We start from the raw sequence: 144,179 nt of genomic DNA on the forward strand, positions 1-144,179 counted from the left end.
GGTAGGAAGGAAGGAGAAGAAGAATGTCTCAGCTGCCTTTGTTGTCAGTGACACCAAAACACACAATTCCATCCTTTGCCTAAGTGAAAACTACACATCTTACAAATGGGACTGAGTTTTCAGATGCAGCTCTTCGAAACTCATACACTTAGTATATCCAATGCCTTATAGAAAAGAAAGCTTTAAGAAGCACTATGAAGGAGATTTCATGATACACATAATTATTTACTTGCATTTTTTACAGAGAAAAAGAAGTGAATTTTCTGTGGGAGATGATACAAACTCTTCCTGGTCTTTTGTTTTAAAACTTTTCTTTGAACATAGAGCATTTTTTTCTATTTTCTGTGTGAAAACAGTAGCAAGTAATAGAATTAAATACTAATAAAGAAAGATTGAGATGTACCTGAGTTGTGTGTCTGTAATTCAAGGAGTTAAAATTTATTTTTATTTTTGTGAAGTTATGTATCAGAGACTCTAGCATACCATTTGGAAACTTTATGTCCTACATCTCAATGTTTCTGAGTCAACAGGCAGATTTTCACATATCTTTTCCCTTAGCTTCCTTTTCTATACCTGCTAATTGAGTAAATAGTAAGATCTTTTTCCTTTCTTCTCCAGCTTACTAAGCTACCTCACAGATAACTATACTTCAAAGGCCACGTGTTATACCCAGCCGTTCAATCTAAATGCAAAGCCAGAGTAAATGCTGTAATTCCTAATTTCCCCTGATCTTAAATCCACGGTTTTATGAATTAACATAAACATCCATTTTTTGACCAGTCTGGTAAAATTACCTATATATCCATAGAGATTTTGCTTTCCTTTTGGAGGCATCAAAGAGTGCTTCCTTTTGAAGTGGTAAGTGCTTGGTACCGTGGCTTAATGCAGTACTGTATTGTTTTGTTTGGCCTCAGCCTCAGAGAGCTGTTGGTCTGATCCTTCACACAGCAGAAAATACTGTGATTTGATATCTGGGACTGAACCAAGTAATTGCAGGAGCTTGGCTGCACCAGAGAAAGGGGGAGGGTTCCGCCTTCATCTTTCCCTGCTAATGCCTGCTGTGTGCTCTTATCTCATTTGGTAGATAGAAAGAATTTAAAAAGAGATAAATACCAAATCTTCATTTTTTAAATTTTTTTTCCTTTTAATTTCCTTTTCCCCCCCTTGGATAACAGTTATGTAGCAGCTTCCAGGCACTGAAACAGGTTGATAACACGGTAGGAAATGGTGATGGTGATTATTCCTCCTTGTAAATTGATCTCAGAAATAGTTTAGAGAACCTGCAGACAATGTTTCCAACAATATTGGGGGGCGCGGACACAACTGATCTGGAATCACACTTCCATCAAGAATATTCTGCCAAGGGTTAAACAGTAAGATGTTCCCCAGCCTGAACTGTCAGTGTTACGATTTTAAATGTTCCCCAATTAAACAATTAGGTGTAACTTAATAAATGTTTGAACATCATTTTCTCCCCTCTTCTTTCAGTCCAACTGTCTTGTAGTTTATGTCACTATGGCCTACTTTTCAGCAAGAGCATGTCTTAATATTGAGTGTATCAAATCTAATCCTACGGTTTATTGTGGGCAGCCCCAGTTGGTCCTGTTCTAAGGCTTTCCCTCCCTTTCTGGTGAAAAGCACTTGTACCGTGGCCCTGCTGGTGGCCTGAATCACCTCAATTTGTTCTAGCAATCAGAGGCAGCTGCTCCATGTGAAAGGAGTGTGGACCACTGAACAGAGCATTAGGACTGACCTCAGGCTGAATGCAAAAGGCTCAGCCTTTTCTGCGAGGCCAGTCGAGCATGTGCAAACAGATTTGCTGAAGTACAAAATGGTCCAGTGATTTAAAGCAAGTTTTCTTCTCCCTTTCTCTCTTTTTCCCTTTCAGAAATGAAACAGGATAGAGGATAGTCTGGGTACAATCTTAGCAGCATCTGTTGCCTTTCACTGGGGTCTTGGCCAAGGACAATATCTATTCAAAGAGGTACTGACATTTTATTGAAAGAGAAAAAAGCTTTAAATAGAGAAGCATTTGGACATGTTTCCCAACACACACAGTTGGGTCTTTTTATGGGTCAGAATGCTTTTGGAGAAACACTTTTTCCCCCTCCTCTCTCCCTTTTCTGGTGAAAGTGTCAGAAAACAAATCTTCAGCAAATTACAGAGCTCAGTGGGCTAACAACACTGAAGAACAGTTAAATTTTCCCTTGTTTGCTTTTATTCTCTGAACCAAAGGGTGTTTGACAACCGAGATCTTAACCACACTTAAGAAGTGTGAAGGAATTTATGCTTAAGATTGTTTCACATTGCTTACTTTCTAATTTCCACATTAATTTATCTTTTAAGACAACTAGTAATAGCAGTGGAGCAACTGCAGCATTTTAGCAGTATTGCGATGACTGATATTGTATGAAGATATATTTTGTGAAGTTTTTGTTATGTTTGTTTTTCTGTGTGCTCTCCCCCCTCCCCCCCACCATAAACATTAATTTCATCCAGCACTTAGGAAGAGGCAGTTACCTGTTTCTCTCTCCCTTTTTTCCTCACATAGCTTTTCACAGGCAATTTTGCTCTGTCCAACCATGACATGCCTTCATAAAAATGACAGATGAAGCAGCTGAGTAACTGGTGGGTATATTATCCTCCTGCAGGCATCTGCTGCTCAAAAGGCATCTATTCTTTTGTTGGGCTTGAGACTGAGAATGTATATTGCATCCCATACGTGAAGCCATTCTTATCAGCCTTCCACTATTTTGAAGGTAATCACAGTAAATTAAATAAAAGCTACTCAAAAGAAGTCTAGTAGAGTTATTCAATTACATAGATTAGCAATAAAGCTTTATGTAAGTACAAATTTTTAGACACAGAAGATAGTGCTAGAATCCTCAAGAAGAAATCTTATGGTGCCTCCAGTTTTACTGATTTTTTGTTAATCAGGCCATGGTCATTAAGTTAAAGGCAACATGAATATGTATGGACGAACACAAGCTCCATGACGTGAGATGACTCGTGTGTATTGTATGCATGTGCGTAGTAAATTATTAATAGTTATCTGTATGGTGGTACTTCACACTGAGATCAGGGTGCTCGTGCTCTGTCTATGTCTCATGACAGACCTAAAAAGCCTTGTCTCAGAAAGTTCACAACAGAAACAAACTTCAGTGACTCAAAGAAAAACAAAAGCAGTACTTCTGTCAGAAGACCAAGGCATGTAGGACAGGTAACACCAAGGTCAGTGTTGCTGAACGATTAGACACAGCATCCTGGTGACCAGTGCCTGATGTCTCCAACGGCCAGAACAGAGAAAATACACTAAAAGAGTGAAGGGGATTGAATGGCTCTTACTTCTGGTGCTAGGTCACTATACCATTAACCTGCTAAGTGTGGGAGGAAGCCGGTTCCACAGATCTGCTATTTTCTTTCACCTGCCCTCAGCCTTTTTTTTTTTTTTCCTTACACATACAGGCATGGGTAGAAGTGTGAGGAAATAGGAACTGATCAACCTCTGTTTTTATTCTTGCAGCACAACCATTGGTGTAAAGCCTTGGGACTTGCATCTTCATAGCAATGGGCAAAGATTTCTACCACCTTCTGTAGGAGTGGGACAAAGTGCTGTGCTCCATATTCTGAGCTAGTTTTCTAACCAACAATGACTTAGATGTTTCATAAAACTTATTCTTCTCTCATTGAATGAAAAGATGCTTTTTCCGCTGATTTTCATAAATGCAGAATCTATCCCAAGAACAGGTAGAAGCTGGATAGGATTAAGGGATTTATAATGTTTTTAGCGTTTTAAGTATAAAAGTAATGTCTGAGTTGCCATTCCTAAGGAATAAAAAAAAAAAAGATGGATACATTAGCTGGGTGAAAAATTGACGTATTGAATCATGTCTCCTTCGGCGCTCACACCAAGTAATTGTGAGAGTGGGCAGTTCAAGATGATAAAGATAGTCATGATTTTTCTCTAGCTCACTTAAGAGACATTTCCATCTGCTTCCTGTACAACTGCTTACATGCCATTTTAGAATTCTTTCTCCATAAATATTCAGGTATAGGAGTTTAACATTTAGGTTAACATTCAGACATGAAAAGTTTGAATGCCTGAAGGTGAAAAAGAAGGGTCACCAGCATGCTCCTTGCTTGTAGTGTTTCTTGTGCTTATTTATAATGCTCAGATTGTACATTTTGTAAATGTTTAGCATTGGAGGTTGGGGGATTTTTTCTTTTTTTGCTTGTTTTTGTCTTTGGTTTTGGGGTGGGTTTTTTTGAAAGAGAGCAAGCATGTCCAATTATTGCTGTGATCCTGGAAAAACATACAAACAAAATTTGCTTACTTAGCTAATGTGTTTACGGAAGGAAGGTTACGAGCATCTTGAAGACCAGTCATGATGCAGGAGTATACATAATTTGGGCCAATTATTCAGAAAAGTCTTCTAAAATTGAAGCTGTAATCTCTGGTTTTCTTCATGCAAGTATTCAAGCTTGTATTGACAGGTTACACTGGAACACTGAAATCTGGTTTGGGTTTAGAGGTCACTGGAGGAGTTATTCACATTAATTTTGTATAGTTGATGCAGAGTATAGACTCTGACCTGAAGTGAGACATCCTGCTGTGTATGGGCAGTTACTGGTTTATTTGTGTATATACTGGCATTTTTCACAAGTAACTTAGCTTCAGATTTTTAGACTACTGCTACACAGTAGCAGCCCCCTGAAGTGTGCAAAACTCCCTGAAGTCAATTGGACTTCCTAGATATAACTTCTCATAGGATCAGACAAATGTTTTCAGTCTAGACTGCAATTCCTCTGAAAAATTGACCTTAGTTGTGCTACAGTGTGAATGCCCTGCAGAATTGAGCTTAATATCCAGCAGAAACTCACCTAACCTAATTTTTTTCTGCATACGTCAGAGGGTTGATTATAAAAATGGTGATGCTTCTTCTCCACCAGCAGGATCTTGCTGAAGCATTAATCCAAGACCCGAGTGTTTGTAGATTTATTTATTTACAATTTGAACTATTGTGTTCATCAAGAGATGCTCATAAATGTAGCGATGTGAGGTCTGTTACAGAGCTACTGTTTAACTTAGTACCATTGCAATGTTAGTGCAGATCCAAGGATACACAAGTAGCTGGCACTTTGTTTGCACTTCTCAGAAACTGGATTTTCTTCTGCTCCTGCCCTGACTGTGGCTTCCCTAGCATTTTTGTTTGAACAATCTCCTTGAATGAAACAGGAAAAAAGGAGTTTTAAAACATTCTTCATCCCTTTTAATTGTCTTACACTATCTCATTTCCTAGCTTTTATTGCTGGCTTTTTTTTTTTTTTAATTCTAATGTTATTAAAATAATTTTAATGCTTTTATTCTCAGCACCTTTCTTTGGCTGCCACTGATGGTTTGGTGTTTTTTGTTTGTTTGTTTTGTTTTTGTTTTCCCCTATTGGTAATCCATGCTTCTTGCCGAGTGCTCAGTGCACAACACTGCCAGCTTTGTGCTGCCGTATTCTACCTCAGTGCTCGCCAGCTTGGTACATCCACTTATAATATGATGAATAACATCTGGAGCCTGGCCACACAGCTTACATTTGGGTCTTAGAGCTTTTTTAAGCCATCTATCCTTGCTTGTACAAATAGCCCATTTCTGTGTGGCCATAATGAAATTCTCCATTTCTCTTTTCAGTCTTCTGACAGCCTACCTGCCGTTTGCCACCATTTTCTTGTGAGATTTTCAAAATTATTTCCATGCAGTTGTTTTCCAATTGATTTCTCCTTGTGCTGTTCTTACTGCTGTGTGACTAATACTTTTTCTTTTAATTTTGCAACCTCCTTATGATTAAATGAGCCTGTTTTCTACCTACAGTTTCTTAACTTTACAGGTTCCTTTCCTACAGCCCCCTCTGTTGCCTTTCTCTGCTCTTCCTGACAAGAACTCCATTTTTATCTGCATTTGCGTTTATTACCTTAGGCAATAGTAACTTCATATGTTTTTTACTGTTACGTTGCCTTAGATGATTAACTAGATTTACTCCTGAAGAAGAATACCTTTCTTGCAAATACATCAGTTATCCAGATTTACCAGTATATGTGAGCCAAATATGTCATCAAAAGACTGCGGAAACTCAAGAGAAGATACAAAGGAACCAGAAAGTAACAGGTGGAGCCGTGGTCATAATGTGGAATTGATAAGGTAACACCTCCTAAGTGGAATGAGTGGTTGTGGATACATAAAGAGACCTCTTAAATTCACCAACTGAATCACCACTATTGCTATTTGCTACGATTTAGTTTATATTATTATGTCTTTTGTGATACCAAATCTTTAGAGGACATTCTGCAAAATATCTTCTAAAGAACAGGTTGGGGTTTATTAGGTCGGTCCCCATAATTACTGTGACTCCACAGGAAGTGGGAAAAACTCCCGGAACATAGACGACAATGTAATTGCCGCCAAAAATCAGTTTAAATGGGGAATTAAGCCATAACTAGAAGGACATGGAAAGGCAGAGACATTCCTGTGTTGAATATCTTGCTAAAGGCAGTGTCTTAAATTTCAATAGGCCTTTTGTTTTTCCTTCTGCTATTTGTAGAAGTGAGAACAAAAGAAGACTGAAGACAAGCAATGCTCAGTTCTAGATGTGAATCAGAGCTAGTGTAAAGACAGCGATGGGCCGTGACTGCTCGTGTGATACAGACAGTGAGAAATGCACATCAGAATTATAGCCGTCTGTAAATAATATCTCTGTACAGCAGAAGTCCTTACCTAAGAGTCACTTATAGAGGCATTAGTACTCATACAGGACAATCATGTGCTCGTGGTGGTAAGAAGTGTTTTCCTTTAAAAAAGATCTTAAACTGCAAGCTCTCCTACTTGCCTCATGAAAGCCTAATATCCATATAAGTTTTCAGGAAAAGTAAGGAAAAGTTAGCATTTTGCCTCTGAGCATAATATATTCTCATATTGAAGGAACTCTGCAAGCTGTTGCTGAGTGCATAATGGAAGTTATTTCTGCCCACACAGTCAATGAGTTACCAGCATCCAGGTAGCAGTTACCAGACATTGCTTTTTTCAGAATGTACGCTTTGAGTGTACAGGTAGAAATGTTAATGTTGAGAGACTGTCAGTGGCTCAGGACACAGAGGACAAGTGTAAAACTTTTCTGTTTTCTGCCTCAGGTCAAAATCTTCCCTAAGCAGTGGCCACCAAAGCTCTCATTGTCCAAGAAGCATTTGAGAGCATGTTTCAGAGCAGGTTTTGTGGCCCTAAATCTGCCTATGGATCTGCTATACAGAACAGCATCATGACTTGTACTGTGGAAAGGCATCCTTGACACTTTCAGAAGAGATGGGAAAGGTGCCACTACCAATGCACCCTTTGATGCCTGCAGTCTTAGGGCCTACCTAAGAGACAGTCTAGCATGGTCCAATGTTTGTTTTTACAATCCATAGACTTTCCTCCAGAAACGGTACACCCATACCTCTCAAGATGACTAAATGCACTACAAAACATATTAGAAGGAAATACAACAGCACTGTAAGCATGGATTACAGCCAAAATGATCCAGTCGATGTATTGGAATGGACTTACTCATTGGCAAAATCCCACCACCAAGATAGTCAAGAACAAATTGTATTAAAAAAATATACACTTGCTTATGTTACTAAAAATGGTAGATTGCCAAAAGTGACTACGAATAATTGCTTCTTTATATTTTATTCTGCCTGTGCGATGAAATTAAATTGGTCTGCTTAGTCACGCTTTTTGCTTGGAATCACTGGGCTGTTCTGCTCCCATGAAAGTCAAAGGGTTTAATACATTTTATTTTGATATGACAGCATAAGCATTTAGAAAAATAATCAGACAAAAATATCTATCCTATTTTCAACACTGTAAAAATAAGTTCAAATGTTTTCACAGACATACAGTTTAATGAAAGGTTTTGCTTGACAGAATATAGATTTTTGGAACATAAAACACATCCTTGAGAGAGGTCTGCTAAGTTAGTAAGAACATCATGAAATACTCTGTGAAGGTCTACACATGAAAGCTTTTTAATTGGGTGATAATTGGCTATTCCAATTCTCCATTAATAATATCTGGATCAGAATCAAAATTAATGAGAAAGAATCCTTCCTTTAGAAAGATTTTAAGTTTTACTATGCAGTCCCTATTTTGAACCTGAAGAGCAAAGAGTAAGTTTGAGATGTTAGGTAAAATTTATGAAGCTCGTGACCGCTTGTAGATTCTTTTTTTGTATCATCCCATTCGCAAACAATGATTTTTTTTTCTTTTTTTTTTTTTCTCTTTTTAAACTGTTCTATTTTCACCATTGAAGTCATAGCTACTGAATTAAGTAGGAAAAGATAAGGTTTCCAAGTACTGGTTACATCTCAGAATGAATTTGAAAGACGATAAAGCAGAGGTGTTTGTGATATTTAATGATGAAAAAAAAAGATAATCTGTCCTTGAACCTTGTCCTCTGAGGATCAGTGCAAAGAGTCTTATTTTGATTAACTTGTGAAAGATGAATTAGGGATTGGGGAAGGAGGACAAAGGAAAGAAGAATCCTTAATTACAATCTTAAGCAACTGTGTGCAATCATGTTTCAGGATTTTCTTGCCTGAATACATCTTATTACATTGCAACCATGCACTCAGATGCTCCATAACTTGGAGAATGAAGATTGCTTCTAGTTGCCCTCTTTAAACCGCTTCTTCAGTTCACAAATGCCGTGATGCTGAATTGCCTCTCTCTGATTAGAAGGGTGACATTGGAAATTACATTACTGAAAATGAAGCTAAAAAATGAGGAACACTAGCAGTTACATATTGCATTTATTAAAATACTCATGCATGTTTGCACTTGTGTATAAAAGGCCTCAAACAAATCCAGAAATCAAAATTATTTAAAAAAAGATCCTTTGCAATCTAAACCAGTTATTTTGTTGAGGTTTTTTTTAAGAGATTACTTTATCCTCATATTACTTTATTATTGTTGACACCACACTTCATAGTGTAATGTATAATAGGAATGAAAATTAATTATAAATGCACACTATTAGTTTGTTCATAGTATGTTGAGAATGCTTTTCTGGTAAAGCTATAAATCAAAAGACATTGGCCAAGGCTCATTTCTTCCAGATGCCCTTGGTACAATCCATTGTTCTAAAAACAGTAGGTGTTAAAAATATTTTTGTCCGCGGAAAATGTCAGTTCAGCAGCTCCGCCAACACTTGGAACCTCTGCTTTTTTTTTTTTTTTTTTTTCAGGAGGCGTCCTGACTCCTGGGTGATCACGTTCCATTTGTAGACCTGTTTCATTCTGCAGATCCAAAAAGCTTCAGCAGTGCTGAAATGAGGCAGAAAGTTTGTGCTGCCGCTTTCCCAGCCGGACCAAGTCCAAACAAAGCAGGTATTCATTTCCCAGTGCGGCTTCCCCGGGCAGCTTTGGGGTTGCGGGGCTGTGCGTGGATGCTGCCAGGCACCAGCCCCAGCGTGACACTGCGCCTTCTCCTCCTGCCGGTGCGCAGAGCTCCAGCACGGGCACAGTCGCCTCTCTCCAACGTTTATTCTATGAAAGCACCTGGCTTATTTATTCTATGGTGGCTTTTTTTATATTTTTTTTTGGTCCTCTCCTCCCCCCTCATCCCCCCCCCCCCTCCGGTTTCAACAGGAACCGGGTAGGAGGGACAGCAGCACTGGGGAGGCGGAGGGCAGCAGGGGTGCGGGGTTTAAGTCCCTTGAGCAGATCGGTGGCAGGGCTGTGCCTTGCCCCGGGAGAGCCGCCCCGCGGCTCCCGGACCCGGAGAGGGGACCCCGGTCCGGCCCGCTCCCTGCCCCGCAGCCCCCAGCTTCCCCACCGCCGGACGGGCCTGCGGGCCGGGGGAGGAGGTGGGGATTTTGCAAGTGGAATAGGGGCAGGCTGGGGAGACTGAAAGGGCAAAACTGTGAAGCAGGGACCCCGCAAGTTCGGATTAGTTTTGCGACTTTGCCTTCACGCCTCGGGAGCTCAATTGATCGCAGCTTCTAGGACAAGTTGGGAGGTGAATAAAAAAAAAAATTCTTAAACTCTCTCCTTCAGCTCCGCGTTTCAAATGCAAATCGGGAGATAGATTGGCTCCCGCCCCACCCCCTAGCCCGGCTCCTGATTTTTATCCAAAGGACTCCATCTGTATATCCTGTCAAGGAGGAGGAGGAGGAGAGGCGGGGGGAGTGGGGCCGGGCAGGCTGCTTGCTCCCTGGATCCCTTTTCAATAGCCACCGCCGGGGCTTCGGGAGGTACAAAGAGTCCTGGTGCCTCCTCCGCGCGCCCTCGGACGGAGCTGGCAGCCGGCTCCGACCGCCGAGTGGTGATATCCCCTGCCCAGAGCAGCATCCCCACCTCCTCTGCCTCCTTCCCTCCCTCCCTCCTCCTTCCCTCCCTCCTCTTCCTCCTCCTCCCGCAGCCACGATCCGCACCCAGTCGGTGCTGGGCTTGGCACCGGCACCCACTTCTCCCACCGTGCGCCCAGAGGCTGGCCGTGCCGTGCCTTGCCTTGCCGTGCCACGCCGCGGAGGAGGAGGAGGAGCGGAGCGGCGGCGCTCCTGCCTCCGCGGGTGTGGGCGAGTGCGCGGGCGGGCGCGCAGCCCCCATGCCAGGCGGGCGCCCCGCCGCCCGCAGCCCGGCCCCCGCCTGGGAGCATCCCGCCAGCACTTCGCCGCGGAGGCACCGTCGGCCCTTGGGATTAAAATACTCACTACGCTGGGCAGCCGAGGGAGAGAGGGAGCAGGTAAGTGTCGGCTGCACCTGTGCTTTCCCTTGCTTTCCTCTCCCCCTTCCCCTCCCGTGTAGGCAGAGGGAGAACGGAATAGTTTCAGGAGAGGGCTGTGTGCGGTTCTTCTTCCCCCCACCCGTGCCCCTAAACTGCTCCCGCTCGGCGGCGGGGCTGTGGCTCTGTGGAGTCAGCAGGGCGGCGCGGCCGCGGGCGCAGCGGTAAGTTTCGCTTTTCCCGTGCGCGGGGGCGGCGGGGAAGGGGCCGGCGGGGCGGCCGGGCAGCGTCTGCGGGCGGCCCGGGCAGCCCAGGCAGCGCGGCTGGGAACGGCCGCGGGGGCACCGGCAGCAGATGTGGCAGGGGAACCGTGGGAAGTAAAAGCATTAATGCTATACGTGTGCGTGCACCTTCTGAAAAATAAGAGAACAATAGCATCTCTCTGACTCTTTGGAGAAGTCTCACAGACAAGCGGGGAGGTGGGGTGGGGGAAGGGAGGACCACGGACTTCTGCAAAATATAGGCAGCACTAAGTCCTGGCTATCTCGGTCCTTTCTGCCAAACCAACGTGGCCGTCTTGTTTGATCTCAGAGTCCGGCACTGATGCTACAGAGCAAAAGATTACTGAGGCCAGGAAATTTCCTGAGTTATTTCCCAGAGCTTTCCTCCTTTTATGTCAAGGATGTTCTAGAGTTTGCAAATGTTGAAATGATGGGAGCTTATTTCTTTGATTAGTATTCAGCTGGTAAGGCTAGCTCTGCAGTGCCTGGCTGTTTGATACTGACCCTTCCCCCTCCGCCCCGTTCCCCCTTCTATCCACATATAGGCATGTCCTGCTTTCCTATAATAGGTTCTGTGCACTGGTAGCAAGTGGTTTGTGATCTGGATCCTCAGACTTCTAGTTGCTAAATGGAAGAAAAAAATATCCCTTTTTGAGATAAGATTTAGCCTTTATACTCGTGCTTTCAAAAGGCGATATAGTTCAGGTGAGCCAGGATTCTGCAAACGATGTCTTCCCTAGCAAAACGGGGGATTTGGTGAGGGATGGGAGACAGAGACTAGTGAGGCACTCTGATTTTGGGAACTGAAATGTTGATACTTTAATCTTTTCCCGTTGCAAAGATAAAAATCTTGTGTTTTGATAGATAACTTCTCAAGTCAAAGCAGAGACTTGAAAGGGCAGCATATACTTTATAGTTTCTCTAACAAGACATACTGCCTTGCCATTTTTCAGCTAAAACATAGGTGATTGTACAGCTTTGCAGAAAATAAATCGCTTTTCCAGGACAAATAAGTAAATAAATACAAGAACCAAACTCTTAAGAATGCCAGTTTCTGAAGCAGTCTCTCCTTGGCAGTGATAGTGACTTGACTTTTCCACCTTTATTATATTTACTAATTGTTCCTCTGTTACATTACCTGAAGTTTGCAGGGAGTTGTTACTGGTGAAAGCTAGATACTTGTTCTGTTTCTGAAAAAGATAGATCTACATAATCTCAGGTGAAGAGCTATTCAGATGGGCAAGTTAGATTTAATAGCATGAAAGTTGCGTAAGTAAATTAAGTTTTCTTAGAATATAGCTTCTGAAGGTATAACAGGTCAACAGATAAAGATCAGTTTGGAAATTATGCTTGTTTGCTCTTAGCAATATCGTAACAGTTTCAAAGATGCAAAAGTGAAGTGAGGATATTTAGAAATAATGCGATTGTGCCTCATTAGAGCTAGTTCAGTGCAACGGGTGTGTTATCATCTTTAGGGGAAGAAAGAACAAAAAACCTACTAAATAAATCCAAAAGAACTATCCAGGGACTACATGTGACATCCTGTTTAAAGTCCTTGGACACACTTTTCTAGTTCTCCAGCCTGCAACTACCAGGGGATCTAATCTAGACACACTTCTTTTTTAGGGTCATGAAGAAAGGCTAAGTAAGATTTAAAAAAACAATTGCAATAAAATCCATAGCAAGGGGAGATGAGCAGAGGAGGTAAAAGCTGACTCTGACAACTTTTAATGTTAAGTATGTGAAATATACTTAATGTATATTAAAAAACTACCTGGAATATTGGGGAAATATCAGAGGTAATAATCTGAGCTACCACTGCATGTTAGAAATGCATGTCAGTTAATGTGAATAAAAACCCAAACATCAGTAATGTAGGCTATTTTCTTGCAAAAAGCCAATAAAGATTGCAGTTTTAATCAGAGGGCATCTCACCCTTATAATGGGAGACTTTACTGTAATTAAAGGCTGATGTAGGTCATTAGAATTGTGTTAACAGTCACATGACAGCCTCTCAACTCTCTTAAGTCTACTTTTATTGATTTAATAGCAAAGCACTCTTGATTATTTGCTATTGATTTAAGAGCAAAGCATTCTTATCTTTCCGTATAAAAGGGTAATTGTTAAGCATTTGTATAACTACAGATTGTCCATGAATTGTCTGATGAGAAGAATGGATATAGATTGCATGTAGATTTTCGCCTATGCTTTTCATGTATAACTGTGCGTGTGCATGTTGTGTTCATATTTTTACATGTTTCTTCAGCAGTCAGACACTTCACTGAAGGAAATTATTAATACGAAACTTGGTGTTGTTCTGCTCTAAGTTAAAGGTCCTACTTTACTATAAACCTGGCTAAGCCTTTTCTCAAAGGTATTCAACTCACAAATTTGACTCCAATGTCCAATGAAAATAGAAGTATTTTCAACTTCAAATGGTTTGCAGATGAATATACTACTTGGGAGTCAGTTTTAGCGACAGGTTGGCTAGTAACTTTCTGTGTATGGTTTTGACTGTTGGTTTCAATATCTGATCTGCTCAGGGGCTCTTCAGTGAAGGCCTTTCCTGAGCCATTCAGTTTGCTTTAGTTTATCATGCATGGTTGTTTTTTTTCCATGTATGCTTTCATGCTATTACTGGGTATTGTTTTCGCATGGCAATAAAAATCATTAAATTCTAGCTGAGGAAGGGCGCATAAAATAGGTGATGATTACTTCAGTTGTTCCTATCAAAGCAGGCTTAACTCTGAGCAGTAATGCAGGAGTGCCTCCTCTGGGAATTCAGTGGTTCTGCAAGAAAGTCATCCCTAGGTATTATGTGAAGTTCCTCAGCTTAAATGAGGCTGCAGAAATTGAGCTTGTGGACATTTAAATATTTGACTTGATTGGTCACAGATATACAAATACTGCTAGTGGTTTTTTTCAATAACTGGTCAAATTAGCATAATCCTTCCCAGCAGCTTAGATCTATAAAATGTACCATAGCAAGGTAAAAAACTAACGCAGCACTTTCACATGGAGAAAATTATATTTAAAAAAAAAAATCTTTCTTTTGTTAATTTTTCTTGAAAAAAAATCTCCCACAAAAAAACCTCCAACAACCTTAACAACTTTGCACTCTAGCCACTTACAATCTTATGACCAACTGCAGAGCAGTGTGAAAGACCAAAAGCTGTTGCCTGGTTTTCTTTATGCATTTTCTTTATGAAGCCATATCATTTACTGAAGTGTGCCTAGTGTTTTTCTGTTGTCTCATCGGGTCCTTTCACCTGAGTCAGAGTGTATTTGAGGCAGTTTAGTGTAACAGTGCCATATGTTTGGAGCAGTGATAGTTTTTTGCTTGATAACCAGATGCAGACTGCAGGATGTGCACTACATTTACAGATCTCCCATGTGAATATTTAGGCCAGTTAGCGGCACGAGGTTGTGGTCTGTAGTTGTAATGTCATCTGGCACAGGGAGTTAATAGGCTTTATTGTAGTGCCTTGACTTGTGGAGCTTCATTTCATGGAAGGGTCCCCACCTCACTTACTCCAAGGCACCCTCCTTTTTTATTTTTTTTTTCCTTTCCCTGAAAAAAGTGATAACCAGAAATTTCAATCCATACCATAATTAGACGTGTTATCTTCTATAAACCCTTTGTCTCAAGGATCACAGAGTTCGTGTGCCTGTGAAAGAGTCTCCCATGATATTTAGGATGTGTGTCATTAAGGAGCTGCAAGCTCATAACCAAGGGGAATTTTCTCTGCCATGGAAAGTGACACCCTTTCTAATGGGCATTGTAAAATTGAATGTCGAAACATAAATATTTCAGTGGGGGTAGTTCAGCTGTGAGGGGGCTCACCTGATGATTCTACTGCATTTAAGGGATCATGGTTCAAGATCCAATGGCAACAGTCACCCTCAAACTTATCTCAACGTGCAGAGTCTTATTTTATTGAATGACAAATGTAGAGGAAAAAAAAAAACCAAACCCAAACATGGGATAACTGTGCACTATTGACCACGCTAAAGCAAGATTTACTAGCAGGTGTTGTCTGGGCTGCGCTTTCAGAGACAGTGAGGTCCAGGTTTATGCAATAAATTTTGCAATGGTATAAAAAATTGAAGCAATCTGATGAGAGGAGAATGGGGGGTGGGGGTTAGGAGAGAAAGCAATAGGTATGGAAAACTTTTCAGTTGCACCTAATGTGGATCCCCTGAGATGACAGCAAGATTTCAAAATTGAGAAATGTAATCCAGGATGGTGAAGTTTAGTAATGGAAAAGGATTTGGATTTCCATTTCTTCCTGAACAATTTTGTGCCTTGGAAAGACTTCAGGAGAATACACACTGAAGGACAAAATTCCCTGTTGGTTTGACGAGGTTGATGATGTGGTTCATAGCCTAGGCTGGCACTATGGCACCGGTAGCGATGTGTGAGTGGAAGTCTGCAGGAATTTGCACTTTGGCTGCAAAGGTTAGGTGGTACGAAGATGATCTCAAAAGCCTTCAGCGAATGGCCCTACGAGGCCGCGGAAGTCTCGAGGGTAGGGAAAGAGAGGTTCCATGGGGATATCTAGGAGACTGAAGACATGTTTTGTCCATATCTACTGGTGCTCACTGCTACACACAAACAGCGAGGACTCATCTTGATGTGTTGTTTTAGAAATTACGGAGCGAAGCAAAATATTCAGAGAGATTTTCAGTGGGTGTAAATTACCCTTAATTGCTTGCAGTGAGGGGAACTATTCCTTAAAGCTGAGGATCTTATTCATGATCTAAATGTTTTCAACAAATCAAGATTGCCCCTCAGAGACAGTGCATAATAGTGTCTTTTTGACACTAGCAGATTGTTTTGGCAAAGTAGAGTAGTAACATTTTTCAGATTAGCAGTGTTCACCAGAACACTTCTGCTACTCCACTGTGGCTTAAATATAGTTCAATTTCTATACAGCAGATGGGAGAAAATGTGAGTTTTATGGTATATATTGAATAAGGAGGTTATTATTTTTTCAGATGTATATTCTTCAGTCTGATGTTTTATATATCAACCAGCTATTTAAGAACACAAACATGAGAGAGTGGATATTTAGTGGATATTTTTATGAGGGTTTTTTTTATTATTCTTATAGCTGCTCATACAGACAGCATGTTATTGCTCTGGTAAGACATGCTACATGTACAGTCCAGGTCACATAACATACTCTTTGAATTACACACCGATTGTTGTACTTTATATTTTTCATATTTTTGATTGTCAGGGCTATATGCAAATGGGGAATAAAAGGTTAGATGTGAAAGGTAGAGCCTAGTGCTTTAAATATACCAGAAGACAAATTAATTTTATTTTAAAAACTATATTAGTTTTTATGTAGGCAAATTTTGAGTGAGGAGACAAGACTGCGTTTGCTCATGTTCGGGGAGGGGAGTAGCATTTTGGAGATCCAGAAATAAGATGCAAAGGTGCAACTATGTCCTAGGGTAATTAACGACATCAGTTGCAAGTGCAAATATTTCTCAGTTCTGTGTATTCTGAGTCCGGTTTGTGCAGAAAGTGATACTATGTTATAAAAGAGCATCTTTAAATACAAAATAGAAAACGGTTGCAGGTCAGATTTGCCTTCACTTCACACTCAAGCCTGTAAACGCAGATGACAGAGAAAGCACTGGAATCAGAGCACTGCATTCCCTCTATTGCTGTCAGTGTTAGTCATATCCACTGCTGCAAGTGCAACCCTGAACACTGAAGTTATGCCTTGATGAGGAGAAAAACCCACAACAGCATCTTTTAATTTTCAGTTTTATGAATCCCGCGATGTTGCTTATGTGGACTTGTGGACTTCATACTTATGGAATTCACAGAACAGGTGATGTTGAAGTGCTAGTTATACTTGGACAGAAATATAATATTTTTATTTTTTTAACACATAACCATAAAAATTCCATATAAATATGTATATTTATATCAGTAAGAAAGGTAGTGAAATGCAATTTAGTAAATAATTATTCCTAAAACAGAAAAGATTTTTAAATACCCGACACTTTTACTTCTGCTTTGGGAAGTATCGCACTCAAAAGGCAATGTGCTGAAAGTACTATAAATAAAAACCTAAAAAAAAAGGACTCTAAGAGGAATACGAAGATTTATCCTGAAGAAGAGGAGGAAGGGAAGGAAGAGTGTTTCAGAGCAGAAAGTGCTGCCACACAGCTGAATAAAAATAATTGGAATTCTGGAGACTGTGTGGTGAAAGTATTTGAGAATGAGTAAACGACAACAATTTTTTTCCAGGGGGTGTGAGTATTCTGCTTTTCATCAGATTGTGCTGTCTAGCATATGGGCTGTTTTTCAGTTGGTATTTTGGGTGCATTTTTCAGTTCTGTGCTGTGGTGTGTGGCTGGGGACCATGGCACTCCATATGGTGGCTTTCATACTTCCCTGCAGGTGTAAAAGAAAGGATATAAGAGAACACTGTTCGAGAGAAAGGTTAGAGCAATTCTAGGTTTGAAATGTCTGTTCGGAACAAGAACAAGACATTTTAAACTGCTTAGTCGAAAGACTCAAGCATATTGTAAATGTTTTACTGACATTTCTTAAGAAAATCCATTTTGTATTTTTATCTCTGTTAAATAACAATTTGCTACCTCTTTGAAATAAACTGACAGTTTATCAATATCAGATGTCTTTAACCTGATGTAACTTCGACACAGAGAGGGAAAGTAAAGGGTGCATAAACAGCCTCTACTACAAACAACACACATTTTATTTGAACCGAGCAGTAGAAAGTGAACGTCTCGCCAAGGAAGCGCAGCCACTCTCCTTAACACTCATGGCAGCCCTCTCAGTAATTACTATGTCATATAGTCATGATTTACACCAAGGGCCAGATCAAAACTGAGTGATGGCTAGTTGGGATTAATAATTTTAAACTATGCTCTGCCGGAGAGGATGACACCTGCGTGTTAATCCCGCTGTGAAAAGAATCTTGGTCCATGTTGGAGAGATGTCTCTTAGAACCATAGCATCACGATGTGGAAATTAGGGTCTTTAGGTAAGACATTGCCCATTCTCTTTGTTTTGCCGGTAGGGAGACACTGGATTTTCACATATGGAATCTTTCAAATTGCTGCTGCTTAGCAAACATGCTCAGTGGGTTTGTGATTTATCCCACCAGTCTCTCAGCAAAGCCTTTCTGGTGCAGGGCCGTACCACAGAAGGGATTACTATAAAAAGGCTTTAAATACAGTCTGTAATCAGAAGAGCTTTTTATTTGTTTCATGTTTCTGCCCTCTAGGTACCTTTGGCAGCACGATGCATAGACGTTCTTCAGTTAAAAGAGCCTGCCATACTGAAAACAGCAGAGATCACATTTCACTCAGTTTTAATAGTAGTGGGTAGGGATATAATGATAATCTATCTAGAGCATTTAATGTGTATATGATTTAATGTCTAGCCTTTTTAGATTAATTAAATGTAGAAAGGATGAAATCTTTCTTCCATGGCTTCCTAAGTAGCAACGGTTCACTCCAAATGCATGCCTTGTTATCTGTTTTAGTTTTATCCTCATTTTCACCTCCTGTTTGGCACTTCTTAAGCACTTTTTGCCTGCCTCGTTGCTCACTCAGACAAGGAGGATGCCTATTTCAGAGAGAGCATTGCTTACCTGGGGTTAATGCAGGTGATTCCCCTGAAAGGCAAAGCTATGTTTGGTTCTGACTGGCAGAACTTATACTTTTAAAAACATTATACTAAGAATATGTTTGCACTTGGCCAGAAAAGGCTCACAAGTGTCAAAGGCAGAAATAAAAAGTCTTGTTTAAGTATTGAAGGTTTGGGGGTTTTTTTTGTAAATTATTATTTTTGTAGTGAGTTCTACCACTTATAAAGTGATCAAGATTTTGAAATAAAAATGGACACGATGCACAAAAGGATAAAAATTTTATGTGTTAGTGCTGAAAAATCATTCATCGTTAAATCAAAGTTTCACTGAAAACACAACATCACATTATCCTCTGGTCTTTCTGAATGTTGTCTGTGTATGAGTATGTAAACTAGTCTAACGTGCTTCTTACCGTGCTTGACATTTGCTCTAGGAATGTAGTAAAAATGAGTGGGAAGACTCTGAGGGCTTTTTAGCGGGTCAGATTCAGATCAGAACAAATCATAACATCTGGTGTACTGTGACTAAGAATCAATCAAATTGTTCCGATTCATCTTATACTCCTTTATTTTACTTTTCAGTTATATAGCGGAGAGTTAAGCTAGTGTATGTCCTTGCCATTAATATACCTTCCTGCCTGTAGCTGGTTTGTAATTATATCATTGTAAAGGCAAGTAAAGCAGACTGTAGCAGACAGAGGAGGAAAAATCAAACCAAATAACTGTAAATAACTATGCTTGCTTTGATTATTTTAAAGAGAAAATCTTCCAGCATTTTTACTGGGAAAACATGTATATTAAGAGAACAGTCATGAGAAAAACTTATAGCTATAAATACAGATGTATCAGCAGTAGTAATGCCATCCAAGGAATGTGCTCTAAACACTCAGAGACTTATTATGTAAACCCAACTGTGTTGGTGATGAGAAAAATAATAAATAAACATTTTTGATGCAGTATGTGAAAGCTGCAAATAATTTGCATTCTTTAAAAAAAAAAAACCAAACCAACCTTCTGACAACAGTTCTTGTCTTTTTCCCGGATAGGTACCTATTGCACCATTTCTTTGGTGAAGGCTATTCAGCAGTGGTGACTACTTCCGATCGACCACTCCGCAAATTATTATCTCTGGACTCCCAGCTGACACCCTGCCGGAGGCTAGAGCTACTGCGACAACTGGAATTGCGCCCGCTCTCGTCAAGGTTTTTTCTTTCACCGGAAAAAAAAAAAAAAAAAAAAAGATGAAGTTGGGCAAAGTGGAGTTCTGCCATTTTCTGCAGATACTAGCTCTTTTCCTGTGTCTTTCTGGGATGAATCAAGCCGAGCTCTCACGGTCCAGGTCAAAGCCCTACTTTCAATCAGGGAGGACGAGAACCAAACGCAGCTGGGTGTGGAATCAATTCTTTGTGCTGGAAGAATACATGGGTACAGACCCACTCTATGTAGGAAAGGTAGGGGATTTAAACAAACTTTGGAGGGTGCAGATGCTTGCTTTTTGACATGTTGATATGATGCAACCTGAAAATTGTAATTCTGTCAGCATGGTTGAATTAAGCCAGGATGGGACAAAGTTTCATGGTTTGAAGAAGAAAAATGTTTAGTGCTTCAAAACAGCAATACTTTACATTCCTGATTCCTCCTGCAATTTTCTTTAAGAGCTCTACGTATTAGCTATGCTTCTTTAAAGGAGTACGATAATGAAAGTGTTTTACCACCGTTGATACAAAGAAAATATTTTATTACTAATATTAGATGTATTTTTTTACATAGGAATAGCGAATCATAATGATGAATGTTCTTTTACAAGAGCTAACGGCTAGTCCCAGAAAATAGAAGTTCTGTGTTACGTTGTTTGCTCCCTAAAGAACAGCACTACTGAAGGCAAGAAAGAATCAGGCGTCTGGGGGTGTGACAAATAAAAAGGAGGGCATGTTTGCGTTGCTGCTTTGCTTTGACATCTCCTGGCTGGCAGATCGGCACCTTGGGGGCCTCGCTGCCCTCCGTGCACAGCACAGCCTTGTGGCTTTACCTTCCCTCTGACGGGCACCAGGCCAGCGCAGAGCAAGCCCTGACATCAGGGCATCCCAAACGGCTTCTTTCGCGCGCCCGCCGCTGCACGTGGAGCGCGCTGAGCACAGCTGTGAATCCGGGCTGTAGCTCGTTCACTGCCTTGTGCTGGTGGGCAATACGCTTCCTTCAGCAATTATGAAGGGGGGGGGAAAAACCCCAAACCAAACAAAAAACCCCTCTTGTGTTTCTATGTAACATTTATGTGTAATCATCTTATTGAAAGAAAACCCCAGTTTTCTATGTAAAATCAGAATCAATAAATAGAGTTTCTCATTAAAATACAGCAAATGCATAGAAAACAAGGGAGTGACAGCTTTTGGCAAAATGGCATGCTTACAGAAAAGAAGATGAAGTAATCTGAAATCCACCACTTCAAATATACGAATGCAATGAATTTCAGCTTACTTAATTCGTCCTACTGAGACAAAAACCTTGATGTTTGTGTTAACACAGTTAAGCACTTAGAATTTAATCATGCCAACTGAATAATCAAGTTAAATGGGGAACTGCTTTCATGATTACAGCTATGGTTGTGTTTAGGTGCTTTTCTGAACTGGGGCTGGTACTTTGCACAGTTGAGCCCTTAGGAAAAATGTGCTAGAATCAGAAATATCATCTCTTATTACAGTGGTCCTGAAAGTTTTTTTTTTAAATTTTAGGTTATGTAGCAGTTTTCATTCTGATGCCATGCAGCTGCTGCTTCAGCTTTGTGAGTTTTGTCTTTTAGGCAAAATTGTTCTCAGGTTGGACCTTCTCTTGCGCCTCTGGAAAATGACATATTTGACATTCTTGCCCACTGATAAAAAAGGAAGTGTGGCTTGCAAATTAGAATTTCTCCCCTGGAGAAGAAGTATCTGTAAATACTCAACTGAAGACTGATTTTTGACCTGTAGCAATTCTCATATTCATTCGATTGCTATATTATGGCCAAAGATGCTGTGGTAGTGCTAGAGAACATGGTATTTGCATGTATATGGTTAATTTTAGCATCACAGTCTGCTTTTTCCTGTCCTTTACAGGAGTCCTAGCATTCATAAGCAGATACCTTCTGAAAAGCAACCCCTTTTTTTTTTTTCTGAAACAGTCTGTGCCCAGCCTGCTTTTGTATCAGCAGTATGAATTGTTGGCTCAGGAACTCACATTTGTACCAGCAATTCATTTTGTAGGAAAAGCAGATAAAAATTTGCACTTGCAAAAGGAAGCCCATCTTCCTGGAAACAGAGCCCTTGCTGAGCATCTCATAAGATAAGACGTGCCCAGTTCCTAACCTTCTCACTGGAGAGGCTTTTTACTGTGTGGTTCCTGAGGTGCAATCATGACCGAAGCTGCATTCCTACGCAGGGGAGCAAAGAGGTGAAGAAGTGATTTTCTTTCTATATGTTAACATATTATGTGTAACACCACTCTGAAGTGAGCAGCAGTTGCCTTCCTCCCACTCTTCTCTCCTTAAAAATATTGCTGTTCTTGTTTCAAATCCTTTGCAGGCAGGTAGGGACTGAGAAGACCGAGATTTGGATAGGAAGGTTGGTTAGTTTGGTTTTGTTTGGTTTTGGGTTTTTTTTTTTCTTTCTTGTTTTATTTCTTTCCTCTTGCTGAGGAAGCTACGGCAAGCAAAGAGCTGGCATAACTCACTTCCCTCATCAAGTGAAGTTGGAAGCAGCAAGCAGACTGTCTCGCGTTCTGCGGAGTGCTCTGCTCCTGGGGAGGTCAGTCCTGCACTGCCTTACGTTCAGGATTCTTTGCAGGGTGCCAGTCTAGCTGCGCATCCAGGAAGGAGGAACCTTCCTCCAGATTTTAAGGGCTGAGAGATAAAAATGCTTCTGAAACGCTCAGGCAAATGGAGCTACAATAGGGAATATTTTCTCCCTGCCACTATTCAATTTTACAAAGCCCTAGGCAATTCCATTTGGAAGGCAGTATTTGGAGAATGTAGGGTTACATGGCAAATCATTCAAAAGTCATGAAATACCAATGTTAATTCCATGTTCAGCATTAGCTCTGTCCTCCTGGGTGTGTGCATTCTGACACTTTAATTACATGATCATGCAGGGTAAAATCTTATTCCTTTTAAATTATATGACAGGATGACTATTCACCTCAATAAGATGAGTCCTTCACTGAAAATAATTTTTCAGTGTTTTCATGTTTGTTTAACGAGACTTCAGATCCATACCTGAGGTATATTGTAGCCTTCCTTCTTCCTTCTTGCATCCCTGAAATCTATTTACTGTCAGAATGTTTTTTGTTTAGTTTGGTTTTTTTTTAATGTATTTATTTTCTTAAGGCGGCAGAGGCCTGTTTCTCCCATCACTCTGGAGAAACCTCTGGAGGAGTTCCATTAGTTTTACACTAATAGGAGTCAGAGGTGACTGAGGGGTTTTGCTTTTTTTTTTTTTTTTTTTTTTTTTCTTAAGTGTAGGTCTTTCCTTTCCATGGTATGAATTTTAATCATCTTGTATTCAATACTGAGTAATTCTGAGTGCCTCTTGGGAGGTGCTTAGCATGTATTCAGATTGTGGACTGAACCATATACAATTTCTTTCTGTCTGTCAACACAGCATATGTAACGTTCACTTAAAGGGCTGAAGCATTTAACTATTTAGCCCATTTACCTATTTGGATAGGCACTATTATCTTCCAGACATGCCATGCAGGAGAAGAGGCAGTTAAGTATGATGCTAATTTAGCTAGAGGCATAGGTGGCTTCCGTTTTCCAGAAAATGTTTACTATTGCTTGGTAACATGTTTTGTGAAATGCTGTACTCCCTATTTGCTATGTAAATTATTTTAATGGGATCTATTTGGGCATAAACATAATAGTACAGAGCAGTTTTAAACGATTCAATACATAAACACCTAAAATTAGGAGAAAGTATATGCTATTATATTAAATATCTGAAATACTGCATGTGATCATGTAATTAACGTCTACATGGGTACACTTTGGCAAAAAGGGGTGCAGTTAAAGTAGAACTTTTGAAATTTTGTTCATATCTATTTTGTGGTTTTTTTGGTTGGGGTTTTTATTTTACATAACTATCAGACATCTAGGGTTTGGTTTTGGTTGTGGGGTTTTTTTGTTGCTGTTGGCTGTTGGGTTTTTTTTCTTTTATCTTTTGTTTTTAATTTCATTTTACCAGTGTTCTGCTGCAAGAGTGTCAGTCTCCTCAAAATCATTATAATGACACAAAGTCTCAGCCAGTACTCCCTTCATTTTTCGTATTAAAAAAAAAATAAAAAAAAATCAAAAGAAGCCACAAATAAACCTGAAGAAGTGAAACAAGGCTGTGAACTCCGTGTGAGATGCTGATTGATGGCTGGCTTCACTGTTTTCTTTTGGATCCAAACCAAAGCTCCTTTTCCAATGGCTCTAAATTTAGGTATAGTTAAAAACAGGGACAGTTTCAAGCTCTTTGCTGAGTTCAACTCTTTTTTTCCTGGAACCTCACTAAGATATGAAAGACTGAAAATAAGAGAGGAGGAGAGAGGCTTGACTGAGCACAAACCCAAGACACTGATTAACTTTCAGAGGGTCACTGGTACTTCTCAAGACTAAGACTTGGAACTTATAAGGTGTCCTGCATGTAGTTGTCATTTCTAATGTATGGGGAAGGAAAGCATAAATCCTAATCTGCATTTTCTAGATGGTAAAATCAAGAAAAAAAGGTTAAATAAATAGACTAAGAGCATGTAGTTTGTTAGACCTCACAGTCATTGCCTTCCAATTCCATTTTACTTTCCTCTTTTTTTTTTTTCTTTTTTTTCTTCTAACTATTTTAAGACAAAAAGGCTTGTTGGATTCAATTTTCAAACATGGACCAAAGCACATAAAAGCTAATATTTGCATTATTATTTTCTGGAGTTATACAGAATGAGCAAAGCATAAAAAGAAATGCAGTGAACTTAAACATTTCCTACAAAATCAGTGCATTTAAGAGAATTTACAGGTTTGCTTCAAGGCGGGGTGGGGAAAGGGCTTTTCAAGCAGCAAAATAACAAGAAGTGTATGTTATGGTTGGCATAGAGAATGGATTGTTTTTTCCAGTCTCATCATTTTGGAAGGAGCAAGTCCGGGCAGGGCAGGATACTCTTTTTTTGTTTTTGAAAGGTGTTGATGAGTGTGTCAATAGGGTGACAGAATTATTCACATATGATATTTATCTGTTGTGGGGCCTTATATCAAGCCATACAGACGTAGTGAGAATTAGGGCTCTTTTTCTGGCTCATAGCCTGCCACTTTCAGATGTGGCTGATGACTTTTTGACTGACTTGGATAATAAGTGTCTCTGCTAAAATACTTTAAGGCAGTGAGTACTGTGTGAGCACTGGCCACGCAGTCAAACTCAAACTCAGACTGATATGTGGGAATATCAGCTGCTGAGAAACTGAAGAAACTCCATCTGTGAATGAAAGAGCTGAGGATCTCTGAATAGAAATTAGCCCAAACAGCTTTTCGTCTCTCTAGAAACTACACTACGGGAGTTTTACTGACACTTTGGGAAATGGAGAGGAGATGGGGTGAAATTATGAAGGCTAAATGTGGGTAAAAGAGGTTGGGCTGCCTCATTTGCAGATAATGGCGCGGGAGGTGGGTCGGGTGCGATTCCCTGGAGGGCTTTGTCCTCAGTCTTGCCCCTCCGAATGTCCTGTGCAAGATAAGTGTTCATATCTGCTCTGAAACTGCAAGTAAGCACCTGGCTGAAAGTAGCTACAGCTCTGCAAATCTTTTTTTTTTTTATTTTGGGGGCGGTGGGGAATCCCAGTAAAATCAATCCAACCCAACTGTTCAGCTGTTCTTCACCTGTCTTTGTGGACACTGTGGAAAACAAAGATGGCATAATAACTCAGACAGAAACTTCCCCCGTCGTTATACTTTTTGCTCCTTTTCTATTTATGTTATCTTTACTTTCAGCATAATCTTTGAAGCAGTGTTGTTTTATATACTCCCAAAAGGCCATTTATGAAAGTGAAAAAGCAAATCTGCTGTATTTCTGATGTTTATTCATCTCAGGAATTCTTTGTTGTTCCGTTATATGAAAATTGATAACAGTTGACCTTTTAAGTAAAATGGGACATGCCATTCCTGCCAATGTTTTTCTACCACAAATGCTGCAAGTGAAACAAATGAACAGACAAAATAGCCAAGTCCTGCTTACTGTCTTTGTAGATTGAATAGGTCTTTGTGGAGGGATGCTTCAACTGTACAGCCGTGGTATGAATTTACCATCACCGCTTGTACTACGCGGTCATTAGTAACACATGCTTTTCTTCACTGGATAGTCACTGTGCGCTTTGCGTTATTGCGTGCTTTGCTTTATTTGGATTACCCTGAATAACTGAAAGCTGACTGACAATCTGAATGTTTCCTACTTAGCATGCAGGGCTAAAGTGTCTCTGGGGAGAACAGTGAGATTAAGGCACACAGGAAGAATTATCCGAAGGGATAACCTAAAATCTACTGCTTTTTCCTGCTTGATTTCATTAGCCTGAGCAGCTATAGTGTAATTTCCTCTTTCCCTCTTTATAGGAAGTTGTCTTCTCACATAGCTGAAAGGATACAGAAATAGGGTTTATGCTGGGGATTTAAGTGATGAGAATTTCATATGCTCAAGCACTAAAAGACAATTTGTATGTAATTTCATTATTAGAAGTGATAATAGAGTTGAGAGACTTATGGTTGGAGACTGAAACAGAACATGCAGCTTTTTGATCTTTTAGTACAATATAGAACATTGATCCTTAACATGCGACATTACAGAAGAGGAAGGTTAGTGAAGGTGATGACAACATCCGTAAATTAAGTAGCCCTCATCGCAGCTTTTTATTCAATGGCACAGCTATGCTATTTATATAATCCTGTAACACCAGTTCTGTATTTCAGCAGACTAATAGGCTCTACCAGCAATGCTCTGCTCTGAATTTCTTTTGGGCATTATTTAAAACTATATTTTATGGGTCTCTGGCAAAATAGAAAAGCAAGAGTAAAAGCTAATTTTGCAATGATATGTAGATGCAAGTCTCCTGTATGCTTGGCTGGTTATCAGAAAATGTCTTCTTTTCATGAGAGCATGAGATTTACAGTGTTGATGTCAGCCAAGTTCATGCTGCTTCAGCTGACTTTTTTTAGCCATATTCTGATGTTCCTTTTCATGCACTGAGCTTGTTTTTAGTCCTCTAGTTCTTGCTATTGGCTGCCACTCATTACCCAGTTTTACTTCCATCCTCTAGTCTCACAGTTGTGTATTAATGACATTGGAAATCCAGCACTGTAAATCTAGGGCTACCAAGAACTGTGAGTATTTACATTATTATAGGGCTAAGGAAGTCCAGTCATGAACCAAATTCCCAGTGTGCTAGGCACAGTGCGAGCAAATACAACCCCTGCCCTGAGGAAGAGGTCTTGTAAGACAAGAGGCAATAGTGGGTTAAAAAGCAACGACAGAATCGAGAGAAATATGGAGACATTAGTCAACGTCCTGCAAATAGCTTGAGAACTGTGGATCACTATTGGTTTTTGCTATGAAGATAGAATATTATTTGTTCTAAAAATGAGAATCACGTGACATTTTTAAACACTATGAACAGAGAACAGGGAATTCTTTCCTGCCTTTATTTTCCATCCTTTATGGGTGACAAGTTAGTTGAAATTCATAAGTGCAGATCTGTTTGATATCTATGTTAGTACAAGGCTATTTCTTCTTTCAGACCAGTGAAGATAAAGGATATTTTTCCATTGCTTTCAAAAGATCAAACTGCATATGCTTTAAAGTTTTACATCTTGTAGCCTGCTATCACACTACTTTTTCCATGTTGCCTTTTTTCTTATACCTGTAGTGTTAGACATAAGTGTCTGTAGACATAAGTATCTGTGCACAGACCCATTGGGCATTCATATCAGGTATTTAGTATTTTCCATGTGTCACAGTCTGAAAGTGATGCCAAGACTATTGCTTCCTTGTCACAATTCTTCTGCTGAATTTCTTCTTTGCTCTGCGCTATTGTTGTGTGTGGGGGGTTTGTTGTTGGGGTTTTTTTTTGGTGTGGTGGGTTTTTTTTTTGATGTTTGTTTTTAATATCACATTGCAATTCTCAAGTTCTTTGCGCAGGTTTTTTTTTTTTTTGGTGGTTTTTTTTTGAGTAATCACTTAATAAAGTAGTACCTGTGTGTGTACAGATGTTAGTTTTTCACTGCTAACTTTTACCACTTAAGAGGAGTGCCTGGGACAACATATTTAGCGATCCGGAAAAAATCAAGAAATGTCTCCTTCATGTCCAATAAGTTGGCTTTTACATAAATATACTGGTGATAAGTGCTGGAAAATCTCTGCAGTATAATCTTTTTCTCTTAGCATTATGCATTTCCTTGTAAGAAGTGGTTGAGCTAAGTGCTAATGGTGGAACTGCTGAGAAAAGAAAGACATTAATACAGTAGGTTGCTCACTTCCTTCAGAATAACTATTAGCTACTGTATTCTACCAGCATCTTCTCTATCACTTTTTCGCTGGAAGAGACGCTTACTGTCACGTAAATTCGGGACAAGTAGCTCTCAGAAAAAGCAGTGGAGTTTATGCTGCTAAGAGAACTCTTAATTCTGTTCCAACTGTCCAAACCATGGTTGCGGTATGAATACCAGCCTACACCCTCAGCAGAAGTTTGAGGAGGTCATAATGCTTAATCTCTCATAGCTTCAAGGCTGTAAGGAGGATTAGCCAGTTAAAAATAGGGATCTTTTGTTTACATGATATTAAAAATATGCTGTCAACACCTAACTGTAGATCACTTGACCCCAATCTATAAATGGGAACCACCTTAACCTTCCCAGGCTAAGTGTAAACTTAACCAATGAAGAAACTTTATTGATAAAAAAAAGGACACATCATGAAAAGGTGCTGATCACAAAAATCAATAAATATGCTCATAAAATTATATAATAAATTTAGGATTATTTCTTACAGATGTTTTTGATTCAGCTAAAAAATTACTACCATTAATAGTTCCTTCCATATTCAAGTATTCGCTGGTGCTACAGACCTGTGCTGTTGTAAAAAGAATATTGTTATTTACGTGGGTGTAAAACACATAGTACGGTAGTAGTACTCTACAAACCATAAACAATATAGCAAAGAATAAACATTATTTTATCTTTCAGATAAATAGGAATACTAAGACAAATATAGCTCTTTTGCATATAGTAGTTAATGTGCAAGTATTCATGTTCCAGAAAACACAGATTATGCCTTATTGGCTCAGTCTCAGGCTTTCTTTTTCAGAATGCTCCCCTGGGAGAAGAAGGTAGTTCTAAACATTCAAGAAGGTGGCAAAAGTTTTTTAATATGTGTTGTTTATTAAGTTATGCTGTTCATAGAGTAACTGAAGACTTAATCCAGAATCTTGAGTTCAGTTTTATCAACTCTGGTAGACCATTTGAGAATATTAATTCTGGAATACAACTATTTGGCCATTTTAAAATTGAATTTTTAACTGATATTTTATTCTATAGGTTAGTAAAACAGGAATACTGAGGACTGATTGACAACTGGTAGCAAAATATTCCACATTTTGGTAGTGAAAAAATAGCACCTTGCTGTCATATAGTCACATAGTGTTCTTAGAGCACTGAAGCCTGTATTGTGGTGTTTCATGTGAGTGAATAGTGTATATGTTGAGAACAACTAATGGTGGTCCAACATAATGTTCTACCTACTTCACAGGAGATTCTTTGTCCCTCTCTGAGTAAAAAGAAATAAATTTAATGTCATTTTCCAGGTGGTGTGACGAGATTTTGCTGCGTGAGTTCCACAAAATATTACCATAGTCATGCTATCCTATTTAGTTTTCCTGTTTCTGTAAATGATGAGAAATTACCTTGAGGACTATACAGACGTGCAATTTTGTTGCTGTGGAGTGCGTGAGAAGAATTGATCCCACAAAGTTATTTTCCATTTGAAATCCTTCCAAAGTATGGACAGTCTGGTACTTGGATACATGTATAAGGATGATAAGCTGCTTAAACATTTCATACTGAGGTACCAAATTGTAATCCTGCTGACTAGGCAATCAAGCAATTCATTTTCCTTACAAGGTGGGCAGGTGTGGTATTAGGCAAAGTTTAGCTTGTTATTCTGTAACAACGAAAAGTTTTCAGACACAGTTGGGAGAAGCAGATGGTCATTCCTTAAGTTTCCATAATCATGGTATAAATGCAATGCCATAAATTAGCAAAATACTTAACTTGTCTTTCTTATACAATTTACACACATTATATGGGCAGAGTTGGCATTTGGGAAAGTACTTGGCATATTTTTATGTTTCTTTTATAACTTGCAGGGCTATAATCTGCATAGTGTTTATATTAAAAACTTTTAAATAATTCCTCTTGCTCCTGGATGTTCATAATCTTCATGCATATGTGGACTGTTTTCCTTCCCATCCATCTCTTACCCTTTACCACTTAACAGTTACTAAACCAAGCAATACATATTTCACACTTTTTAAAAGTTTTCCTTATTAGTCAGCACTGCAGCCCTGTGTTCATCTTTACTGCTCTTTTATTCATTCTATTTTTTCAATATCTTCCTGTCAAATAGAAAGCCATGAACAAAAGCACTCTATTATACCTTCAGCTAAACAGGAAATAGGCCAAGTGAAACTGTTATTTCCTGTCTCATTGTATGATTCAAATTGCACAATTCATGTTTGTTTCTTTCTTTGCAAGCTCATGTCCACTGCTACTCTGAGGATCTTAAAGCCTTATTGTTCTGTTTTATTCTTTTTGCTGAACCAAGTGTACTCCTGGGTGCAGATCAATCCCTCTTGAAAAATTTGGAGAGCAAAGGAAATATCAGTTGTTTAAAAAGTTGTTTCTGTTTATCTGATCTCACTGATAAATGGAATGAAGCCATGCCAAAGGATGTTTTATGGAGGAAGCCAGCAGGAACTGAACTGATAGCAGCGATGGAGTGTATGCATAAATGTGTGCATGTACATGGGGCATACGTTGGTTTAAGTCACATCAATCCACCATGCAGGAATTCTAGAAAGAAGGTCTTGTAGGTACCAATGTTAGCTGACTTAGCTATGTTAACACAGATCGGAAAGGAGGGCGGCTAGCCAGAGATCCAGTAACACCCAGGTCTGAGAAATATGCAGGAGACTAGGTCTCTTAACTGGCAGATGCAGTTGAAAAGGACAAAAAGGTAAGTAAAGCTCATTTGTAATTGAAAGAGGAAGATGTCATATACAACAAGGTAATCTGTGATACAAGACAGCAGCAAAAAAAAAAAAATCAAGAGAAAAACTAGTAGAAAAGTGATTTTATTTTCCTTTTCTGGGAACAGGGAAGCAAAGGATAGAAAAGGAAAGATGTAAATATTTCTTATAAAACACTACTGGAGAGGGCTAGGGAATGCAGAATTTGACCCAAAAAGCCTAAAACATGAGCAACATGATGCCAAACAACATAGGGCAGGACAGAAAAGCCTTCCATCCATAGAGGTTCCAAGAATTACTGAGTCAAGATAGAGTGTGGATAAGCAAAAAAGCACGATGCAGATCTGGAGGAGTCCAAGCAAATCTGAGTTCTCAGCAGATGGACAGAAGGATGCAAATATGTGCATCTGTTAGGGCAGCAACTGGGCCATGTCCAGACTGTTTCCAAATTAAAACCTAAAATCAAAAGGATTAGTGCTCTGGTCTACCACTAAGGAAAGCAGTCTGCATCGTACAAAGTAAATTTGCGTTTGGAGTTAAGGGGATGGAAATAAAGACACTCATGGGTTTTCTAGGTCTTTCAGAACTTCAGTAGCCATCTTTCCTTCTAGACTGGTATTTGGATATTCATCATTTTGTGTAACTGTGTTTCCTTCAATCTACTTGCAGGCTACATGAGAATTTTTTCAAGCAGACTAATTTTAATGTCATGTCAAGATTAGATTTTGTTCCATACTATGTAAGCCACAACAATTTCCCTTCATCTGTTATTTTAGTAAGTAGAGCTGGGAAGAAGATGATGGTCCATTCTGCTAGTCTGATGGCAATATCATCTTTCCAGAATAGTTTGGGGGTTTTTTTTCCAGTTTTACTTCTAGAAGCACAAAATTAAATCAATGACTGCTTTTCATATGGAATGATGCAGACTGAGGGCCCAGGTGCTTTGTCTTGCTTCTAAAATGTCCGCCAAGCAGGCAGTGAGCCTATGAGGAAGGCAGAAAGATTAAGATGTCCACCTTGATGACAGATCCTTCTGATACCTGATAAGGGTCTGTATTGGCAGACCTTACTAAAAATACAAGATATTTACCTTTGCTTCTGAAATAATTTTATGTTCTGCATATTACATACAGTGGTCCACCTTCCAGTTCTGACCATTTCATGCTTACTTTGTACTATCCTTAAACTGCAAAGACCAATTTGGAACACAGTTTTGGACTGTAGCAGGATGAGCTAACAAGTTGTGGATCAGATTCAATTCTCTGGAAAATTACTTTGTAAGGTAATTAGCAAGACACAGGGGAAACATGCTGCAGCTTACCCATCAAGGTCAGAAGAGTTAAGTTTATTACAGTGAACAAACTGATCAGCAATATCGCAAATTTTCCTGGAGTCAAACACTGTTGCACCTGTAAATAACCTTCACTGATAACAGAACTCTGACAGAACTGATATGAGTGCCATTGTAGAGAGTAATGGGGTGAAACCAGATCTCTTTTTCCCATAATTACTTGGATCTGTTGGAAATATAAATCCAACTGGTGAACATTACGTTCAATGCTTTCCTAATCAAAAATCAAAGACTACTTTTGGTTTTGTTGCTGGCAACAGAGGCAATGCAATAAAATAAGATAGATTTTCTTAAACTCTAAAACATTAAGATATTATTTATTAATGTTTGGTAGAGGATAACATTATTTTATGAATGATGTTTTGAAAGGCAAAGTAAGAGTTGTTCTGTTCTTCATACTCCTGAATTTGTGTGTCTCATTAACCAATAGACCCTTCCTAATGTTTTGCTGTAAGGGTGGGCTCAAGGAAAACATTCAGCACTGTTGATTTTTTTACCTCAGCTGAAGGTTTAAGTGCCTTCAGGGTAGAGTGTGGGACTGTCAGAAGAAGCAGCAGGTTGCCACATGGAAAAGGCAGCTCAGGGCCAGAAGTCTTCACACTGGCGTAGAAACCCTGGGTGTCTTCACTAAATACAGTACAACGGTCTAATATGTGTCTGATTGTTTACAGAGCAGCAGAAAATTTGCTCTTAAAAATGACTGTATAAAATTATACTTCGTTACTCAGTAGATGAATTCTATGTCTGAGTCACACCTGCCTGTTCTGATGATAATTTTTTTTCTACTTATTATTGCTATTAGTCCTGCTGAGCTAACACAGCTGAGAGCGAGCAAACTGCATTCTGTTATTTCTTGAGTGTCATCCACAGACGTGTTTTGTTATGTTCCACTGACTTACACCTGCACAACCCAGTTGTAAGCTATGGGACCACACATTTTTACAATGAGAACAGAATCTGAAGATAGCAGGGGTTTTACTTACTTATGTAACCGGAGGCATAATTAATCTCCTGGAAAGAAAGTGCTTTTCTTTACAAGGCTCAGCCAAGGTTGTAATATGAACAGCTTACATATGACTTGTCCACTGAGTCTGCTTGAAATGCAAGTCACAGAAAGGCATTGCTGGTTTTATACCACCACTTTTCACCTTGCAGCACATTAATAGAAAGTCTGTTTACTGTCTTAATGCCTTTTTTATGATCAAATTGGTTTACTTGGTTAATTCAGTTTGTTCTTTGCCAGTTAACATTGAATTCAATATATTTGCTATTGAACAACTACTATCCTTCTGCTATTTTTGTGTATATATGAACTCAACAACATGGCTCTATTACTGAACTGGCATTCTTTCCCTTTGATAAAAATTGGAGAATTTAATAGTGCATTCTAATTCCTTTGTTCTCTTATATAGCTGTTGTTTTTTGCCTTCCAGTCTTCCACCTGTTTTAAAAGTAGCTGCAGAGCAGACTGAAGGCCATTCCTTATCTTGTGCTGTCATGAGCACTGACCACCAGTGTTTGATCACTTCTTTAGAGTTTCTCATGTATCCTTCACTGAAAACAAATTAAAAAAAAAAAAACCCTGAACAATCTTTTTGCCTTCTCATAAATTTTATTGAGCAAATAAGAATAGAGACTAATGGAGAAAACAAAAGACGAAGAAGCAATAAAAAGGATATATGTAGGGGGGGAAAAAAAAAACCAAAACCAAACCAATACTAGCCAACCACAGCCTCCCAGAAAGAGCAGAGGATCTTTCGGACCATTAGGAGGACAAAGGAATCACCAGTTAAGAATGTGAGGAATAGAGTACAGTTGAAGAAACACAATGACCTTTGAAGATGTATATAAACTAGAGGCAGGTGGAGAATATAAATTCCATCTGTGAACTACAAGTGAGATTATTAAGTAGAATTTTCTGTTCACTTCAAAAAGTTGAATTTAATGATTGAAATTTATACATCCTTGATCTTCATTAGTTTGACTGCTCTGCTTGTGACTTTTCTTTGCAGAAGCTTTTATTTATTTGTGTTATTTTCACAAGCTAGTTTTCATCTATTCATAAGTAATATAACTTTTTACTAAACTGTCGCTGTATTTAAATGACAATTTGCACATTTTTGAAGGGAAAAAGTACAGAAAAATGACATAAATAAGCGATTTCTGTTGCATGTGCAGAAGCAGTTACTATCTGGGAAAAAATACTGAATTTAAAATAACATTTTCCTTTTAAATGATACAATTTTTTTTGGCAATATCTATTAAGGTACAAGGCTTAGAAGTTTATGAATGGGTTATAATTAATTATTTGTTTTCCCTTAAAAATACAGGAGCAGATACTCAATGAATGAAAATTGCTCTCTCCTTCCAGCGCACAGAGCTGTGCGGATTTACACCAAACCATACAGAACTTCCCTAAGGGGGGATATTTAGCACAGTTTGTTAAATTAAGTGATCGTTTTAATGGACCACACAGAAGGTGTGAGACAAAAGTGAAAATGCCTTGAGTATAAAGTTCTGAACATTACAATTGGTGACAGAAGGCCAATCAATGAGACAGTAATCCTATAAAAATACAGAAAGATCAGATTGCTTGTCGAATTAGAATTGCTTTAATATGGATGCATGCAAGGGGATAGCAAAGGAGCTGGAAACTTTCCATCTGCTTTGTATACAAAGTGATTAGATTGTGATCACTTAGTCCAAAAGGATAGAAATGATGCACAATTCTGCCAGGATGAGACATGCAAATTGGATCAATTAAGCTTTGAGAGTGCTCAGACAATCTGGTAGAGAAGTTTACATGCTGTGTCAAGTGAAACTTAGCAAAGATCAGTCTTGAATGCTGGGGGCAAGTATTTTAGTGATTTAAACTCTAATCTCCACGAGTAATTCATTGTTTTCAGATTTGGTTATAAAACTGATCAGATAACTATAATAAAAGATCCCTTTAGGAGATGTTTGGCGGTATACACAAGAAGTATGACAGACAAATTAGTAACAGTCATCTGATTTGAAACATTTGAGGTAGATGAGAATAAATTCAGATGACTGATCTTGTTTGCAGTTAATGGAATACACAATACTAATAACTTGTACTGTCGTGTTGACCACAGTGCTTCAGAAGCAGGGAGGGTTCTTGTAAGGAACTCATTGTATGCTCTATTTTTATTGAACCAGAGCTCACTCAGAAGGGGAACAATGTGAAAATGATCATTAGATAAGAGTGCTCTAATTTCATTGGGGACCATCTAAGAATTTGAATTATGTACTCTATGCAAGGTCTTTTATAGTGGCAAAAGGACACTTTGTTTCAAATAATCAGAGGGGTCTTTATGTAAATTGAAAGTTCTCAATGTATGTGAAGCACTGGAACCTTCAGAAATGAGTTTCTGAAGGAAGACTTTGAGCATTTTCAGTAGAATCCAGATGGCTTTCAGAATTAGAAGCAGGTCTGCAAAATTTGAATTTTAATGTAGATTCAGCAAGTATACATGACCAATGTAAAATAACACCTGCCATTTCAGTATTTTCTTGTCATTTGTTTATCAATGGCACATAAATTGACTGTATTGCCAGCATTTAATGACAGTGAGTAAGAAACACTGCAAGAATGTATTCTGGTGAAAACATGAAGAACAGATGAAAAAATTCTGGGTTGGCATCAGCATTGTTCATGGCAAAACTCATATCTATGGATTTTTTTTTTTTTAAAAACGAGTGAATTTCAATTTTAATCCATAAATATCTTCTCTCATAATTTGAAATGTCAAAAGATGATTTAAGGAAACAAGGTGTAATGACTGCACAGGAATTTGATTAGATTGTCTTTATTAAACACTCATCATCCTCACCAAAATAGAAAAAGGCACCAGGAGAGCACTGCCCTTTACATACAGCTGTTAAAATCCTTCTAAGCTGGAGGGCTTTACAATTAACCTAGTATTATTCATGTTAAGGCAGTTTGTTGTGGTTTTGAAATACTAATGCATTATCCTCCCCCTCAAATGTTTTCCAAAAACCAACACAAAGCGCAAGCATTAAAAGCATTTCTTTCCCAGCCCTTAATCCTATGGAGTAAAAATGCCTATCAAAATATGAATTGCTATCTTGAGATCAGTCTGGTTATATCTAAAAGCCCTGGCAGACCTGCAAATTTGGATAGCTAAAAATAAAATTAAGAAGTCGTCAAACCTTTTAAAGTATTTATTCGCAAAGGATCACTTTAAATGGTCTGAACAGTTTAAGGCAGACTTTCAAATGTCCGTATTTACTGCGCATACCCTACTTCAGCTAGTTCTGAATGCTGAACAGCTACAGTGTGAATTTATGTAATGGAATCACTTAAGCTTTCAATTCTGCTTCTTACAATTAGTCTATGTGATGCACATTGCTGTTCATTAAAACATCCTTCCTTTGCACAGGGATTAAGGCTCTATTTCAGAAAGGCGCTTAGGCATATGCTTGGTACCAACTTTTATGAGCGTTAAGCAAGTCCTGGCATGCTGTACATGGATAAGGATGATTTCCTAACTTAGAGAATTCTAAACCAGAGATTTAATTTGATTCAGCACAGGGAAATTTCCTTACTCTTCGGAGTAAATTTTGAACAATAGGCTGTTAATTAACTAGCCAGTATATATGGATGGATATGTATTTTAGAAACACTTTTGGGTAAAAATCCATGTGATAAGACATCTTCAGTGAAATACATAAGAGTAGGGGAAAAAAGAAAAAAAAAAGAAATTGTCTCATAGCCTACTGAAAAAAGAACTTAATTTGTCATTCAATATTTTACTTTACTGAACTGCAGCGTTAGTAATTGGTCATAGTAGTTCATAGAAAACACTACAGAAGTGTCAGGTTGTTTAATCAAGCCAGACTGAAAAAGAGATCCTAAATGAAATGTAAACACACGGACAACAGTAACTTGTGTTTTAAGATAATAAGTTAACGAAGGGATTCTTCTGCTCTAAGTGAACTCATTTTAAGACACAAGACAAGTGTCTACAGGAAGATATCTAATACTGGATATTTGGTCATGCATTGGTTTTTCATGTTTTATTGTCATCCTAGCAATGAAACTGTAATGCTTTGCTATATATTTTCATTGCTTCCCTTTCCATATGAAATTATTTACTCATATCAAAATGTTATAGTAAAATTTTACATTCAAAATTCTCTGTTTTTGCATTATTTCCTTGACCCACTGTCAGCTCTGAGCAGTTATGACTCTGTCCCCAACACACCTTCCCAGGAACTGTGTGTGATATGGGCATTGCATCAAATTCTTAATTTTGCTCTTTAAACCTAGGAGTAGTCATAGAATCATAGAATCATAGAATGGTTTGGGTTGGAAGGGACCATCTAGTTCCAAGCCCCTTGCCATGGGCAGGGACACCCTCCACTAGACCAGGTTGCCCAAAGCCCCATCCAACCTGGTCTTGAACACTTCCAGGGAGGGGGCATCCACAACCTGTCTGGGCAACCTGTTCCAGTGCCTCACCACCCTCACAGGGAAGAATTGCTTCCTAATATCTAATCTAAATCAACCCTCCTGCAGCTTAAACCCATTACCCCTTGTCCTGTCACTACACTCCCTGATAAACAGTCTCTCACCATCTTTCCTGTAGGCTCCTTCAGGTACTGGAAGGCCGCAATTAGATCTCCCCGGAGCCTTCTCTTCTCCAGGCTGAACAACCCCAACTCTCTCAGCTTGTCCTCACAGGAGAGGTGCTTTATAAAGAAAGACAATAGGAATTTAGTTTTTAAGAAGCAAAACACAATAACAAACACTGATGCCCTTATGTGTGTGTCATTTATGCATGTCAAAAATGGAAATGTAGACCAATGCGTTAATTCTGTTTTAACAGTTTCATAAATTTTATTTAACAAGTCCTTAACTGTTTTCACGGAATTATAGGTTAGTGTGGCAGTGGACCCAGTTAATTACATTTTTACTGTATTGTAAATCTTTCATCATTAAAATGATCAGATCGTGCTGACTTCTGTAGTCCAGTACTTTATAAGTTTCTACAGACACAATTAGTCACAGTAATTACTTCAACTGCTTTACAGTTACATATTTTACTGTTGTCTTCTAGGCTGTCAGGGTTTCAGCACTTCCCACTAAAACGCAAGGTAAGATTACAAGTGGATTTTTAGTAGCATTAAACTTTCAAGAGCAAATGAAATTTGAGGAATTGATACAACATAAAATCAAACACAAAAAAAAACCCAACAGAAAAAAGATCTACACCCTCCGGGTATCTATTTCTTGGTACTAATGTTCTTTGTAAGCAGGTTCCTATGAGAAAAATCATTATCAACCAAGCAATGCTGCAAGCTATTTTGGATAGTTGAAGCAGAAACAGGATAATCACTCTAAACTATAGATCAGTAGTTTGACAAAGAGGAGACAATAATGGGAGGTATAATTTCTACTCTAAAATAAAGACACTCAGTATAAGTACATATCTTATCTCAGAAAATACTTTAATACCAAATGAATTTTTGTTTGTAAATTTGGTATTATTGATATGGATAGTCAAACAAGAAGTGTGTGTGATTATTTCCCTCTCAGTGCTATTACAGATAATTCTTTAGATTACAGAGCTAGATATGAAAAAAATAGATCCTCTAATATGCTCTCATTTTCTGTGGTTGAAATCCTAGGCCTAAATTATCACGGCTAAGTAGTAAAAGCAATATGGGAGAAACAGCTTTCCAATCAGCATATATCTATTCTTTTTCCTTATTTGTATTTTCAAGAACAGGGAAAAAAATGAAAGCATTCATTTTGCATTATTGCAGGTATAAAAATTCTGCTGTTACCTCCCTTGTTTCATCTCCCCACTTTCCCTCTTTCCTGTGCCATAAGGCAAAGTGCATTCATGCATTCTCTGGTCAGGAAAAAATAATCAAAACTTAAAAATCATAAATAATTAATAAAAGTATTAACATTTTTGTACAATGTATAGTGGTATAAGAACAGAAATATTCACATCACTGCAAATATATATGTATTTATGCATATATACATATATGTATTTTATTCAAGAAAAGTGTGTGCTCAAGAAACAGTTCTTTACTGTATGTATATTAATATTGTACAGGCAGAGATTGTTTCGTGTGTTGTGGGGAAGTAATTTGAGAAGAATGAGCGAAGTTTCTTGAAGACTGTGCTTCTGTAAGCTGCTACATGTGCATAAAACTTTTCAAGCCTGTGGACATCTGCTAGCCCAGAGATATTCTTCTATGAAGTATGTTAGGGTCTTTGGTATTTATTTGACATGCTACATTTTTTAAGCCTATTCACTTTCATAGGAACTGTATGTGGGGAATACAGGAAGAAAGCATCCTCACACAATTTTATTACACTGCTGACATAGACAATAGTGACTTTGAGAGAATTTTGTCTTACAGCTTCAGTGATTCTTGGCAACAAAATAAATCAAATCACTGGACCAGTAAATACATTGGGTTAATATATAACAGCAAGTAGTATGGTGCATTATGAATAGCTATGGATCATGTGAAAATACTATTGGTATGTATGGAAGAGAACTTGGTCCCTTTCCTGGAGAATAAGTAAGTGGAGAGATCCAAATACAACTAGTAAGAATAAATATTCAGGAAATCATAAACAGAATTTCACTCCAGTGGTATTTTTACATGATTTAATTGTTTTAGGCACTTGTGTGAATGAGGTTTGAGTCATTGCTTTCTTTAATCAAAAATTAAATCTATTTGGGTAAAAACAGAAGCAGTTTTTATACGGTAAGTCAGATAGCAAGTCCTGTCTTGGTTTGTCAGTGATGCAGATTTTTTAACTGAAATACTCAGAATAAGTACTCCAAGGAATAAATACTGATGGACTGAGAGTGGTTTTGGGAAAAACAAACAAACAAACCAACCAAACCAAACCAAAAATGAATATTGAACGGGTCTGTAAGAATTCCAGTATGTATATTGTTTGCAAACAGTGTGGTCTGTTCTCCCCATTCTAAATTCTAGCAAGATGATTTCTGAAAAGCTTGAAGTGCGTGTGCGAGGGGAAAGCAGGGCTCTTTTTCCCGTTCCTGTCTTGAACGTGTTATGTTGCCTGCAGGCTCTTGGTGGTGCTACGATACAGTATTGCCGCCCCCCTGCCCCCCCCCCAATAAATATTATGCAATTAGTACGTGATGATGCACAGTATACAGATGGCTTTTTACCTCCCAAAGCTGCCAAACTGTCTTTTTAAGAGTGTGAATGACAAACAGTCATTTTGGAGAGTGACATGCCATGATGATGGCCCATTAAAACTCCTCAAGAATACTCAGCTGGCTGCATATGCCCACTCAGCCCCATCTCCAGCAGCAGCTGCTTCCGAGTTCCTCCTGTAGCTGCACTAATCTTAATGGCCTGGCTGCACAATTCCCTGTCGCCACAGGGCAGTTCGTGTTCTTATTAAAAGGGGGTGTGTGTGGGGGGAGAAGGCACAGATTTGTGAGTACAGCATCTGCAGAGATTGGAAAAGGAGAGGACAGAGTAAGGAAACGGACATGTGTGGGCGCGTGCGTGTGCGCATGTATGTATGCATACACACACTCAAATGTACACATACGTTATATACATATATACAATCACTATATCACTGTATAAAGAGCTAAATTATATAAGTGTACAGAGAGAGAGAACACTATAGACACAATTGAGTGTTATTAAGAGAAAAAATGTCATAAAAATGTGACATGGTTGCTCTTATCACATCCAGTTTTCAGTATTTCCTATTAATTATTCAACTCACTAGCCTTTAGATGACAGTATCTCTTATTCCTAGAGGAACATTTCATCTGAACTTTGTCTTCCACTTAGAAGCCTTGAGGGCTTACTTAGATACTAACTGGAATGTTATGAAGTGTAGGTTTTAGAATTTCCTTACTTCTGTTTTGAATTTTGTTTGAATAATAATCATCAAGGAATTAAAGAAGTTTCACTCTTTCCCACTTCACCCCCGTTTTTCAAAAGGTTGGCAAAATTAAATGTTCACTTCACTTCATGTGGCTAAGGTGATAAGATTATTATCCTCCTAGAGTACTGATCAGTCACTCAAGAGTATAAGGGCTATATATTTTTTTCATTAAACTCTCCCACCAGCATTTCTGAACCTTTTACTAGAGAAACAACACAGGGGAAGAAAGGGACAGTAAAGCCTAACTGCTTATTCCAAGTTTGATCATGGAAGAGAATAAGTCTGAGTAAATCAATAAAAATTCTTACTATTTTAATTTCTTAGGCATGGAAACATGCATTCTGTACTAACAAAAAAGTTCAGAAACTACATTAACACGCAAAAATTTTTTTTTTTTTTTTTTTTTTAAAGACTGGTGCATAGTTCATTCAGAGCTGGCTGACACTAATGTTACTCTCCTTGCCCATCCCCACCAGTCATATTTCTTATGTTTGCTCCTCTGGTTCCAGCACTTTAAAATCAATAGCATTTTAAATTGCACCTTTTTTTTTTTCTTCTCTCTAGAGTAGGATTTTCTTTGTGAACTTGGAGTAGTAGTAATACACACCCTCAGTAAAATGACACCTGACCAGATTCAGGTTATCAGCCTTTTTGATTCCTGTTGCATTAAACAGAACAGGAAAAGAAGATGCTGGCAAAGTTATACAGCTTTACTGTCAAATACTCGTCTTGCCTAGCACTGATCAGTCACTGAAGATTAGCTCCACTAACTACGTCAAGCATTTTCTTTCATTTGTTACTTTATTTTTATTTTTCCTTGTTTTCTCCTGTTACAACTTACCATTCTTCCTTTTGCCTGTCTCCTTTTGTCTTCCTCTTTCCCTATCTCCTCTGCCTCATCACATTCATTTGAGGCCTTTCATCAGTCTGTTTCCCATTCCAGTTCTCTCTTGGTCCTTTAGACCTCTCCATGTTCTCTTCCACTTTGTTTTTTGGATTTTTTTTTTTTTACCTTCTTTGCAGTTTGCCTGCAGGAGGGCTATTAAGGACAAGCTGTGGGATCACACAGCTGGTGCTCCCAAAAGGATGTGCTCTGGTTTTACCTTGAATGTGAAATGTGCTCGTGTCATAGGTAGCCTCTCATTATCCGATTGCCTTTGTGGTGATCCTGGGTAGATATATTGGCTTGTGGTCGTTCGTGGGACCCTAGTATTACCTGTTGCAAGGCAAAAGAGGATTTGGAGACACTCTGAGTTCAGGCAATGTATAAGGACAATGCTGGGTGTGAAGAGATCTCAGGAATGTCTTGGACCTCAGTTGTTTCAGCAGCTCGTAGGTCTTTGGTCAGTTCTGAGCACTGGAGACACCATTTTGGAGTGTTTAGATCAACACAGAACAAAAACCTTGTCTAGGATGACTGGGTTTTGAGCAAGTCTGTCACCAGCTGCTTGTGTTAGATAAATATAATGTGGTTATACTGTGGTCTACAGCATGGGACCTTGTTGTATTCCCACATGACTGTCTCTGCACTTGCCTGACAAGGAGAAAGTCTGGAGGCAACAAAACAGTGCATGAAATTGCTAATATGTCAAAGTGGCAAACTGTGCCACTGTGGCACAGTTATCTATGCTGGTTCCCTGCTATACTGACAACATTGCTGAGACAAGAAAACTCTGGCAGCATTACAAGCATATTCCTTCTCTTCGAACTCTAATTAAAATTGTTAGGGTTTTGGGTATAGCCATTTATATTGACTTGATCTCTTGTCCTTAGTATAATCAGTTATGCTGAAAGCACAGAACATAAACCAGCATATTTCTTTCTGAGCTGAGGCTCGTACTATAGTTTTACATAAATTAATAAAACCAAAAGTAAACAAAAGCCCTCCAGGAGCTCCTTTATCACTTTCCCAATGTTTCTTGGAAAAAAAGACCTTTATAAGAAAATCATTACCTGCTGAATAATACTTTCACTAGTGCCTGAGTGTGAAGTCAATTATGTGAATCACAAGCCTTTGCTGACATCAATAAAATGTTAAGGAATCTGTTTCTGTCCCACATGACTTCTGTAATGAGACTGAAAAGGAAATTAAAAAAGATGTCTTAAGGTGTTGATATTGAAATATGGTTACAGTTTACACAAGTAAGAGTTTCATAGCTCCCTCTGAAAACAATTGTATAAGTAACTAATGTGTTTGTGAGGCCCTTACACATTGCAGAAATGTGGTATGTGTGCACACTGGATTTTATTTAAGTATTGACTCCATTGTCTATGCTGACTTTTAAATATTAGTTATTATTTGCCTTGAAATTGTTCCAAATCAGCAACATTGAACCCTTAGTTATCCTGATAGGTAAGAAATATAGTGTTATATAAAAAAAAAAAAAGAAGAAGAAAAAAATGCAAATATCTCATACTTTATGAGTCATCACAATTCAAAACACATACTAGCAATGATAATCTGAGGGGGAAAGGGATTTCAAAACCATATAGTTGCAACCACAGTAAATATTGAATCCAAACCCAGAAGTTTTAAGAACTTGGCTGTCGTGATGAGCAAGATTTAGTAGAAATAACCAAATTAAGTCTTTGTTTCAAATCACCTGCTTTCTTTCATCATCTGCCAGTTACATGTTTAATCTGTATACACCCAACAAGGGCCCTGTTTAAGTCTTCCCAGAAAGCAAGGGGGGCATGTTGTATATGAAAACGAGTGCCTTCCTCCCACAATCAGTTCTCAGTTGTTTCGTGATAGTTAAGTTGTGGTTATAAAATGGACAAGAAGATTGCTCCTGGCTTATGTTGTTTCTTCCTTTTGTCCTTTTGTGCTTCCGAGTCCCGCCTTGCTTTTAGTGAGAAGGCAGGAGTAAAGTTGCAGTTGCATCGGTTCCATATCACCAAGAACTATGGATGCCTGCACAGTCATGAGGAGGCACTTTTCACTCCTCTCCTCCCTTTCTGGTTACTTCCACAGTGAGAAAGGAAAGGGTGCAGGCAAGATACGTCCTCCTTGAGAAAACTTTTCAGTTATTCTGCAAATGAGGGCACATTTCTTATGGTCTCAGGGAGCTATGGAGCTAGGTTGTATTGAAGCATCTTATGTTTGTTCTAGTTCTCACCATTACCCCTCTGATCCTGCTGGTGCCGAAAACCCAGCAGCTCCTCATGTTCTCCCCGTGCTTTCGTTCTTCACCCAGAACCTGTAAACTTTGCAATGAAACATTAGCCATGCTGCCACAGGGAGGAACAGCTGCAAAGACAGATCTTTGGGGAAGAAAAAAGAAGAGAGGTATAGGAACATTGCACCTGCTTTAGGGGAGCCTGAACTGAAAATCAGAGAAATAGCAAACCTCTCATTCAGACCTCAAACAGATCAGTGGTGGCCAGATAAATTACTTTTAATGCAGTGCAGTACCTCTGCTTCCTGATAAAAATAAATGTCCTTCTCTATTGAAAATACTGCATTAGCATACTTTAATGGCAAGTGATACAGAATTACATCATCTTTGATTGTACAGATCTGTACCTACAAATAGACATAATCCAGAAACTATTAAGTATTAGGGATCTTGAAGGAAATGTATTATTTAGGTTTCCCTAGAATAATCATCATCCTAAGGGTCCACAGAAACATAAATGCATTAGGCGAAGCCCTGTACTAAGATATATTGCTGCAGGGTCAAAAAAAATATGTGAAGAAAAAATTACATTCATTAAAGGAGTTACGGTAATAGTGCCTTTGCTACTGAGTGAAACTGACTTCTTCCTTCTCTCACACATATCCAAACAAGTATTTTCTAAAACAGGGAGGAGTTTTAGAAGCTAAGAATATACGAATGCCCTCTTTTTAGGTTGAGTTCAGAGACAGTAGAGGGCACTCATTAAATTATCTTACAAAAAAAAAAGGTGCACTTACAAGCACTGGCCTTCTTTGCCTCCACAAGGCTTGTGTGGCTTTTCTTATTAGAGTTGTTTACTCTCTGCTAACTTTCCTACCTCATCAAAAGTTATTGTCTTGTTAAAAAATGCACCATCTCTCTACAGAAGGTTGTTGCTTCCCTTTTCTGTTTTCGTGTACTCTTTCTTGTACATGGTGTAATGCAGGGAACACCCAACACCAAAAGTCTTAAGATCTTGAGGTTCAATGTGGACTGTAACAAAGAAGCAATAGGATCAGCATATAATAATTGGATCATGAATGTCATACAGGAAATGAGGTTACTTGAAAGCCGAGGCAAACTGGAAAGTGACCATCATGGATACTGCGTAGAGGCAGCAATAGATTAAATGAATTGGAAGTATACAACCATCTTTACCTAGGTGATCTAAAAACTGCACCAAGCATACATCTGGATTCTGTCAGCCTAGTTTATTTTTGCATTGTTCTCTTGTATTGTGCTTTTATGTTATCTCAGATTGACACTAAAATGCACATCAAAATGTTGAAAAAAAATCCTGTGGAGTGCTTTACACAGAATTGATTGTACTATAGTGCCAAAGACAAACTAAATCTTGAGCTATATCACCTTCCTGGGGTTAAGTAGGTAGAGAATGGTGCTTTACTAACTTGAGTGTGGGCCAGCATTGTTTTTTAAATGCTTAGTAGAATAAAGTTTTAATAAAAGATACAAAGAAGTTTGCTGTTCCAGAGCCTCGACCTTGGAGTAACAAAGGTCATTGCTAATCACTTTACTAATCTATGCAGTAGCAGTTTTCTACAAGGCATTATTCCAGAAAGTGGCTTCTGTTCAGCACTTCACTCCAGGGCACCAGCCACTGTAGTGTAATCCATGAGGAGATTTATGGACCTCAGAGTGGGACTCCTTAAAAAACAACGTGCTAATCAGCAAGCCACCGAGTGAGCAAATGGGAAATGCTGAAGCTACAGAATTTCTTCTTTCTCTGGGATGTGAAAGCCTTACTCAGTGAATCTTTGAGGATTTACACTTCTGGCCTCTCCCCTGGAGGTCTCTTTTCTTTCAAAACTCTGCTAGGAAGTTATTCAGGCTAGGGCTGGATCTAAACACAAGGTGAGGTGTGAGTGCTACTCTCTGGCATGCTGATGGGCTTGGCTTCACCCCCGTGAGAGAGAGCTATGTTGCTCTCCACAAGTGGAGGCATGGAATCCCTTCCCTTCTCTGCCTAAAGAGATCTACTTGCACATCTCTAACCTTCAGAAAACCACTGTGTCATCTGCTTTTCTGTCATCCGGCACATGCTTAAATATGCCACAAAGGGTGGAATAACTTTTACAAGGAGAATGGGAGAGTCTCAGCCACCACAGAAAGACCAGTGCTCTGTTAGAATATGGGATATGGAGAAAACTATCACTTCAAGAAGACAAAGGCATTGCATCTTTGTATCCCATAACTTCAGTTGTTGGGTAATGTAATGTTCAGCATTTCAGTCTAGACTGTAGGATTCTGGCTATGTAGGGGAACCCACACAATGCCTCTGTAACACACAGAAGACTTATGCACCCTGAAGTAGGTCTTAGAAAAAGAAAAGAGGAAAAAGAAAAGTAAAACAAAATCAAACACAAAACAGACAGATTCGTGCTTGAACAGGCCACTGCTCCTTTGTAGGGAAGATGGGTACTTCTTCCAGACAAGTTTGAAAAAGCAGCAAGAGCCCGAACTGCCAGATTTGTGAGATGAACAGAGGTATGGTTTATTGAATAAACCCCCAGCCATTAGGGCTGAAGAATATGCAGTGCTGCGGATCTTGAAAGAGCCTGGATGTGAGATACATTTTACCTTGATCTGCTCACAGTGTCAGCATTGACTATTCCTGAGTGTGCTGAGAAGTAGGACTTTAAATGTTCAAGGAACTCCACCAAAGAAATCTCAGGCTTGTTTAGGTATCTCAGGAGTTAGGTAGTAGCAGAATGGGGATAAGCCATATTTTGAAATAATGTACCTAATCTGATTTAGACACCCTAGTTCTGTTTTTTGATCCAGTCCAAAGCTCAGACTCCATTTCTGTCTTAAGAGAGGGAGTGCACTGTAATTGCATAAGTATGAGATATCCAGATAGTGTAACTGAAATAATGTGTAAGAAATAGGCAGCTTTTTATCCAGCTGAAAAATTCAAAACTTATCATGAATTCTTCCCTGCTGAAATAGGAAAAGCTTTTGCAGCTGTGCTAAGTTATGCCTGAGATAGCAATTTTCTGCATGTATTCTGGAAGTGATTACTATCTCAGTGATACTCCCAGCTGAGAGAAAAAAAACGTTAGTGGAGGAAATTATGATGATGATGACAGTAGAGTTACCTCCAAACTGAACATGACGTGGAGTCAGGACAGGTACAAATTCAGTAAGAGTCATAAAGAATCTGAACACCTTTAACATTGTCCTTGGCTATTTACAAGTAATAATCCACCTTTTAACAAGTGACTAAGTACTCTGAATTTTACTTAGTGATGTTCTTTTCACTTGTACAATATTAAATATATAATGTGTGTGTGTTACTTTAACATGATATCCAGATCAATTAATTACATTGCTTATACAAGTTTGAAAAGTGAGAATTGTTTGAGTCTGCATCCTGTAACGGCAAGGTGAGACTCAGAAGAAGTAAAAGACCTACAACACCTGTGGAATCTTGCTCTGTAACTTAAAATAGTTTGCGTGATGAGGAAGAAAGTTTCTGTAAATCTGTCTTTCAATTCTCATGGAAGATATGTTTTGACCTACTGGGTAACATTTGCTCTGTGCCTGCTACAAGTGGTCGCAGGGAAAGGACACCTGACTTTCAATGCTGCAGGTGGTGTTTGGACATTTCTTGGTCTTTCTCAGACTCTGTGTTTTTCTGAAGTTAGATAACAGAAAACAAAATATGGAAGTGAAATTACTGTCCCATCAGATCGCAGTGAGCAGTCTAATGACCAATCTGTTTTCATTCATTTGATGTGTTTTAGCGCTTTACACGGTAAACACTAAGGAAATCAGTTTGCACAGGGGCAAATAAACACTGACATTAAGTTTATAGTGACATTTATCTGAAGTCTCACCCTTCAGTAGAATTACAAGCTGAAACCAGCAATGTAGTTAAATTCAGGTAGGAATAGAGTCATAGTTATAATCATATGTGTGCATGTGTGTATGTGTGTGGCTGTATAAAACTCTGGGGTGAGATGCCTGTAAGATAATATCAAATGCATTTGAAATTGAGATTGTTTGCAGGAAAGAATGAAATTGTCTTGCTCAAAAGAGCAAGCTGACAGATTCTAATGGTTCCTCACATGCCGTGCACGATAAACATTCAGCTTATCTTTGCAAACCCAATAAAATTTCATGTACGACTGCTCGACATAAGAATTATTTTTACATATCTTCATGCCACTGACTCTCTTGTAAGTTAATCTCATCTCTCATCAATTTTTCACCAGCTTCACTCTGATGTTGATAAAGGAGATGGTTCCATCAAATACATCTTGTCAGGCGAAGGGGCAAGTTCCATTTTCATTATTGATGAGAACACGGGGGATATTCATGCTACAAAGAGGCTGGATCGAGAAGAGCAGGCCTACTACACGCTCCGAGCACAAGCACTAGATAGGCTGACTAATAAACCCGTGGAACCAGAATCTGAGTTCGTCATTAAGATTCAGGACATCAATGACAATGAGCCAAAATTTCTGGATGGTCCTTACACTGCTGGAGTTCCCGAGATGTCTCCTGTGGGTAAGTGCAAAATACGCTGTTGGTGTTGTGGGAAATTTGTTCCTATTGTCTTTTTTAAAATTTCATTATTTTTTACTGTATCACACTAAGCTACTTAATTATCTATGAGCCACCTGCAACAGTTAGATATTTCGAGACTTAACTGGAAATAACATGCTAGATTAAGTATTTACCCTTTCAAAAATGTTGTGAAACTCAAATAGCTATGTAGGGATTCAGATAAGCATTTTATGTTGTATTTCTCATTCCAGTGCCCAGAGGCTTTGTTTTATAACTCTCATTAACAATGATAAGTTTCACACCTATGCTATGGTACTCAGAGGTGATAATATATCATTTTGTTCAGATAAAGTCCGTTCTTAACAAACTCTTCAAATTCCTGCTAGTGATAATTTTTCCTGCTAGCATAATTTTTTTGGTAAGTGTTGCATATATCAGCAACAGTTTGCTGTGTATTTTTTTCTAATACCCAAATCCAGCTCTCTGGGAAATATTTGCAAATAGCAGGGACCGGATTACAACTTGGGACAGTTTCAAAATTCCAGTGGAATCAGAGAAGAATGGCTTTTAGAGGCTTCAGACCCTCTGTTGGAAAAGAAGAAATGCTATTTTTTCCTGAATTTGAATTAGGGAAGAATTTCAACATCGAATTCACTATCTCCTCATTTTAAAGAGACAAAATGCTCATCTTTCGTCAGGTGCAACTATTCCTTTGAAAGCTGGCTGATTCAGACATTCTGGTAAATTTTACTTTAACCTGTAATTATAAGTGCAAGCAGGAAGCTGAGAAAGCAGAAGAGCTTAATGTACTTCAGTGGAAATATGTGTATGGGAAGGTTAAGAGAGTTATATGGCGATTGAAATTAGGATTTGCTTTGCTTGACTGATTTTAAACCATATCAAAATTTGAAACTCTTACAGTAAGACTTCCCGTATAGAATTTGCTATAATTTCCTCAATACCATTTCCTGTGTTTTTGGACTTAAACGATGCCTCTAAATCAGAGCGAGAGAGAGAAAAAGAATCCTTCTGTGCCTAAGTGTCCTGCAGCAATCATTAGTCAACATTGCTTTTCTATTTGAAACTCAGCTTTGGAGCCAATAGGAGATAAGTAAAACATTACTGAGTTTTCTGTTTATTTATTTTTACTAAGCAGTGACCATAGACGCTATTTCTCATTTGATACTTGGCACTTCTTCATTGTCATTCGAACACTATGTGGATGGCTGAAGAGGCAATAGCAGCCTTAGAAGGAAAGATGGATACAACAGATGTTGAGGAGTATCAGGGAGGAGATGAAGTCATGATAGGTTGCTGAGAACTTTTTACTGCTGCACTTTGGAAAAATAGAGATAATCAGATAATCTGAGACTGTAAAACCAAAATATTCAGCGCCTTAAAAGTATGTTCTGAAAAAATATATATTTTTTAATTGTTGTTTTATTGTACAGTTAGATTATTTAAGTGAGCTGTAGTATGCAGCAATGATTAGATTTTTGCACCTTTGTCTTGTGCCCTGAAGAGCAGTGTCTCCACACTACCCTTTTGAATTAGTTACCTCTGTCTTGTCCTGTATCGGCACATTGACATATGGACAACTACTACACATATATGAGGTTTGCCTACACACACAAATCCATGCCTCTACCCCTCACCCATGCTCCATTTGTTCCAAAAATATATTAGGAGTGAATCTGTGGGGAGTGCACAGTGTGCATGGAGAACATAAGGCCTATTTTTCAAAATTAGCAGGTTTTGCATATTTTGTTGAATCTTTACCACATAAATGACTGAAAGAAATTCTCTCCCATATGGACTGCAACACTATATATATATATATATATGCAACTTAGGTGGAATATTGTGCAAAATTATTAGCTGAGACTTGAGCACTCTCTGGGATTTGTGTTAACTAAGGGTGGCTTCATCTTCATGAGCTTCCTGAAACTGTACATTTTAAACATCTTTATGGTTTGTATCACACAGCTACCACATACTGCATTGTTACTGAATTAGGGTTTACCATGAAATGCCTGTGTGGCACTTGTCTTACATAATCACATAGTTTATTCATATAACATTGTTTTAATTAATTGCCTAGAGCATTCATAAAATATCAAGAAGAAACAAAGTCTCTTTCTCCTATTTTGTTTAAAATTATATCCATGACAAGGATTTTTAATTGGATATTAAACAAAATTAAAGAGATCACAGGATTATAAACCCAAATTAGCTATAAAGATAGGAGAACTATAACCTTTGACCTAAAGGGTGGTTATGCAAGTATAATGATTCTGTATTTTATTTGACAATAATTTAGGACATTATCTAAGGCTAATTGAAGTCAATTTTTTCTGTTATTTGAAATGACTTCAGGTCAGGTTCAAATTATATTTGGGTCAGGCCCAATTATATTGATTATCCTGGACAGGGTAAATATCTTGATGGCTTGTAAATCTATTCATAGCAAAAACCTCAAAGATATGGCTTATCTGAAAATCATAGGGATTTTTTTTCTTTTTAAGGTACATCTCTTAAAAAAATCTAGCAGTTTTATATTTCAAGCAAAAATAATGCAAATTATAGTTAAAAGAGTATTAAAAGAGTGTTCCTATGATGTTCACCAAAAAACTAGCTGATGTGAGATACTGGTCTGTTTGACTTATAGCCAAGGGAACTGAGGATAAAAATTCCAAGACCCAACATGGCTCTGGTTTTGTTTAATCTTCTCTACTCTCCAGACATATTGACTGCTTTGCTTGTTACCCAGCACAACAAATGTCTTTCTTGCCATATTTATTATTTCTGATTGAGATGGATAGCAACATTTGATTTTTATACCAAAGAAAAAAGAAAATAAAAAGAAAAAAAAAGTTTTATATCATGCTGAAATCTTTGGTACAAGTGGGTAGTGTTTTTTGAGAGCCTGAATGAAGGGAGTGTCTCAAGCCCCCTCTGCTTCACTTTATCTGGCCTTGCTGCTGGGCTGAGACCAGTCTTGGGCTTTGCCCCCAAGTGAAGGCAGCCTAAGGAGGCTGTGGGAGGAGAGGAGGGAGACGACGAGGGTAGGACCTGCCTCCAGGTGCTGTCTCTTCCCTTCACGCTCCTGGGAGGGAAAGGCACCATCAGCTCTGGGTGAGGGCCAGTGGCAGAAACACAGAAACACCAGACGGTACAGGGCAGAACCAGGCTGGGCTGTTGCATGTAAGGGTTAAGCGGGTATTATGGATAACTTGATAGTAAAGGTGTGTAATATTTCTAGTAGCAGCTGATATCACGTAGAAATGTGATGCCATCACAGAATTGTTTTGTGTATTACACATATTACAGGTCATGAATTGATATCAGTCAATGCCTTTAATAACTGACTGCCTTTAAAGGTCTATTTTTAGTTTGATAATGTGGCTACGATTCAATTGATAAACTTTTGTGCAGTTTCAAAGATAGGCATTTTTAAGTTCATCTAGTTTTAGAAACAAGTTTTCCCGTAAATGATTTCGCCAATGTTAAAAATGGAAGTCACACAAGCATTTCTCATACAAACTCATTTTAAAACTTCGGTAAAATACCACACAAGTTACTAGCAAGCTTTTTAAAAAACTCTGTGCAGAGGTCTCTAAAATAATAAACTCAGAGATTTAAAAAGGATCCCTTTGAAGGGTCTCCAACTCAAAATAAATTTCAGCAACCAGTTTACCTTTATCTCACCCTGTCACAGAAAATGTTGATCTCTGCAACATGTTGGGAACATTGCTGAATCTTGACTTGGGTAAATTAAAGTACAATGTTCTAAATTCAAGGTCCTCACTGCAGAAACTCCTCCCTTCCTTTTGCTCTAATATCAGAACTTAAATAGGTCAGGTTATCAGATTACTGCAATTCTGTAATATCTACTACTATCTATTAAAGGTTAAATTAAAAATGATAACTTAAACATTGTCAGAAAAAAGCCCAGAAATCTGTGCCAACCACACAAAATTTAGCGTGTTATTAGCTACTATCAATAAAGAAATGTGTGTACACCCTTTGATTAGCAGCATGGATATTCCCTCTGTATTTGCTGCAGTTGCTGAAAAAGTTTATGAAGTTGCTACATGTAGAATTCTTTTTATGAACTGATATTCAGGCTTTGTTACAAATACATAATTGTAAACAAAAAATAATTGTACAGGAATCCATATCTGAGAGGGAAAGACACTTTTTTAGTAAATAGCCCCTGTTCATTTTTTTCAGCCCATATCACATACACAAACTGTAAGAAATATTCACTAATGAAAGTTTGGGGTAGGGTTAGTGGCCTGTTTACACCTGCAGTCTAGGGCTCTGAACAATGCTGCCATAAACAACATTTACCAGGACACTCATATTGTCGGATGGAGCGAAGGTGTGGTGCCGTTTGTTAACTGTCCCATATTACCTGTAAGTTCTACTCCTGGATGCATGTTTGGCAGATGACCATCTCTGTTTTGAGGTAGGGGAAAGTGTTCAGGAATAAAAGGAAGACTTAATTTCAGTGCAGGAACACAAACCCTCCTTTTGTAAGGTGATGTAGTTGGAACTACAATGCAACTACCAATTTTTCCTCAACCTGTAGATTTATTGACTATCCATGAGTATCCATAGAGCTTTGTTATTTGTTTGTGGTTTGTTTTTTTTTTTTTAAATAAAATAAGCATATGAATTTGACATCAGTCCATTGCAAGAAAAACTAGGACAGCTCTGTGTTGCAACGGTCATCTTCTGAAGGAATTCCTGTTCTTCTAGAGAAATCTAAACATACTGATCTTGCCATGCATTATGTTTTCTTGGAACTGATTTCCTACACGTAGGACTGTTCACATAGTTAGCATACTTTATTTTAGCTTGCATATTCTTTTTAAAAAATATATTGTGCAGAAATCTCCCTCTCGGCAAGGGACTTATGGAAGCTCAAAGTTTTTGCGTGCAATAGGTAAAGAAATAATGACAATAGCAGTTGTTCTAAAAGATCTTTCCCCCGTGAGATTTGAGACAAGTTGATTAGCACAAAGGGACTAGAAAAATATCATTGTTTTTTAGTTGCTTATTGCACTCAAGTTGGATGAGTGCAGAAAGATTTGGTGTTAGAATTTCCATCTAAAAAAAACCCCAAACCATTTCTAAAGGATCTGTGTGTTTGAATGGGCAATTCTTCATTTTAGGAAAGAGCCAATTAGATTCAGATACTGGCTTTATTCATCTCGTGGAATGTAGAGGATTTGTTTGCTACATCAATAGATTTTTACAGCAAACAAGCACTTCTAAGCTCACAGGATTTCCAAAATGTCTCTGTTGAGGTTGCAGAGCCTGTAATTTCTTTGATCTTGTATTGGTCTGGAGGCCTTGAAAGCAGCAAGAGCAAAGAGCAAAGATGTAACTGTCTGTGAGGTTTATAAGCACTTTTGCCAATATTTGCAGACATTGTAAGCTTCATTGGCAGGGCTTAGGGACTTTGTAAATGTGTTAAGCCTGGCTTTCACAAAGAACGCTGGATGTCAAATAGTCGTTATGGTACCCTTGTACTCAGAAGCTGGAGAGACTCTGGCAAGTTTAAAATAGGTCCCTGTTTGAAATTACATTATAGAGTAATCTGTAAAATCAGTTTGACATAGTGAATCAAAGCTCTTAGTGACTGGTGAACAGAAAATTGATGTATTTTAAGTCCCATAACTGATAAATGACTTGATGGATTAACTACCAATTTTCTTTTTAAACTTTCCATCTACTTAATAGTTACATGTGAAATTTCAGGTTGAGAATAACCTTTTCCTTGTCCAAAAATATTAGACAGTCCACAAGAGAGAAAAATTGCATTTAAAATAGAATTGCAATCATAATACTTTGTCATGGATACTTCAGGAAGAGAGATCAGGAGTATATGTTAGCTAGGCCATAACTTAAGTGAATAAAGTTATCTTATGAATGATAATTTCTGGTCACAATTCATACAAACTGGTCCTGTCCTTTGTAATCTGTACCATTTTATGGAGGACTGCACTTAATCCTCTCTCTCCAAACCTTTTGCCTGGTCCAAAACCCATTTATGATCCTCTCCTTAACTGGGAATTGAAAAGCTAAGGAAAATGGATGGGGGATGTACTATCTCACACATGAAGAATTTCAGAGCTTTCTCCCACCCATTTCCTGAAAAAATCCAGATAAAACTGACCAGAATACAACTTACGTTAAGTTCACCCTGGACGTTTGCTATTGCAGTTTGTTCTTAAAGAGTGGTTTCTAGACTTGCTGCTCTCGTTTTCACATGTCAAAAATGTGTTCATTCGGAAAATGAACACTTTCTTTAACAAATGCTTTTCTCTAATCTTGTGTCTAAATCCAGTTTACGAAGGAAGCCATTCCTCTGTTGAAGACCTTTACTGGGCATCTGCCAAATTGCTTCAATATTAATTTTCAACCTAACCTCCAAATGGGTCCCTGGGCTGTTGAATGGAAGGTCTCAATGTTCCAGACAATCTGCCACTGAGAAAAAATAATCCTTTCTGCCTATCAAAGGGTGGTGACCATGGCCATGGCCCTGGCTCCCGAGTGTTGTTTTATTCTGCTCTCAGCATACATCATGGAAGCTATTGTACAGAACAAAACAAATGGGAACTGACGTGGAGAACATAATGAATAGGAGCTGGACACAGAATGAGATCCTCACAAAATATACCCTTCCTGCTAGCCAGTTAGACATTTTGCTTTCTTATTCCTGTCAACATAGAGACATTTCTTTCTCAAGAAATGTTTATGCAGTAGATTATTACCACAACTGGTACTAAAGTATTGCAGATTATTGAAGGAAACGAGAACTTTTTAAAGGAATTTAGAGACAGCTCTTACCAGTTTTTCTATGAGCTAAACCAGAAACTCTTCAGCCGTCTTTCTATAAAAGTTTAAATAATTATGGGCTAAAACTAATTTTATATATATGTGTATACAATTATCAAAATATATAATACTTATGTATGTATACTAGAATTTCTAGCTACTCGTTACAATTTTAGCATGCAGACTTCTCTTCAAAGGCAAACTGTTACTATATTTCATTCTTAAGCATAATTCAGGCATTACCATCATTTAAGAAATATTGTTCACATACCCTCCACCAACCAAAGGCAGAGGTAGAGAGGGGGAGCTACTGAGTCAGATGTTTTTTATTGCTGCGAGTCAAAGGCTGAGACTATTGGGGAAGTCGGAACTCTGTAATAGCTGCTGCTACTGGTTTACAAAGAGGATTTTATATCCTAAGCTGAATCAGCATGGAAATGATGAACAGTTGTGAAAAAGCCACCTCACACCGTTCAGATATATATTGGCACAGCATGTTGAGTACGTGTAGTTCGGATTTTTGGATCTTTTATGTACAATAGTCGCTTAAACATTTTGCAGGTACCTCTGTGGTTCAAGTGACGGCGACTGATGCAGATGATCCTACTTACGGCAACAGTGCTCGAGTGGTTTACAGCATATTGCAAGGACAACCTTACTTTTCTGTGGAGCCCAAAACAGGTAACTTTCCATAAACTCTCTGCAGTAATGCTGAGAAAAAAGAAAATGTGCATTAAAACTTGCCAGGAACTTATTAATGTGGTCTCTTGGTTAATTGAATACATTTGGATTTTGTTCATCTTTTAATCTCTTATTCTTCAGAATAGATGATGAAAACAACACATTTGAGCTATGTGATAAGCAGACATTGCTGGAATGGTAATTTTTATCTTCTTGTCAATCTGCCAGCTCCCTGGTCTGCTGCCTGTTGCCATCAATGAAAATTTCAAGATTCTGTGAACAAGTTTTTTTGCAGATGTTTTTTTTTAAAATATCTAAATGTCACATAGCCAGATTTTTAAAGTATAGATTTATGGCATGATCACCTCTCCATTCTGCTTTATAAACTCAAGTTTTGTTGTGGGAAATGTATCTTTTCTTACTAGTTTGAAAAGGAGAGCACTGTGCTTCCTATCCTTATCTGATATAACATTTTGCTACCACTTTCAAAACAAATTACTGGTGGAACTTTTTTTATTATTTTAATGAATTTTTATGAATATTTTAAGCCACAAAAAATGCAGCCTTTAATCATCTGTCAGTCTAATAAACATTACCCACTCTACTGTATCATTTCATAGAGTGGGAAACTAGGTTCTCACTCTGCTCAGTTCAGTTTGGTGCTTGAGCCTTCACTTACACCAACATGGAGAAGAGTTATAATCTTCATTTCAGAGATGCACAAGGTGAGACAAAAGAGAAACAAACTATTTACCCTATTTATCATAAACAATCTGTGATGTGAATCAGACCTGAATCCCAATGCTATGACCAAAAGGTCACACTCTATTTAACAAGTTCTAAATTTGCAGAAATAAGTAGTGTAATTATCTTCATATTGCAACAGATCCATGCTGAGGAGGGGTATATAGAACTTTCTTCCCCCCTCCACACCCCTCCCCAATAAGTGTGATTTATAGTGGATTTCACTCTCTCTCTCTCTCTCTCCATGTATATGGATATACAATGTATATTGTCATAATGACTGCACAAAGCTTTTGAACAATAATATGGTAGTTTCTGCTAAATCAAAATATTTAAGGTTTCAGACTGAAATGTTTGCATACATTTTCACTTTGATGTGATACTCAAGTTTCCTGTGTGCATGATAATTAGCTTCCAAATGATTGGTTAACTTTGCCTGGTAATTTAACTATGATAGAAAAACAAGCAGGCCAGAAAAAGCAATGTAGAAACAATAACGTTATGAAATTGTATATTAATTGTATTTTAACGTGTCTTGTAAAATGGGTGAAATAGTGCCAGACAGTCTGTTTGTGAAATAAATGTTTCAACCAAGAGATGATTAATGGCAAGTTCTGCATTCATAAGGGAAGAAAGAAATAAAACTCTGACTAAACATTCAACAAATATCAGATGAAGGATACGTGTCCCAGTGTGCCTCTCCTTTATTTAGTTTGTTTATATTTCCTTTGCTGCTGACACTAAGTGCTGGTGGAGTAAACGGCTGCCTCTCTGGAAATCAGAGTTAGCGGCTGTACAATGTACTGAGCATGAAATATTCATAAAGTCATCATGTTTCGAGGAGGTATATTTATTTTCTGATCTATATCAACAAAACCGAAAGGATGAAACATGGAATTTTCTTTTTGTTTTCATTTCAAAGCAATTAATTACAAATTCTATGCAGATCATCAAATGGACATAACAAAAACTACTTCAGATATTACAATATTTACATTAATAATTCAAAAATCTCTTAATTACACTAATGCTTTAGAAGCGGCTATTGTTAAAGCAAATATATGGTAAAATAAGGTGATTTCATATATATGCAGAGGGTGGCGTGATATCATTATTAGTAAGAATTAATTTGGTGAGTGCCTATTCAAGACATTGTGAGATGAATCTTGACCTTGGAATCTTGAAAATGGATACAGGATATTCTGTTCTTTCTAACTCTAAAAGAGTGGGAAATCAAACACAGAAGATGACCTCTTCCAGGGAAGGGAGTGTTACCCAAGACATTGTGAAGTCTGTAGTTCAGGGAGAAGATATGCAGAAAATACAGCCATCCATGGCACTACCCAAAGGATCTAGTACTAAATAAAAACTGGTGTGCTTTGGTGACTACTTAAAATAAGCTTGTAGTATGTCAGTTCAGCTCCTAGTCAAAAGTTGTGATATTAATGCTGAAATTAATCCATTCCTCTCTTGTTGCAGTCATTGATCTGCTGCTACCTTTTAAAGGCAAACTCAGCTTTCATGGTAATGTATTTGCTTGTGCAACCATTGACATGTCTTGTCTTGCTGCAGGTGTTATCAAGACTGCCCTTCCAAATATGGATAGAGAAGCCAAGGACCAATACCTACTAGTTATTCAAGCAAAGGATATGGTTGGGCAGAATGGTGGATTATCAGGGACTACATCTGTAACTGTCACCCTGACTGATGTTAATGACAACCCACCCCGCTTTCCACGACGTAAGTTACGTTGAAAAAATATGACTTGTAATATTACTTCTAAACATTGTTATTTTCTTTGCACATCGTGTTATTTCTGAACAAAAGGTGCTCAGCTTCCATGTTAAGTACTTTGAGAATCACTGAAAGCAAGGTCGTATTATTATTATTATTATTATTATTAATTATTATTATTACTACTACTACTACTTCTACTACATTGGAAGAATCTTTTTACTTTACCTAATATGTTTCAGATCAGTTGAAATGATGTACAGCAGGTGCATTTATTAATGTATTTTACTTCTTCTCTGTGAATAAAAAGACAAAAAAAAGATACACCTTAATAAATATTTAGCTCTGCCAGTTGGACTTCAGGATGCATAGTTCTTTAACTTGACTCTTAATCCTTCATATTCGTTTGGCAATTAGCAGGATTTCTCTTGTGCATACAGGAGTTAGTCACAGAAGAGCTGGAAAATCATCTTTCCTCCATTTACTTTCTTTGACCAAGGTGGCTCTCATCCTAACCAAAGAAAAGAGTACGCAGTTGTGTGCTCAAACCTGAAGAACTCAGTTTATTAACAGGATTCTGTCTGGGGTGCTTTTTTCTTAAAAAAAAAAAAAAAAATCCTTGCTAAGTAGAATTAAAATAATGTGAAGAATATATTCATGTCCACTCCAGCTTCACCTCCAATGACAGAAAAAATAGATCTGTATATAATAATTTTTCCTGTTATTTCAAGCCACACACTGCTTGAAATAATAATAGAATAACTAAAGTTATTTTTGAAGGTGAGGGTGTTATTTGCTACAGACTGCACTCAGATATCCTTTTGACAGCATATATATATAATTTTCTACTTGAATGAAAAAGCTGGAATTTTCAAGAACACAGATGGTGCACGTACTGTTAAAGAAATGAATATATATATAAGTTTCTAATCATATTCAGATTGCAAACTACCTAATCAAGATACACAGCTATAAAATAATAAGAGTTTATATTGATATTATTTAACTTGCTTTTTTTTTCCTCTTTTGTGGAAAACAAAGTTTTACTTTTTATATTTTCTGCACTGTAACTCTGTAGCAGGCATTCACCTCATGATTTGCACTTCAGTTTTGAATTATGTTTTTGCATCTTTGCCCTGTTCTTCTCTCGTCATAGGAAGAAATTATGCCAATATTACTTAAAGCAGAGTCCATCACAAGGAAAACCTAACAAAAAAAAGGCAATTCTGTTTTCAGCTGGAGAATATATTCTGGTAGCCTGAATAAATATTCAAGTGCATGATTTAAAGGAAGTTAGATTTTAAGAAGGATAGGTTTGGGGTTTTTTTGTTTTTTGTTTTTTTTTTTTAATCCTACAGTCCCAGAAAACTCTGAATTCATTAAATTTTTAAATTTCACAGGGTCATATCAGTATAATGTCCCAGAATCTTTGCCAGTGGCTTCCGTGGTGGCCAGGATAAAAGCTGCAGATGCAGATGTGGGACCTAATGCTGAAATGGAGTATAAGATTGTGGATGGTGATGGTTTGGGAGTATTCAAAATTTCTGTCGACAAAGACACCCAGGAGGGAATCATAACAATTCAGAAAGTAAGTCTGATTTTCCTCACTGATTCTGTTTGGATCTGTGCAAGATGAGGGCAGGTAATGAGAGTATGAGCGTTTGTTTCCAAGAGCCTTATCTGCTGTAAAAGTGTCCATTGGCATTTCCATTTCATCTTGACTTCAGTGTGCGTGCGTGTGTGTGATTTTGAGCTTTTTAATGGCTTACACTGAAAACTATGGTGGGTTGGGGTTTTTTTTTGGCAATAGCGGTGTTGTTTTGATGAGTTGTTTTTTAAAGCTCCTGCACATACAAGTTTGGATGGGAATCTAAGCTTTAGTCTCATTTGTCCTCGTATTAAAGAGAAAATGTGAAAATACATCTTACGGTAAAAATGCAAGCTCCAAATACAAAATGGATCCCAAACATAATTTTAAAATAAAATATCTAATTGTCTTTGGCTGATGTTGTTCTATTCAGAAGGCATATATTACTAACATTAAAATTATGTATCAGTAAGAATAGTTGTTTTACAAGAAAATATATTATAAAAATATTATTTTATAAATGGAAATATTAAAAGAAATTTTTTTTTTATTAGCTTTCTACATATACAGTTAGAAAACAAACATTTTAAAACTGGAAAATCATGTTTATATAAAAATATTAAAACTCAGCATTCTTACCTTGCTGCAACACATTTTAGAGTATCCTTTTACAAAATAAAAGTGTGTGAAATATTTTGCAAGAAAATGTAAATTTTGAGGAGAACAGGAAAAAAAACCCAACACCTTAGACAGAAGAATCTCTTCTCATATAATTTCATACTCTTCATGTGTGAATGCATGAGAATGACAAAACTGAATGTATGGCCCTAACTCTGCTAAGCAATTCAATATCCCCTAAAATGTGGGACTGACTTGGCATTTTAGATTATGTGTAAGTATGTTCCTGAACAAGGACCTATGTTTGTAGTTAATATGATTCCATAGCAGATTTTTCTTCCCTATATACTCTTTAATCCCTATTAACTTCACCTACCAGTTGTGGGGGTTTTTTGTTGTTTCGTTTGTTGGCTGGGTTTGGGGTTTTTTTTCCCTCCTCTGATGCATCAATTCCTTTCTTAAAACGATATGAAACTTTAGTAACATTTCTCCTTTGAAAGAAGTTAATACTGCATGATATTGCAAAGCAATGTGCTAATTCTCCGATGCCCTGAACACCTGCTGAGAGCTGGTAAGCATCTATAGATGTCACAGCAAATGGAGGATGTTCAGCACCCTTGAAAGATGAGGCTCTAATATGTGCAATGTGAATCATCTTTTTTCAAGGCTAAACCAGCCATCTTAGGTTTCTTACAAACTGTGGTAATTTCTGCTTAGCACATTTGAAATACAAATGATGATAAGTTAGTTGTCTCTTTGTTCAACAGCCAGATTCAATGTGGCTCCTTCAGTTTGCTCGTTTAAGGTTTTTGAGCAAAGATCTGTAAGAAATATGCCTGTCCTAGAGGGAACGCATTTATTAGTGCCACAGTGAGCAACACTGAATCAGTCGTGGGCTTCAGCAATCTAATCTGAGACCTCATGAGTTCATTTTAATTTTTAGTACTCTCTTGTAGTCGGGGTGTTTGTTCCTGGAGTATCCTGATTCCAGTGTTGTACGGTGGACCAAACAATTGTAATATATTCTATAATCACTTTAGCTAGGGAGCTGAACTGGACTTTTCAGTATTGAACATTTGTCCTGAGAAGTGTCCTATGAAATAGCTATTGGACTACATTAAAAAAGTTACAAAATTTTGACCTGATGAAATACTCCAATTTGCTAATCATTTTTAAACCTAGATGCTGCTCTATTTTGACACAGGAATTCAGAGTTTTTTCTCTGCAGCATTAGAACTTTTCTCTCATTTTCCTACCATTATCGACTGTTCTTCCTCTGCCACACCCAAAGGTGAGTCCCCACACTGAAGGGCATCTCCCAAACCTCTGGATGCCCTTAGCTCTTCATTTGGACTCCACGGAACTTGGTGCCTTGCCCAAGGCTGAAAGATCCTCCCTGCCAACCCTGCAGAGAACATTAGCTAGGAGGGAAGAAAGTAAGTGAAGAGCTCGAGCACAGTGGCCAACAGACAACTGCACCTTGTTCTTCTCTGGAGAACATGTACATAGAAGACCATTAATGGCAGCGTATGCAGGTTAAATGGGCTTTAACCACTGAGCCTTACCTGCCAGATCACTATGGAGTCAGGCAGAGGTTATCCCTGCATGATAATGTGTGCTCGTTGGTAAGGAATCAGGGAAGAAATTAAGCTGTAGCATGGAATCTGCCTAAAAATTTAACTATCCAGCTCGGGAAGTTTTGTACACCTCTGAGTGCAATTAGCTCTCTCCTTTTCATGCCCCTGGAATCGGCTGTGGCACTGAGAAACAGCTCAGCCTCCAACACATGCCCATCATTTTAAACTCGTGTGTATTTATATGCTCAGATGACATGTCTGTGTACACATCAAGCAGTAAAATGCCAAGGCAAAGACTTCCGAAAAGACACACTTTGGTTCTAAATGCAAATGCATGCTTTAGCACACTCTTGCTGCAATCGTACATACAAATCAGCAGGCCAAGCATGAAAATCACAGCCAGTATCTCTGAGCAGCTGAAGGCACTGCTCCGTTCATTTTTGTGCTGGGTGTTGTGGAGAAAGTTTGGCATCTGCTTATTGGAGTTTCACACACAAAATGAAGATTTTACATTGTGTTTTTAGAAGGATAACCATTTGGAGACAATTTGAAAAGTTGACTTCCTCTACTAAAGACTAAAATTTTTTTTTTAACACATAAGGAACATCAAGTAAAAAAAAAATCATAAAAAATAAAATTGAGAGAAGTGAGATTTAGAATTCAGTGAGAAAAGCAAGATTTTTATATGTTCCAAGTGGATGGAATATGAAAGAAAATGCCCAAGGATCAGCAAAAATTGCAAATAAATTATTTACATTTATAAATTCAGGAAAATTAACTTTTTTGAAAAAGAGACATGCCAGCAATCGTGATATTAGAAAGAGAAAAATGTTACATGACTAGCTATTTTCCAAGATTACTCATGTATATTGGACTTGACTAATACATATATCAACTTGAAAGGTGGAAAAATTGGTGAGTGAGATTTGGGTATGTTTATTTTTTGGTTTCATTTGGATTTTTTTCCATGCACATTTAAACACATTTCTTCTCTGCACCCTATGACACAGATTTCAAAACAAAAATCAGCAGAAAAAAATAATCATGGTTTTACTCTAACAGTGATATTCGTTGAAAAATGGAGTGTATTCTTCCCTCATTTATATCTTTTCTGCCTTGCTAAATCCAGATATCTCTTTGGCTTGCACGGTTTATTCAGGATGGATTTTTCTCTAAACAGTTTGAGAACAGCGTTATTTTTCGAATAGTAGTAGTAGTTCTGCTCATACTATTATAGGCAGGGCAGGACTGGGGATTAGCTATTCCTGAACATGCTGGCGCTGTTGCTGCCTCGTGCCTGATGTCCGTATCTACTGGCTGCCAGACTAAACCTCAGTTCAGGGATACTCTTATAAAAACTCCCTTGACCGTACAGAATCAGACAAGGGAGGAGTACTTTCTCTGTGTTTTCATGCACTTGGTCTTTATTCCTCCAAAGAGTAAAGAGCAGGATTGTACTACCTTATGTAGCACAACTAAGGGGCACGCATGCTGTACCACTGTACAATTTTTGCTGCTAGATGGTTTTTCACATACTTGTGACACCTTATTTTCTTTCATCCTGGTTAGGATATATGAATAGGGATTAAATGAATAAGATGTGAAGTTCATGTATTCCAGCAAGTTGCTTAGTTCATTCTAGAAAAAAACCCCAAACTTTTTCAAAATATTCTTTGGGACAAGGGCTAACTTCTGTTCATGTATTTATGGCTTAAATAATAACAACAGGTTGAGTATGGGTAGAATTGATTTTTTTGAGATCAGTGAAGCTAAAATTTCATCTTATGACAGGAGCTAGTAAAAACAGTATTGAACCATTTACTTGGTTATTGGCACTAAAAAAATAAAGTATACCTTCTTCTGCAATACATTAGCTGAATTCATGTGCGAAAATTTTATCCAGCATTTATCTAGGATGGTATATAAAAATGTGTAAGTTGTTTTTAGGATGCCATGCTCTGTTTCTAACATACAATAAGATATGAAAAATGCTAGAAGACAAACTTTATCTTCCAGAAGCTGGTATAAACGACAAGTGAATGGGAGCAATAAGCACATTTCAGAGTAGTATTCTCAGCTTACAGGAAGGGTGGGAAAATGGTGGGAAAATGGTGGGAAAACTAGTGGGTGTCTTTTCCTTTAACCTGCTGTCTTCATACCATTTGCTGCCTAGTAGTTTCAAGTCACTGTGGAAACCTTCCCATTTTTTTCTTTTCCCACTTTCTCTTTTATTAAATAATAATAATAAATACATGGAAAGTTTCCACTTGTCAAATGAGCAGAAGAAAGCTCTTCCTTTATTTATATCCTGTACAAAGCAATCTAAAGATACCACCTACTCAAACTTTGTGCTAGAGTTCTGATGTTGCAAACAATGGGAGAATTTGGCTATTCTCCACCCAGTAGGCACGCTCTCTGTAGTGAATTCCTAAGTAAGGCTAAATTAGATGTGTAAGTTACTTTTAAGCAGGATTCAGGAAACCATCCATCTTAGGTGATCTTTTCAGGGGGAAGAAAAAAAAAAAAAGAAAAAAAGTCTTGCACAGTTTTTGAAAAGGAATTGGGCATTTATATTTCTTAGAAATATTTGAAAATTTTATCCTGGTTCACACTGTGACTCAGTTCTCCATCTGTGGAGTAGGATCAATTCCTTCCTGTGGTTTCATTTGTAATTTACATTCTGCTATCAGTGCTCCGTTAGTAAGGACTCGGATCATTTGCATAGCTACATTTCACAGTGGTGAGGGTGTTTGGAAGAAAATTTTTCTGAATATATTGGAGTTTTAAAAATGTGTTGGATTTTTCTCTGCAGTAGCAACCTTAATATCGAAGAAATGTTTATGTAAGTGAAAGATGATAAAAACCTGATAGATGATCTGTATCCACCTACACCTTTATCAGATACTAGGTGCTTAAAGTAGTAATGGTAATTTAATAATAAAAAAGGCTGCAAGGTATATTTTTATTATATGAATAATATGTGACTCTTTGGAAGGTTATGAGATCTGATTCAATCCATTTTTAAGTCTATGGAGAGATTTTAGTGGACTTAAGTGCAACAACAACAACAAAGCCTAAAGACTCTATAGAGAGAGGGTTGTCATGGCTCACCGTAGCAAGTGACAAGCATTAAGACTTCCCACGGTACAGTTCTTGCTCAGTTTGCCTTCATTTCTCCCCCCGCCAATACACAGTCCTACCACCAATATCACCAACCAATTCGAATGTTAGAGGGAAAAAAAGTGAAAATAGTGTTGCAAAGGACTTTCTCATAGAAACTGACTGCTAAGAGATTATTCTAAAACTTTGTTCTAAGAGTAATACTGGCAATTATAAAAATGGGGGGTTTATGTGTAAGCTTTTCAGTGAAAAGCTATCTTTCTATTACTGTTAACATTTCACTTTTTTTTTTTCAGCTAGAAAATTTTCTTTCAATTCTATATCAGAGTTTACAATGTAAGAACTTGAGGCTTCCATGGTTCCTTTGAGAGATAATGTGCATTTGTTTGATGTACTGCAGTTTTCAAAATAAAACCTCAACTGGGCTTAAAAATGGGATTTTCACCTCTGAAAAGTACATTATTACAAAGTTATCATACAATAAAAAATGAACATTACCAAAATGGGCTTCCTGTGAATAATAACTTCATATCCAGCCTCCATAATATAGATGATTTGTTTTGTAATTTCCTTCAGACAGGATAAAATTCTTACCTCTTAAAAAAAAAAAAAAAAGACAGACCCCACAAACCCCCAAATGAGAGAAAGATGAATGGATCCTGCACAGGATCTAATCAGATAACACTAATGCACAGATATTAATGAAGCTGTCAAGCTCTATTCACTGTACTGAAGAACTGAAATATACATTGTCCATTTAACCTTCAACATTGACGTAGTGATTCATAGTCTGTTGACTTGGTATTCCATTATTGGAAACTTGTGCTTTTGTTACAGCAAGAAATAATGAAGGCATGATCTGAAGGGCAGTTAAAGTATGCTCTCTGTATAACAGACATCAGTGATAATTAGATAATGAGAAAGAAAAAAAAAGAAATCTTTTCAGTTCACTTTTTCAGTCTTTCATTAGTGTCTGTAGTATGTAATGTCTTCATTATCTGCGAATTGTTGAAACATTTCCACCAGGTCAAGAACTCTTGCATATTAATCACATCTTAGAGGTTTTGTTTATTTTCTCAGATTATATTCTGCCTCAAAACTTGGTACCTGTGTATTCACCATAGGATCTGAGGATGTGTATCTTATAGGAACAGACTGGGGATGACTGTAGCTTTTGTAGACATTGTCACACCCCACAGGAGACAGATTCTTCTACAAAGAACTAAAATAAAACAACATTACTGCTCCTGTATAACGCAATGCCATTTGATATTGCAAAATCCCCGTGCCAATCCATACTTCCCCTCTTCTACACACCAACTGTTCCCCACTGTATATGTGCATACATCAGATGATTGTTTATTTATTTATTTTTCATTAACAAAGACGTTTATAGCTTTTGGAAACTATCAGCAGCGCTGATAGTACTGGAAGATATCTGAGGGAATCCTAGGGCAGGAATCACGTTACTGAAAGCAGATGTTTACTTCTTCCAGTTATTGAGACTGCCTTTCTAGTGACTGGTGAAAAACAGGCATTCCTAAGTAGACCAGCTGATTCCTTCCCTAGAATCATTTTGCTACTCTCACAGTAAGCACCATATGGTGATTTTCTCAGATGTACATGACTAAGTTAGAGAAAGCAAAACCTGCTGTTAGTAAGCAAGCGTATTTAGACTATGCGTCTACGCCATCGTTATTTTTGCATCCTTCTCTATGAGGAAATACCTTTCTAATGACAGTGGGTTTTGTGTATTCCCTAGTAGCCTAACACTCCTGTAATAAAGTCAAATAAAGAATTATCTCTTTCTGCATTACAAGAATGAAATATGATGATTTAAAAGTGTGTGTCAGCCCTGGTGATAAACATTCACATGGAAAACACATGGGTTTATGATTTCAGTTATTAAAGTTCTAATTTAGTGTTCTTTATTCAATATAGAAACATGGGAATGCCTTAAAAATTAATTTAAATACCATTCTTCATTATTGTGCTTAGTCTATTGAAATTAAATTTTATATAATTTGTCCAATTACATATAGTGTGCTCTATACACTTTCTCTATTGAATCAGAATTTTCATAATCTTTTTCTCCTAGGATGACTGTGGTGTTGACATTAGTATGACATAAGAAGCTATCTTGTCTGTAGTCTCATGATATATGTCCATGTGTTTGATTAAGTATCACTGTAAACTCAATCATCCAATTTCAATAGATATTGTTGATTAATGAGAATGAATTAGCCTTCCTTTCTCCACTACATATTTTTGTACATTGTGACTGAAAATATGCTGTTTGCTAAAGGCTTGCTTTTTTTTTTGGTTTTTAGTTCAACAAATCCCAGCCTTTTGTCTTTGACATTCTTCAGGTTATAAGTTCTTTAGTTAATACAATACTTTTACTGGAAAATGACACACATATCCGTGTGCTTGATTGTCGTCTTAACCTTGTTACTCACCTGGTCACATCAGTGGCTTACTTGTTATCACCATACAATATAGTTTCTGAGACATTTTTTATCATCCTAAGGCCACATTACATTTGCATTATGGCTGTGAGGTTTGTTTCATAGCACACATATTGTACTTTAACTATAAAACTAAAATTAAAATTAAAAACAATTAAACATGCTTTAATAATAAATATTGACCAGTTGTATCCGCTATAGTGACCGGTATCCAGACAACCTTTCTTTTATGGCATATCTGTGTTTGGAGACCTCTGGACGCTACAGCTCTGATTCAGTGCAAGAAGTAAGCACTTGCATAACATGAAGATCACATGTATTCCTGTTCGGCGAAGCCTTTTGCTGCCACACAGAGTTTATAAAAGTTCAGTGCCTTTCTGAGTATGATGTGTCGCAATTCATTTTTCATTTTTAAATCTAGACTGTTTACAGCTGTATTGTAACGTCAGCGTAATCGCTGACTTTAAGATGCTCATTTGGGATTTATCCTATTGTAACTTGATGGAGAACTTAGATCCTTGCTTTTGTAGGTCAACAGATGTGTGTTTCACCTCTGCTGCTCCTCTGACTGAATACAGGAATGTTTTTCAGATGCTGTCAGATTATTTTGTAAGCACATTTCAGATCCCTAAGATGTGTTCAGAGTTGCAGAAAAACTTTTTAAATCTTTTTTATACACTTGGAATTATAGTCTGAAAAGATAGTTGAGTAACCAGACTGCAGTTTTAGAAATGCTTGGATCTTTTGTTGCTGTTCTTAATAATTAAACTTGGAATTGCAAAGAAATAGTTAGCTGGACATTTGGTGCAAGCGGACAAACTAAGGCTATAGATATAGGGTAAATGATATTATTATTAACATGATGCTTTCTTTCAATAATTGTCTGTGAGGTATGATGCTTTTTTGATGCTCCAAAATAATTTTCTTTATGGGAGTGTCCTCCAGATCACAGATATCCCATTAGTTGTGGGGGGGTAATTTTTAATTCTAATGCAGTATTTATTCCAAAAGAAACTATACTCTCATCAAAGAAAATTAAAGCGGAATGAAGGTAGAAAAAAAATGAATGTATATTTGGTTTAATAAGCAAAACAAAACAATCTCCAGGCTGTATCTCAGTACAAATATTGTCATATAAACAATGTAGTTTAACCGATTGCCACATTTTCTACATGAATTTTCTACACAAATTGGAGTAATAATTGATTAGTCAATCCCAATTCTATGCAAAGAAAAACACCACAATTTTCTGAATGAGGTGTTTGCATCAGTGAATATTACATTGAATTCTTATGTCTGGGTAGTATGGCACATTGTAATTGATATTATCTTAATTAAAATATGAATAAGACAAAAAGAAGTATTCATTCACCATGAGGAAATAATGGGGGAGAATTTCGTCCTCATAGAAGTCACAGGAAGCTTTGCCATTAACTCAGAGAATTCTTGTTTCATTCACAGGGTAGAACTACTTTACCATTAAAGTCATTGGGGAATATTCACTAGTGAGACACTGCAAGTAATGTTTTGAGAAAACTAAAAAAAGAGGCATCAACCACGTTTTACCAATCAATCAAAAGTGCTGATTGGATGCAAATGGCAAAGTTCATTTTGTATTTACCGACAGTCGTAAGTGAAACAGTTTTGAGGCAACATCACTGGATAATAAAATTTCCAAATAACTTTACCTGTATAGGAGCTGGATTTTGAAGCTAAGACGAGCTATACCCTGAGGATAGAAGCAGCCAATATGCATGTTGACCCTCGCTTCCTCAGCCTGGGACCCTTCAGTGACATGACAACAGTGAAGATAATTGTAGAAGACGTTGATGAGCCACCTGTGTTTACTTCACGTTTGTACTCCATGGTGGTGTCTGAAGCAGCAAAGGTCGGCACTATCATTGGAACTGTGGCAGCCCATGACCCGGATGCCTCAAATAGTCCTGTCAGGTAATTATAAGATGTCTTAATTTTTTAGTTTTTTGGCCTTTTTATTGAAGTTGTTAATTTTGTTGTGGGAGGGTCTTTGGTTATATGGAAAGCAATTAGTTGGCTTTTTTTCCTTGCAAAGGGAGATTGAGGTGTTCTAAGAGTTTGCATATTTTTACTTCTATATGCCTGAATTAAAGAACCTTTGAAAAAACAGTATATTTAAATCTCTGTAAAACAAAGAAGAGGAGACATAATTTCAGGATTCCAAAGAAAAAACCTCAACATATTACTCATATTTATTTCTCCCTAAGTTTAGGAAGACTATTATTAACTATAACAAGTTATACCCTCTTAAATCAACCAGGATTAAAAAAAAAAAAAAAAGTAATATACATATATGTGTGTGTGTCTGTGTGTGTGCATAATAATTCATATTCTGCATGCACTGTGCACAACAATATAATAGCACAGAGAGTCTTGCATGGTAAAGCAGACCTGAGGTCCCACAGAAAAAAAGCATTAAAAAAACCTCTTTATGTGAGAGAAATGGATCGAACAAGACACATCCTGTCATAGTCAGGATGGTTAAAGGCAATAATCTTCTGGCTTTTGTAAATTCTGCTCCAGCCAAATATCTTCCATTTGAGTAGGAAGAGTTATGAACACCAGAGACACATGAAAACTGTCGAGGGCCTCTTCCTTTGTCTTCAGTCTGTGGAGAACCTGAAAGCCTTCCACAGTCTAAGGTCCAGGATCATAAAGAAACCATAAGAAAACACAAAATATTGATCCAATGTGTGCCTGTATCTAAGGTCAAAGCTCAAGGAGAAAGGCTCACCACCTAAGTTAAACCAGTAATGAGTTACTTGTTACCTTTCTTATGCAGAGTAGTAATATTAATTGTGAAAGGATCTAGAGGGTAATACTTCTGACTGAGGAATTTTGTGAACTTAAACATCTGCAGGAGGAGGAATGTATACACAATTAAAAGTTAGTACTAAGTTTCATTTATTGTTCATTTAGGGCATACATAGAAAAGAACTTCACAGGTACAGAAGTCATTTGTATGTCACCTTTTCTGGTGATGTTACATTTTTACTTTCATGCATTGAAGATTAACTTGTGACTTTAGTGTAGCTGGGTAATTTCTAAAGCAGCAATCTAAAGTTGTAAAAATAAAGCATATGTTTCACTCCTAGAGGTGACATAAGTGTTTTCTCTTTCTCTCTTTGGTTATATATTTGCAACATATTCAAAATAGCTGATTCCTATCATATATAAACAAGTCCTAGATGGATGGTTGGCAGGGATTCACTTGTGAAATTCATCTTTGCTGAGATCTTTCTTTGCTGTGGCAGTGTTATCTGGCACTGATGTTAGCATCTGGTGTATAATATCTGGTTTAGCAGAATCATGCAGAGTAGGATTAAATCCAGTTCCATAAATGCAGCCCATGCTCAGAATCGTTTTGACTCCTGCGTAAACATAAGGATGAGTTTATTGGCCTTGATCTGGTTAATTTTTACAATTCCAGCATTAAAAAAAAAAAAAAAGTTATATCACCAGCTTAATTAACATCTTGAAGATTCCTTCTGCTTCAAAGCTGTTTGGAATTTGAAAGGGAGGAAAAAGAGAAGTAGTGAGTAAATAGGGTTTATCTATATGCTTGCGAACCTGCTGTACATTGTCCGGGGTGCTGACATCACATTATTTAAAGCTGTCCTGCATCTGCTGTGTTGTACATCAGAGCCAGATTCACCTAAAATTGGAATGTGTTAAGGAAGATTAACGCATAATACTTTTCATGATCTATAAATCTATAAATAAGTATTCCAAATTCCAAACATTAGATTATAGTGATATTGGTTAAAAATTAGATTTGTTACAATTCAGAAAATGTTGAAATTACAAGATCAGACACAATTAAAACCTTGACAATACAGGGGAGTGGAAGTAATAAATAGTTTGAAAATAAGAGGTTATCTTGTGTGGACCTGAGAACTATTGATGTTTGAACTAGCTTAAATAAAAGATTTAAAACTCCTGCAGCTCAAAGATTTTCAAGTATTAATGGCTGCAAGGAATTAAAGGATTAAAAGTATTTAAGACTTTTTTTTTTTATATTTTTTTTTGGAATTTGAATATGGATACATTTGTAAATAAGGGAAATAAGTTGTTTCCTATACACAAAAATTATTTTTCTTCTTGTTTCATAAGAATCTGTTGTCCAATTTATATAACTTTTTTGCTTTCCCTCCCTTCTTCCTTCCCTCCTTCCTTTTTATTGCTTTCTTGCTTTCTTTTGCTTTTTCTGTCTTTCTCACTTTTCTCCTTCTCTCTCTCTCTTTCTTCCTATTTTTTAAGAAAGGTCTTTGACTCTTCAGATTGCATAGTGATAGTGTTAATAATTGGGAAGTCTAAGGGCTGGCAGGAGATTGAATCCCAGCTATGGGGCCTGCCAAGACTGACGACATAGCAGAGGTGACAGGCATAGTGTCATGGGGAAGCTTGCCAGCCACAAAACAGCTGAAGAGCACTGCTGATCAAAATAAACAACAGTGCTGGCATGAAATAAAGTAAAAAATGAACTACTGTTAACATAAAATAGGGGGGGGGGGAAGTGAAAGAGGGAGAGCCTTAATCCATGAAAACTGCTGTTAGAGTTGTTGTTACAACTCTTTACTTCATTCTCTCTCTCACTGTGACATAATAGGGTAAAACAATTCTAATTATGTAACAAGTCTTTGCACCAAGATTTTGCAGCCAAGAGGGACAGATAAAACCTTTGTGATACAGCAAAGTAGAAGCTGGTATATTACAACACAGAACAAACAAATAGTGCCATAAGATCATTATATCCTGGAAGTTCCTTTTTTTTTTTTAAAAAAAAAACCCACTATCTTCCATAATTCTTTTGATGTTGTTCAAAGGGTTTGGTTAACGTTATATCAATAATCTAATGTATCATCAGTGTGACAGTAATTGTAATGATCACACTTGGTCTGATTTGGACGTTTTAATTTATCCGGAGTGTAGAGAAGTTCTCTGGAGTACATACGCAATCTAAATGAGAGTGCAAGAATCTGACCCAATACTAAACCGAATGTCAAGGATATTCCAGTTGTAAACCTAAATCTGCCTAATCAACTGTCCCTTTCTCTCAAAAGGTTTATAAGCAAAACACCCACAGGCATATTTGCCTTTTCCCTTATGCTATGTTTCTGTTTGCTAAGGAGCTCATTTCCCTTTCCTAAAACAAATTTGGAGGTAAAAGATATGTTAAGCCAAAGAATTAAGGGCATGAGCCTGTGTTTGTCTAATGACAGTAAACCACCGGGAGCTGACAGTGACAACATGCAACCCCTTGACCTACTCTGCATCATCTTTCTTTTTTCCCGTGCCCCTGCAGCTCTGGGTGACTCAGGCGCTCTTCTGCTGGGGACAGAAAGCTCTGCGCCCAGGCTGCCAGCCCCCGCGGGTGCAGCCATGTAGCAAACTTCCAACTCGCCTTCTCCTTAGCTGGGGTTCAGGAGTATGTTATTCCATGAATAAATGCAAGTTTGCCTTACAGCAGAGAGGAGGAAAGAAAAGAGAGGGGAATACCTATAACCTCACTTAAAAGGACACCGTGGGAATGAAGGTTGCCACTGTCAGCACAGGTCCCTGTGTAACTCTCTTGCCTTTGCATACGGCTTGGCTTCTCTCAGCACCCCAGAGAAACTGGACAAAACAAAGCTCAAAATAGGGAAACAGTGGAAACTCTTTGTCTCTAATAAGAAATCAATGAAACATTTTTACAAGCTGTAATTGAATATGAAAGTTTTCTTTCGTCCTTCATGTAGGTACTCGATAGATCGAAACACAGACCTGGAGAGGTATTTCAATATTGATGCCAATAGTGGAGTCATTACAACTGCCAAATCTTTGGACAGGGAAACTAATGCTGTTCATAATATCACGGTTTTGGCTATGGAGAGTCGTAAGTAACAATTTAAAGATTTTATTGGTTGTTTATGTGTAAAACTTCAGGCTTGGTGTGATCAGTTGCACTGAAAGTAATTATGACCATTTCAAACCATGGCAGATAAAAATAACTTCTAACTCAATGTGAAAGAAACTTATGTGATAAAAATCAAGAAATACAACAGAATAAGTATTTGCTCTTTCCTTTGCCTCACATCTTGTGTAGTCTTCTGACTTCTGAAAAACAAGTACAAAGGAAGATGAAATATGTTAAGTCAGCAGTCTCAGATCAAGTACCATTAGATGAAAAGTGATACAGAGTATAGAGGAGAGCAGTTAGCCCATTTTAGTGATGGCACTCACTTAGAATTGATTGCTGTTGGTCAGCCACAGCATTGTTAAAAAGTATGAAGGAAAAAGGATGTGAATGCTTGTGTGGTTTCGCTTTCCTGACTCTAAGGTAAGACTGTAAACAATAATTTGTACTGGGTATCTTTTCTGGTGTAAGACAAAAAGTGTTAAAGAATCAAACTCTTCAAGCACATGCAACAAGAATTCTGTTAATGCAAGTTTAAACCTAAACTTATTCAGCTCTGAATACGCTTTATGAAAAACTATATATTTTTACCTTTATATTTTAAGAATTTATTTCTCAGAAATTCATCCTTATTACTACTCTGTTGGGCTGTGATAATAAAAGAGTTATCAGTTCTCTGACCCGCTATTTTAAAAATCCTGACTTCTTGCTTTCAGTGAGGTTAATTTAATGTTTAACCTGAAAGCTAACATTTATCATTTAGTGTCTGTATGAATTTATCTTCTATTCTTAGGAGCAGAATTTTGTTCTAGGAGGCCAGCATGAAAACCAAAAATTTTCCTGGGTAGTAACAAAACCGACAAGGTAGCCAAGGGGCATACCTGACACAAGTGAGAGTCCAAGAGCACAAGTAATACCTTACAATGCTTTAATTTATGTTCATAGCCTGCTTGGTTTTCAATAACCTTAGATCAGCAGAGGAAAAAGTTGGTGTCAAAATTGCTTACTCCTCTAATATTTCACATGTGGAATAAAAAACCCAAACCAAAACACTTTGTGATCTACATTTGGATTCATTGCTTTAAATACTTATAATATTTACAAAAATGTGGTTGCAATACCCTATAAAAAGATAGACACATATTTCAAAGTTTGTACAGTTTTTCATTCTGCCCTGATATATCACTAATATCACCACTTGTAGTGAAAAAAAAATAATGCAATCTCTCTTTTCCCTGCTCGAAAACAGAAGTGTTATCTAGCAAAATAAGTATAGCACACACTGATGTCCTTTATGCTTAGTCCAAAAATATCTACTGTTTAAGATTAAATTATGACATTGGACACTGCACAGACTCACATTTTAGCTAGAGTTGTACATCAGTTTAAGAATGCAATTCATATTTAAGGTGTTCAACATGTTAGTAACAGTGTTGAAATATTTAGTTGTGTGTGCACTTTAAATACTTTGGGATTTGCTTGGGGATATAGCTTCCTCTTTTTTCTGTTATACATAGCTGATGGAATTCTGTTTTAAACTTCCTAATAGTCTGATCTATCTGAATTGCAACAAAAATTTATTTAGCCCATTATAACCATGCTATTCCCCATATGGATAGTGCTGTTCCGGCTAGCTATACACCTTCGCAATGGTTTTACATCATCTTGCTCTGATCCTTCCATATGACATGATTCAATGCTATGATTAGAGAGTTAGATTTTCAGTTTATCCCCGAGAGTAAAATCTTAGTTTAATTGAAGTGGCTGGAAAACATAAACATTGTTTCCAGTAGGTCCAGAAGATCAAGCCAAGAGCTTCCTTTTTCTTTCTAGGAGGGATTGTAATTGATTTGATATGTATATGCAAAAGAAGAATGCAAATGAAAAATGTACTGACCCAAAGAATAATTTGCAAGGAGCTCTTCTTGATCATTTCGTTGACTGCTTTTCCTGTAGAGAATCCAGCACAGATTGGGAGAGGCTATGTAGCCATCACTATCCTTGACATCAATGACAATGCCCCTGAGTTTGCGATGGAGTATGAGACAACTGTCTGTGAAAATGCTCAACCTGGTCAGGTATGGCTTAATAGGTTTTTTTAATGTTTATTTTTATCAGATAGGCAGCCATTCCTTATGAAAGTCTGCCAGCTTTAAGATAAAATGTAATCAGCTTATGGCAGTAAAAAAATGCTTTGATGTGCAGCACGAGCAAATACTAATGAAACCCTAACATCTTCTCTGTACCTCTGAAGAGAAAGACTAAGGTGTAAACATTACTCGTTGAAGGTACTGTTAAAATCTCTGGCTTTCTTACTGATGTAACTGACACATTTTGCTAAACTCACCTAATTTTGAATAATATTAACAAAGTCTACTTCCTCCTAATTTTGCTGGGAAGTAGGAAGTCGTATCACGGAGGTTATTCTGAGACTAAAGGCCTACCATTCCTAAAATGGGTACACACTTTTATTTCCCTTAGGAAGTATGGGCCCTAAGGCCACAATTTCACAAGGCAGATGTATTGCTACCATATTCCCCAGTGTTTTTTAACTCCCCAAATGTCTTCCAAGTAGTTCTAGACTCAAATAAAAGTTTCTGGTGTTGTTTATAGAATCATAGAATGGTTTGGGTTGGAAGGGACTTGATCATCTAGTTCCAAGCCCCCTGCCATGGGCAGGGACACCCTCCACTAGACCACATTGCCCAAAGCCCCATCCAACCTGGCCTTGAACACTTCCAGGGATGGGGCATCCACAGCTTCTCTGGGCAACCTGTTCCAGTGCCTCACCACTCTCACAGTAAAGAATTTCTTTCTAACATCTAATCTAAATCGACCCTCCTTCAGCTTAAACCCATTACCCTTGTCCTGTCACTATGCTCCCTGATAAACAGTCCCTCACCATCTTTCCTGTAGGCCCCTTCAGGTACTGGTAAGCCACAATTAGATCTCCCCGGAGCCTTCTTTTCTCCAGGCTGAACAGCCCCAACTCTCTCAGCCTGTCCTCATAGGAGAGGTGCTCCAGCCCTCCGATCATCTTTGTGACCCTCGTCTGGACCCGCTCCAACAGCTCCATCTCCTTATGTTGGGGGCCCCAGAGCTGGATGCAATACTCCAGGTGGGGTCTCACAAGAGCAGAGTAGAGGGGCAGGATCACCTCCCTCGACCTGCTGCTGGTCACACTTCTTTTGGTGCAGCCCAGGACACGGTTGGCTTTCTGGGCTGCAAGCACATGCTGCTGGCTCATGTTGAACTTCTCGCCCATCAACACCCCCAAGTCCTTCTCCTCAGGGCTGCTCTCAATCCATTCTCTGCCCAGCTTGTAGTTGTGCTTGGGATTGCCCTGACCCACGTGCAGGACCTTGCACTTGGCCTTGTTGAACTTCATGCGGTTCGCATGGGCCCACCTCTCCAGCCTGTCAAGGTCCCTCTAGATGGCATCTCTTCCCTCCAGCGTGTCGACCACACCACACAGCTTGGTGTCATTGGCAAACTTGCTGAGGGTGGACTGGATCCCACTGTCCATGTCGCTGACAAAGATTTTAAACAGTGCTGGTCCCAGTACCGACCCCTAAGGAACGCCACTCGTCACTGTTCTCCACTTGGACATTGAGCCATTGACCACAACTCTTTGAGTGTGACCGTCCAGCCAGTTCTTTATCCACCGAGTGGTCCATCCACCAAATCCATGTCTCTCCAATTTAGAGACAAGGATGTCGTGTGGGACAGTGTCAAATGCCTTGCACAACTCCAGGTAGACGATGTCAGTTGCCCTTCCCTTGTCCACCAACGCTGTAACCCCATCATAGAAGGCCACCAAATTTGTCAGGCATGATTTGCCCTTAGTGAAGCCGTGTTGGCTGTCACCAGTCACCTCCTTATTTTCCATGTGCCTGAGCATAGTTTCCAGGAGGATCAGTTCCATGATCTTGCTGGACACAGAGGTGAGACTGAACGGCCAGTGGTTCCCCGGGTCTTCCTTTTTTCCCTTCTTAAAAATGGGGGTTATGTTTCCCCTTTTCCAGTCAATGTCAACTTCACCAGACTGCCATGACTTCTCCCATATGATGGAGAGTGGCTTAGTCCCTCAGGACCTGAGGAAGCATCTCATCAGGTCTCATGGCCTTGTGCACCTTCAGGTTTCTTAGATATTCTTAAACCTGACCTTATTATTGGTGTCTCTCACATTTGGACTTTTCTTCTCCACTTCGTAAGATCTCAGAAAATAAATATATTTTCTTATTTTCTCTTCTCTCTCACAGAAAACTAGTAGATGTTTCACCTACATAGATCCCATGTATTCTCTGGGGGGGCTTTGCACTTCTGTGCCTTCTCCCAGAATATTGTCCTTCCTGTGGCAGATGTTGTTTATTGCACATTTCAAAATCACAGCATAATTTAAATGCTTAACAGACAACACTATGATTATTAGCTTGTGCTCATGAGAAACACAGAATATACATGCTCTTATTGGAGTACCTGTTTGTTTTCCCTGTGATCTAGTCAGAACTGTTAGCTTTGACTGTTCGTTCTTTACAGATTTTAAGCAATGGTGACACATTTTTTAAGAGAAAGATTTTGACAGAATTTTAGAAAATAGAATTGTAATAATAATAATAATAGTTATCCATAAAATAGTAATATACTGATAACTTGGCTTTTTCATGATATTAAGAAAAGAGTAAATTAATTAAAATGCACAAAAGCATAATCTTCTCATTGCAAAACTTTACAACTTTGATTGCAGACAGTGATAACTACATTAAGGGCATCCAGAAGATACACTTTATGCAATTTATAGTCCAAGCCCTGGTGAATGGCAGGACCTAACATTCTCACAGGCCCTGCAGATCATTGCTTTTGGCCAATAAACTTGGTACAGGGAAATGAAAGAATCAAGTCACATTTGGGTTTTAATAGCATCTGTACATGCTGAGGAGATTATAAAACCAAAATGCAATATGAGCAGGACTCAAGAGAGGCTTGATACTTTGATGTATACAATGTACGTGTATTTATGCTTCTTCCCATTACAAACAACGAAGGCTCCATGTATCTCAAAACAGGTCATCCAGAAAATCAGTGCAATTGATAAAGATGACCCACCAAATGGCCATCAGTTCTACTTCAGTTTAACAGCAGAGGCAGCAAATAACCACAATTTTACACTGCAGGACAACAAAGGTAAGGACATTTTGTTTGGGTAAATATTTACCACTAAAAACTTTCATTTTTAATATATACGTAAACTTCTATTCTGGTAAGAACGTAAATTAAAGTACAATCAGCCTGCAAATAATTTTATCTGTAGATTATTTGTCAAGGGAATTAAGCTGTTGTTTCATTGGAATGTTGAATCATTTAAAGCCTCGAGCCAAACAAAGCAGCTTCAAATCTTTCCTTTCCTTTTTTTTTTATTTTTTTTTTTATTTTTTCCCCCCAGAAGTCACTCTTCTGACATTTTTTTCCTTGTATTTATAGGTTTTTATCTAAATTAGATTTTACCTTGGGGCAGTGACTGAAAAATGTCCAGGAATTCATGTTTTATTAATATAACTCAGTGCATAAAATATGAGTGCACAGTAAATTGAGAGGTTTTGGGGTCTTTTTTAGAAAAACACATCTTTACAGTAAGTATACCACCTACTGAAGAATGCTTTTGATAATGGAAGCTGCCTACAATATTTGCACAGACTTCTTATGACTGTTTCCCCAAAGACTTATGCAAAGACTGCCATTGACATCACGTTTCTATTAGTTAAAATATCTGAGAACATGCTTCTAATTAGTGTTCTCATTAGTTGCACTGCATAGTATGGCAGCTGGGCATGTATCAGTCAGTTTAGCTATTAGCTGAAGCAAATAGAACTAAATAGACACTCTGTTACTCTTGCATTGCTCTTTTATGGATCAATACTAAACCAGAGCTACAAAGTCATCCTTATTAATAAAATAAGGAAAAACAGACATATGGTGGACTAAAGGACATGGTTTGTACAGACAGACTTTGAACAGCATTCATGTGACCTAATACAGTTCTCTCACACAGCTATTTATCACCTTACCCTGCATGTAGTTACTGACATGCTTAATTTTCTTCATATGAGCAGCTTGCAGTTCAAAACGAAAGACTAATAGTAATAATGATCAAAATAATAAAAACACACTAGAATAAGACTCTATTCAGAAATCTGACATTGTTACAAGTACTGTAAAGTATTTGATGAGAAGACAGGCCCTATTCCAAAGAACTTATAATTTGAAAAAAGTATTAAAAGACTGTTGCAATGCCAGTAAAATCAATGGAGTTACAAGACACAGCAGCAGTTGCCTCTTTTGGTGTTATTTAATTTTATGCTTATCTCATATGATGTTATATCAAGAAGTGCTTGTATACTTTGCCAGATAGGTCATAACAGATGACACAATAAGATAACTTTACAGGACTATCAATATATCTGTCTATAAATAGCTAGATAAGTAGATAGATAGACAGACCGACCGACCGACCTTTTCTATACATTCTAGGAGATGTAACTCCCTACCTCTCAGGAGCTGTGAACCTGTATTGAACACAGTGAGTTTTGCACATATTTTCTGGAATATGTGGAGTGTTTAATCACCCAACTCAGAGCAGCATCAAAGCACACATTTTAGACTGATTATGTTAGTCATCTTGTTGACTCTCAGCTGAGACTGAAAACAAGTGCATGTCTTTACGCATGCAATTACCTATATTTGTGCAACAACCGGATATTTTTGCATTCAAAAACTATTCCATTGGTCTTCAGAACTTATTTTTCTATTAATATGTTCATCCTTTCCATTGATATGATAGCTATACCTGTAAATAATTGAAATTTTGCTCCCTCAACCAGGGAGCAATGGTATCCAACTGGCAGAAAACCATGGTCTCTCTAAGCTCTGCACCTGCCACGACTGACACAGCTTCCCAGACAGAGATCCCGTGGGAAGGTGCTGCCACCCAGGTGTCAGGCTGCAAGGTGTGCACTACTCTTATGCCAGTGCCAGATGGTAGTAGTGAGCACACCTGTGGGAGGTGCACTTGCCCAGGTAGAGGAACTCCTCCACTTAGTGACAGAGCTCCAGGAGGAGTTGACTTGCTTGAGGAGTGTCAGGGAGTCCGAGAGAGATATAGACTACTGGAATTGCACTGCACCTTCCCTGGCACAGGCCCAACAGGCAGACAGGATGCATGATACGGAGGATTCCTTGTCCTGTCTTCTCCACCTGTCTGAATGTGGTGACTTAAGAGATAGCGGGCAATGGCAACAAGCTGCTGCCCGGCGCAGCAGGCGTCTCCTCTCTGACTATCCCACCTTCGCAGGTGCCCTTGCGTAGTAGGTAAGAGGCTCTGCAAGTTGAACTGAACAATAACAAGGACGATGGTTCATCTAGCTTGGAGGTGTCACCAAATTTAAGTTGGCCTATGCCCTGCATCAAAACTGCTTCCATAAAGAAAAAAAGACAGGTCATTGTCATAGGAGACTCCCTTCTGAAGGGAACAGAAGGCCCAATATGCAGACCAGACCCAGGGAGGGCCAGGGTTAAAGATCTGAAGAGAAACTTTTCTACCCTGGTATAGCCCTCAGATTATTATCCATTATTGTTTTTTCACATAGGTAACGATGAAGTTGCAACAAGTAGCCCGAGGGCAATCAAGAGAGATGTCAGGGCCTTGGGATGACTGGTTAAGGGATCTGGAGCACAAGTAGTGTTCTCTTCTATCCTTCCAGTTGTAGGTAATGATGAGGGAAGAAACAGGAACAGCCAACAGATTAGTACTTGGCTCAGGGATCTGGATGAGGGGATTGAGCACACCTTCAGTAAATTTGCAGAAAACACCAACCTGGGCAGAAGTGTTGATCTGCTTGAGGGTAGGAAGGCTCTACAGAGGATCTAGACAGGCTGGATCAACGAGCTGAGGCCAGTTGTGTGAGGTTTAGTAAGGCTCAGTGCTGGGTCCTGCACTTGGGTCACAACAACCCCATGCAATGCTACAGGCTTGGGGAAGAGCAGCTGGAAAGCTGCCTGGTGGAAAAGGACATGGGGGTGTTGATCAACAGCCTGCTAAATATGAGATGGCAGTGTGCCCAGGTGGCCAAGAAGGCCAACTGCATCCTAGCTTGTATCAGAAACAGTGTGGCCAACAGGACAAGGGAAGTGATCTTCTCCTTGTACGCCACACCTCGAGTACTGTGTTCAGTTTTGGGCCCCTCACTACAAGAAGGACATTGAGGTGCTGGAGCATGTCCAGAAGGGCAACAAAGCTGGTGATGGGTCTAGAGAACAGGTCTTATGAAGAGCGGCTGAGGGAATTGGGGTTGTTTAGTCTGGAGGAAAGGAGGCTGAGGGGAGACCTTATCGCTCCCTACAACTACCTGAAAGGAGGTTGTAGCCAGGCGGGTGTTCGTCTCTTACCAAGTAACAAGCAATAAGGTGAGAGGAAATGGCCTCAAGTTGCACCAAGGGAGTTTTAGATTTTATATTAGGAATATTTTTTTTTTCTCTGAAGGGTAATCAAGCATTGGAACAGGCTTCCCAGGGAAGTGGTTGAGTCACCATCCCTGGGGGTATTTAAAAGACATGTAAACGTGGTAGTTAGGGACATGGTTTACTGGTGGACTTGGCAGTGTTAGGCTTACAGTTGGACTTGGTGATCTTAAAGGTCTTTTTCAACCTAAATGATTTTATGATTCTATGATTCTATATAGATCCTTGGAAATTAGACCTGAAATAGATATATAGACACTCTAATCACTGAAGGTTGATTTTTTTCTTTTTTATAATGATCTCACCTTCAACTATCAATCACAAGTATGGAACTATGAGCTTAACTAAAACCAAATAGAACTCTGCAATTTTGAAACAGTCTTTTGTGGAAAATAGAAATTTTTTTGTGTAGTTGAATATCATTTCTCAGCTGATCCTATCTCTGCAGGTTGAAAAGTATATGACCAGGCAAGATAAACTTGTTTAAATAATATAAATGTCTTTTTATAAAGTCTTTTAAGTGAAGTACTGTATTATTTATAGTCTTCTGTTTTATAGAGGTCATGTATTTTATATTTATCTTTTTATTCCTTTATCTAGATAACACTGCCACAGTATTAACAAGAAGAAATGGGTTCCGAAGACAGGAACAGTCTGTTTTCTACTTGCCAATATTCATTGTGGACAGTGGATCACCTTCACTTAGTAGCACCAATACCCTCACCATCAGAGTCTGTGATTGTGATGCAGATGGTATTGCTCAGACATGCAATGCCGAAGCGTATATTTTGCCTGCAGGACTTAGCACTGGAGCCCTGATAGCAATCTTGGCTTGTGTCTTGACACTGCTAGGTACGTCTTCTTCCTGTTACCATTCTTTTCTGTTCAATGTATAGTAGCAAAAGATATATATATATATATTTATATATGTATATAAACTTCAACTGCTGATTTCTTTAAACTAGGACACCTAACATTCCAGGCAGAACAGCATTTTGTATCAAGACCTACACAAAACCTTTAGTTTGGGATTTTGTTTCTATGTCAAGCTGCCTCCAGAGGTATATATGAAATAATAGTAAAGGGAAAAAAAGATCACTTGCATAAGAAGTAATATTTTAGAAAGAGACAAGGCAGTTTATGGAAGTATTTGGTTTAACATACTCACTGTATAACCAGTATCAGTGTGTGTCTCTTTTTCAGAGATATAACTCTTTTTAAACATTTCTTGATTTGCAGAGAACAAAAGACATTCAGAAAATACAACAGATGTAATTTACTAATGGGAATCATCATATTTAATTGAACATCTACAGAATGATCTTTTTTTACTTCTGCAACTGGTAGCACAGTAGAATTTTATGTTGTGCGGTGAAACTGCAACTGGATAAAAGATGGTGGAAAACAGTGAAACCGTGTCAACATCCTAGTTCGGTTAGCATTTCTCATTTCATGCCTAGTCCTTAAACAAAATGACTACATGGTAGTAGTAAAGGCCCAAATCAAGGAGTAAAGATGAAGCACCATCCTGCATCTGCAAATGAGCAAAAGTGCAGCCTTGCTTATTGTCAGAAGGATCACATTAACAAGTGTACCAATTCAGCATGCAAGAATTTTCTTGAGTGTTGTTATAAACGGAGATATTTTTTTTATTGCCTGGCTTTACGTCTCAGTCTAAGGGAAAGGGGAAGAACATAGTCTCCTCAGGTTGGTATAATCCCAGTAGTGATTTATCTGTCACTCTTATCTAAGTAATTTGAACAGGTCAAATCAAGAGACTTTTGTCCACACTTCTGTTCATGGCAGTATTTCAACAATGTATAGATTTCTCTTCTTACTGACTTTGATGCACCTCACTGTAAACCATTAGAAGGAAATGTCCCTTCTGCTACAAACATTTCTAAAGGGCTCAAAAAAGGAAATCCTCTTGCATTGCTGTTATAGAGTAAGAAAAATCACTACCTCTGCAATGAACCCAACCAACTTACTCAATAGGTGGTGGCATTTCCAGAGTTTTCAATCTTTGTGACAAAAAAACCTAACAAGATTGTTTAAACTCATTCAGCATATGGATAGACATAGGTTTAAGGAGAAATGGAATGGAATGATTGCCAAAAATTTTAATGAACATTTTTAAAATACTGTTTTTCTAGCAGCATTTCTAGGACATTTATACACCCAAATGAACTTTATTTGGACATGAAGCTAAATGATAGAGTTCAGAAAGATACAGAATGATAGGTCCTTCTCTCATATCAATTGACATTGATATCAGTGGACAACTACCCATTTAAAACTTTGGTCCAATGTACTTAAGAAGAAAAATTCTGTAACAATAGCAATTTATTTCATGCCAAATTGAAATGTCACCATTTCTATTTTATATAAAAAGGGAGTTGCTGAAAAATACGTAAGAAAAACTTTTGATACAAGGCAGCATGGACTGGGCATAAGCTTTTCTTAAGTAGGAGCCATATGTCTTAAAGAAGAGCATTCAGCAGATACACAGCATGTTACCAGGCAATAACTTGCTTATTCTACTCAGTACACCAGGGGTCGAATACAACCAATAAATCAGGAAACTTGAGTTTTCATTCTGGTCATTTTTAGAGTGTACTGGACAAGAGTTTGGTTAAGGATTGAGGATAAGCTCTCTGAACATATTGTTTGAATAACGGGCTGTGCACTGGAGAGGAATCTGGCAGATGACCACCTTACCATTGGTTTTAGTTGTCAAAGAATTGGACTTCCAAATTCAGCTATCTGAATGCATCACCACTGTTTGTCCAAACAGCCATTTGTATGTGCTCTCTCACTTCTAATCTAAACCCTTCCTTTTGGGTGCAGTTCAAAGCTACAGGCACAGTTTAGGCTGCGTTTGTATACTAACCCTGGCTTTGAGTCCTGTGTTTTGGTACTGTATCCTGCTGCTGTTTTATTCCCAGCCAGGTGCCGGTCTTCACAAGGAAGAGGTGCCCAAGCATCACTGCTGCCCAGTGACACCCCAGTCAAGCGCTGTTGCTTGTCTGGTCCCAGAGCCTTTCTCCTTCTCATTTGTTCCTAGAAGGCATTTTCTGAGATCAGCTTAATGGTAGTACTGCTAGGAATTATCTTTCTCCTTTTTTTTTGTTTTTATTTTCACATCCATTCCTGAGACAAAATCCTGAAGATCCACTAGCACAGCATAAAAATAGGCTTCAGCTGTTGGCAAGTGATTCCAGAGCTGGAACTAAGGGATGCACCTTTTTGTGTAAGAGTTTATCAGTGAAAAGAGGGGACAGGCTAATGGATCTTTTTTTTTTTTTTCTGACCCAAGATTAACAAGCAGTGCAAATCCAATCACATTCATCAGTGTCATCTCAATGTGAGTGCCAGTTGTAAAGTGGAGGAGGGATGAGATTTGCATAAATGTTATAAATACATGCATTCTGGCACTACTATCTTGAATTCTCAACAAGCTCTGACTTCTTAAAGGTAGTATGATGCATTTTGATATTTGTTCTTGCCCAATACAACCCTTTGTCTAAGAAATAACCATTTGTCTTGACCAAGGTTCAGATTGTCTCAGTGGGATTTCTTAGTATTCTTATTTTTACTTAAGCAACCAATCAGTTTTAGATAAGTACAATGTTTTCACTGACGGTAAGAAGGAAGAATGTTACTAAATCACACTAATTCATTATAATTGCATATAACAGTGTAGTCTATTTTTTCAAAGTAAAGTAATTTTTAAAAGGTAAAAGCATTTTACCAAAATATTTTTCCTTCCTTATATTGACTGATGGAGATTAAATTCTAAATTTTATTCCACAGGAAAGTTCCAGTACTTTGTTAATTACTCAAAAAAGCTTTATAGTTATTCACTCTGCAGTGAGGCTATGTTTTAAAGAAAAAACCCTTAAAAAAAAGCACTTGCAATTTATTCTATAAAAAAAATATGAAAAGGTAGTTTGTATTCATTTTAGACTGTACATAATTTTTAGAGAAGTAAGTAGGAATTTTTGAACTCCTCTGAAAATTATATGGTAATTTAATTCAAGGTAATTTGTTTTTCAGTTAGCATCTTCCAGACACAATAATTGCTTTTGTAACAAGTGTTTAGCATAAAATGTGTACATAAAATCACACAGAAAATAACATTCACCTGTAGATAACCCAATCATATTTGAGAAGTTAAAGATTTTCTTTGTATTGAAACAAAGAAAGCTAGAATGACATAATGCTTTTTCATGATTTTAATCTTCTATACTTCTGAATATAATCTATTTGAACCACCCATTTTCTTAGAAACACTAATGAAAGCCTCCTATTAGTGTGGTACTAGAGTTTACAAGTTAATAATAAATTGATTAAACTTCAAAATACAGATTTAAATTATTATTTTTTCATTTGAAAGATGGAGAATTTGTTATTATTATAATAATACCTACAAGAACCCAATTAAATCACACATAATTGTGTGATTCATAAACAAGAAGAAATAGTCCTAGTCATAAGGATCTTATTTTCTAAACAGGTAAAATGTGTACAGATTGTGACAATGTAGAATGTGTGGATTTTGTCTTACAGTTTTAAAAGTGATAAATCTATATCTGATTTAATTTGGGGTTATCCAAATTAAGTCATTTAAAAGGTGGTTGAGTATGTGACACAGAAGCTGTTTACTGAAAGTTACAGAGCCTATTAGGGTCACTCAGTGTGGGCATTTAAAGGTTACAGTCACTTTGCAAATATCATTCCAAACTGATTAACCAACAGTTATACATGAAACCTGTTAACTGGGAATTAAATGCAGGTTTCCTGAGTCTTGGCCTCCATAATCCCCAAATCTCATCTGACTGTACTAGCAACCGTAAGGTATAACTAAATCGGTTATTAGTGTGCTGCTTAGATGCCTGAGGATCTCCAGCCTTCAGCTTTATGAATCATGACACACCTAAGGCATAAACCAACGTGCAGATTTGCTCGCAGCTGATGCGGCTTATTGCTATAGTAAATGCCAGGCTTAGGGGTATAGCGTATACAAGGCATGATAATGCTTGTGATTTAGCTCTGTCCCTTACTGTATAGCTCTGCATGTAGCCTTCTCCCTCAGGTTGTCTCTCTTATGGCTGCCTTACCATTATGTTGCAGTTGCCTTGAGTACACAAGGAAAGATTCATACTAAAACAGAGAAATATGGTCAGGTGACCTAAACCTGACTTTTTACCAGATCATACCAAAATGGAAATTTCATAATAATTTCATAAAGCATATTGCAAAATGGCAAAGAAAAAATCCACTCTTGTATTCAAAGGTGTTTGTTTAAAGACTGATTTAAGTGAACTGAAACTACTGATGTTATCATTCCATCTATACTGACACAAGGATGAAGCTGTGTATTATCACAGATAAGAAAAATACAAATGACATTTTCTCTTGGCTATTGTACCTGTTACACAAAATCAACATTTCTAACAATTCAGGTAAATCAGAACAAAAAGGTTATTTTAGATTTATCTTTATTAGGTCTGCTTCTTTCGTGTTGATAATTAGCTACTTATAATATTGATTGGTTTATTTATTTGTTAAATCACATACCAAATCAGTATTGCCATTTCATCTCTTTAGCACGAGTTTGGTGTGCCAGTAAGAAGTCAAACTAGTGGTCTCAATGTGCAATATATGTGTTCCTATAGCTTTTGCACTGTATTAATTCTTCTCTAAAAAGCATCAAATTAGGTTTTCTAGGTTTTTAACCAGTCACTAATTACAGGCTTGAACTCTGCTTTTGTGATAAATGCAGGAAAAAAAAAAATCCACCATGACTTAATGAGAAATGGATAAGCTTTACAACCATTTGCACTTGATTTAGATATCAGTGAAATTTGTTTTGGGCTTGTATTCATCTCTGCAGTTCCTGCAGTGCAGCTAAAACTCTGGTCATCTAAAGGTTAAACTTTGTTCTTCATAGCTGTTGCAAAGGCTAGAAATTAATAATATCTCATAAAGCCATCTAAATGCTAAAATATTTAACCTTTAGAAAGACTCCGTATTTTTCTTGGCTTCAAGCAAGTGTGAGATGTACAACGAATACTGTATAAAATATTCATTGTATCTTGACTTTTATTGTACCTTTAGGCGGACCTGCCTACTAAGTTTCATATTTTTCACTTATTAGCAGGTATTTAACTTTCAAAATGAAGTCTGTTAAGAGGGACAGTGGTGTGAAAATGCATTTACACTTGAGTAAAGGAAATGATTAGCTGCTTACTTATATGGCAATAAGAATTGTGGCAGTAAATGTTAAAAAAAAAAAAATTATGTCAATAGCAGTCTTGGCTTAAATGTGTATTTGTACTATCAGCAAGCTAATTTGTCTTTCAGTTTAAAATATCTTTTATAATAAGGAAAAACATTAAGATTGGAGTGCAATTGTCTCTATGATGACAATTTTATGTTCTCTGTTGTATAATTTACAGCTCAATTTGTATTATACAAATATCAGAATGTTTTGAAATTTCACAAAAGCCACTTTAAAGGTCAAAATCTTACATTGTCAAACTGCTTATGTAAATATTGTTCAAAGCAAAATGCCCCAAACTAGTGGCTTCTGAATTCAATACATAAAGCATGAATCAGGGAGATGCCAGGGGCAAAAAAGTGAGAAAGTGAAGCTGATGCTGCAATAATATAGAGTCACAAGGCATCTGTTAGTAGTTGAATCATTAGATGTGTGCCTTGTAGCTACTGAAAAAAAGGGAAAAAATATTGCCTAATATATTTGTCAAAAAGCTTAGAAAAAATTGAACTCGATCCAGTTTTATTTTTAGACATACATGGATCCAAAGGAAAATAAAAAGGATTTCAGAAAGTTCACCTTTAAAGTCATCTTATGCTTTAGCCAGTTCCAAACAGTACTATAAGATCTGCGGATGTATGATACAGCTTTCTGCATGTACAGTATCTGAATGACTGGTTTATTCTAACCAAGTGATCCCAATATTCAATCATGCCTCATGATGACTAGATTGATATTGATTTTAAAAATTCCTCCATGAAAAGAAGGGCTTTCAAGAATGGCAGTCCTACATCATACAATTTATGGAGGCCACTTTTAAGACTACCTAGGGAAGCTCAAGCGTAATTTTATCTGTATCAGTTTTTGGTTTTCCAGATGTTTGTACAGCATTTAGTTGGTTTATCAAAGTACTGTAAGTAAAGATTGTAAACCTTAGACATATGAATGCATATAATCACATATTCTTAATATTAAAAATAAACATAAAATCAGAAGAGATTAACTGAATGTGGAATGACACTTTTCAACGTACTGTTATTTTTACAGTCATAGCAATGCTTGCTATTTTCTAGGAGTATCATTAACTCAGCAAATGTTATCCAGATGCTACAGTATAGTATTAATCATTTTCTAGGAAGATGATTCACACTCCATCATGTCCCACAGATGGGTGCAATATTCATATTGCTGGTTCCATATTTTGTGTGTCAGCAATGATGTTTCTCTAGCAAAACTGTATTGGAACAAGAGGAGCCTTGAGTTAGTTTCTCCCACTTCTTTTGGCTGTCACTGCAGTTTAGTATTAGCTTTCAAGCTGAAAGAAACTTTAAGGATAAAAATTTTAAAAATAATTACATTTCCAGAACTGGCTAATCCAATAAACTCCAACCCTAGCAGTTCTCATTAGATGTAATTCATAAACCTCAAGTACAGTACTTTGCACTTTACAGGAAAGTGAGGTCTTATATAGAGATACTTTTAATCCATGAACTAAGACAGTCTTATTTTACACATTGCTTAACAATTCAATGTTCTCCAATCTATGATTTTTTAAATTTTTTTTATTTTTTTTTTAGCAGAGATTGGCCATATAAAGTGACTTTAATTCAGTCACTTCCTAAACTATGGTTGTTAAATTCTATTCAGTTACTTTATGAATGTGCTTTTATTGCTTGAGCAATTAAGAGTTCAGGAAAAGGTCCTTTTTTATTTCACAGCTGTGAGATTGTAATAGGCAGACTGAACCAGTCCTAAAATTTATGTTTAGCGGACAGCATAGGATATAGAATTAGAGATGAAGACGTTAATCCAGCATGGTTTTGGAAATAGATTCTGTAACATCTAAAAAGCTTATGGTTTAAAAGCTGTTTCAGAACCTGCTAGGTTTCAAATCTAACTGCATAAATTGCCTGCTATGTCCTTGGGTCTTTGCCATATAAATTAATGAGTACTTCCACTACTAGAAAAAATATGAGGAAACTTTAGCATTGCTAAAATTCCAGTCTTTCTGTGTTCCAGTTCTTGTCTTGCTGATTGTCACCATGAGGCGAAGGAAAAAAGAGCCCCTCATTTTTGATGAAGAGAGAGATATCAGAGAGAACATCGTCAGGTATGATGATGAGGGTGGTGGAGAAGAAGACACCGAGGCTTTTGACATGGCTGCCTTGAGAAACCTCAACATTATCCGAGACACCAAGGCCAGAAGGGATGTGACACCTGAGATTCAGTTCTTGAGCAGACCGACTTTTAAAAGCATCCCAGATAATGTCATTTTTAGGGAATTTATCTGGGAAAGACTAAAAGAAGCTGACGTGGACCCCTGCGCGCCACCCTACGACTCCCTGCAGACATACGCGTTTGAGGGGAATGGCTCGGTGGCGGAGTCACTCAGTTCTTTAGATTCGATCAGCTCAAACTCTGACCAGAACTACGATTACCTCAGTGACTGGGGCCCTCGCTTTAAAAGGCTTGCGGATATGTATGGGACTGGACCAGACTGCTTATACTCATAGCCTTGGAACCTTTCTCTGAAAATGCACTGAAGAATACTAAAACAGAAACCCCAACCTTACAGACTGAAGAAAGTTGTAAATATTTCTCCATTTTTAACCTTTTAGGTTTTTTTGCCTTGGTGGAACATATCTTCATTAGACTTGTCCTAGGGACTGCACTGACCACACAGAATACGAGCATTTGGTGGCATTTTTGATAAAATGAAATGCTCAGCCACGTTCAAATAGATAGCAACCCTCAGATACCTGCAGAGGCAACTCACTTTCAAGAGTATGTAATGCGCTGTGACCTCAAGGAGCCAATGATACTCTGTAGATGCCTTCGCAGTATTGCCATATCTAGAACACACCGTCTCTGGTATGAGATAAGTGTAAGAAGAAACAAATTTACAAATATAATATATCATTCAACACAACATTACAATATATAGTGTTTACAGATGCAAGGGTTTTTTAACAAATTTTCTTTACAGTGTTGCATGCAGCTTGCTAGACCAAAAGCAGATGGACAGACATGAAAACAAACAAAAGCCCAGCAGATTTTTTTTATTTTTTTTTTTTTTTTGCTTCTCCCTGTTTGTTCTCAGAGCTATTTAATTAGAAGTGTCTTTAATTTTCTGGTAATTTTATGAAAAATTACTGTTTGTACTAAGAAATTCCACAATGTCATCAACCTACTGAAGTAGTTTACAAACCACATAAAATGAGAAGGATATTCTTATGGTTGAAAAGTTTTGTGATGCCCATGTAGGTATAGAAAAGATGTTGCTATCTATTTGCTATTTTTTATTATCTCTTCTGATTTATACAGGAGAATTTATCCTTTTTTATTATTATTTGACATAAAGTGTTATATTTATTTTGGAGCTCCAATCTCCACTAAATTCAGGTCCATTTTACTGCCTCATGGTATTAGACTTGTCAGAACATGCTGATTTTTCTCCAGTCTCAGATAAATGTAGGAAATGAAGCATGGAAATGGAGAAATTACAGTAAAGCAATCTCGCCCACCATTCATCTCTGAGAAAGGAGAGCAGCTACAAGGACAAGCAGTTGTTCTTCTGAGCCATTACAAAGTCTGAGACATTTAAATAAAATATTTGTACATTGATTTTTTGGAAAGAAGACTACAGAGGTAGCTGGGAGTGTCTTTAATGCAAGATTTAATTTTCAAGGTTAAATATGCTATATGCTTCAAAGACTGTAAACACCTTGCTTTTCTCCTTCCCCTTCTCTTTTGCTGCTGATGAATCACAGTAAAAGACTCTTCAATTTCTTTCTTATGTTAAGCAACGTAATTCTATTAACGCAAGAAATCATCTTTAGATCCTGCTGCACATAAGTATTTTTCCCCAAAGGTGTTAACTCACTACACATAATTTCTATGCTGGTTCAGGAGTGCCAAAACAGAAGGACAACTGCTGTTGGTTAAAATACTGTATGATTTTGAAGTAGGATTTCTTAGAGTAAGAGAAGTTTTTTATGATTCTGACAATATTTATACTTCATCTTTCATGATTTATTACTAGATAATAAGACATATATTCAAGTAAAATAGTGTTTTTAAGTATTATTTCAGATTGTTTTGGTTTAGATAATGTGTATATGAGTTCCTAAGTTAGACTCTGCTCCTGCAAACTTTTTTGCTTTTACCTGACTTGAAATTACTTGACTTGCCTGCAACTACTGACAGACATAGAGAATTGTTTGCAGGACTGTGTGTGTGAATAGAAGGTACTCCATAGAGGATGATGCTCACTCCAAAAGTACTTCTTTCTGAAAGAAGGATCCTTGTACTAAAATCCTAATGTATTGGTGACACCAGGCTAGAAGATGGGAAATTTTCATTAAGGCTTTGTAATTTTTGCAGCCCAGCATTATCAATTAACTATGTGAAAGTGGCCTTCAGCTCCACCAGAAAAAACAAAATAATTTTAATCATCTGCAACATATTTAATTTCAGTTACATTTTGGTAGACAATCATTGTTTCATAATTCAGTAGATTTGCTTCTAGTTGTATTAAATATATATATATAGGTGTATATATATATATATAAAAAAGAGACTGATTTTGTAATGGAACTGAAAGATATCACCCATGACTTTTAGTCATATATGTAAAATTTTCAATAAAAAATTAAAAAAAAAAAGAAAATTAACCATGTGTATGCAGTTTAATGAGAGTGAGATATGCTGCAGGAGTTAAGCAGGTATTAAATCAGCAAGGTGCTGAGAGAACAGCTTTTTATTAATCTCCTTGTTGTTTGTGGGAAGATAATACATGCATCTGGATTAAGATGTCAAAAATGCTGATTTTAGCACATAACACTCAAAGGAGATTTAAATGTGGTTAAGAGTAAACAGCAGAATTCCATTGCTTTTCCACCTTCTATATCTGTAAAAAACCAAAAAGCTCCCCTGTTATGAAACTATGTTAGGCTTGGGGGGTTTTGTGTGTTTTCTATGGAACAAAATATGCTTTAATGCCATAAACCCTCTTGCATATATGTTTTCTGTTGCACAGTTATAAAATAATCGAGTATATTTGTTGTTACATTATATATGCTTACCTATTGATTATATTATTGCAGTAAGAAAGAAAGGTGGAAATCCCTTACGTTTGATGACAGTTGTTACTATAATATATACATATGGTCTGCATAATATACACACTATAGAATGTTCTCCATAAATTACCATGACTATAGATTTTTCACAGCTTATAATCTAATTCAGGTTCTTTCTTTGAGTGTTATTTATATTGCATAGTCTGATGTCATAAAGCATATTCTATGGACTAAATAGTGTAAAATATAAGAAATATTTTCTCTGTCCTGGAAAGGTTATGAAATTATTTGCGTAAATTAGTTAGAAAGATCTTTTAAAAATACTTCCCATTTTATTCATTTGTTTAACTTTCTGAAGAGCTCCAGTATCTAACTAGAGGCCAGAAGCCCTCCTTCAAAAGTATGTCAAACATTACAACCACTGCCGTCTTACAGTGAAATGCCAACACCTCTTTCCTTCCACCATATGACAATTGAATAGGCTTATTTTAAATTGAGATTTCCAAGCACCTTGAAAAGCATATGGTTTTAAGAGTGCTACTAAAGAAATCCACATAAAGTTAACCCATTTGAAGAAGATTTTAGGCAAGATGCCTTACTTTGCTTTGACCAGTGTAAAGTCTACTGAATTCAACAGAATTAAACAGTGGACATTCTGACTTGCATTTTTTATTCAAAACAATAAACTTAGTGTACTTACTCTATTAAGTTATATCTCCACTAAGACAAAGCACAGGCCTTCCTAAGCCTACTAATTCTGGCGGCTGGGTTAATACAATCACTGCACAACACATGAAATTTGATGATACCAACTGAAACCTCTCCTTCTCCTTAAGAATTAGGGGGGGGGGGAAATTGCTTCCTTTTTACTTGTTGTTTTCTTTGTTGTTTTGAAAGGGGAATTACCCTTTAAAGTTACGGTCTTTCCTCAGTTATTTTATCTTATTTACCCTTCAGGTGCTGGGACTGTCCTTTTTTCTTTTTAGCGATTTTGGATGAAAGCATGTTATGAAATATAAAATGGCAGTGTCTTATTTTTATGGACAAGTACTCTTGTATGACATAAAGAAAAGTAGTAGTTTGTCATTCTGAAAAAAAAAATAAATATACTTTAAAGTGTACAATTACATTGACTTTTAAGATCATTAAAGAGTTGAAAGGCAAACACAATTACCTTTATCAACTATAGTATTAAATTCTTGGTTGCAGCCTATTATGTAGCTGCTTTTATTTTTCTGTATGTAGAATTTTGCTCTACTTTAGAATCTATGTCGAACAATACTGCTTTGAGACAACATTGTATTCACCTCATTAGTGATAGTTAGATAAGGTCAAGTATATTTTTATTGTCTGTAACTCTAAAAGTGAATTGCAAAAGATAGAAGTGACATTTTATTTATTTGACAAAAACAGAAAAGTCTACAAGATAATCAGAGGTCTACAAGTTGAAGTCTTACTTATGGCATCACTGAGTTTCCCAGATATATATCTAAGTTTTCAAGATATATCCTGAGATATAGTTACACTCCAGCACCATTTCTTCTACACCAAGAATTCTTCCTCTGCTCAGTATCAATGCCACTAAAAACATATTGTATTGTTTATTGCAAAGTTTTTTTACGGATATCTACCTGAAGTTTTGTTCTTTGAACTAGGAGATTCACAGTACACAACAGGAACAATGTATTTCCTAGATGAAGGCAATGAAAAAAAAAATCCACATATGAATGCTATACTTTGTGACTCTATTTTATAATTTCTCACAAAAGAGAAGAAAAAACTTTAAATGTGTTACATAAAATCTGTGAAACTTTAGACCATACAATTGCAGACAGAAATATATTGGTTAAAAAATTTGATTTACCTAAGCATTTTACGATACAAGATTGTCATGGAATCTTTATGTATCTAATCAAACACAAAGAAAGTAGAAAACAGCATGGGAATTTCTTGGAAATCAGAAGAAAATATAATTTGAAGCCACAGTGGTGTATCATGTGCATGCTTCTTCTCTTACCTCATATGTGAACACATATTTCCTAAAATTATATGTATATTTAAATATTCCACCCACACACTATTTATTTTTAAATAGCTTATTTAACCAGAGTATCCAAAAAAATTAACCCTACTCTCAAAAACTTTGTTTATTCCCATTAATGTCTGATGTAGCAAAATATAGTTTAGACTCAGAAAAAAACTTTTAAGATTGCCCCACAATAAAAATGGAATTGTTTTCATATTTTGACCCAAAATAGTTCAGAAGCTGTTAGAAGTGTTGCAAGGACTACTACTTCCACAATGTTTCAAAGTCATAGGTTATTTTATAATAAAATGGTATCAGATTGAAATTCCTGTTCCCAGAAATGGTGCAATGTTTAATGGAGTTTAATAGTTGGTTGATTAAGGTCATAAACATATTGTGCATCATAACAGCAAGCTGCGTGCTGAACCGGGACTGGAAAATGTCAAGGATTTAATTTTCTCCTTCTGCTCCCCACAATCTCTGCCAAAGTCAGTATTTCTTTTCATTGTACATCAAAGTAAAATCATGTTGAGTCTAAGTTAGACACAGTAGGGAAGTGGATCTTGGTCTCCTCCTCACAAAGGGTAAAAGACTATTTACTAACTCATTGTATTCAATTATTCCTGTCTGATGATGTCTTGACTCCTAGGTCATGTTAACTGAGACCTGTGAAGTTCTTGTTTGTGGTTGGGGTTTTTTTGTTGTTGTTTTTGTTTGGGTTTTGATGTTGTTGTTGGTTTGGTTTGGTTTGGTTTGGTTTTGTTAAAACTGGTATTCTTGGTGAAAAGCTTACATTTAGATGAATTGACTTTTTTTAATTGTTTTTTTTGTTTTTCTTTGGTCAAAAATATACCAGCCAGGTACATCCTGATTTTTCTTCAGTTTTGACTTCAAACCCACCTTTTCTTCTTCTGTTAATAGCACAAAAGAAAGTCCTGAGATGTTCCTTCTCTTTGATGTCAAGAAGCTATGGAGAAAAAGCTAAACATAGCATCAACAGACTGCAGTGAAACTAATCTGTCACTTTCTCTAAACATGAGCTCACAAACACTACAGTTAAGCTGCCATTAACACCATTCAAATTACGACGTGGGTCTAATCTTACAACTTTAAAATATGCTGTCATTTTCTGGCACTACTCTCAGCAATTTTTACACATTTAGCAAAATCAAATTTTAGAATTGTCAAGGTTTGTTACCAGTAGCTCAGTTTCATAGTTATTATTTATATCGTGGTCTTGATGCACAGAAAGAGAGAAAAGTTACAAAAGTAAAACAGCACCAGTAGAAAATGACCCTATGTGCACTGAGTTTTAATGCGGTATTTTAATTATTGCTCTACTTTAGTACTCCTTAATACATTGATAGCTTTTCTTCTCATTGGGACTAACTACTCATCAATTAGTGTAAGTGTGATATCCAGCCAGACATTCAAGCCACATTAGACCATTCAAGTCTGACAAGAATGGTCAGTCTGAATTTTAATGTCCTTACATTTCCTTAAGGATTGAAACATCCTTTATTATTATCACACTGTTGAAATTATGTGGAGAAATAAGCGTTTACTGATGCACCTAAAAAATGCTAGGTGAAATCCTGGTCATGTTGAAGTACTGGGCAGACCTCCCCATGGCTTCCAAGAGGTGTCAAGATTTATAGATTGTTAGGGGAGACTGGTAAATGACCACTTACAGCATCAAGATGAGAGATTGTCAATTTGAGCTGGATATCCTTTCTTTTTACACAATCTCTTCTACTGACTTTCCCTGTCTAGAAGCCACTATCTGCATCTTTTAATGGTAATGCAAGTAGCTTAACAGGATGTTTTTAATGGCATAAACTACTTACTATCAGCATAGTACATATAACCTTTCTGTAACAAACAGTACCTTTCCTCTGAAAGATCATTTCTGTGCACATGCTAAATACAGACAGTGTTACAAAAGGTTTATGCTTGCTGAAGTAACGATAGCAAAGTACTGACTGGAGAAAAAATATAACTATCTCTTTCTCCCTAAAAGTAAGAACGTACAGAATTTCTGATCTATAAAATCAAATTATTATACCTTTCCTCAGACTGTGTGACCATCTATAGCTTTACTGACTTCCATGACTGTAGATGCAATCCAAATGGATCATAATCTTCCTGTTTTAGAGTCTGTTATCACGTTGTTGCTTGAGATTTCATTAACATAGAAAGGGGCTGGAGCAACAAAATGACAGAGAGATTAAGAGTACCAAGCTTTTTCTGGTGTTTTTATTGCTTCATACATGACCTAATGATGTCAAAAATAACATTTTACCAGATGCTACTGGAATACAATTTTGTCTGAGCTAATAATGTTTCCATCCTGTGGAACAATACCTTCCAACAGTCTGCAGTACTTGGCCTGGTTTCATATTCTTATTCAAACATAAAGAAAGAACTATTTAGGAGAAAGATTAAATATCTAAGTGATAAGCTTAATAAGACATTTACTATTCCTCAAAATATTAAGTTTTCCTAGTTCATGTGCGATGAACACATGAATGGAGTTCTCATAGGACATACAACCTGTTGATGCAGTTATTATTTCTGGCTGGATGTTTGTTCATATTTTTTTCCCTTCAGTTCCTAGTAAAGTTTGACTGTGACATATAGAAAACAACTACAGTGATGAAAAAGTGTGATATATTTACCTCCAAGGACACTGTGAAGATTCAAACAGTGTAAAAAATAATTTCTTTAAAACAGGTTAGTGAAAAGATGAACATTTTGTCTCCCCCTTTCTCTTCTTCTCTTCCCATATTCTACCCCCTCAAAGATAATATATGACACTAAGACTTTTGCTAATATATCGTTTTGCTGTTTTGGGTACACATTCATTATCTTTTGTGGTAGTCACATGTAGAAGTTAAATGGAGAAAAAAACAGTGTCAAAGTCAAAGCTTCGGAATTAGAAAAAAGATTTAATAATTTCCTACTCTTTTTATATGACCTTGACAAACTAGCTTTGAGGTAGAACTATGATTTATCTTTCAGTGTAAATTACTAAATGATAACACAATAAAATAATATGAAAAATTGATAATAACAGCTGATCATAATATAGATAAATATATTATGTATGACATATTTTTTTACTGTGGCTTAGCACAGGTCAATACACTTTATTGGGACTCAGAGATTAACGTAGACCATCTTGGCTCATGAACAAAGCACTTTCGTGAAGGGATTTTAATTTAAATAGGTACTGTGAAATGTGGTGTTATTTCAACATTCAAAAGCCACAGTTCCTTGGAAATAAACAGAGGTAACCAACAACCCAGACTTCTTGTCCTTCTGGGAACAGGTACATATATACAGAGAAGACAGGAAGGAGAAGTTTTTAGAATTTAACACCTGTAATGAATATGTACGTAAATCCAGTTGACTCCAACTGAAAGCAGGACAGAAGCAGAGGCGGTGTCTTTCAATGGCATACATTCTAGCCAGTCTCATTTAGCCAATTGTCATCATCTGCATTAAGAGTTGTCTTACTTTAGTGTGGCCTTTGTGTACTGCAAAAAATACAACTTCAGAAACTGAAAAGATTTCTGTTGTCTTCTGGTGAATTTGCATTCATGAAGAGGTAAAGCAAATACATATCAAAGCTGTGACTGACTGGCAGTCTGTTCTCAACTGCATTAGAGTTAAGAATATAAGTAGTGTATCGGGTTTGCGTGGCAAGGTTTTGGGGGGGGGGGGGGGGGGGGGGACAGGGGTGGCTTCTGTGAGAAGCTGCTAGAAGCTCCCCCTGCGTCTGATAGAGCCAATGCCAGCCGGCTCCAAGATGGACCCACCGCTGGACAAGGCCAAGCCAATCAGCGCCTCTGTGATAACATATTTAAGAAGAAGAAAAACACTTAGAGAGAGAGAGCTTTTGCAGCCGGAGAGAGGAGTGAGAAGATGTAAGAAACTCTGCAGACACCAAGGTCAGTGCAGATGGAGGGGGAGGAGGAGCTCCAGGCGCCGGAGCAGAGATCCCCCTGCAGCCCGTGGTGAAGACCATGGTGAAGCAGGCTGTCCCCCTGCAGCCCATGGAGGAAGGATGAGGGGGTGTAGAGATTCCACCTGCAGCCCATGGAGGACCCCACGCCAGAGCAGGTTTGCTGGCAGGACTTGTGACCCCGTGGGGGACTCACGCTGGAGCAGTTTGCTCCTGAAGGTCTGCACCCCATGGAAGAGACCCACGCTGGAGCAGTTTGTGAAGGACTGTAGCCCGTGGGAGAGACTCACGTTGGAGAAGTTCATGAAGGACTGTCTCCCGTGAGAGGGACTCCATGCTGGAGCAGGGGAACGATGAGAGGAGTCCTCCCCCTGAGGATGAAGAAGCGGCAGAAACACCGTGTGATGAACTGACCGTAACCCCCACTCCCCGTCCCCCTGTGCCGCTGAGCGGGGAGGAGGTTGAAGCCGGGAGTGAAGTTGAGCCCGGGAAGATGGGAGGGGTGGGGGGAGGTGTTTTAGGATTTGATTTTATTTCTCATTGCTCTACTCTGTCTTGCTTGGTAATAAATTAGATGAATTTCCTCTCTAAGTTCAATCTGTTTTGCTCATGACGATAATTAGTGAGTGATCTCTCCCTGTCCTTATCTCGACCTACAAGCATTTCGTTATACCTTTTCTCCCCTGTCTAGTGAAGGAGGGGAGTGATAGAGCGGCTCTGGTGGGCACCTGGCCCCAGCCAGGGTCAACCCACCACAGCAGGTATGCAGAGACCATGCTGAATGATGCTGTCTTGCTGTCTCATTCTTCATCCTTTCCTGTATATATCCACTGCTCATCTCTTTCTCTAGTTGTTATTTCCTAGAGGAAAGTTTTATCTTTTTGAATTCTCTCTGTATGGTGCTTCATACAATTGGTCGCAGACGATGATTAGGCCTTCTAAACAGAACAGCAATGCTACTGTTACTCTAATTACTAATATTAATGTTGCTGCTGAAAAGAGACATTGTTGGTCTTGGAATCAGAATATCAAGTTATCCACCCAGATTTGTTACTAATCTGTTCTGTGACATTGATTCATCGTTCTTTGTCATCTGTTGATATAAAGGCCTGAAGAAGAACAGAGTGTTTGCAATATTTTGGAGAATGAAAATAGTATGGTAATATCAACTTAATAAACATTTGTTTGTTTGTTTTATCTTTTAAATTTAAAATATGAAGTATACTTGTGAATAGAATTCAATCCTGGCATAAGTCTGGAGTAAACCATTCCTAAGCCAATGTCAGCACCAATGTAATTTCAGTGTTGTATATGAGATGGCAAGGGAGCATCAAGAAACAATGAGGATTCCTGAAAATAATTTGGCATTAGGAAGGCATACAAATGCAGTATGATAGTTATACCAGTGGGATGGAATGTTGTAGAAAAAAAACACAAATAAAGGCTGCCAATACTTTAATTTCATACATCTTGTGTTCCATAGATTTTCAGGCAAAGAAAGATTGAATTAATTTGCTTCTGTCTTTGAAGTAAACATTCTCTCAAATCCACAATGAAACAGTGGCATATAAATATATTGGAGGGCTAGTATACTTTGTTATGAGGTAAAAAAACCCCTAACTTTATATACTTCTGTTGAATATACAAGTAGATAAAGACAAATACTTAATTGATGTTTTAATATGGAAGAAGCCATATTTGCAGGTAACTAGGAAAGGTTTTGAGAATATATATTCTCCTCAACTAATTTACGTAGACAGCTGAAACTTATTAAAATCCATTCCTAACATAAAACATGTATTTTTGTAAACCTTTTGGTTTAATTTATCTGAGATTAATAAATATAAACGTTATTGACATGGAAACTTATCTGAATAGAGAAAGTTAATTCATCTTTCTTGTCACTCAGTCATAAAAAACCCCAATGATTTTGTAAATTTAAAAATCTATTCTCCCTTTGGAAATACGAAATTAAAGGCTCCCTCATTAGCAAGTTGTATTGGTAAAGTAATATGTGGGAAAAGCTAATGATCTTGAACAGACTACTTCATTGAATAATATCTTTAAAGTTTGTCTGTCAGGTGCATCAGGAATCACTGCTCTGTTAGACAACCAAATTGGAAACAGCTCAGGTAAGCTACCATCACCTTCAGTAACAAAACATTTTTTGCTCTATCACTTTATCTCTGTAATTTGATGGTGGATGGAGATGATATAAACCAATTGATACAGACAAAATTGATACATTATTAATTTTAATCATACTGTCCAAAAATATTCTGTGTGAAATAATTTATTAAGATTCGGGCCAATAAACTGGACAGCTCAAACTTTTTCTGAGTGAATTAAAAAGGATGCCGCTACTCTGATACCAAAAATTATTTTCAAAACTAAATGGGACCTCACAGAACACGTTTTCCACTGTTTTCTTTCAACATGTTTAAATGAAAAAAAGGTCAGGGAAACAGAAGACATAAGAGTTCAAAGAGCTCAAAGAGGAATTTTGTAACTACAGCAGCTGTTTTACTTGTCATCCAGCAGTTCAGAATTTGTGCAATGTGGTGGCAATAATTTTGCACTAGAGCAGCAGTGAATTGACCCAGAGAACAAGATGTCTTTCATTGAATGAAGCCAGGTTCAGTTCTACAAAGGTATTTAGGCACATGATCAATGACAGTGTGGCAGCTAAACATGTCTAAGGGCCAGGGTCAGAACCATTCCCTCATCTTTTAAATTCCCTGGAGAATAGACATCTGAGCACAATGCTCTTTAAACAGTTAAATGTGACAAGACTCTAATTTAGGATATTTAATTATAAAAGGAAAAAAGTTCATATATACCTTTCACCTTTTTGTACATTGTTATTATAGTGAAAGAGATCCTACCAGTCTTTTATCTACAAATGACCAAAGCATTGCATGAAACTTTATCTGCACAATTCCCATTAAAACTGCATAAGCTAAATTCTCTAGAAAGCCTCCTCTTTTTTTCTTGGGTAGTTTTTTGGTAGTTCACGCTGAAGTCTTTTATAATTTTGAATTATCTTTCAGTTACTATGCCTTCTTTCTCCCCCTGCTGCATGAAGAACCATACAATAGGTCAATAATAAAGCTTCTCTTATTACTATTTGGGTTGGTTGGTTGGTTGGTTGGTTGTTTTTTTTTTTTAAATAGAATCTAATCTTTTGACATTCAGTGTGAACTGAAGTGTAGAATCAGAATATCTTGTGTTTAGAAGAATAGCAAGCTAGCTGGGCTTAGGACAAAACTGTAATAGCTCCTGAAACAATCTATTCTTTTTATTTTTTTATGATTTTTCTATAAATAAGATCCTACTGACCTTTACATTACAAGACAGAGAGCAAATTTAATAGTTTTTATACATATTGTCCAAGGAGCTAGATACATGTTATTTACAGCCAACAGGCAGAAGAGTGAGTATGTGCAAGATGACATGATGTTAGAATAAAAAGATGCAACTTTAACCAGCTTAGAAAAAGGACATCTTGTTTACAATGGAGTGTACTCATGAGAGAGCTGTTAAGTATGAATTATTAAACTTAGTGCACTTCAGAAAATGTAATTGAACACAGGAGACTAAAAATATAAATTGTAGTCTGCAAGCAAATAAATTTAACATTCTCCTAGCTCTAAAATAGATATAAAGTATAATATTAGCATACAATTTAAAGGTCAATTAGCAGTGGTAGTCCACCATTACTTTGTAGGTTAGCCATTTTCGCAGCTTGAAAAATGAATGACTGGTCACATGATTTTATAGACTTTCATTATGCCCATACTCCTTCACCTTTCTCTGTTATTTTTCCTCTCCTCATTCCCCTTCACTTCTTTCCTCCTTTAATAAATTTATTTTACTATACAACCTCTCAGTCTCTAAAAGGTCAAGATGTACCAGGTACTCTCAGTCTTTGGATTGCAAAATCAGATTGTGTCAATGGGTTTCTTAATCAGTACTTCTGGTAGTGCTGGCCTTCTAGATCCACCTAGAACAAAATTCTCTACCACTGTTTACATGTGTTCAGGATTTTGTCAGTTCTTATAAAAGACAGGAAAAATGATAACAACAATACACTGTCTAATGTCTTCTCCTTCTGCCTGTGTATTCTATGAATTCTGAAAGAAAAACTTTTCAAGAAACTGTGGTACTGTGTAGAGGAAAGGACATGGTAAGAAAAGGGACTTCATATCTCAAGAAGTTAACAAAGAGTTGTGAGTAGAAAGGAGATGCTAGTCAATAATATTTGAAAGACATTACATTACTCTCAGCTGGCTACCAGGGAGCGTATGTCAAATGAATTGTTTTCAAACTAGGTCATAGAGAATAAATCTTCACATAACTGCTGACCATTAATTTAACATCTTTGTCGGCAATCTCAATAAAGACAAAAGTACTGAATTAACATACACAGTAAAATACCCTCTCTCTTTCCATCTGATTTTAAAATGTTCCCTTTAGATCATTTTTTTTTGTCACATTGGTGATGAAAACCTGTACTAGCCATCACAGAACAAGATCAAGAAAGCTTCAGATGTTAATGGAATGTTAATTCAGCATTTTTATAATAGCATTAGAAACAAAAGAAAATAGTTGACTAAGCAAAGATAATTCAAGTTAAGGTCAGTCATAACACCTTTCTGATATTTAATCAGCTGCCATGCTCAATTTTCAAAACTTCTTGTGGTTATGTTCAAATCAGGTCAAAAGTAATCATTTAATCAGGTATGTATTTATAGAGAATTAGTTTCAATTTTTGACAAAGTTCCAATGTCTTCTTTCTTACATCTTTTTTTCCATTAACCTATATGAAATTGCAGATGTTCAGTATGTAATAATCTCAGTAAAATTCTGGAAGTTTATAAGTAGCATAATTATGAAAAACTACATATTCTAGGCAACTATTGTGAAATAGATATCACAACAACTGTAGGGACAAGATATTCTTATATATGGAGCTGGCAGATATCTCTATCAAATACTGAAATGAAACAGTGAAATAAATTCTTTTAGATCAGAAAGCATTTTTATCTCAGAATTAGACACAGAAAGTAATCTGTGACTGATGTGTTGAAATGCAAGACAAAAATAAGCCTCTGACTTTTTAGTTTCTTACTTCTAATTGGTGACGTTGATTGACTTGAATGAGGAACACAAGGATTTGAATGTGGAACAAGCAAAGAATGATTTTCTGTAAAAAGGGAAAATTTTAACAGCATTCAAAGCAGGAGGGAAAAATACCTGATATGGAAGAAGTACAATACTTACTGAATGAAATAATAAAAAAAAAAAACCCAAAAAACCAAACCCCAAAGGCAAACCAACATCAAACAGGTCCAAAAGAATACTATGGAGGCAAGCACAAAATATGGAAAAAGAATCTGCAAGAAGGATGCCTGTGACACCATTGCATGGAAGTACAGAAACAAGATTAAAATAGTCAAAATATAGTTTAGCCAAACTTTTTAAAAGAATATTACAACTGTCAGTGACAAAGATAAAAATAGAAAAAGGTGAGCAGGCATAGGAAACAGAAGAAAACTGATATTAATACATGCTCAGAAAGGAGTAAAGATCAAGGTTAACCTATTCCAGTTGCCAAAGGAATATTTTTGCCTCAGTTTACTTTTTTTTTTTTTTTTTGGTTAAATGTGACTGCTATACAGAAAAAATAATGGTAGCATATCATGGGAAAAAAAAAGTAACAGAAATAAAAATATCTGAAATGGAAACAAAGCTTAGACTGCATATTCTAATAAAATGATAATAGCCCATTAGTCTCTATCCCTGATGAATCTGTTCCTTAATCTGTACTTTGAGATGTGCAGGTGATACAAAGTGGAAAGTTTTATCCATACTCTGGAAGACCAGGTCAATAAGTGGAAAAATGAGATGAACTTGTGGACTAAAGCAATGGAAATTAAATTAAATTTTATAATACAAAGTACTAAGATATATACTTCAGGATTAATGAGAATTTGAGCCTATAAACATAAACTACATCAATTGTATGTGACAAAGGAAAGGAAAAATCTGAATGCATTTATGAGTAATAGGATGACAGTGTGACATGGCTGTGAAAATGCTAATGATATCCTGGGATGCATCAAGCAAGATATTCCCAGTACAAATAGGAAAACATTGCTTCCATTTTGTAACATGTTGGCTGGATCTTACTCAAAATATTCATAGAAAATTACTCATCTGTTAATAATGAAATTAACCTGAATTAGGCACAGAAAAAGACTATAAGGATGACTATGAGAATGGAAAAATCCCTACGAAATCATGTTAGAAGAGATAGTAAAACAAATGTTGAGAGAAGATGACTCTGTAAGTGTGCAAATATAAGAAGGACAAGAATGATCTGCTTTAGAAGACAATGATATGCATGGCCATATGAATATAAAATGGGCATGAATAAATCTGTCATCACAATTAGAAAGATATTTCTAAGTAAGGTCCTGGGATAGCCTGGCTAATGTTTTTGGCTTTGACACAAAAGTTGAAAACATTATAGAAGAAGGGATCACATAAGACAAAAATATATCAACCCTAATTATCATGATGAAAGACTATGTGTATTCAACTCTTAAATTTTCAAAGGTTGTTGAAATAAACTTAAATATTTCATTGATCAAAAATATGGACCCTATTTATTTGGTACTACACAAGTTACATGTCACTGAAATTGTCTCCTAAATGAATAAATTGGCTCTTTTTTTGTTGTTCTGTTTTTCACTCTCCATCCCAAAAACACTTGGAGACTGGTCATAGGCTGCCGCACAGGTTCACAAGTGGCTCTAGCAATACTGAAAATTTTTCAAGTGCCTACATGGTATTCCTGGCTTAGATGCTCAAGTGATCATCACATATTATTAAATTAGTAGTCAGGAAGTCATCCCAAAGACTGACTGGCAGAAAACATTGGACAGTTGTTTTAATTTGCTGTGCAGTGTCCTAATGTAGATGGTTTCATCTAACAAATGCTCAAATTTTTCTAGGAATCTAGGACAGTGTCAATGCCCTTGATGTTCTCAGCTATATTTATGTACATTTTTGTAGCTTTTGATGTGATTTTGAAATACTTTGGTTTGTTGAGAGAAGATAGTGTTGTGACTTCTGAGATGTTCAGCTAAGGTTTCTTGGTACCCATCCAAACAGATGTTCTTAAAACTGTAACTGGTGAGCACTGCACTCTATTGCTATAGCTCTTTTCTTTTTTCTTTTCCCCTGCAAGCTCTATTTCCTTATTTATCAGTTTAAGCTGTATTATTGACTGTTTTTCCAACCTGATAACAGAAGTAATACCACATTTCGTGTAATTATTGTTCCTTAGGGCCTTAAAGCAATGAATGGGTATAAATCTGATTTGGGATTAGATGAAATTCATGCAATATTTTAAAATTTAGAATCAGTGGGTCAATATTGTAAAGAACAAAATTCTACCTGTTAGAGCATCTCAAACTGCATATGTATATACCTACAAAATCACTGGTTTTAGTTAAGCAACTTTGAGTTATCTTTTTTCCCTTTTACTGATACTTACCTCACCTTTCCCAGTTTCTGTCATTTCTGGCTGAATATCTGAAATTACCTGTTATCATTCCCTTACTGTATGTCACTCAAGACCACTTTCCCAGTAGTTAATTTGGAAAAGACAGCTCATCCTGGCAGGCTCTAGCCTCATGATATTTGCACACAGGAGTCTTTATCACTCAGTTATCATGACTGATGCTGCTTTATATATCATTATATAGAAAAGAGCAAGAAATTCAGAATGCATCTCCAGTATTTTTCTGTACAGTGCTCCAGAAGAGAAATGGTGCAAAAAGTAAAGGGATTTTGTTAGAGAAAAAAAAAAATTATAAATTAAGATTAAGCAAAAAAAAAAATTCATATTTTTAATACTGAGGAGGAAACATAAGATTTTCATAATTTCAATCAACAGTTTTACTATTTTTATACGCAAAAATAAACAAATGTAAAGCAGTATGGAAACAGGCTTGTATGACTATTTTTTTGTTTCTTAGTCTTCTCCACTGCTTTCTCTGCTCTATCATGACAAGAAAGTAGCAGGAAATTGTAGGTTATATTTTCTCAATTCTTTTGTTGTCTGTTTTAAAGGAGTGTTTGGTAATTTATACATAATAGCTTTACAAAGTACATATTTTTGAAATAAATATCATTCATCTACAGAGAGCAGAATTCCTTATAATATTAGATTTGCTGACCATTGAATCATGCTTCCTTTAAACCAGTAATATATTTGTTTCCCCTAATTAGGGAAAGGTCGGTGTAGAATGAGAATAGTAATCATAGTGATAAAACTTTACATTTATATATGTGTTGTGTGTGAAAAATTCAAAGTATTTTTCAAGCTTAATAGTATTTAGCCAAGTATTAGAGGTCTATTTACACAGAATAAGCTAAGAATCAGGGCATAGACAATTTAAGTGACTTACCCAAGGCCACACAACAATTCAATTCCAGTAACAAAAATAAGATTCCATAATTTAAGTCTCCTTTTTTCCTACCTAGACCTCACTCCTGCCAAGCACCTGTCTTACAGACAAATACCCTTGTCCTCAATGGTGAAGTGAAATGAAAGGAAATTAAGTCACCTTGTGTGATTTTATTAGCTGACCTGTCTTGAATCCTCTACAGATGGTGCACAGAATTTATGTTTCTGGTCCTAAATATGTTAATAATACTCTTTTACTTTTTCTCCTCTAGAAATTTTGGATATAACAGAAATGTGGCAGTGTCACCAGCAGCTGGGTAGGCTTAAGAGTAAAAGAGAGCAGATGTGATAGAAAAAGGACTGACTGCATTAACAGCTTAAATAAAAAGTAAATGGCATATCAAGACAGAAATGTGAAGGAAGTGAAATACCTTCTATCTAAATATACACATGCAGTCGCAGCTGTTTCCGAGGTAACACAATGTGCCTTTTGAACAGTAATTCCCAAAAGCAGGTGTAACTTTCAAGGGATGAGTCAGTGCAGAAAGACATTCAGACCCATAACATTTCTAACACCAGCAGTTAGTTATTTTAGGTGAATTTTTCCTTGTCACAGGCTTTTATATAATCACTAGCAAAAGTTTGCCAGGAAAATAAGTGCAGTCTTCTGGCAATCTCTGTCTCTGCTTCCTGTAGAGTGATCTGTGCTTCTGTATGACGGTAAAAACAAGAACAAAAATAAGTTGATAAGAAAATCAGGAGGAGAAAGAAAGATTATTTGATTAAGGCTTCACTGCCTGACAGAACAGCTGTCTATAAATCTTTTGTGCATCTTTTACCTTTGCAAAACTGGGCACTAGCCAGTAGTGTACAATGCTCCGTAGGCAGGGAATCCAATTCTCTACTGCCTGAAGCCTGTGTAATTTCTTACAGCTTTTCAGAATGCATGTAAAATATGACTATTCTGATCATACTCACACTTCTTTGCACGCAAGATAGTGATTACCTAAGGCAGTGTGGAATCAGACCAAGAAAGACAGGGAAGAGGACTCTTTCCTTATGATCGATATTTAAGTGAGAAAATATAGAATAACAACAAATACATGCATTTTCATGAGCTTTCACCTTTTATTCAGTGTTTGCATTAGCATTAATCAATTTTTAATTATGAATTCAGGCAGGTGTTAAAATATTCAAACTGTATAAAATTTTCCAATGGATTACCAATGAGTTCAAACCCACTTAAAATTACATTTTTAAAGCATAGTTATAAAAAAACAAAACAAAACACCAAAACTATAAAAACTGTTACTTAATCATCTTTGCAGAAGTTCTATTTAAGACCTGTGCACAGATTTAGAAAACTAGATTCCTGCTGTGTTACTTTTGGGTGATATAATGTACCTATTAATACTTTGCTTAGAGTGCTAGTGGACTAAAATACCTAACAATGCAAGCAAAGAATATGAAACATCTACTTGTTAATCTTTTATAGTCTCTGAGTACATCTTGCTGCACCTTAGTCGATTTGTTGCATACTCTAAGGGTGGTTTACAGTGAAGGACTGCAGATTTGCAATATTAACGGTCTTTGTGGGGTTGTTATTGCACGAGGTCCCACAAAAGCTTCTACAAGATGTGATTAAATATCTGTTTCTCATTCATACTTATATTTTTCATTCACAGATTGAAAGTAGAGGCCTACAGTCAAGGGAGATGTGACTGGCTGCCTTTCAGCACTATAATGGAGAGTAATCATCCATCATTTATATTCTCCTCCCCCCTCACACACTCTTGCTCTTACATGGCAATAATTATAGTCTAGATGAAACTGCAAAGAATATAAAATATCCATGTTCTGCTGTGTTTTTGAGAAATGACAATATATATGTGTGAATAATTTTTAATATTACATCAACATTTTAGGTAAGAAGAAGATGAAGTCATTCAAAGAAGCCTTGAAAATTTGGAGATGTATGTCAGGACACAGATGAGATTAAGAAATTAATATCTCCAAGAACATAAGAATAGCCATAGTTCAGACTAAAGGCTCTGTAATCAAAAATGGAAAATAAATACAGAAGAAACCTAGCAAGGAAAGGGTGTGCTGAAATGTTCTCAAAAGTTTTTCCCAGACTTGAGACAGGAATTACAGTTCCAGGACTCAAGGCAGCTGATATGTCCTTGTCTGTACTACCCGGATGAAAGTTGGCAATGGAAAGTGCTAGGCAGATATGTTCTTCTTGCCTTTTATTCCAGTCAGAATTTGTTTTCCTCAATCTGCCCATCATTATATAAACTTACTGCACTTCAGAGAGTTCATATTCTTTGGTAATGATCAGTTTACTAGTCAGAGAACCATGGACCATTAAGAGTTCACTCATATTCCTCAGCTGTCACATCTGACCAGACAGTAATGCTTAGTGATTTGCATGGTTTGCTTACAAATTATGTAAAAACCATACCATTGCATTTTGAGAAATGGCTTTAATCTATTAGTCGACAAAAAAGAAACAAACAGAAACAAAGAAAATTGATTTTGCAACTTTCATTTGTAGGGAACTGCAGTAAAATCATTAAGATTGGTGTGAATGGAGAATGAACAGGATTTTTCGAGTACAGAAGCAATGGAAGGAAAAGCAGAAGAAAGTGAGGCTTATAAAATAGCATGTGCTGATAGCATGTATACTATCAGATAGTATAGACAATATACTATATACCAATATATCAATAGACAAATAACTGAGTCAGTTCTGAAGACTCAGAAAGGTTGGACAGGATGGTGAGATTAGACTCTGAATAGTCCAACAACCACATGCAAAGCTATCATGTAGTCACCAACCTAAGAAAAACTGAGGAGATGATGAGTAGCTGGTGTTCCTTGGAATCTGTATCATCCTGGGCCCAACTGCTATTGTGCAAACACGGGAAAGGCTGCTAAAACACAAAGATCTTGCTGCCCATCAGTATGTGAGTATGAGTGTGAGTGTTAATAAGTTAAATTAGTTGGGTTTTTTTGGTTTGGTTTTTAATAAAATCACCTTTCTCTCCTAGAATGCCTGCACTAAGTTTTGCTACATTTTTGCTACTATGTTATGACATTACTTCCTACCTTCTTCATTTCTCTTTTGTCCTTCTTATTTTTTATTTTATCATATATACTCCTTCTGCATAAGCTGGAAAAAAACAAAACAAAGCAAACAAAAAAACCCTCAAACACCCCAAATAATAACCAACCAAGATGTGGTCCCTAAGCATTTGTTTCACAGATAGCATTTTCCAGCCATAGAGGTTTACAAGAAAGAGTGATGAAAACTGAAGTACAGCCAGACTATGAACAAATTCCAGAAATGTCTCCCTCAACAGCCATTAAACAAGATGCCTTCCGTCAAGAGGATCCAATTCAATCTGTCTTTTGGCACTTCATAGACTTTGTAGAGCTCTTTTGAAAATCATTGTGTGGAATCCAGTAGAAGTTCAGTGGTTAGTCTGACTTGGTGGTTCTCCATCTACATAGTTTGCAGAAAATTGAAAATGTAGCAAAGGCACAGATTCAAAAAGCAAAATGTATTTCTTGGTTATAAAAGTGGAAAAGGAAGTGGAATTAAATACATCTACAATGGCTTTCACAGTGTGAAGTGCAGCTGTCCTCTGCACAGCCAGTCAACTTGGAAGGACAGTGCAAAGGAGCAACAAAGGCCATTCTTCCAATCAGTTTTTTGGGACACCTTGTCTTAAAAGGGGGTGCATATATAAAGTAAATTCTGTTATTAAGGATAATTGCATCAGATCATAAAGGATGTACTCCAAAAAAGGGTTATCTGACCCTCTTAAGTATCACAGCATGCTGGAGGGAGTAGACAAAAGACACCAGCCCCATGTTAGTTCTGGAAGTCCAAAGTGAGAGGAAATAAAAAGAAATAACTTGAATTAAATACCATTTTATTTTTATTTATTTTTAAACTATACTGCAATTGTTATCAAGGCAGGTAGTTCCAAGCTCTACAAGCTATAAATGAAATCTGTACATGAACGTCTCTCATTTAATTAGTAGATGAGAATTTGCAATGTTAGCCACCAGCTGCCTACGTGTCCAGGTAATTTCAAAGTAACTAGGACCTCCTGAATATTAGTTCAGGTTAGCTGTTTATAGCTAGTGTTCTTCCTTACTATGCTGCCCATTAGTTTCAACACCACTGGTATTTGATTGCTCAATAAAAAAAATAGGGAAGGAGGAGGAGAAAGAAGAAAGGAGACTGGAAGGAGATAGGAAGCAAGCATGCAAGACTTAAGAGCTATGATGTAATTCCAGATTTATATTATAACAGCTAGAAAACTTACATATTGAGGGGCCATGGGGGAGAAGTATTGTTGTTTTCAGTTTCACCGTTTTGCTTAGACATTTCAGTGATTCAATTCTGAATAATGTCTGTGGCTTGATCCAAAGGCACAGAAACAGTCATACTGACTCCACTTACCTTGGAACAAGCCATTGACAACCAGATGTATGGATCAGGCATATTTAACTCTGATGTCCTGAGGTTGGGGTTTTTTCCATGTAGAATAAAAAAGCAGATGAGAACAAGAGAGGACCTGCAAGTTTGAAATTTAGCTTTGTAGCCAATGAAACAACAGCAGCAGCATTCCCCAGCTGTGCTTATTACTACTGCACGACAATGATAATTACTGAATTTCTATATTTATAGAAAACGGGTGCCTCATAAATATCCAGCTGTACTTTTATCTAAGTACAATATGTGACCATTTTCTATAAATACGGACATTTGGTAGAAGCATTGTGTAACTGTTAAAATGCAGGATTAAGTTATAGGAATCTTTATTTATTTATTTATTTATTTATAATACAGAAAAATGCTGCCTTTCAGGAAAATCAGTGTGACTTATTGCCATTTTCAGTGAACCCATCACTGATCATTTAGTGATTTTTGACCATGAGGACTATACATGGGCATTTTTTTAGCAGTATGTCTTGACAGGAAACAGATTAACAGTTTTTAATGATGATGGCTAATGCGCATAGTCAATGACTATGGTGGCTATAATGCTGGAAACACTAGCACCAGGAAATCTATCAGTGGTGTGGAGCTGTGCAGGTAGAATAAAACAGGGACATTGATTCAGATGAGATAGGTGGAACATTTCAATTATTTATCTGCAAACAACCACAGCAGCAGCAAAACCCTGACATAACATAAGATGGTTAACTTTGAACTTGAAATAGATCTTATAGTCACCGAGGTACCTCAGAGGCAGAAGGCAAGTTGTCAGTAATTAATGGCTTGTGGATTTAAGCAAAAAGAGGGTGTCAGCATTTACGCAGTGAAGGGTAGGAGAGTACGTGGGACCAATCTAGCTGACAACTGCAGGAAGTTTTGCAAATGTTTGCAAGTGGCTTCTTAAGAAATATTCATCTGAAAGTGACTATACCTATAAATGGATTATGGTATCTAAAACTCCACATGCCTTTTATTGTCAGTTCTGGCTGCTGGTCTTCTTCCATCTTGTCTAATAAGATTTACCTTAAAATGTTTGTCCTATTTTAACAACAGCAGGAGCAGCCAAAGAGAAGAAAAACAACCAACTCCCATTTTATGCCAGACAAACCTCTTTCTTTTTATTGGTCCAAATGATTCCAAAGGCTGCTTTTGTACAGTGCATGATGTGTGTGTGGCTGCAGTGGCTATATATAGCACAAGTACACAAACCTGGCAAGGTGGATTTCAGTCTACTGCTGATGAGCTGGCTCCTCTTATCCTTCTTCCCTCCCTGAAATAAACTGCTAAGCTTTCAAACACTATCCTGCCTCCATGTAGTCACTTGACTAAAACGGATTTTAAACTTTTCACCTGTTAAAGCTCTTCTTTTTCAAACAGCACTGAGGGAACCCAAAGCAATAAAAAACTGGCAGAAGTCCCAATGTCATCCAGAGAGTGGGAAGGGGAGAGCTCAGGAAACTAAATTGCTGCTCAAAATGTCAGCAATTAAAATTAATTGAAAATAATTAAGTACCTCCCATGTTCTTGTTCCTCTTCAGTGTTTATTTAATTTTGATATTACTACTATAGTAAGTTCATGCACAGGCTGAAAACAAGTTGAAAGTCATCTGCAGTTTCACTCCTGACTTTGCAGGAGTGTGTCAGGGCGCTGTGGAGGCTGGGGGCCATGTCAGGGCAGGGCCTGGCAGCCACGGCCCGTCCCACCGCCCCAGCCAGGAGCAGGCAGCCAGGGGGCACTGGGGCAGCCCCAGCCCCAGGGCATCGGACACCTCCCTGGGGACAGGGATGGGGCCAAGGCTGGCCTAGGTCACGGGCCTGCAGATGGGTCCGGCATGGTGGAGCCCAAGGCAGGGCTGTGGGGACACGGAGGGGCTGAGGCCAGCCCAGGGTGTCCCCACAGGGCATCAGGGCCTCTCCCCAGGGTCCCAGAGGGACAGGAACCCTTCGGCCATGCCAGCTCTGAGCTGGCCTCAGTCCCTGGTGGGGCCCCACGCCCAGGGCCCTGCTGAATGGCGCTGCTGTGACCATTTCAAGGAGACGTACATCTGAATGAAGGTCTTTCACTCATGATGCAGGCAGGCTGCCCTCCATCCCTGCTTCAGGCAGGTGTGATGTGGGGCCCCCTTTTCTAATAGAATCATAGAATCTTTAAGGTTGGAAAAGACATCTAACATCACCAAGTCCAACTGTCGACCCAACACCACCACCATGCCTACTAAACCATGTCCTGAAGTGCCATGTCTACACGTTTTTTGAACACCTCCAGGGATGGTGACTCCACCACCTCTCTGGGCAGCCTGATCCAATGCCTGACCACTCTTTCGGTGAAGGAATTTTTACTAATATAAAATCTAAACCTACCCTGATGCAACTTGAGACCATTTCCTCTTGTCCTTTCACTAGTTACTTGGGAGAAGAGACCAACACCCACCTGGCTACAGTGTCCTTTGAGGTAGTTGTAGATAACGACAAGGTCTCCCCTCAGCCTCCTTTCCTCCAGGCTAAACAACCCCAGTTCCCTCAGCCGCTCCTCATAAGACTTGTGCTCCAGTCTCCCAGGTTCGTTGCCCTTCTCTGGACACGCTCCAGCACTTCAGTGTCCTTCTTGTAGTGAGGGGCCCAAAACTGACCACAGTAGTCAAGGTGCAGCCTCACCAGTGCCATGTAAAGGGGCACAATTACTTCCCTACTCCTGCTGGCCACACTATTTATGATACAAGCCAGGATGCTGTTGGCCACCTTGGCCACCCGGGCACACTGCTGGCTCATGTTCAGCTGGCTGTCAACCAGTGCCCGCAGGTCCTTTTCTGCCAGGCAGCTTTCCAGCCACTTATCCTCAAGCCTGTAGCATTGCATAGGGTTGTTGTGACCCAAGTGTAGGACCCGGCACTAGCATTGTTAAACCTCATACACTTGGCCTCAGCGCATCGATCCAGCCTGTCCAGATCCCTCTGCAGAGCCTTCCTACCCTCAAGCAGGTCGACATTCCCACCCAATTTGGTTTTGTCTGTAAACTTACTAAGGGCACACTCAATCCCCTTGTCCAGATCATTGATAAAGATATTAAAGAGAACTGGCCCCAATACTGAGCCCTGGGGAACACCACTTGTGACTGGCTGCCAACTGGATTTAACTCTGTTCACCACTACTCTCTGGGCTCGGCCATCCAGTCGGTTTTTTTACCCAGCGAAGAGTGCACCTGTCTAAGCCATGAGCCACCAGCTTCTCCAGGAGAATGCTGTGGGAGACAGTATCGAAGGCTTTACTGAAGTCCAGGTAGATATCATCCACAGCCTTTCCCTCATCCACTAGGCAGGTCACCAGGTCATAAAAGGAGATCAGGTTGGTCAAGCAGGACCTGTCTTTCATGAGCCTGTGCTAGCTGGGCCTGATCCCCTGGTTGTCCTGCACCTGCCTGGTAAGCACACTCAAGATGAACCGCTCCGTAATCTTCCCTGGTACCGAGGTCAGGCTGACAGGCCTGTAGTTCCCTGGATCCTCCTTCCGGCCCTTCTTGTAGATGAGCATCACGTTAGCAAGCCTCCAGTCGTCTGGGACCTCCCCTGTTAACCAGGACTGTCAATAAATGATGGAGAGTGGCTTGGAAAGCTCCTCCGCCAGCTCCCTCAGCACTCTCGGGTGGATCCCATCTGGCCCTATAGACTTGTGAGTGTCCAGGTGGTAGCAGGTGATTAACTGCTTCCTCCTGGATTATGGGGGGGTTTATTCTCCTCTCTGTCCCTGTCTTCCAGCTCAGGGGGCTGAATGCCCTGGGGACAACTGGTCTGACTATTAATGACTGAGGCAAAAAAGGCATTAAGTACCTCAGCCTTTTCCCCATCCTTGGTGGCCATGTTCCCCTCCACATCCAATAAAGGATGGAGATTCCCCTTAGCTCTTTTTGTTTATGTATTTGTAAAAACATTTTTTATTATCCCTTACAACAGTGGCCAGATTGAGTTCTAGCTGGGCTTTTCCCTTTCTAATTTTATCTCTGCATGACCTAACAAGATCCTTGTATTCTTCTTGAGTTGCCTGCCCCTTCTTCCAAGAGTGGTAGACTCCCCTTTTTTTCCTGAGTCCCAGCCAAAGCTCCCTGTTCAGCCAGGCCGGTCATCTTCCCCGCCAGTTCATCTTATGGCACATGGAGACGGCTTGCTCCTGTGCCTTTAGGACTTCCTTCCTGAAGAATGTCCAGACTTCCTGAACACCTTTGCCCTTCAGGACTGTCTCCCAAAGGACTCTCTTAACCAGTGCCCTGAGCAGGCCAAAGTCTGCCCTCCGGAAGTCCATGGTAGTGGTTCTGCTGATTCCCCTCCTTACTTCATCATGAATTGAAAACTCTATCATTTCATGGTTGCTAAGTCCAAGACAGCCTCCGACCACCACATCTCCCACCAGTCCTTCTCTGTTTGTGAACAGCAGGTCGAGTGAGACACCTCCCCTGGTAGGCTCACTTACCAGTTGTGTCAGGAAGTTATCCTCCACACACTCCAGGAACCTCCTAGACTGTTTCCTCTCTGCTATGTTGTATTTCCAGCAGACATCTGGTAAGTTGAAGTCCCCCATGAGAACAAAGGCTAGCGATTGTGAGACTTCTCCCAGCCGCTTGTAGAATGCTTCATCTGTCTCTTCACCCTGGTTGGACTCCCAGCAGGATATCCGCCCTGTTGGCCTTCCCTCTCATCCTTACCCATAAGCACTCAACTCATCACAATCATTGAGCTCGATACAATCAAAACACTCCCTAACATACAGAGCCACCCCACTGCCTCTCCTTCCATGCCTATCACTTCTGAAGAGCTTATAGCCATCCATTGCAGCACTCCAGTCATGACAGTCATCCCACCACGTTTCTGTGATGGCAACTAAGTCATAGCTATCCTGCTGCACAATGGCTTCCAGCTCCTCCTGTTCATTGCTCGTGCTGCATGCATTGGTGTAGATGCACTTGAGCTGGGCTTTCAATTTAACCCTCAACATTGGCATGCCACCCCTGGGCTCCTCTCTGGTGAGCCTGGTTAATCCCCTTGCCCTTCGATCCTAGTTTAAAGCCCTCTTGATGAGCCCCGCCACTCATGAGCGAGAATCCTTTCCCCCTTTGAGATAGATGAACTCCATCAGTTGCCAGCAGGCCCAGTGCCATGTAAACCTCCCCGTAATCAAAAAAACCAAAATGCCACCGGTGGCACCAGCCTCTGAGCCACATGTTGATCAGTTGAGTTTTCCTGCTCCTTTCAGTATTCATCCCTGCCACTGACAGGACAGAGGAAAACACTACCTGTGCTCCTGATCCTTCAACTAATTGACCTAGTGCCCTGAAGTCCCTTTTGATCGCTTTTGGACTTCTCTCTGCAACCTCATCACTGCCAACATGCGTAACCAACAGCGGGTAATAATCAGAGGGCTGTACCAGACCAGGCAGTCTCCTGGTAATGTCTCTAATCCGGGCCCCAGGGAGGCAGCAGACTTCCCTGTGGGATGGGTCTGGTTGGCATATTGGGCCCTCTGTTCCACTCAGAAGGGAATCGCCTATGACAATTACCCTCCTTTTTTTCTTAACAGAGGCAGTAATGCGTGGGGTTGACTGACTCACCCTAGGCAACTCCCTCAACAGACCTTCACCTACATTCTCATTTGCCTGGCCCTCCAGTTTCAGAGCCCCATATCTGTTGTGTCGGGGCAACTGGGAGGGTGAGGGAGACTGGGAGGGGATTTGCCTACTGCCTTGAGCAGGGACCTGTTTCCATTCACCCTCCATCTCTAAGGTCCCTTCCTTCTGCTTGGTGGCAAGAGGGTAGGGGATCCTCTGCTTCTTGTGGAGTTTCCATCAGCTGCCTTGGCCTCAGGGATGGTAGGATGTGGCTCCACCAATCTATCTCCCTCCAGCACTCCCTGATACTCCTTAATCTTTCCACTTCCTCTTTCAGCTCTGCCACTAGGCTGAGCAGATCATCCACCTGGTCGCACCTAAAACAGCTGTTGTCACTGCTGCCCTCTGGTCCAAGTGACAGGCTCAGGCACTCCCTGCAGCCAGAGACCTGGACAGCTGTATGTTTGCGTGGGACCACCGTCTGGGTTGTCACATTCCTTCTGGCAACGGCTTTCAGGCGAGTGGAAACCATAGGTGGTCCTCTCCTGGGAGGGCAATTACCATGACTTGAGTTGCCCTTTAGAGCCAGGGTGGGGACTGTGCCCTGCCCGCACCAACTGCCACATCCTTCTGACGTGCCACGCTCCGGGTCACTTGCACTCCCTGGGGGCTGCTCTTGTATGTGAGGGAGTTTGGCCGCCATCAGTGTCACTCTTGTCCCCACCCACGCTGAGTAAGAGCTGCCTCTTGTCAGGAGCTCCCTCTTTTCCGCCCTGGGGAGGGGCTGGGGAACCCTCTCTCTCCCTGTGCTTTTGCCTTTGCGGTTTTGCTGCTTTAGGAAGGGTCCCTCGTCATGATCCTCTGCTCTGGAGCCCTTCACCTCAGTGGCTTTGCTGAAATGGCATTTTTCCTGAAATGGCATCATTTTCTCTCCTCCATCTATCAAGGGTCTGAACTTCCAAAGCGAGGCCGGTCTCTGCTGGCATGTGGTAGCTGCTCCGCGTGAAGGTCCCTGGGCTCAGCAGAACAATTACATTGCAATTTGTAGTTGTTGCCTCAACCCAGGGACCCCCACCTCTGTAAAAACCTGCATATGGAAAAGGGGAAGCTTTCTGGGAAATTACATTTCAGGGAGTTTTGGTAGCAAACATACTTTTATTAATTACCAGAATTCAAGCAAAACCAAGACACAGTTAAAACCATAAGGGAAACCTGTCCTCCTTGCCATTCAATTCTTCTGTTTTCCAGCTAGGATTTTAGCAACTGAAAATAAAAATATTTATTCTGACATTAAAATGGGGGAGGAGAAGATAACACTTTCTAAACAAAAACACTCAGTGGAAGAAAATGAGACAAGGCTGTGGTGACAACTAATATTCTTAATTAGAAAAAATAATGTAGTTGTGAAAACTAAACTTTTGAACCGATCACTTCTTCTTTGTATCTAAAAGAGAAGAAGCAAACCTCAGATGAAGGGCAGGCTACTAGTCACTGTTAAGGTTCATACGCCTTCCCCTGGCTTCTCAAGCCACTGGCAAGTCCTTCTCGGGGTGCCTCGAGGGTACAACTTGTGGGTGCCCCAGCTGTGACAGAAAATGCTTGTAGGCCACCAGTATAAACCTGATGAGTCAAATGATCCAGAATAATTACAAGCCTTGGGAACTAAAAAATGTGGAAAGAACTACATCAGATGACACCCTGAGTTTAACTTACTTATGTTTACTGGTTTTAATATGATTTCAGACTTGATTTGTGTCGAGGAAAAAAAAATGTTAAATGTGGGAGAAGTACGAAGGGTGTTTTAGTCTGCAGAACAAGGAGGGGTAATTATCACCTGAGAAACATTAACAACTGCACCAGAGAAAGATTAGGGGAAAATGCATACAGCATAAAAAGAATAACCATATTGAGCCTTAGATTTGTAATATTAATTTTTCTGGGAAAAAAAAAAGGTTTTTGATGGGAAAAAAAGTTTTCTGAAAGTGAAAAAAAGTGAAAAAAGTATACCAAACCTGACTCTGGATTAGCACTTCACAATATATTAATTAAGTTTTTTTAGGTTTCTCAGTTTTCTTCTATAGCCAATATATTTCCCCAGTTGTTATTGTTAATGTTATGCATGTGCTGACAACAGAACGTGCAGTGTTCCTTAGCAATAGCTTATCCTCTATGTTTTGCTTTTTGAGATGTCTGAGCAATGAATTTTCTCTACTGGATACCTGCTGTCTCATCAGATCTTTCTCACTTTTAAAATGTAAACTACTTTCTCCTGTCCTTTGATTCCTTAAATTTATTTCCCAAATTTCATTCTGAATCAGAGCATTTCCTTCAATCAGCTGGTATGCTGCTGGGCTTCTATTTCTTTTGTACAAAGTGTCAGGTACAGACACATTCAAAGTTGCCCTTGTCAGCATAACTCTCAGCATTACAAGACCTAGTTGTATGGCACAAGACTTTTTATTACACAGTACAGGCTGGAGCTAACCTAATCCCTTTTAAAGATGAATTACAAGTATAGCAGACTGGTGAATGTGGGCTAAGCATCCAACCTTCCTCAATTCACAAAAAATATGAATATATATAAGTACATAAGACTTGTTAAAAGATTGGCTTTTTAGCTCAAGCTGTCAAAATTCATGTTTATAGTTTTGGAATTTCCCAGTCTGTCTGCTGTCGTTATTGCTATCATTATTGACAGTTCTTCAGAACTCGTCTGGACAAGATTCTGAGCAATTTGATCTCAGTTTGGTTTTAACCCTGTTTTCAGCAGAAGGCTGGGCTAGGTGAGCTTCTGTTTCCTTTGAACATAAACTTATCTATGCTTCTATGAATCATAATGAACTTGATAAGAACAAGCCTCTGTTCAGTAGTAAATCATAGAATCATAGAATGGTTTGGGTTGGAAGGGACCTTAAAGATCATGTAGTTCCAACCCCCCTGCTGCAGGCAGGGACACCCTCCACTAGACCACGCTGCCCAAAGCCCCATCCAACCTGGTCTTAAACACTTCCAGGGATGGGGCATCCACAGCTTCTCTGGGCAACCTGTTCCAGTGCCTTACCACTCTCACAGTAAAGAATTTAATGCTCATTCTCAAAACACCGTGACCATTGTTATTTATAATTTATTTTTATCTCAAGTTGTAAATGACTCACTGAAATTCTACTGCATTTTATATCTGGTATTCCATCTGATGCATTGTTTTCTTTTGATTAAAAAGTAACAGAAGAATAGAAAAGAGTTGAGACAGTAATAATTAGTATATTTACCACTTTTTTCTTCTTCTGATTTCCCATAATTATATTACTCACACATTTTGCCATGTTTCTTCTTTTGACCCTAATACTGCCATTACTATTCTGTGAGCAGTCACCTCCATTTCATCAGTTACTGGTGGCAGGAGCAACTTTAATTCACAAAGTCTTTCATAAAGAATTATCCTTTGGGAAACTAAGTGCCATCCCAACAATTTTCTTAACAAGCTATTGATTTTCTTGTGCATTTCTCTCCACTTCAGACATAGAAGCTTCATACTTTTAAAGATACTGTAAGTAGGAAGGCAATGTGGCAGGGTTTTTTTGGCACCAGATTTCCCCTTTCACCACTTCGTTTTTATGCTTCTGTGAGTTTTTCAGCTCCTTTTTAACACTATCTTTGCCAAGTAATCAAGTCTCCCTTGAATCCATAAGCCTTTAAAAGCCCTAGAGATACTGAAAGAACATTACTGAGTTCTCCTTTTGCGACACACCTATAAATCACAGTTTAGGGTTACTATCTAAACCTTTTGAAAATTAAAGCAAATATGCTGCAGAATTAAGTTAGTAGGAAATAAAGCCATAAAGAGCTCATTCATATATTTCCCAAAACAAGAATATTAAGTAACCTAATTTTTTAAGTTTTCATAGCCTATCATACAAAACAGATAACCAGCGAATGTTTCATCTAAAGATATGTAAGAAAAAAGATATTTCCGTAGTTAGAGATAAATATTGAAGAGGTTCTTACAGATGATCTGGGTATGAAGAAACTCTAATTGAATATAGAATTAGTAGGAATCAGTGTTTTGTTTAGTTTTCAGTAAAAGGTATAGGATCAATGTTAATCTTCAGTGAATATCAAGATTATTAGGTTTTTTGTACTTCCCAGTAAAAACATCAGGATCCAAAGGTTTTGGCAGGAATGCTACTTGATTGGAACAGTGAATACAGACAGGGGCCCAAGGCTGAAAATCCTCTTATTTGTGCACTTATTCCTTCATCAGTTTTGCAGATGTACACACTTTTAAAAAGTAACGATCCTCCTACATGAACACTTGCAGTACTTATGTTGGCAATGACACTTTTTAGGTGCAAAAAATAAACAAATATTTAAAATAACTTAAGGCTGGTAACAAAGGCTATTGTTTGTTCTAGGTGCAAGCAATAAAAAGATGATAATGTGAGAAAGCTGCATGTAAGTGTAACAAGTCAAACCCTACAAGAAGGGCTGGAAGGATGATCCAGGAAACTACAGATCTGTCAGTCTGACCTCAGTACCGGGGAAGGTTATGGAGCAGTTCATCTTGAGTGTGCTCAAGGCATGTGCAGGACAACCAGGTGATCAGGCCCACTTAGCATGGGTTCATGAAAGGCAGGTTCATCTTGACCAACCAGATCTCCTTCTATGACAAGATGGACCCGCTTAGTGGATGAGGGAAAGGCTGTGGATGTTGTCTACCTGGACTTTAGTAAAGCTTTTGACACCATTTTCCACAGCATTCTCCTGGAGAAACTGGCTGCTTATGGCTAGGATGGGTGTACTCTTTGCTGGGTAAAAAACTGGCTTTATAGCTGGGCCCAAAGAGGTGAATGGAGTTAAGTCCAGTTGGTAGCCGGTCACAAGTGGTGTACCCCAGGGCTCGGTACTGGGGCCAGTTCTCTTTATCAATGTTCTCTATCAATGATCTGGATGAGGGGATTGAGTGCACCCTCAGTAAGTTTGCAGACAACACCAAGTTGTGCAGGGGTGTTGATCTGCTCGAGGGTAGAAAGGCTCTACAGACGGGTCTGGACAGACTGCATCGATGCGCTGAGGCCAACTGTATGAGGTTCAGTAAGGCTCAGTGCTGGGTCCTGCACTTGGGTCACAACAACCCCAGGCAGTGCTGCAGGCTTGGGGAAGAGCGGCTGGAAAGCTGCCTGGCAGAAAAGGACCTGCGGGTGCTGGTTGACAGCCAGCTGAACATGAGCCAGCAGTGTGCCCGGGTGACCAAGAAGGCCAACAGCATCCTGGCTTGTATTAGCAATAGTGTGGCCAGCAGGACTAGTACTTAGCACTGGTGAGGCTGCACCTCGAGTGCTGTGTTCAGTTTTGGGCCCCTCACTACAAGAAGGGCACTGAGGTGCTGGAGTGTGTCCAAAGAAGGGCGATGAAGCTGGTGAAGGGTCTAGAGAACAGGTGTTATGAGGAGCGGCTGAGGGAACTGGGGTTGTTTAGCCTGGAGAAAAGGAGGCTGAGGGGAGACCTTATCGCTCTCTACAACTACCTGAGAGGAGGTTGTAGCGAGGTGGGTGTTGTAACAAGTAACAAGTGATAGGAGAAGACTAAACGGCCTCAAGTTGCACCATGGGAGTTTTAGATTTTACTTTAGGAAATATTTCTTCACTGAAAGGGTTGTGTGTTGGGTTTGCGTGGCAAGGTTTTGGTAGCAGGGGGAGCTACAGGGGTGGCTTCTGTGAGAAGCTGCTAGAAGCTTCCCCTGTGTCTGATAGAGCCAATGCCAGCCGGCTCCAAGATGGACCCGCCCCTGGCCAAGGCCAAGCCAATCAGCGCCTCTGTGATAACATATTTAAGAAGGAAAACAAAACAGTTGGAGGAGCTTTTGCAGCCGGAGAGAGGAGTGAGAAGATGTAAGAAACTCTGCAGACACCAAGGTCAGTGCAGAAGGAGGGGCAGGAGGTGCTCCAGGCACCGGAGCAGAGATCCCCCTGCAGCCCGTGGTGAAGGCCATGGTGAAGCAGGCTGTCCCCCTGCAGCCCATGGAGGAAGGATGAGGGGGTGTAGAGATTCCACCTGCAGCCCGTGGAGGACCCCACATCGGAGCAGGTGGAGGCACCTGAAGGAGGCTGTGGCCTGTGGGAAGCCCACGCTGGAGCAAGCTCCTGGCAGGACCTGTGGACCTGTGCAGAGGGGACCCCACGCCAGGGCAGGTTTGCTGGCAGGACTTGTGACCCCGTGGGGGACCCCACACTGGAGCAGTTTGCTCCTGAGGGTCTGCACCCTGTGAGAGGGACTCCATGCTGGAGCAGGGGAACGATGAGAGGAGTCCTCCCCCTGAGGATGAAGAAGCGGCAGAAACACCGTGAGATGAACTGACTGTAACCCCCATTCCCTGTCCCCCTGTGCCGCTGAGGGAGGGGTGGGGGGAAGTGTTTTAAGAGTTGATTTTATTTTCTCATTCCTCTACTCTGTTTTGCCTAGTAATAAATTAGATGAATTCCCTCTCTAAGTTCAATCTGTTTTGCTCGTGATGATAATTAGTGAGTGATCTCTCCCTGTCCTTCTCTCGACCTACAAGCATTTCGTTATGCCTTTTCTCCCCTGTTTGGTGAATGAGGGGAGTGAGAGAGCGGCTCTGGTGGGCACCTAGCCTTCAGCCGGGGTCAACCCACCACAAAGATGCATTATGTACACGTGGGGAGCAGAGAGAGTACCATCGCTTGTACTTTTTAACTGGTATAATACCACCTTATTTACTGTTACTTCTGACCTCCTGTCAGTTAGCAACTTTGGAAAATCTCTATTCATTTGATATATCTACAAGGTATTGAACACATTTTTATAAAATAAAAGTGCTTGTATTTGACTATAGACATATGTTAGAGAGAGTCCTATTATATTTGCGTAGATTTCTAATCTTACAAAACATTTCCAAATGTGTAGAAGCTATGAATGTTACGTTTTCTTACCAGCACCCTGCAGTTCTCATGGTCATAGTCACTGAATCAAAATTGGAGGGTTTCTGGATAAGGCTCATATGCCCATGCAAGAAAAGAAACACTATGCAAACAGTTAAATATTGACGTCCTGTAAAAGTGAGGTGAGGTAGATAGATGTTCTTATTAGGCAGCATCAGCTTTTAATACAGTAATAAAGTTTCCTGTGTCTAGGTGCTGCAGTAAATTCCGGCAAGGGATATTTATGTAAGTGTCTATTGATTAAAAACACCTACAGTAAGTATTAACTGTAAGTATTAAATAGTTTTGGAACATAGAATTTTACGGATTTTCTATAAAATCCCCCTACTTAGCAACTGTTCAGATTAATTTTTTAAAATAATTTTGAAGAGATATATTGAACAGATTGGGTAATAATTATAAGTCAAGACAAATCCATATTTGTGATTGAATCCCTCCTCTATTTGACCTCTGGACTCATAACCTCTTTTCATTTATCATATTCCCCTCCTATATCACTTACACTGGTGTCCAGTCAGAAATTGTAAATACTTGAGTTTAATGTTCTTAGAAAGATAAAGAACTTTTAAAATCATCTTATTGTTAAATATTTAATGAACTTTCTATTGACATTTTAAACTAATTCATATATACACTAACAAAAAGCAGGCAACTTCTCATCTCCAGGTGCACAATGGGATCTATAACTATTAAAAAAGGAATCACAGAGGAGAGGAGGCCTTAGGGAACAGACACTTCAATCACTCCTTTCTATTTCCAAGTGCATCTCATAGTCATTTGTCTTTCAGTCATGATACACAGCTCCAGTAGAGACTCTCTTCCTAGTTATTCCTATTTCTGATCATACTGAATAATAAATGATATCCGTGTAAAACCTGAGATTCTTCTTAATCACATCTGCTGTAGAAAATTTAATTTTATTTGTTTCTTTTGAGTAACTATGTTTTTCAAACCTGTCAGTAAGACTATGAAGTGTATAAACAGTACAGGTCAAGAGTTTATGATTCTCCAATAGCAGAAAAGCTGGAATTATTAAATGAAATAGAGAAAGTAAAAATAAACATTGAATGTAATTCCTTAGCGGTTTAGTCAGAGAGCTTTCCCATGGAGTTTAAAGTATTTTGTAAAAAAAAAAGAACAAAAGGGAAATAGGGAATATGCACAAAAGAACCAAGAGGAAAAATTGAGAATAAAGAAGCAATGATGATAACATTTGTCAGGATATTGTTAGAAGGAGACTAAAAAAAATGGTGAAAGCATTTGAAGGCCCCAGATAAAAAGATTTGGGAGCTGGTGATCCAAATATAAAACATATGAATGCAAAATGTTCATCTGTGAAGGACTGGAGATAGCCCAACATGAGGATAGGGTAGTTTTTGAAGGCAATGATTAACAAATGAAAATAAGCTGCCTCTGGAGCTGCTGATTGCAGCTATGTATCTATGCCTACAGTTTGAGGGAACAACAGCAACTATCCAGTAATGAGTAACACTTCTGAAGGATAGAGGTTAGTGTCAGGTAAGACTTTTCGTCTCACTAGTCTGTCATCAATTTTTCATGTCTTTTCCATAAAGAAAGGTATCATCACCAAAAATTCCCCAAATCACAAGTTCAACAGATTTCCCAATAGAAATCAGAGGACTATGAAACAGCTCTGTGGGAGCAGTTGAAACCTTAAGTGTTTTGTTCAGAAAAACTTCAGGCAGTGAGGACTCTTCATTTTTATGCCAATTGTTGAAATATCCTTTGTAATTTCACATATAAACTTTCATAAAAATTCCTATATTTTTGTCTTAAAAACTTAACCAGGTTGGACTCGTTTGGTAGGAGAGCATTCCACCAGTATTGTAACCTCCTTTTTTTTTTTTTTTTGTTTGTTTGTTTAAAGTTTAAGTTTTAACTGTATTGCTTACTAGGTATATGGCACTCTCTAAACGTACAAGTAGTTCTTAAAGATTGCTTAAAGTTACTCAGAAAGGCAAGGATTTGAATTTAGATACCAGGTCCTGTGACACAGGATGAGATCAGTACCCAGTTTTAAGCCTTCAGCTACTAGAATGTGTTGTCTCTTCCTCATCAGTGCTAGGCGTATTTGCGCATGAAGAGTTTTAAGAACTGAGCCTCCTCAGCACTTCCTCAGAGAAGACCTTTTTATTATCTCTCAAGTTACTGTTTTGGAGTAATTTTTTTTTTTTTTTTTTTTTTTTTTTTTTTTGTCAGGAGACCCAGTGTTATCTATTTCTGCACAGGTCCTCCTTCCCCTTTCTGTCTTTGGTGATATTCTCTAAAAGTGCTGTATCCCTTCATATTTAGCCCCCATTGAGCATGTTCAGCATGTTCATTTAAATAGAACAGTCACCTATCCTTGTCATTAAGAGGCACCCTGTATTAAACAAGTTAAAGTCCAAAGAGCAGCATATCAAAAAGGTTAACGGCAAATGAAATGGTGCATTTCAGTGTTACTTGGGAACTTCATTAAAATTTAGTACCCATTATTGCTCTTTTTAAGATCCCAACTTCCATTGAATCATCTGATTTTGTCCTTGTAGTTTTGTTAATAATTCAAAAACTTTTGTTTCAAACACCTCATGTCAGCATCTCTGTCAGCGTCATGCTAATAATTTTAACTTCACCTGAATATAAAAGGAGGAAGATCAGCACAGACAGAGAGAATAAAATCTGAATTCCAGCCTTGTAGTAGCGATCAATCAAGGGAGATGTATTTTCCTCTCGGGGTACCAGCAGGTTAAAGAGATTTTTTTTTTTTTAATAATTAATATTTTATTGTATGCTAAATAGAATCATATGTTTGTACTGCAGGGAATATTTGTATGAAGTTTAGCTATAAAATGTGAACAGATCATATCATGGAGACATCTCATAGCAGCTTATTGTTTACTAGTTAGCATTATATTGCCAACCATTGTCATTCAGATGATGAGAAATAGAGTGGGGAGGGGGAGAGAGACAGAGGGAGGGAGGAAGAGAGAGAGAGAGACTGTGTGTGAATCTTCATGTTCTAATTCTGGTATTAGGCTCAAGTTAGGAAAGGAACAATCATATAGGAAAGAGGAATATGACTTTATAATAAATTCCTATTTATTCCTTTACATTTATAAAATGCATTTATACATGCCATCTCTGCAGAGATGCAATCCTTGACTCTCATATTCTCTCTGTGGAAAAAAAAAAAAAAGAAAAATAACAAACAGACAAATTGACTGCCATAGCAGACTCCAGCAACCTTTTCTCTTCCTTTATGCACTCATAATGGAAACCACTTTATATTGAAGCAACATCTAAAATATTCTTATGAATGCATAAGTCACATCTTCTAAGATATAAAAAGGATTAGTTTCACTTAATACTGTAAGTGGTTTGTATTCAACTAATATGAAACTTGCCATTGGAAGCTGATTTCTATTGTTCTTCAAAAATATCATTTTAACAGTTATTGTTGCTTTTAAGAAATATCTTTTTACCCTGCTTTGTCAATTACAGAGAAACAGTGTACCTCCACAATTTTTTTTTTTCAGAACATGAAAAAGTAATAGAGGATTTATTGAGAAAATAGTATCATAGTGAATACTCATATCATATTGTTTAACTTCATAAATATAACAATTTTTTTCCACTTTTAGAAAATCTCAAGTAAAGTATAAATCTTGCTGAGTACCTGGGTTAGTCTGCTGGACCAAGGATTGGCTTTCTGGAGACTTTTCTGACTAATCAACATTCTAAGAACTTTCTTCAGTATTGGTGCTATTACATTTATCAACACATGAAAATTTTAGTTTATGTAAGAAATTTCACCAACACAATAATGGGCATTTCTTTCCTCAAAGAAGAAATGTTTCTCCTATTGGATATGTTTCACTCTCATCTATACTAAAAGAAATGCCTATTTAAAAATCTATTTCCCACATGATCATTGATGGCCACTGTCTGCTGGGAGTGCCTACTGTATGGCAGCCACTTAAGCCTAATATAAAAGACTAGCCAATCTACACACAAGGATTCCTTCAACACACCTGTTGGAAACCAAATATTTTCTTTTAATTTGTCTTTCAGCTTGCGTCCACACTGTTTGCATCTTTTATATAAGCCAATTGTCATTATACGTCACATACGGACATCAGGTTCCATTGCATCTGAAAGTACATAATCTGCAGTATATATTTTAACTTCTATCAAAATGGAACAGTTACTTTCTGAGAAACTCTTAAATATGCAGTACAAATCATATCACATAGGGTGGCTCCACAGGAAAGGATGACTAGGTCAAGTCCTTCAAATAAGGAACCACGGAGATGTAGTTTCTTAAAGATCATTGCATCTTTCCTCAGTACGTAGGAAATGTATTATATTCATTGTGTTTGAACAGATACTTGTGAAATTTCCAGGGTAACATGAGGAGCAAGTTGTTCCATTCAGTGTGATATTAACTGTTACTGTACTAACACTTCTAATGAAGAGATGAAATATTTTCTGACTGTGAGCGTTGGCCTGAGTTTTGCAGAGAACGTGGGAAGTATCCTGTCACTAATTTTGGGAGTTTTGTGCAGGACCTTCATGTATGATTTACGATTGCTAATGATTCTCTGCATCAAACTCTTTAGGCATTATTTTTGAGCTTTTTGTTTGGTTTTTTTTCCCCGAATAATTTCTACTGTATGGTAGAATATGAATCTTAGGGATAAAATCAATAGCAAAATATGAGTATCTCTGTAATTTTCCAAATGACTAATTTTTTGCTAGAAAATATAAGGTAATCAAAACTGAAAGTTTCCATGGGTTGGCCTAGTTTGTCGACTTTTTTAATTAGTCACAAATGGGCTTCAGTAACGTCCACCAGCTTCTGCTAACTTCTTATTTCAGCAGTGCCTTTGATTTGGGTAGCTGTGGCTTTCATCATTGTCAGTTACAGGGAAACAGTCCTGGCATCTTAGCTGTCTAAAGGTAGGGCACTTGTAACAGCTGAAATCTTAATGGATACAAGCTCACAGTGAGGATTTTAGAATTTAGGTTTCTGACTCAGCAGCAGGGTGTCTTAAAACCTGGAGAGACTTGATTTTCGAAGCCCTTTGCTATAGCATATTGGCCAGGCACTCTGTGTCTCCCAATGCATCAATGAGGGGAAAAAAAGAAAAAAAAAAAAGTAGAGAGTCAAGAGACTCAGAGACTTGGCTATATAAAGAATTTTGTACCAACATTTTTTAAAATGAAACTTTTTTTATTAGTCATTAGTTTCTGATGTCCTTTTTAGAAGTTTTTTTGAAATTGGTCTTAGAAAATAGGCATTTTTCTCCCAAAATTTTTGAATGTCATATGAAAAGGAATTCAGATTCGTGATTTTATGGTTCTGGCTCTATTTTCTTTATGTACTGGTCTGATCAATTCCTAATTTTTAATTACTTTCTAAAATATTATTGACAACTATTTTCATTTTTCTCTCCTGGACAGTTGTGCTTTTTCTCTAGTTCAAAGCTCCTGAAAAAAAATCTTAACAGTTGCTCATAATGCCTTCAAGAGTGAGTAGGAAAGCAGGAGAAGCATTTAGTGCCTCCATGAGTGTGTGGAATGCTTTTGTTGGTGAGAAACTACCTACTCTTTCCCAAATCTCTTTTTATTTCCTGGTACGGTTGGAGCAAGGCTATACACTAGCTATGATCCTTCAAGTACCCATTTGATCATCTTACAGGAAAATAGGAATATTCACACTGAATTCAGTTGTAAAAAAAGATTAGCTGTCAGTCAGATTATTACAGCACAAAGAAAATGCTTTAAACTCACATTTTTTGCACATTTTTCCTCCTTCCTAGTACAGCAAGGAATGCTGGGAGAATGACATGAAGTTTTTGTGAAGAGGGAGTTTTGGGAAGTCTGTCTCAGGGGCTAGGAAGACAGCATGCTATCACTAACAAACTCCCACCTGACTGCCAGTCATCCTCAGCTGGACTGCTGTTATGGTTTCTCTAGAAAGAGTTTTCAAAAGATAGACTTTGGGAAAACAATAACAACAGAAAATTATGAACGGAAGTGTTTGAATAAAAAATATCTGTCTATGAAAAACATGAGGGTTATCTCCGCTGCAGTGCAGCAGTGATCTGGGACAAGGCTGCAGTGAGGACAGTCTAGGAATGACCTCCGTGGGACCTCTCCTCCTCCAGTGGGGACCGTGCTAGAGCTCAGGCCCTCAGCCCTAGCCCTGTACTGCACTGTAGGGGTGCCTGACCCGGACCCCCATCCACTGCCGTGGTCCCCACAGGCCTGCCCAGCCATCCTGGGGCTGCATCTGCCCCTGGTTTCTGGCACCAGTCCTTCTCTGTCTCCCTTGCTTGGGAGCTGTGGGACCGTATCCCACCTCCATGAAGTCCCTGGCTGCCAGCCGTGCTGTCACCCTTGGCTGGGGGCTCATCTGGCATTTAGACACCCCGTGTAAGGTAATGGGTGGGAAGCTTCATTCTATCTACATAGTGGAAGTGTCCGAATTACCACATAAACCTTCAGAAAGTAGAAAGAAGATCAAGCAGGCATCCAGCCAGAAATGATGTAAAGAGGCAATAGCATGGACAGCGGCTTTTTTATCTAGAAATTTCATGGATGAGGATGGACAACAACAAGCCAAATCTTGGATGGAGTCTGTAAGCTCTGAAAAATGAGAAAACCATCTTCTTTCAGAGATTCTAAATCTAATCTTGAAACTTTTATTAAAAAAAAAAAATAAATTGCTTTTTAGCTAAAGAGAGAAACCAGACACATTTTTGATGGACACCATTTTATGGTAAAATTAGATGCTAGCATTTAGAAGCTTATGAAGTGATTGATTGGAAATTTTTCACTGAAATGTTTCTGACAGTAAATGAATTGTCAAAACTGAAATTATTCCCAGAAAATTATTGTGTTGATTAACTCAGTAAAAAAATTGAGGGCAAATTTAAAATTGTCAAAGCATTCTACTTTTATATTCTTTAAAAAGGAAATTTACGTTTTAATTTGTAAAAGACAATTTCCCTATAAAACTTGTTTCAGATTCTGTCTATATTTTAAGTTTTAAACTATTCTCAGTGCTGGTATTCTGGTGTCTCTGATAATTCTTATTCCCTTTGATTTACTGTATTAGAATTGAAGGAAAGAGTAAATATTTACCTTGGGAAGAAGCTGTCGTGCATGTTCTAGTTTCTTTGTACTGTTGTTGTGTTATACTGTTGACAAAATATTTTATTTTTTCTTAAATATGAAAAAAAGGTAAAATAGCAGAGACATCTTTAGAAGAAACCACTGTTTCATCTAAATGCCAGGATCTGGATGATTTCAGAAAATCAGTATTATGAATTGATAGCTTTTTGAGAGATCATACATTGCAAAGGTAGTTTATGTTCTTAAATGTGAGCTCTCAAGCTCGTGGCCAGGCAGAGCCAATTTTTCCTTCAGGCTTTACTTTGTTCTAATTTAATATTGATTTCTTTCACCGAAAGCTTAAAAATGGTCAAACTTACTTACAAAAAAAATGTGTTCAGCATTCAGACAATGTTTAAAATAGAAAAGCTCACTGCAACTTTTTGCAAAAGAAAATGATGAATTCAATAATGAAAACATTTTGCAAATATTACTTTTAAAAAATGTGTTTAGGGTCAAGGATTAATTTTATTTTACTTGTTTATCTTTAAAATTTTGTGTATATTTAGTTCTGATACTGTACTGAAAAGACATAATTTGAAGCTTTAAGAACAGGTGGACACACAGAATTTTCATGTTAGACCTTTATTCTTCTGTCTTTTCTATAAATGCTCAAACTTGGCAGAAACAGAAATAAATAAATAAACACAATAAATCATCCAAGAAAGAGGGAAGGTAAGTACCAGAACAAAATATATATTTATCACTAACAAGTAAAATTCACTTGAGAAAATACTGAAAATTATTTTTACATATGTGTTACTAAATACATTCAAAATGCTGGTAGTTTGAAAACATTTTATTGTATTTGAAACAACACAATATAGCACCATTCTGTCACCATTAGCTATATAATTATGGTGTGAACAATTCTTATCACCATTTTTCAGATCTTGTATTATGTATGGTCCAAGATAGGTGCTTCTTACCCATAACATGCCTATATAATACTCAATACTACTTTGACAGAAAACCATAATTGTGTCCAACGTAAGTTAACATTTTTTCATTGTCTGCTGGAAAACCCTGTGAATTGCAAAATCTAAAGGTTACTGAAATATTCTTTCACATAAACTTTGGTTAGTTAAAATTTCTACATAGTGCTTTCCCAAATCAGATAAAAATGCTCCAAATTTAATTTAAGTTTCAAGAATTTTAGAAGAATAGTTATTATTTCTTTAAACTAGGTTTTATGGCTATGGAGGTATGATTCTACTAGTATGGTCTGTTGAAAAATATTCCAAAATATTTAGAATTCAAAGGTATCTGATATTCAAATATTTATTTTTTTCAAGTAAAAAACCAAGAGGAGTTAAAAATGGGAAAATTCTATGGCCTTCAATCTGTCATCATAATTTAATACTTAGCAAAGTGTTTACAAAGATCACAGATTTCTTTTACAGTTATTTACAATGTTTTCTTCTATTCCATCTAGATTAAAATTAAGGACTGTGTTGGAGATGTGAACATTTTTTATAAGATTTCTTATGGTATTACGTATGGACGTAATTTTTAAGGTCACAGTAATAGATTTGCTCTTGTGATTATTACTTATGGACAAAGTTAAATATGTATATAAGATTAATATCTATCAAAGCAGGTTTCTACTCCTTCATTTAACTGTATCATAGAACTAAATTCATGTGTTTGTGTGCTTTCTCTTCCGCCCTGTTCTTTGTACAGTGAAGTTAAAACCTCTTGCTTGATAAAGAGCAAGCAGCTGTATTTATACTGGTTGTTTTATCTCGACTGAGATAGTACTTTTCAAAACTGTTTTCTCCTACCTCTTTCCTGCAAATTAGGCTTGCAAAAGCAAAATGCCAGAAATAATTTGGAAAAATAAGATTATATAGTGTAGCTGGGAAACTAGCTCCTAGAATGCTCTGTGCTGACTGACTTTTTATCTTGCAATCATTCTGAATACATTCCTAAACCCTTTGTTTTCTGGGCAGTGCCATCTTTTGCAGAACACACCATTGGTATGCCTTATTAATATATCATTTGCATGACAGATTCAATGGCATGCTGAAGAAACAGCTCATCAAAGCAGCAGCACACTGATGATTTATTGCTGTAACATATCATCAGAATGAGACACACTAATAATATATGATTAAAAAAAACCCTACAGGAGTATTATGCAGGAGTGGATTCAATTCAGGCACCAGAATGAAGGTATAACTTGTAAACCTTCAAACCATTGTCACTGACGTAACAGCATTTGCATTCTTGCAGAGTGTCAAATTATTGTCTCCTAGGTGCCTTGTCCCTTCAGCATGAGCCCCGAAGCTCTATGGACGTGCAAAGTGTCAGCTCACTAGTAGAATCTCTCTGGCTTGTCTTGGCATAAAACAATGGTTTAACTATTCTCCAGGGTCCTATTTCACTCCCTTCTCTGTCATGGCTAATAAAGGCATAAGAATATGGCACATAATGCACTGGTAATGTGCTTCTGAGAGATGCTCTCAGAGAGTATGTCCTGAAATATGATGCAAAGAGGACTGTGGCATTTATTATCACTACTTACAAGGTCAAAGTCAATGGCATACAAAGCATGAAAGGAGAATTTGATACACATTGCTTAAAGATGGTCTACTAAATATGTTCTTGCTATTGGAAAGCTTTGCTACAGGGAAGGATCAAATAAACTGAAAAAAGTTTGTAAGAATGTTTCTAAGAAAATTAAGAACTGAATTTAGTTTTGGAGTGCTTACCAAATGGAAATCACAAGACATGAGGCAGTAAATTCCCCTCCTTTGGTCTCAGTCTTACTAACTTATGAACTCTGCTCATTTTCTGCAGAAGACATTGAGGTACTCATAAATTAATTCTCTGGGCATATCTATAATTTTGTTGAAGTGTCTCATCCTTTTTTATTACATTGTTACGTTATTGCATTATTACATTATCTTTGACTAATATAAAACGATTCTATCCAACTATGTGCAAGGAGTTGGATGTTTCCAACTAACCAGTTGATTCATGCTAATTGAAAGCATTATAAAAATGAATCTTACCATTACTAAAGATGTGCTTATTAATTTAATATTTATGTAATGTTATCTGCTAGAAAGCATTAGCAGACCAAGATAATAACTAAAGATGTTAAGAATAAATGAATGACAACATTAATATAGTTCTATAATAATCACATACAAACAGACGTGCACGTATGCACATATGGATACACAATTCATATAACAGCTAAGTCAAAATTATTTGGTACCCAAGAATGGAATCATATCTCATTAGTTAACTGACCCAGAGAAAAATATTTTCTGCATGACTTATGCAGGCCATTTAGGAACAAGTATGATGCCTATATATCTTCAAAGTAGTGTGCAAAACTTGGCTAACTAATCCACTTATGCTAATCCATTTATTTAAAGCACTTGAATCCAAATGGCCTTTATGAGTCAGGCAGAACCTTTTTATGTTTTCACAGATTTTTTCCTACAGAGCCTTCTTCTATGGGTCTTTTTTTTTTTTTTTTTAACCACTTTGTAATCGCTGAACAAAGTAAAACTATCTGGAGCTACCTGCATGTTAACCATAGTACTACCTTTAGAATTTAAGACCAAAAAGAGACAATCCATACAGTTTCACCTGCTCTCCTGATTTTGATTTTTTCTGTGTACCACCAAAAGCATTTTTTTAAATTCTAAGAAATCTTGATCATTTTACCCTGGAGATAGAACACAGTCAGCAGTAGAAGTGTAAGGTCTTTCTTCTCAAAGGGTCCCTACATCTGTAGATGCACAACAGAATTTGCTGGCTGGTTTTTTTTTGTTTGTTTTGGGTTGGGTTTTTTTTTTTTTGTGGATAGACTTAATTTTTGCTGTGACTCCTTCTGAATTCTCCCCTTTTTACTGAAAAATTTCAATTAGTATATCATTCCAAAACCAATGGCACCTAGAGTCCAAGACCTCCTATAATCTCTAGCTCCACAGACCTATTCTTTACAAAGACTGTAATATCATCTTACGTTTTGTTTAGCATCCACAGTTTATTCTTCCCTTTGCTCCCACAGTTCAAAAATATTTAACTTGTTTAACAATCACTTTTCTTATATCTGAAAAGAAAAATGATGTATCAAAAAAACTTGCCCTGTCATGTTATTACTATTTCGACATGTAATTTCACTGGAAAAATGTTTGATAGGTAACAAAATGTTTAGTTAAAGTATTACACACTAAAAATGTTATGGAATAAATTTAAACACGTGTTGGGTTTTTTTTTTTTTAATTCAGTGTGACTTTTGAAGGTGCACTTTATGTATTTTCCTGATTTTATTTGGACTGTAAAGTTTTTTAATCACCTGACTTGTATATACTACCTTATTTTTGGGCAATCCTCCTGAAGAAAATAATTATTTGGAAGAACTGAAATGACGTAGTGCAATCCCCAGTAAAGCAATACATATTTTCAAGTCCCATCTTTTCTAGGTATTCAACAGCAGAATTCCTGGACCAATTCTAGAGGTTGTCAGTGGAGGTGATTTTTCTCAGGCAGGGATTCAGAATGGTTTAAATCTTGGCACATACCAAGAGTTTGAATTTTTGTCTTTCTGTGCTATGTCCAACATGTATTGAGGTGTCCCAGGGGTTCTGTTATAAGTCTCCCATTATTTGTTATCTGTCTGCTGCCTTTAGCTGCCCTGGTTTGACAGGGTGATCCAGGCTTTCATTGCTGTCCAGAAAAAAAATTATTTACTCGCCTTTTTCAATATATAATAAACCCATTATTATCCTACTGTCCAGTGGTGCTAGATGGATTAGCTAAATTAAAAACAACACTGAAAGAAATGAAATTATTCCAGTGATGCTGGCACTTATATCAAAGAGTTTTTAATTAGCGGTGATTTAACTGTACCCAGGATTGGGAACCTGCTGATGACAAGGACAAAGAACTGAGAAACCCTTATATTTATATGATAATGAACAGTAATATATAATAAAGTTTTAGCACTAGTTGCTACATTTGCCTAGTTTGTTTCCTGTTATATTTGCCATGACTTAAATTACTTTGATGGATCATAATCAAACATGCTAACATTTCATAGAATCACAGAATGGTTTGTATTGGAAGGGACCTTTAAAGGTCATCTAGTCCAAGCCCGCTGCCATGGGCAGGGACATCTTCAGCTAGACCAGGTTGCTAAAAGCCCTGTCCAGTCTGACTTTGATATTTCCAATCATGGGGCATCCACAACTTGTCTGGGCAACCTGTTCCAGTATCTCATCACCCGTATCGTAAATATTTCTTCCTTATTTCCAATCTAAATTTACTCTCTTTTAGTTTAAAACCATTGCCCCTTGTCCTCTCACTACAGACCCTGGTAAAAAAAAAAAAAAAATCTTTCTCCATCTTTCTTATAACCCCCCCTTTATATTGAAAGGCTGCAGTGAGGTGTCCCCAGAACCTTCTCGAGTCTGAACAAGCCCAACTCTCTCAGCCTGTCTTCTTAGGAGAGGTGCTCCAGTCCTCTGCTTGCTTTCGTGGCCCTTACATTTAGCCTTGTAAGTAGTTCTACATATTTTTTCATGTATCTAAACCAAAGACATAATTTTACTAGATCAGGAGCATCTTTAATTATAAGTCTTACTGGTCTTCTAGTGCCATTAAGGACAAATTATTTTCCACATACCAAAATAGTAACATTGAGATGACTCAGCATATTTTCTAACTTTTTTCAGCCCCCCATGCAGGTTCAGTATCAATTTTAAAATGTTTCTTGCCTCACCAGACCTTGTTTGACCTTGAATTCTCTTTGCTTAACAAGCTGTTCTTTCTTCATATTCTGGTCGAGTTCTAAGTGCTCAAGATGCCAGTCTGCTGATTGTGCCAAAATTGAAGCTGAATCAGCCAGTGCAATTGCTTTGACATCTACAATACTGGAAACATTACACTTTTCAAATCAAAACTGAAGACATTTCAAGATTATTTTTAGTTCCATGAATTCAAATTATTAAATTAATAAAATGCACATAATGTTTAATTTGGGAATGTTATCTGGAGAAGCATCTCCAGTTTTGGACTCCCCACCAGATGAAAGACACCGATGTACTAGAATGAGCCCACTGGAGGGCCACCAAGCTGGTCAGGGAGCTGGAGCACATGTCATGTGAGGAAAGGCTGAGAGAGAGAGGTGCCTGTTCAGCCAGGAAAAGGGGTAGCTTTGGGGAGACCTTATTCCTGGCAGCGACTACTTCAGCCATGGACGCAGACAGGGTCAGAGCAGACTCTTCTCAAAGTGTAAAGCAATAAGAGAAAAGGCAATGGGCACAAATTGAAACATGGAAAATTCTAATTATGTATTAGGAGGTATTTATTTATTTGTTTGTTTATTTTACCTTGAGGGTGGTCAAATATTGGGACAGGGGCCTAGAGGAGTTGTGTCTCCAGACACAACTAGGTTTGTTCAGGACCTAGCTGGACACAAGTCTGAATAACCTGGTTTGATTATACTTGCTTTAAGCAGAGGATCAGAATAGATGGCTTCTGGATGCCCCTTCTGACCTGAATTGTTCTATGATTCTATTATATACATTTCTCATTCTCAGACATCTAACATTTGGAATATTTGTATTAATTTGTAGTAGTATGTTTCATACTCTACTGGGAATTTGTATTTGTCTGTGCTCACTGTGTGAATCAACTAACTGTACACAACAGTATGAGATCAGAAGATTTTTTTTTTTTTTCATTTGGCTTACTTCCAGGGGAATAAGTGGAGTGCAGCATCAAAAATTACTTGAATTAGTGTCACAGAGAGAAAAAAATGAAATCTACAGCTTGATGGGAGTAACTTCCTGGGTAGCAAAGATTGTGAAAAATGAGGAAGGAATGACATTGCCAACCTGTGCTTCTGGAATAATATCTGGATCAAAAGCAATGAGGTGGGCAACCCAAACCCTTGGTTATGGGCTGAAGTCAGATAGCAAGAGGTGCTGAAACTGATATTGCTGGGGTCACTTAGGTTCCAGATATATGCCCAACCCAGGCTCCTTTTCAATGTTGAAGGAGAATGGAAAGAGGTGTCATTCATTTCCTAGCTACTTCTAAAACTACCTTCTTTTAAGGTACTATGGCTTTTGGTAGAGGGAAGGCTTTAGCGTGCAGTTCTTACAGATTGGGAGGGTTGGTCACAGTAAGTTTATAGACAACTAGAATCTGTCTATTTGGTTTCGGTTCATCTTTATATTTTATCTTGTGACATTTGTGTTGCACTATGGCAAATAATTGAAAGGTGAACATAAAACACTATCTTTCTGCTTCAGTAGCATTTTACATTTGCTTTATACTCACTCTGTACTGATAACATTATTACACAAAGTGAAGGACAGGATAAGGATTTTGTTTGGTTTGGTTTTGTTTTTAATATGTACAATTAATAAAGTCAACAATTGCAAGCAAATTATCTTAGCGATGGCAATAGGTTACTTGCCTGAATAAATGGGATAAAATTTGGTAGCTGATACACTTTTTCTAGTGACCACATTATTTTTAATGTAGTAGGCATGAAAAGTAGGAGTTATGTAGCCCTGCAGCAGCAGACTGTCTTCATATCCTTCAATAAAATGCAGATACTGTTTCTAATATCTGCTTGTTCTGTTTGCTGTTTACAATACATCCTGTTCAGAGATATGGCAAGATTATGACAGCAGCTACATGTGACATGCTGGTTTTATAGTTAGGAACGCCATAAAAAGAAAAGTACTGTCTACCAGTTTTCATTTTCACTTTTAATTCCAATGTTAGGAAAATTAAGTTCTTAATCAGCTTTGCTCATAAGTGTTTTCCAGGGATTTTTTCCAGATATATTTAACAGCATGACAAAATGTAGCTCTAAGAAACATTTGTTGCCAAAAATTAAATTCTGAAATATAATTATAGCTTACCTATTATCTTTCAGTGCACAGTGTGGCACTGTGCTATGCATGAAAAAATATGAAAGATAAGGGAATATAAAGAAGGAATGTCTCTTATAATGGGTTTACAAAATCAAAACAGACCATTATGTAAATTTACTAATCGCTACAAGGGTCTTCTAAAGTGAGATCTTGAAGAAAAGCAATAATTGCGTTTTATAAGTTACATTATTAAATAGGGGATGAATGTGAAATTTTTTAAACCTGTGTAAAGTCAAGGTAGACTAAGTTAAACTAAATACTTTGAAATCAAAACAACATCTCAGTTTTTTTAATGGCACTGATCTTCAAGTCTGTTATTTTACTGTGGACCTATACCCACCGATGTCCTGCCTCCCTACATTGATACAGGTGCCTGTGCATCAGAGGACTGCATTTCATAATTGCAATGATACCAGTGAAAATGGTATGCTACTTTAGGTATGTGTGCACAGAGCATTAGTTCTGTAAGGGAGAGGGGGCTTGGACATTGCTTCCCATGACAGGCTAAATCTGCATTACAAAAGTCTGTTTCATCTTACTTCGATTTAATAATTGTGCCCAGACACACCAACCTCCTGAATGTCTGCTAAATGATTGTTGATGTTTCATTACAAAAAAAGGTATCATTAAAATGCTTACTGTTCAAAAACATATTAAAATATTTAGCCAAATTTCTGGCTCCAAGTAATATGCTCCACGGCAGTCATAAGTAATGAAGCCGTCTCCAGTCATGAAATGTGAAGCTAGATGTATAAAGCCATTACTTTTTTATATATTTAATTACATTAAGAATGTTACCTGCGTGTTACCAACTGTACATATATCCATGGCTTTCAACACCTGAGATATATATTAAAAGACAACCAGCATTCCTTTCCTATAAGAAATAATGGATTTTATACAAGTGATTTTCTAGTTAAACAATGTTAAAACACCATCAAGGGGGAATATTAAACTTGTTCTTCGAGGGGGGAAATTGCAAACTATAATACCACATTTTAAAAATGAATAAATTTTTAGACTTACAGAACAGGAAAAGTTATGTTGTATGCATGGAATTTCTTTAGAGTGGTTCAGGGCTTCAACTGTTTGCACTTAAGAAAACATTTACGAAATTCCCTCAAAACTATTCTTTCTTTCTACTTCTTGTTTTCATTTACCCTGAAACATGATAACTTCTTCATACCTAAAGTGGACACCAGGGATTTCAGGTTACGTGACATTAAAAATCTTTGGGGCCTTTCATTTCTGCATTTTGCTTACTCAGCCAGAACAAAACTTGCTTTGGGATCCATAAGACTTTTTCCTGGATGGAATAAATAAGTACTGTTGGAAGTATTATTCATTTCTTCCTAAAAGAATCTAAATAATTTTAAATAATAGCTCCAAACAAATAGAAAAAGTGGCTTTAATGTATTCCTGACATATTTTGCTCTTTCTATAGCATGATATATGTTTTTGTGGGTTCTGTCTCCTATGCTAAGGTGTTTGAGTGTTCAGCAAGGTGTGAAAATGATGTGTGGCTTGTGATGTGAGAGGGACTGTACTGTTTCTTATAGATCAATGTAGATTAATAACTGCTATGGAGCTGTTTGTTACTATGTTTGGCCATGGAGACCCTGTCACTTCTGGTCATACGTTTCATGACAAAATATGTTGATAGCTGACAAAAATAAGCTGAAATGTGTCTATTGTTTTATGAAAGAAAGTATAGGAAGAATTTTAATAGCATAACAAATTTGTCAGAGTGTACACAGTTATTCTTGGAAAGTCTGTTTTTCCTACCCCTTCAATTCGTTTGTAGTTTTAATAATTATTTTGTATTGCTGTGTGGGTCCATAATAGAAAATCATAATTCATATTAAAATAATTCAAATTCAAATTCAATAACTCTAATTTTAAAATCTTTTGGTGATATCAACATTGTTGAAAATATTTTTATTATATTCCAATTAGCATTAATGGCAGTAGCTTATTTATAACAAATTTTGAGACTGAATGTTTGAAACTAAAAATAAAATTGTAAACTAAATATTATTGTAAAAATTATAAATATATAATCTTATTAAAACAAACGTTGTGTGAAAAATATAGGTTTGACAACATGATTAATTTCAGTGGAAAAATAGTGAGCCTGGAAAGTTTTAACCAGTTCCATTATTATTATTTCTGGTCATTTGAATTTGAGAAAAAAAGCTCCACAAAACATTAAACATATTTTTGGAAATATATTAGAAAAGTTTAAGGAATTTTTAAGATGGTGTCTATTGTCTCCTCCATTTTAATCTTTCATGCTGAACCCTGTAACTGGTAGTATATACGTTTCTACTGTACTGCAATGTAAAAAAATGTTTTTACATAACCCAATATTGGATTAATGGTTGACAGTAGAACAAATACTCATTACAATTCTCAAATAGTCTTCAACTGTATTAGCACCTTTAAGATACAAAATATATTTGAAAACACTGTCAGGAAGGCCTTATTCATTAATAAACAGGAACCTTTTTATTATCCCATTTTAGCTGAGCAGAGGTTACCTCCATCTGGAAGGTAATATTATCTTGAGCCATCATTTGTGGTAGCTAGATTATATTATTAGTCCCCACATGTTGCTGTTTATGTTGCAATGATCTCTCCGTGATCTTTTACTTTCTCTTGCGTGATCCAGAGATTCATTCACATATCTATTATGAGAATTATTTAGTTATATCAGGGAAATCATTCTTACCTTATGACATTGAATATATGCAGACAAGTCTCCTGTTAATAATAAAATTGTATCCTTGAATATCTTGCACATATTGAAAGAAGAATTAACTAATTTCTCAGACTTCATTTAAGTTTTCACCCCATCATCCATTCAAAAACAGAGTAGAAACATGGTTACTATGATTCTGAGTCACACTGGAAGTGATTTTCATACTGGAAGCATGTATATTGGAAAATACAATATAACCCAAAGTAGAAAGGAAAAATATTTGACTTCATTTTTAAAAATAAGATTATATACTGGGGAGGGAATATTGATAATCCTTTTCTTGATAAAATTCTATATGTAGTATTACTTCAGTTGGTTGCACTATGCATTATAAAAATTTATTCATTTTGAGTTCATATGAAAGGAAGTTGAAAACAATACCCTCATAATTAAAGAACACATCAGATTTTCTGTGTTTCTGGATGATAATTCACTTGCTTTCATGGGATACTGTCATGTGTTTTGTTCTTGTTTGCTAATATAAAGATTCTTACTATATCTTTGTGTCATTCTGCAAAGGTATTTTAATATAGAAAAAAGTAAATAAACATTGTGCTAACAAAACTAGTTTTAATTCTGTAAAGAACCATAAGTAATTTTATAGCACTAAGAGGAAATGATGCATTTGAATAAACAAGAAAAAAGTTTCCTGTTCTTCATCTATT

General features: G+C 37.7%; 1 protein-coding gene across 3 annotated transcripts; it reads left to right on the forward strand.

The window, feature by feature from the left end:
* Positions 1–10,305: 10,305 nt before the first annotated feature.
* On the forward strand, positions 10,306–95,120 carry CDH7 (cadherin 7). 3 transcript variants are annotated; one of them, XM_054817873.1, is made up of 12 exons: positions 10,306–10,765; positions 19,711–20,115; positions 48,644–48,938; positions 56,349–56,468; positions 58,785–58,952; positions 60,347–60,534; positions 70,014–70,267; positions 74,092–74,228; positions 76,206–76,327; positions 79,316–79,433; positions 83,364–83,615; positions 91,063–95,120. In XM_054817873.1, exons 2-12 carry the CDS (start codon positions 19,906–19,908, stop codon positions 91,554–91,556), a joined length of 2,358 nt encoding a protein of 785 aa, XP_054673848.1. In that variant the 5' UTR covers positions 10,306–10,765; positions 19,711–19,905; the 3' UTR covers positions 91,557–95,120. The 3 variants fall into 3 exon arrangements, with proteins under 3 accessions (XP_054673848.1, XP_054673849.1, XP_054673850.1); XM_054817874.1 differs by lacking the exon at positions 91,063–95,120 and adding an exon at positions 80,778–80,826 and having other exon boundaries at positions 83,364–83,483; XM_054817875.1 differs by lacking the exons at positions 79,316–79,433; positions 91,063–95,120 and having other exon boundaries at positions 83,364–83,514.
* The last annotated feature ends 49,059 nt before the right edge of the window (positions 95,121–144,179 follow it).

The sequence above is a fragment of the Grus americana genome, chromosome 2 (genome assembly GCF_028858705.1).
Source record: "Grus americana isolate bGruAme1 chromosome 2, bGruAme1.mat, whole genome shotgun sequence".
NCBI lineage: Eukaryota > Metazoa > Chordata > Aves > Gruiformes > Gruidae > Grus > Grus americana.

Bases quoted from the DNA above. Each gene is read 5' to 3' on its own strand.
- CDH7 (XM_054817873.1), top strand. From the start codon at position 19,906: ATGAAGTTGGGCAAAGTGGAGTTCTGCCATTTTCTGCAGATACTAGCT. The intron at 70,268-74,091 runs GTAATTATAAGA...TCCTTCATGTAG, and splicing joins GCCTCAAATAGTCCTGTCAG to GTACTCGATAGATCGAAACA. The intron at 83,616-91,062 runs GTACGTCTTCTT...TCTGTGTTCCAG, and splicing joins TTGTGTCTTGACACTGCTAG to TTCTTGTCTTGCTGATTGTC.